General features: G+C 41.1%; 1 protein-coding gene across 1 annotated transcript; it reads right to left on the bottom strand.

The window, feature by feature from the left end:
- Window positions 1-35,951: 35,951 nt before the first annotated feature.
- On the bottom strand, window positions 35,952-118,274 carry myo16 (myosin XVI; the record flags this gene model as incomplete). Its single annotated transcript, XM_080498340.1, has 34 exons — window positions 118,025-118,274; window positions 106,899-106,969; window positions 106,348-106,491; window positions 98,812-98,920; window positions 96,145-96,269; window positions 95,875-96,000; window positions 92,242-92,317; window positions 89,638-89,788; window positions 89,399-89,549; window positions 88,572-88,682; window positions 86,215-86,280; window positions 83,358-83,485; window positions 81,234-81,339; window positions 80,207-80,324; window positions 79,659-79,806; window positions 79,226-79,343; window positions 77,423-77,540; window positions 76,647-76,718; window positions 75,794-75,935; window positions 74,466-74,538; window positions 70,448-70,600; window positions 69,278-69,478; window positions 67,939-68,014; window positions 66,567-66,763; window positions 65,479-65,559; window positions 62,393-62,598; window positions 54,695-54,797; window positions 53,906-54,002; window positions 53,536-53,809; window positions 51,171-51,553; window positions 49,812-51,062; window positions 46,763-46,915; window positions 45,506-45,591; window positions 35,952-36,122 (listed from the first exon to the last, which is right to left on the bottom strand). The coding sequence occupies exons 1-34, from the start codon at window positions 118,257-118,259 to the stop codon at window positions 35,952-35,954; spliced, it is 5,820 nt and encodes a 1,939-aa protein (XP_080354466.1). The 5' UTR covers window positions 118,260-118,274.
- Between the last annotated feature and the right edge of the window lie 25,905 nt (window positions 118,275-144,179).

The raw sequence follows: 144,179 nt of genomic DNA, 5'->3' as shown, positions 1-144,179 counted from the left end.
TCTTTAGAATTGCTCAGAATGTTTGATTGAGGGGACTCACATGGAAATCACTCCTCGGTTTATCAACAGGTTCTCAAGAGCTGCGTTTAGATTCTTGAGATGTGAGTCAGGATGGAAGTCCCAGTTGGGTCTGACCCAGCATGTATTTTACAGGAATGTGTGTGAGAGAATGTGCGTTTGCTCGCTTGTGTGTGTGTGTGTGTGTGTGCGTGTGTTTGTGAGTGTACGTATGTGTGCCTGGTCAGCTTGTTCAGTAGACATTCCCAGCTGTTTTCCAGGTAGTGTTCTCACGCTTCTTGTGCATCTCCTGTTTCTCACGCTGACTGCTTTGACTGTAATCCCTGCCAACACACACACACACACACACACACACACACACACACACACACACACACACACACACACACACACACCTTCACGATGATAGAGCAGCAGCCTCAACAATGATGGGACTGTGGAAAATGAGCTCACTCACAAACACACATGGAAATGGAGAAGGGTAAATAAGAGGCAAGGAGGGGGGAACTGGAAGAGGCAGGTGAGTGTTGGAAAGGCGAAGACACGGCGAGGAGGGAATGTGCAGGAACCAACAGGATGAGCTCACGTTCCCTCCGGGCCCGGCCCACCGTGCGTGACTCACACTCGGCAGGTGTGTCTCCATGTGTGTTTACAGCTGCGGGTCAGCTCAGGGTGTGTCCTCATTACCTTACTGGTGAACATGTTTTTACATGCACTGATGTGTTCCCACACAGCTTGCATTGTCAAAGTGACAATGTAAAAGCATGCAGAACAGAAGGCAAAAGTCTTTCAAAACCAGTTTGGTGGGCTGCAAATTTAGAATACGATAGCGCGACAGAGCCTATGATGTAAGGATTTCACATTTGGAAACCCTTGAGTATGCAGTCCCCTGAAAGTAATCGCATCCTCGCTGCACTCGCAGTGCATGACAGATTTTTTAGGAGTGGGCCCCTGCTACGCATCTTCTCTTCCCCTCCCTGCTTTTGCCTCAGTGTGATGGATGTGGTTAATAGAGACGGCAAACAACCTGCAGACAGCCACGAGCTCCTTAGAAGGAAACACCATCTGCTTCTCTCACTGCTGAGAGTCATTGAGCTGCACAGTTTTGATTCGGTTTGCATGTGTGTTTGGTTCTCTGGGTTAATATGTCATTACCTTTCGTTTTCTCACCTCTTCAGATTTTAGAACATGAGTCGTCACTGCTCAGACAAAACTTTACCCATACTAAAAAAAAGCCCGCCATTTTCACGAGTGTTTGCATTAAAACTGAATTTGCATTCAAACTGAATTAACACTAAAAAGCATCCATTCACCATCTACACAGCTTCATCCAACTTCGGGTCACCGATCAGAGTTTACTGTGAACGATTACAGGTGGACAAGTGGAAGTACAATCGCACACACTCATAATCACACCTTAAGGAAATTCAGAGCCACCAGAATATGTATCAAATGTTTAATATTTCCATCTGTCTGTCCGCCTGTCCATCTATCCATCCATCCATCCATCCATCCATCCTGGTCCCTGACAGTAAAGCGATGAGGTCAGTATAGATCCGATGGCAGATGTGAGGAAGTCCACCATCTGCTTTGTGAAACTGTACCTTAAAAAAATGTGTCGGTTAATGACGGTACTTCTGCTGTCTCCAGAGCGCCATGATCACTTACCAATGGAATTCTTGCGTCATGTGCTCACACCAGCTTGTGTTCTGTGAGGGTGTTGCCCCTCAGGTCTAAAATAAAGCAGAGCCACCAATTCTCACTTATTAAACATGGAGCTCAGTTAATATCATTAAGTCTAAACTGTCAATCTCACCCCACACATGGTTTTGTCTCAGGTCAACTTTGCTTGAATGTCATATTTAAGAAAAATAAGATACTATTGGTAAAAGCTTTCGGAATCCACTGACAACCAAAAGTCCTTATTCAATGTTGGCTTCTACAGTGAATGTGTCTTCAGGAAATAATCAAAGCAAACCAAGTATGAAGCAGAATGTGGCCATAGTATAGCTTTGAGAATCTTTAATTATTATTTTTTTTATTGTTTTGGCACAGGACTAGGGTCATTAACCAATAGAAACTGAGCCAGAAATGATCATAAGACCTGTAGCTCATAACCTCCTCCAACTGTGCAGAATCAGAAATCAGAATCAGAAAATCTTTATTGCTCCCTGGGGGAAATTCTTGGAAAACTGATGGTGGTGGGCTGGACTTATGCTTTTTGAAGAAGATTAACTCAGTTTGTTTTTGGTTGCCAGCTTGTTACCATAGCTGTCTGCAAACCCCTCTCACTGTGGGACCATGGACCACAGATTGCATACCAGAATAAAACATCTTGCCCAAACATCTTGCCATTGATCCCTGACGGCCAAACCTGCACATTTTATCTTTGCCTTTAACCGTGACTTGAAAATTACTTGGAAGAAAGCATTCTTAATGTTGATCTGAAATGTCAACATTTCAAACATGCCCTCATTAAATTCACATTACTGAATTTGGCATTACATTCATATGAAAACAGTTATATCTTTTGATGAGACAGCATTTTGGGGACATAAGCATTGTAACTAGTTAGCTGCATCAACAACCTCACACTGTTTCGTCAGTCATTTTGCTAATAATATAAAATGATTCACAATGTGTTGTCTCTTTTAACCAAACGGTAGATTTTGAAAGTGAAAAAGAGAGACTTGAATTTTGTGTTTAAAAAAAAAATTGTGACGCTTGTTTTTATTCTCCTTTGAATCTTCATCCGTCTCTGCCTAACCTTTAAATAGAATACTTTAATCGTGGACCATTGTCCAAATATTTTGCAAGCATCTCTACATTGCCTCTCATGGCATTTCTCTTTATCTCTGACAATTTTCTGAATTCTGAGGGCCATGTTTTCATCTCAGCTGCTCGCTCTATGACGCACACAGCCTGGCAAGGTCATGCAGTGTCTATGCTACACTGTCATAAAGTCCCTGAATAGTCCATCTCAAATATAGAAACATTCAAGCAAAGTATGAAGTTATTCTGAGGCCAGTGGATTAAAAAAATAAATAAAAAGAAAGAGAAAAGAAATGCACATTTTTAAATTTTTATTTTTTATACATACTCCCGCTGTTCATGTGAGTTATGTCCTGCCAGTGGTGACCCCTTATGTGAGGTCATTCGAGAGCATGTGAGAGGGAGTCTTCAGCAAAAATATAGAGCACCAGTAAGGGTGGATGCATACAGAGAGCAGAGATTGTGGAGAGTCGAGGGGGGATGGGAGGTCTCATTTGGGAAATACCACATTATTGTATGAATGATGGAGAGCTGGCAGTGGTGAAGGAAAGATAAATAAATAATTAGCAAATGACATGGCTGAGCAAAACAAGGCTTCTTGTTTTAACAGCAACAAAAAAAAAAAAAAAGAAGAGAAGAGGAAAAACATTCATTAAAAAAAAAAGAGGATCTTGTTGCTCTGCTGTTGAGTTCGATGACAACAATGACAAACCGGGACTAGAGATACAAAAGATTTTCTTGTTTGGCGTCTCCTGTATCAGCGTAATGAAAGCTGCTTTCCATCACTGAAATCACACAGCGAGCTCCCTGAGAGCTCCACAGACACTGACACTGTCTGGAAGTGGGCCATCAGTTTCCTTCAATCACCCCAATGTGTAAGGCTGTGAAGCTGACAGCCATCCATAGCAGAATGATACCCCTCCCCCTGAGCGCTAATAAACAAACATGCAGCCTCCCTGGAGTCCCCCAGGTGGTCTCAGTCAACACTCTGAATGGAGCATCACTCAATGACGGATCAAAAGAAAGACCATCTACCCATCCCTCATCTTATCCCCCACATGCCTCTCTCTACCCTCCGAACCTCGTCCTTCCAGCCACCCTTTCATGCGCTCCGGGTCTTTCCCACTGTTCCCAGCTATTTTCATTTAACCCGTCTGTCATCCATCTTGGGCGATCCTGCCCTTCTCGGAGCTCCCGACATGCTGAGGGAGTCCAGACAACATCCCTCACCTGGCTCTATCCCTGCCGGGACAAATAGGTCCCTCAGCGCCCCTGGTGAAGGATGACCCTGTAACACATGCAATCATTTTTTCCTCCTTTTTGACTAATTCCATTGTCTCGTGCATGAACTCTCACCCAAACACACCACACCTGAAAATAATGTCCTATATCCAGACAAATGGTTGGAATTCCATCTTCGGGGGGCGTTTCTGTGTGCATTTCCCCGGTGTGCACGGAGATGTTTATTTTCTTTGGGTACTCCTGTTTCCTCCCACAATGCAATTTGTTTTGAGGTCAACAGGTTGCTCTCGATCGTTGGTAGGTGTTGATGTGAGTGTGTGACTGTCACTTTGTGTTTGTCATTGGACGGACTGGTGAGAGGTTCAGGCTTGTAACCTGCCTTTGCCTGATCTCAGCTCACGACTGTAAGTTGGATAAATTGGCATTGAAGGATAAAATTTCATGCATGACCTCAATCTTTGATGACGCCCATACCTAGTAAATTTGAGCTACAGAATCCTTCGACCCCTTGGAAAAAAAACTAATCCGCCACATTGATAATGTGTTTCTGGAGTTATGACTATAAAACTGATTCCTGAAAACAAAATAAAATGTATAATCTGTGTATGTCCTTAACATATTTTGAATTAAAGCCCTATGAGACATTTTTTTAAATGTATTTTTTTCTTTCCTTTTTTTGTAATAGGCTGTTAGAAAAATAACCTATACTGGATTTATCTTGGACAAAACATGTTTTATAACTAATCATTGTATCTTCTCGTCCTCTATGTTGCAGGCAAGACGCTGATGGAAAATGGTGCCTTCACATCTGTCTTGGAAATGAAACATATTTTTTACTACCTCATGCAAATTATTCTCAATCGCACCACTAAGGAAGAATATGTGAGTTGTTGCTCCCACTTTGAAATAATTCAGGGATAGACATGAAATAAATGTGATTTCAGCTCAAAATACAGAAACGATGAGTGGCTTTCCATCATTTTGCAAAGATTTATATACTTCATATATTCTGTATCCAGTGAAGAGCTGATCCCAATGGATATGGGCAACACTAAATAACAATAAACACATGTTTTTGGACTAGACAAAACCGGAGTAACCTGCTGAAACCATGCAGGCACAGGAAGAACATGCAACCATAGCACAGAAAGGTGTCAAAGCCAAATTGGGGATACTTCACTATGTTAGAGAACTAACCACTACACTGTTGTGAAGCCCCGCTTATATTATGACACAATATTGAGCAATATTTTTGTAAACAGTTAAAATTTCATTGTGTTGCAATAAAAAACATGTGATAAACCATCTCTGTTTTATGACAAATTGTGTTAGTTTCCCTGAATAATATAAAACATATTACCCATTACCACTTGAAGCAATAATCACTCTCTTATATAAAAAATGAACCATTTCCATATATTGTACACATGTGAAAACAACATGTGATATCAACACACTTTATTTGGGAAGTTTATTCACAATTATTTGAGTCATTTGAATTAGAAATACAAGTTGTTTTGTTGATCTGAACAAATACACTTGAGTCGTGGAGGTCTGGTGGCACATCAGTTATGTGTTGACCTTCAGTGTTGTGGAGTGGGTTCAAATTCTCACCTTCATGTTGGTGTAAACAAACACAAAATAAATGTCACTATTGTGAATTTATGTTTGTCAAATAATGTCTGTGTCCAGTTGAGTTGAATAAAACATACTTACTCGATGCAGGCTTAATTCCATATTAATTATATTGCTTGATTATTTCTCACGTGACAGCAAGTCCGTTTGGGCTTTGGTTGTTTCCTTCCTAGGTTGCTGTGTGATCATGTGATATTATTTGGCACAATCTTAACAAGGGAAACCCTCCGTGATGGTACCCGAGAAATCGAAGGGTTCTAAGGGTCTTGTTCAGAAGTGACGGTGAGATTTAAACCTGCAAATATCATACAAAAAGATTTTGGATTGTTGACACCATTTTGCTTCTAAATTTTTTATTTCTTTATTATAATTTTTTGGGATGATGACAATCCTGTCAATTAAATCCAGAAAACAGGAACGTCCTCGACAACCATTGAAGCATTTTGTAAGGGCAGCATGAACGACCATGGACTAAAATAAAGAAAGACTGTCAGGAGCAAGATTTGCACCAGCAGTCCACTAACAAGCACACTGTTATGCAAGTGTTGGCATGGTTGGAGAGCAGAGCATCATAACAGCTGTAATGAAAACCAGAGAGAGAAAGAGGGAGGGAGAGAGAGAAAGAGAGCCAATGAAAAGCAGTAAACTCTCATCACAGAACCACACTGAGAGGTTTCACTACCCCCTGGTTTACCCCCTGACTGTAATGGACTGTTTTCCTCCAAGTACTTATCCCCTGTGCTTCCCTTTAAGTCCCGGCTTCACTTTGTTTTTCCCTGCATGTCTCTGTTTCCCTTGCTCTCTTCTTTTTTCTTGAGCATGCTAGCATGATAGGTTTTTCTCCCTTTGAGCGCTAGCAGAGCAACAACACATTCCTGTCCGCATTCCAGCCTCAGGAAAAACAGTGTCCGGAACATAATAAAAGGCCAGGCACGTCATTTGTTTTTAAACCCACTTGCTCTCTGGAACAAAGCTGTGCTGAGGGCAGGATTGGGCAAATGTGTTTGTGTAAAAAAAAAAAAAAGACAGTGAAAGGGATGTGTTTGTGAGGATGTGCGTTTTCTGTTTTTCTTTGGTAATGAGGCAGTGATGAGGTTAGCTCTTTACCAACCAAAAACCACACGGCCACATCCAAAATAAAATGCAACGTTGGGCCGATTATAAACTCACCGCAGTGTGACTCTGATCAGCTGAAATGCCCGTCAGCACCTAACGTGCTTTTCATTTGTACCATGCCTGTTATTGGCATTTTCCCTGAACTGTCTCATTGTTCATTTGCCCTCCGGATCATATGCGAGTCTCTAGGTACACTGCGACCTTGCTTGGACTGCCTTAACTTTCAAGTGTCTGCTGTACAAACAAAGCTCCATCCCTCTCTCTTGTATGGCTTCATCCAGCTGAGAGTGTGAGCGGCTGGCTATGGCCGAAGGCGGAGTTCACATGGTCAAGTCGCCAGTCCTTCACAGGACAAACTCGCACTAACATTGGCACTTAAGGCCACCGATGACTGTTTTCTGCAAAAACTTGAATGAGGGATATTCTGGCTGCGAGGCCAGACTGCTAACAGCTACACCACTGTGCAGCTCACCCACATGCAAAGAAGCCCACATTTTCCCTGTACACACTATTACACCCTCCTGGATAGCTGATAACAGGAGTGCTGGACATTTTGGCGCTGTCTAAAATCTGCCCTTTTGAGCATTGGTCTGTAATAAGCATATGTGGACACACACACACTCAAACCTTGATAATTAGCCATGCAAACAGAACAGCAGTCTGTGACAGTAATGGCAGGTTGAAGGTCAGGAGGGTTTTAATGTTTTAGTGCTCTAGCCGTAATGTATCCTTGTTGGAGAGCCTCTTGACCTCCACATCCTGCCTGAAACAATATCACTTTCACTTCATCCTGTAGGTCGGTCACCATGCTCCAAGCTTGTATACCACCAACTTTCCTATGAAAGCTACAAGGTTCATTATTTACTTCCATTCTTTATTATTTTTATTATCACCCCCAACAGTCAGTAGCTATGTGGTTTGAGGCTGAAGGCTAAAATGATGTAGCGAGCCTCCGACTGGCCGCTCAGTTGACCTCATCCTCTCCTCCGCCCCCACCGATGGTCCCACCAGCTCTTCAGGAAGCTAATAATCTCCTTCCTGTCTGACACAGGACGCGGCGGAGGGCAGCCAGGCTCATGTGTGAGGCGCATACATGACTGCATGTGAGTGTACGTGCAGGCGCAGGCACAATGATTATTCAGCCATAACGGAAGTCATAAAGACTTCCTCTGATCACTATCAGTGTAGACAGAGGGAGTGGAGAGATAATAGAGCCACGGGGTATATACGCAAAACTAGACCAGCACTGTAGGCCCACTGACACCAAAACAAAGCTGCTGGCTGGGAGGCCTGCAGATGCCACATACCACTCACATTATCTCTAAATGCCACTAAATGTCAGGTGGTGTCATTTAAAAAAAAAAAAAAAAATACGGTTATGCAATGCTGATATAAATACATGACTTGCAGTGAAAGGTGACCATATGACTACGTGACACAGTGAGGATGTAAGTCAAGATCTGTGTGGCGGAGCAATAATTTTATGCATTTTACGGTGATGGAATTTGACACGCTACCTCAGCTCAACTCTTTTATTTCTCCACTCTCGTCTGCAACCAGCGCTGAAAACAAGGCTGAATAAATTGTCTCGTGTTACGCAATACTGTCTGGATTTCAAATAAATCTCCAGTGCGTGCACACTGTTAAGCATGAACAGCATGGTACACCGTGATAGGCACACCTGCAATGAATAAATCCTGGCTCTGGCCGAAGATCAGATCAGAATATGAGGAAGGAGAGGACATGGGAGGAAAGTTAACATGAGGTGAAGCGATGTGGGGTGAAGTGAGGTGAGAGGACGTGTCTGACAAATCTCTATGGATTAATTTTTTTTTTTAGAGTCTTTTGCATTTATTGGATCTCTGCTATTGCATTTATTGGACCTCCACTGCATGCTGACACAAGCTGTCCACAGTGGAGGTGGGGAACAGGAACAGGGAGATGACACGTGGCAAGGATCCTGTTTGCCAGGAGTGAAATTAGCTTGACCCATCCCAGCTGCTGAGGGTAATTTTCAGCCATGTGCTATGTGCTCCACTTGGCCATCAGGTTCCTTCTGGACTCAATAGTTTATTTTGAGCCCACCTCACATATCTTTTCCTGCTATTTGTCCAACTTATATACTGCTTTGCCCATCTTAAGAGAGACAGGCTCACGCTCTCAACTTATAAAGTTAGGCTTAAAACCTTTCTATCCAATAAAGCCTATAGTTCAGGCCCTTTTTCTAGTGAAACTGCTATAGGTTTAAACTGCTGGGACACTTTTACTGCACTGAGCTAGTTTTCACACAGTGCTGTTTCACTATGACATATAATCAACATTCTGTCTATCTGTGCTCTCTCTCTCTCTCTCCCTCTCTCTCTCTCTGCTCTCTGAATGCAAGAACTCTGACTATGAAACTTGAAGTCTACATCAAATCTGCAGTGAGTAGATGAGCTGACTTCTCATGACAATATGCGTGTTGCTTGTTTCTCCTCTTTTCTATCTTTCTGTGCCCGAACCCCAACTAGAACAGGAGAAGGTCTCCACCTCTGAGCCTGGTACTGAAGATGTCTTTCTGGTAAAAAAGAAAAAGTGTTTTTCCTTAGAAAACAAATTGGAAATTGAATTGAAAACCCATGCAAAGGGAGAACATGTAAACTACATTAAAAAAACAAAACAACCCTCCTTCTGAAACAACGGCTACACCGTCCTGCAGCTTCACGTCGTATCTTGTAGTGATGAAGGACTCATAGTGTCATGTCAACGTGGAACTTCTTTATTTGCTAGATGTCGCAGTACATGCTGTTTGTTTGATTGTTTTTTACACATTGCACTTGTTTATGCATTAGTTCTCCGCAGTGTATTGACGTGCCACCAGGCCTGTGTCAGCAACACGTTGCTGCAGGTGTTGTGCAGTTAAAATGTATTTATTTTGCTGGTTCTTTCTGAGCAACAGTTTTTTGTTTAGTCTTCCAGATGTTGCCTTGACCTGGAGAGTTTCTGTTGACAGTCGTTTATTATTGACTCTGTGGCAGGGTGCCAGTTCTTTCTGAAGTCTTTAATCACTTAAGTGTAACTGCAAAGTTTAAAAAGTTGAGGAATTAGCAAATTGTGAGTGGAAAATTCCTAATGACAGTTCATAACCCACCTTACCAGACTTAATTAGTCAATTAACGCCCAACACGATTTTTCATGCATTCAGCAGAATTTGGAACTTGCTAAAAACTTTTTCTCATGGCTGCAGAGTCAGCAATTTTCCAGAAATGTGCCCTGATGCGGTGGCAACAATAAAAGTGGGGTCGCTGTCCCTCTCCACTTGTAAACCAGCTCCGAGAGATGTCACACACAGGAAACATCAAAAGGCCAAAGTTTAACAACAGACCAATAAAGCAGCCATTCTTACAACCTTCTTTTATATGACCCAATATCACACTATCACTCTAGTTGGCACTTAAGGGACCAATAACTTATGCCATTAATGACCGCTGCTAATCCTGCCTTTTGACCTGGACATCCCTCATACAAATGTCAGGAAAATAAAAACACATAAGTCATGTTCATTCATTAATTTTTTTCTCTCTTATAGTCAATTATAGCCCAATCAACATCCATTTACTTTCTTTTCTCTTCATCGCACACACAAATTCTTAGGGTAAGTACAAATGACAGAAATGTTTATGAATGTACAACCACTGCACTGTTGCTTGAATAGTCCTGAATATCAAGTAAAAGTACATTTGTTAAAAAAAAGAAAAAAAAACTAAAACAACAACAACCCTGGAACTAAAAGATCTAAATTGTCAATACTTCTAAGCACATTTCTTGATGAACCAATACAGTCAGAAAACCCAACTGTAAAGCACAAATTTTCTCTGTTAATGTAATAATGTTATTGAGTACAAAAATACAGATCTAAAGATTTGAATATAATTTGAAACTCACTCAGAAGCAGAAGCACCAAACAACAATGTATGCATAATTTAGAATGACTTAAATTGATTTTTCAGGTAGCTCTTTGTACTTTACTTGAGTATTTATTTCTCTCTACTTTTACTCCCTACATTTGAAGCTTAATAGTTGTGCTTTCTATTCCTTATATGGCACATTTAAAAGTGATCAAGATACATTGATATGAGATAAATGCCAAGACTTCATGTTTACATTAAAAAAAGCTTTAAATGGTGTCTTATAAAAAGTCCGTCCAGGTATTGACTTTTTGTCAAACTCTAAAATAAAGAGACTCAAAAGTATGATGTAAATTTAATTCATGGTCTATGATAGCGCGATAAAGAAGACGGATGGATAATTAGAATGTTACTGTGTGCACGTGTGTGCATAAGAACATCTCAGCTGTCTCACCTGTACATTTTACTGAGGTAAAACAGGTAAATCAGTCATTTCTAGTATCTGTCCTGATGTAAAAGTGAAGACAAGTAGCAATTTATGCTTTTAGAAGTAGCAAAAAAGACCACATAGTATTGATTTTACTTAAATATGAATATGACTAGACACTTAATTATTTGAACGCACTACAAATCACAATAATGTGAGTATTTGGAATGTGCTATTTCCATCTCAGATTTTTGGATTAGCTTACATTGAAAGAAAAAGACTTATTCACTCTGTTTTCATCTTTTTTTAATCATTAATTCCTCGTCGTATGGTCTTAACAATATGAAGAGATGGAAATTCTTTCCACTGTTTTCTGTCTCTCTCTCTCTCTCTCTGACTCTGTTGCCTCCTGTCTGTCTCACCCTGCTCCTTGTTTTCTCTGTCCTGGTCTAGATGTTGTAATCCACACCTGGATGGGCGCCAAGCATGTCTGCAGGCACCTGCGTCAGACCGAGAAAAACAAGAGTAAAGAGATCAGACCCCGCCCCTTCCTCCTTCTACTCCGTGTGTGTGAGTCCCCCCTCCGTTTGTCTGCTCCCCCACTAACCTCTCTCTCTCTCTCTCTCTCTCTCTCTCTCTCTCTCTCTCTCTCTCTCTCTCTCCGATGAGTTTCAATGTGTCATGTGACTTCCTTCCTGTTGTTCTGACCCCAGGGTCACTCCGCCTCAGGGTCAGTGTACCTCCCCTGCATTCACTTCAACACTATCCCATTTTGCTTATTAAATGCAATCTGAAAATCTCAGCCTTTTTTTTTGCCTTCTCCAACACACACACACACACACACACACACACACACACACACACACACACACACACACACACACACACACACACACACACACACACACACACACACGGTCACAGGAAGACAGCAGCAGAGACAGAGGAGAGATGTAGGCATAAGCTGCATCTGATTGAACTTCAGAGGAACTCGGTGACCACGTCCTCCTCCTTTATGGCGCTCTCAGGCTGACCTTTATGTCTGAGGAGTACGGCACGCCGTGGTGGGGGGTTGTGGTCCTGCCTCTCACAATTTGCTTGTTAGAAAAAAGCACAAAAAAAAAAAAAGAATGAAAAATGGACACCTTGTTTTGGGGTCAAGACATTGACTTTTGGATAAGAACGGCCTCTTCTTTTGTGCAGACAGGATCCCATCATGAATCGTCTGCCCGCTTAATTCAGATCTTTTATCACACGGTTTGGTGATAATCGTTAATTTTTCAAGGTTTTGAGGTCAGTTTGATGACTGCAAGCCAAGGTCGTCTGAGCATTAAACGAACCCGAGAGATTCCCCCTGGAAGTCTGCATGTACAGTTGCAATCTGAATTATCAAAGGCTTTGCTCTCGCACGGTTTTCCCACAGCAGTTCCTATCTAAACACCATTCGTGACCCTTTGCAGTGGCAGAACAAGCGTCGGAGGGCCTGTAGTGGATCCAGGGTGTTGTCATGGTTACAGATAAGGTTGGGCGTTATCACTCCCGTCAGTTATGGGAAACACATGAGCATGGATGGTATCACAAGTGGTTTATGTGTGTATTTGCACATGTGATTATTGCTGCTACATATGCATGTATGTGATTGTGTGCACATACGACAGTGACATGAAATGGCTGCATGAACAGAATTCTTGAAGCGGGAAAAGAATGACATTTATTTAGCTTTTTTTTTTTTTTAATACATCAAGTGACCTTATCACTGATGTAACAACTGCATATGTCTGCCATGAAGGCTCAAACACAACACTTGCAAGAGAGTGACAGGGGAATGAATAAAGGAGAAAGGTCACTGTGCATGATACTATTGCCTGACAGTGTCTTTGTGGTGCTGTAGCAACAGATCAGAAAGTCCTCACTGGGTGGAAGTGTCAGTACAAGGTCAAATGTCTGCTTTTTGTAAAGTTTAAACCTTCATTCCAGTCATTTCTTTCATGCTAAACATGATATGTAACTGAAATTCTCTGACTATGGAGGGACAGGCCTGGGATATCCCATAGAAAAAAAACTGGACTCCTGTGAAGGGCAGAGCCATAAATTTGACTTAATGATAAAATAACTCCTGATAACTCCAGCAGTAGCCCTCAAGGTTTGGATAAGCGACATATAAGGAAAATCTAAAACGGACTTTCATTTCCACATTTATAATTGTGCCATAACTTTACATGCCACCAAACAGTCCTTTAGTAAGGTTAAAATAGTCCCATTGACCTCTTTCCCCAACGCTGTTCTCCTACTGAACTCTAAGGGGCTACAATAACTTTATACTTTGCACAATATCATCTCGTGCAACATTGCGATGTCCTCATGTGCACAATGTCGGTAGTTAGACGCAATCTTACTTTTACTTTACAGTGTGCAATATCACCATTTTGCACATAATCCCGTTCATCTCGCAGTTGCACTTTTTTAATTACTACTTTTAATATACTTGCCCTTTTCATATGGGCAATAATTTCTTTTACTGGCAGTAGGCCTGCCACTGTACATAATCTTCAGTTTTCACCCACCCACCTTTTTTGTGGTTTTTTTCTTTCTTTTAGTCTTTTTTTTAATATGCTACTCTTTGGAAAAAAAACTACTTTTATCCCCTTTTTTTCTAATCCCATAACAAGGTTGATGTTTCTTTTTGCTAGTCCTAAATGTCTCTGTTCTCAGATTATTGGCTTATTATTGATGAATGCTGAATGGTGATGATTCCTTTTCTTGAGCTGTGGCCTCAATCGCCCCTCAACTAATCTCCCCACCTCGGCCTACTGCCCACATATCAAAATCACATGCACTGACAACATTTTCAATACCACAGTTGCAGCTGAAACGTGTGTCTAAGGTTAAATCCTTTTATGTGACTTTGAAAGGGCAATACATCCTTTTATTCCATCCAGACTGGAGCAATGCAATGCTCTTCATGCTCGTTCATTCATCTTTTAACTGAAAAACCAAAGTGAGTGATGCATCATTAGCTGCCTGTATGTTTTAGGATTATTTTCCGAGTTTTATTGGGAATTTCTTTTAAATGTTTTTTTTTTTGTTGGTTTTTTTTGGACTGGGTCCATGTTATCTGTCTGACCGGCTGCAACCTCACATCCCGTCTCTTAGGTCCGCAAACTGACATCTTGTTGTGAAACAGACATTTTTCTGTCTAAATCATCTCAGGACTTGTTTTCACTCATTGGCTTTCAGAGATGGGGTTTTTATTTTACTTGATTTGAACGAATGCCATGTTTTGCTCTATTTGAGTCTTTCTTCATGTCTTTCAGAAAAGCTGCTGTTTCTAAATGCACTCCTTTAACATTTGATTTGATCCAGATGCTGGTCTGAATTTAGTTGTGCTTAATAATAGTGGACAATAATGTCCATTCTACTCCATTCAGGTCGGGAGAGGTTGATTTGTTCGCCCAGGTTGACCCAGTGATTGCAATGAAATAGTTTCCCGTTTGTTGTAACTTGACACCCGGCTTGGTAACTGAGCTTCAGTAACACAACCTTATCTGACACATGCTTAACGACCTAAGTTTTGTTTGACTTTGGATGACACAGACGGAGCGGATCATTGTGTGCTGGCGCTCAGTCTCATTCTCAAAAGCCTGAAAGTTCACCACTGCCCGGCTGATCAACTGAGTGACGAACGTACACCGCTGGCCATACTGCTGATGGTTTGAATTGCATTTCTGGCATTATCAAGGTCGGACCATGTAGTAGGCTTTGACCTATAGTCTTGTTCCACTCCAGAGTTTCAAAGACGGCAATCCGCTCCCATTCATAGTAATCGGTTGGCATGAACAGAAAATATCTCTTCACCTAACAAAGCTCGACTTCAAGGATGAAGCAGTAATTCCTTCGACAGAGGAACAGTCTGTCTTATTTTTAATCTTTCCGTGCCCTTGTTGGAAAATGCTTCAGTCCCTGTAGTTCAGAGTGAAAGGGATGTTCTCCAGCGTGGCTGAACACAGGGTGCTAAGCAGTCCAAATTAAACCCGCCTCCAGCTGCATAACGTTCTGTTCCCAACCTGGGTACGATGAGCCCCCCTGGCACGGAGTCAGACATAAGTTTGAGTGCTCCTCAACACCTTAGCCAAGCAGAGCAAGGTGACCTACTAGTGTCATGTCAGCCATTAGTTCGACAAGAGGAGTTGAGAGTACTTTTCTCCCTTGGCGTGCTGAGGGTGTGTGTTACCACTCAATGAAGGCAGAGCTCCACAAGCAAACACACAGAGATAAGCTCTTTTTAGGAATCGGCAACACTATACAGTTCAGTCTGCAAGGTATTAAACGGGCATACTGTTTGTCTTTCCTGTTCGCTGACTCACATCACATTCAATGAAAGATTTGGAGGATTTGAAGGAGATTTTCTTCATATTGGAAGAACTGTGTGTTCTGTTTTCAACTCTGTTCTGCCCTCCAGTCTGCCCTCATTGTACTTTATTGTTGTGAACTCTAAAAAACAATTTAGAATTGTTTTTTATTTTTATTTTTTATATCCGGTGCTGTTCATAACATGTTGCCAATCACACCAACTGCTTTCAAATGTATTCTCCTGCTGGGTTTTTTTTCCATTATTATTATTATTATTTTTTTACATTTTTATTAGTAACACTTATATTCCATTTTCAATCCTTAATTCATCTGGCCAGTTTATTTTGTAGGTGTGTGCAAACATCAAATTAAAAAAGAAGCCAACATTGCTTATGACGTGATAAGAAAATAATAATTTCTGTAAGATTTCAAATTGTTGCATACGTTTTGACTTTAATTTGCCTGATAGATGATCCTGCTTGGATTTGCATGTTCTTCCTGTAAAAGGATAGTTTTTCTACAAATATTGCATTTGCTCCCCACAATTTCGAAACACCGCTAACGTTGACAAGTGTCCAGAGTTTATTCTCTCTTCACTCATAGTGGGATGGGAATGCTGGAGTCGATCCCAAAGGGTATAGAAGACCGATCGATAGAGGATTACATAATAGGGTTTGGATTATGTATCAACCAGTCACAGCAATGGGAAAGATGCTACAACTGCTGTTGATATTAAACATCGATTGATTGGCCATCTTCTATCTGAAACATTGTCCTCACCATTTTGAAATTGGGTTTGTTCATTTACTTTGGGTTTTAATTTGTTCTTGAAACAGCAAGTAGAGTCAGTTTCTTATATTCCTGACAGCGACCTTTTCGAGACATTAGATATATAGCTTCTGTGCCAAATTATACCTTATTACCTTATACCTGTTACCTTCTAATATGGAAAAGTCAAAGCATCAGACTCTCATACAGTATATCGTAATTTGGGTGGTATGTTTGGTTTTTTTATTCCATTTATTGGGTATCTAGTTTGAAACAGAGGCAGCAGAAAGGATTGGGACAGAATATTGCAGTTACACAGTGTTGATTCCATCATGCCACTTTTTACCTTTTTATAAATTTCAAACAAAACCGCACTACCCTTATCTTGTGGTGTTTGCTTCCAGTAAATTATAGCTGATAAACTAGTTTTTGAGAGCAGAAGTTGTCAGAGTCTGGCATTGTTGAGGAACACGGAGACAAGTCATGCTAATTGTCACTGCAAGTGAGCATGCAACACCAACTGTGATGCTTAACAATTATTTCAATGATTTTACTGTCAGTCTGAGCTCTTTCGCACATTACAGACATCCCCTAGCAGCACATAATGAATGAGGAACCAAGCCTGGGAAAAAAAAACAAAAAAAAAAGACAAATTGTACAAAGATTGCAAATTAATGATTCATTTGAATTCTGTTTTTCACATTTTCTTTCTCTCCCAACACTCCCCCCTCCCCCAACACATCCTGTGTTTCTCCCAGATTGGTTGTAACCTCCGTGTGGAAGAGTGAGCGCTATGATGTGCAACAGTTAAGCTTAAGCACACTCATTAATTCTCAGCACCAGTGAATCGCTCTGTTTGCGTTGTCTTTGATGATTGTATGTAAATAATACGTCAAATCCGACAAAAGTACATAATCCTCATGCCTTTTTCCATACCGGCTCCCAAAAGAGCAGACATCACAGAGTGGCGCATAATAGAGGATGCGTGCGTGTTTGGGTGAATGTGACTCGGTGCACGTCACCCGCCTGTTTGTAACAGAGAGGCCTTGTGCTACACCTGCTGTGTACCAATATCCAGACCGAGCAGAGCATGCTCATTAAGGAGCGCAGCGCTCTGACAGGATGTGGAGATGAAGACCTTCGGCTGGAACGACGCCTGTGCCCACACACGCCTCACACTAAAACTGCAGTGAATGGATTCAAAAAGAATGAATGGCTTGAAGGGAAAAAAAACACAACACTTTTTCTTTTTTCTTTTTATTTCAGCTGCAATGCAGTGCAAGCAAGAGGGAGGTTTGACTGCGTTGGATGGCTTTTTAATGTGTCTCATCATATCTGCGGTGCTGTACTGGTTGATCCAACTCGGAGCCGATCCCAGTCCACTCGCATTTTTTTTGCCTTTTCAGGTACTGTGCGGTCTGTACAGGTCGCCAGTTCATCACAGGCAATCAACTGCACATATTCACACCAAGTGAACAGCAATGTAATAATGGCCAATGACAAAACTAAGATATTGATCCATCACCGTAATAACATTTTGGCAATAATGTCATAACTTGTTATATTATTGAAGTACCATTAAAAAATAACCCTTGTAAAATTGTATCACTGCAGCTGACAATGTAAGAATAGAAAAGTGCATTTATTTAACTAAATTTTTTTTCTTAAACAAAAACCTTTTTTAGTAGGTTGGGCAGTTTGCTATGAAATTTAGAGAGAGTAGATGAGATACTCATCCCATTCATTCATTGAGGAAACATAGTTGGCAACACTCTCAATTATGGTCGTAAAAGTTTAATTGTTTTATTACATCATTGAGAGTTATTACTTTATTAGTCATGATTATATTCGTGTTTTGGCCTTTGCGAGGACACTGGAGGATCTGGAGAACACGTAGTCACGCACAGGGGAGAACATGCAAATTCTATGCAGAAACGCTCCCCTTGATCCTGGACGCTAACTGGAGATATTCTTGTTACTGTTTCAGATCCCTTTGTTGTCAATTACACTTTATCGCCATGTCCATTCAATCTGTCAGGCATGAGACTTGTAAAAGCAAAATTGAAATCAACTGAAATCAAATATGACAAGTTTAACAAAACTAAATTTGCTTTTGGCTATAACATGACTCTCATTTTCTCATATTTCCCGTTAATCCAATTATTCAAATTTCACTATGCAGACTAAAATAGCGTGGCTGGAGTGTCTTCTCGTGTGAAAATATGAACGTCCTCTGAGAGGAATCTGACTATAAACCAGATAAATAATTGGCTTCTAACTCAAATAACAAATAACCAAATAACAATTGAGGCAGTGTTTGCCAACCAAGGATCCCGCTGTCAAAGAGATCACAGGGGACGTTTTGCCAGCGTCAAAATTAGATTTGCTTGTTAAAAAAACGAGTTTCGAACAATAATGTAGGCCTGTGAGAACTATTCATTGCTCTTCTTGTGAGGATTCCTTTCGCATGTTGGTGCAAACGAATGTGTCTGCTAGTGTTTCTCTTTGCAGTACCATTTTGTCAAAATACTATCTGATAGCTAGAAATCCACTCTGTAATCTCCCAGCAAGCTGTTTTATCTTGACATACAACTATAATGATTAAACACAACATTATACATGCTTACATGACATTTATTGAGGGTACGAAGAGCACATATGTACATTATATCTCCATGTTATACACAGTGGCAGCCGCTATGTAAATGTGTGCCTTTGTGTGCTTGTCAGGTCTTGATCCTTAATTTTCTTGACAGACTATAAATGCAGACGGCCTGTGGGTGACTCGAAAGTAAATTAGGATGGACCAGGCGGTTCATTGCAACACCATTCAGCGGCTCTTCTTGCGCACACTGAAGAGGAGCCAGCCATGCTAATTAAATTACTCATACCTCTTAAGTAGGGCAATTATAAGATTTAATTAGTTGCCAAATGGTTGATTAGATAGTTAGCTAACGCCGCATTTAAAAGTGGCACTGCATTATGTGACGCTGATTGTCATTTACACTTGGGGGAGGGGTCGGCAAAGAGGGAAACTCAGACCCTTTTCAGGTAAACAAATACAATGTATGTAGGATCAGAGGGGAAATCGTTCGGTTGGTTTCTCTCTCCATTTGTCATCATTTCTGCTTTCAGATGCTAAGTGCTTTGGGGTTTTCTCAAATCTTTCATTTCACCGCTGACAGCGGAGACAAATGAAGGAAGAGCGCTTGTCCACCACACAAAGGCCACGCCGATGGGACTGAGCGGAGGAACATCTGACGTTTCCCTTCTTAACAAGACCATATTGACTTGTTGAGCATTTTCCATATTCCCAAGGTTTTCTTTTCTTTTCTGAATTGGAGGAGCAGGATTAGGTAATCTCGGCTTTAATTGTATTTGACCATGAGTAGTATCCCAGGGCCATCCTTCTGGATACACGTGGATTTCCTTAGTAGCCAATACACAAACACACACTTATAGACTGGTAATAGAGTAGCGTGTGTTTACATCCAGACACAGTGTGGGTTGTTGATGTAAATATGACACACAGCAAAGAGAGGCAAATAGGAGGTCCTTGGAGAAACGACCCAAGGGAGGAAAAAGCAGTACAATGGATACGCTGCACTGACAGGACCTCCAGTTACCATGGAAACGATACAGAGGTTACTGACATAATATCAGAGTTCCCTGAAATCCCATGTTTACATTATTTTATTAATACTATGTGGCAGAGAAACTGCCATCAAAAACATCTGCTGGTATCCGAACCTACTTTTTTTTTATTATTATTATTATTGTAAAGCATGAAATGTGAGCAAATGTCAAATGTCTGTTTTTTGTTTAATCTTTATACAGGCTCTCAAATAGAAACCAGATGAGGATGTTTCCTTCAGACTTCCTTTTCTTGCATGCTTTTTTCCCATTTACATGGAAATGAATCTGAATAACCAGATAACAGATCATTGCACCAAAATAATATCTATTTATAAAAATAAAACACACACACACACACACATACACACACACACTGTATTGTTTGTAGTAATGTAGAGTAATTTTTGATCGCAGCTAAACATTTTTTTTTCTGAAATAGAAAATGTGAAATTTCATGAGTAATGTGTAACTTTTGGAATGGGTCATTTTTGCAAGAGAGTTCAATTAAATTTCATTTATATAGTGCCAAATACAACACAGTCCAGGCCTCGAGGGCCGGTGTCCTGCATGTTTTAGGTCTCTCCCAGCTTCAGCACAGCTCAATCTGACGTTGACGTCATTGTCAAGCTTGTAAAAAAGCAAAGTAAAGAGCCCCTTATTGCATTCAGGTGTGTTGCATCTGGGAGAAATCTAAAACACGCAGGACGTCGGCCCCCGAGGCCCAGAATTGGGGAACCCTGGCTTAGGGGATACAAAGTGAGAGAGGGATAAAACAAAGAGGCGGATTATTGGGAGGGATTCAAAACAAAAATGCTTAAATGGCATTCAATGGATTCAATAGCTTAATTTACACCTATTTTTGTCAGTGAATTTTAAAGGATTAATCTAAAGTTATTGCGATTAATGTAAAAATCACGACAATATGAGACTTTTAAAAACCAATAGCTGCATTTCAAACAAGCAGAAGTCAACGAAAGTTATATATTGTGCATGGATCTATCAACAAATATCCCATTGTGCAGTACATTATAAAATCTGATATTTAACTAAATATTTAGACTTGGCGTGAGACAAAACATGTATGGCATGAGAGTGTGAGCCAAAGCCTCCAGCGCTGGAGTTGTAAGAGTTGGCATTTCTACACTATGCATATTTCAAAATACAGTACATTTATCTTCTTGAGAATTGTCTGCAGGTGAAGTAGCACTGACCAGTGTGAGGAGGGAATAGACGGTGAGCCCTCCGGCAATAAAAATTAATTCTTCAGAAGAAAGCTAAATGGACCAAAGGGGGAGTGAACACCTTTCACTCTCACCCCCCCCCCCCCCCCGTAAGTATTACCCTAACTGCACCGCTCTACACGCGGGGTACAATTTGCTGGAGGGTATGAATCTGGCCAACGCATCCATCCTACTTTCTTCTGAATTATCTTTCATGGCTGGGGGAATGAAATCCATCTCAGTCTCACATGGATCAAAGCTATTTCACCAGCAGACCTGACAAAACACATCAAATAAATGTTGTTGTTGTTGTTTTTTTTTTTTGTAAGAATTTTTTTTTAATCAACGCAGAGTGAAATACACACAATTGATTCTCAGATCAGATAAGTTGAAGGGAGCAAACTTCAGTTGATGCCAAATGTTCTACAGATTTTAACATGAAAATATTTAGCAGATAACAGCTTCTGATAACTGATGGAAGCATTAGATTGTATTTTAAAAGTAGAATTTAGGGGGGATAAGTTCTCAAAAAGAATTCTGTGACTGTTGTAATGTTACATCAATGTCTTCTTTCTATTCTAAACATTCTCATTTGCTTTCTTTAAACCCCGTGTTTCTTTCCTGTCCCCCTGAGCATGAACAAATACCTTCCTGAGTGCATACGTGCATTTCCTCATGCCTATATGACCGAAACCGCACGCCTGAGTCTCTGTGATGTTGTCAGCAGTACGGGGCTTTGTTAATTGCCTTGTTACTTGACTTTTTCAAAGACAGCCTCAGTCTCTGCTGACTGACAAGACAAATAGAAAGAAGACGTTTCCAGCTGCTGAGATTCAGAGCGGGCACGGCAGATATGATTCATCTTGTGGCACTGATGCGTTGAGAGTGATTTATTACCCTGTTTTTCCTTTCTGAAGTATGATATCATTTTGTTTTTACACTAGAGAGTTAAATGGATGTTCATCAGGTTCAGAAGGGGAAGAACATTTCCATGGTGGCCATGTTGGGAGAGTGTTTGTTGCACTATTGACACAATACATGCTTCAACATGGGGGCAGAGGAAGACTGTGTGTGCCTGGAGAGGAAATGTATGCTTTTAGAAGGACACTTTTAATCTAAGCAGTATTGTTTTCACCTCTTGTTAAATATTATTTTGTTCCTCACTGAAGAAATTGAAGTAGATTTGGATCCAGAATTTTGTTTTTAAGAGGCAGACATAGTTGATCACCAAGGTTCAACTGTAAAAAAACTAAAAAACTTGTTTATGATAGAATCACTCTGAAAAGATGGTAAATATGGCTTCTTGTCATCACTTTGGCTATGGTTTCATGTTTCTCTTCAAAATCTCCCTCTTCAGGGAAATTAGTATGATATTCATAATCATAACTGACTTCTGTGTAGCAAAACAAGAATCACACAATTTTAGCATAGTCTATTGTGACACAGTCCATTTTTTTAAGGGTAGAAACATACAGACATATCCTCAAAAATATCTCAAGATGAAATACTGTTCATCCTACATTTGTTACCGTGTTCAAGTTACCGTCAGATTTGAGTGTTTATCATCTTTATTTGAAAATTTACACAATGATTGACTTAACCACTGAAGCCAACGGTAATTTTGGGTTTCAATGAGATTACAGCTGTTTGAAAATGGAAAAGTGAGGGACCCCATCACTGCCTTTCATTATCCTTTAATTCTGTTTCAGTTTTTAACCATTGGCTAATCAGCTGCTAATTCTTCCACTTTGAGTTAATGTCTAATTTTGCTGATCAGCCTCCAGTTCCTCATGTTTTCCTACTGGGAATTTGTGTCTTTTGTAGCTGAAAATGGATGAAAATGAAACCGTGAGCCATAAAACTGAAATAGTGAAATATATCATACTGAAATGCTGTTTAGGGCTGAGAAGTAGAACTGTAAAATTGGTTGTAATTCAGACAAGATGCAAGTCTTTTTAATCATTTTGAGTAGATCTGAGCCACTAATAGGAAATGTTGATTAGCTTTGCAGTTTCTAAAAAAAATGATCCCCCTGGTGAGCGGTGTGAATGCACTTGGCACCTCCTATATGTGTTTGTGTCTAATGTAATGTCTCGAAGGCTGATGTGATGTGATGGATGTGTCTGAGGAGACAGACCTTAAAGTCGTTAATTGAAAATTGAGGCAGTACTGAGATGATGATATTGATTTTCACACTCTCAGACAGCAGTACATGTAAGTCTGCACCTTTGCGAGACATGGGTGAAGAGGTGAAACGGGAACAACAGTGGGGTCAAAGTAGGATATTCAAATCGGGGTGTGGGTGGTAGGAAGACCGGAGAGGGCAACAGGAGGTGAGAGGGTGGGGGGGGGGGGGGGGGGGGGGGGGGGGGGATCATGGGGGTGGGTAGTAAAGTGGGTTTGGAAATGGACATTATGGACCCTTTATTGCTTGGAAAAAGAGCGACCATCCTTCATCTCGTACATTACGAGCATAACCCTAAACCACTGGCTATCGTAAAGCTGGTGAAGGCTCACAGCTGTGGGAGGAAGACTTCAAACCCGTGTCTTCTCTTCACGGCATCAATCAAACCGGAGCAAACCAGTCCCTGGGCTGTTTCTAAGTCAACTGAAACCTACCATGCCTCCGACCAGTGCGCAAGTAATCAATAGAGGTGGGATTCCTGTTTACTCCTCTGCTTCATGGCCTTTGAAATGTCTCTGATGGAAGGAGTCTGGCAGCTTTTGTCTGCTCCCTCTGGCTTGTTTTCTTTCTTTGTGAAGCATAAACCTACTGACACTTAAACAAACAGAACTGTACCTGTCTCAGGTGCTGTTTCAACTCCAAAACAAGCATTTAGGATCAATACGTTGCCTTTTCCTTGACAATATCCACACACTGCAAACAATAGTTCCCTCTCTCTGTGCACTGCCCACACACTCGCACACTGCCGAACGATAACAAACTGGTTCCTCCAGATACAAACTTTCTATGCAAATACTGATGGAAGCATCATTTATTTGTTCACATGGCAGGGATCCAGATTCCTGCGAAGAGGAAGCATGTGTTCAGCGTTTCAGGGGAATCCTTACCCATAAAATACAGTTTGTTTATTCCTTTTAGCTTGAGGTGCAGCTGAGATCACTCTGGATTCGATTTGGCCTCCTGCGAGTGAACAACAAGACCCAGCTGCCGGTTAAATGTCCGATAAGTCTCAATTAATTATCCTTTTGTTTCTGTTTCCCCCAATGAGAATCCTAGAGTGAAATGTGCAGCTCACAGAGATAGTAATAGGGGGTTGATGGGTGCGGTGGGGGTGGGTGGTCGGTTCTCTGTCATCCGAGACCGAATGTAATATTCAAGCATGTGGGAGGAAAAAAATAATTCAAGTGACTTTATGCCCTACATTACTTCCAAGCAGCAATAGCTTTGTCATATCAGTAAAGTAACAGAAGCAGCTCGCTTATGATAAAAAGCGATTTTCTATCATAGCTATAGTCAATGATGGGTCACACTGTGAGATAATGGAGGACTGAAGCCAATACCAGGTGACTATGGGTGAAGGCAGAGTGCACATTGGACAGCGCTCCATCAAAGGACCGACTCAACAATTTAGTTCCAAATTAATTCAAAGCATGTTTTTGGATTGTGGAAGGAAACAAGAATACCTGCAGAAAAACCTGTAAAGTCTTTGAATAAAGGCTCCACCAAGCCCAGAGAGAGAGATACACTTACTGGGAAGCTAAACATTAACATCTACACCACTGTGCTGCTCCCTGTCGATCCTAATTACAGGTAAAGTAAATTGAATGCCTGCTATTGACAATGTAATAAATGCAGTGAAATAGTAACTTGCAATTTAAGTAGTTCTGTTCTTCTATTTTTACTTGCACATTGAGTAACAGCATTCAAGGTATAAATCATGAACCTTCTCATGCAACTGCTTTCTGACAGATTGATCTGCTGTTGCTGGGTGTCTTGATGTGTTTTGTTTTATTTATTGGGAGCTGTGGCTACAGTTGTGGGTTCAGTCTCAGAGCTTTCCCTGTTTAAGCGTTGAAGTGTCCTTGAGCAAGACCATAAACACCAATACAGTCATCAGGACTGTGTATGAAAGGGTGAATGTGATACCTCCCCCCATAAGTAAATTTTTATTGTGTGTTTTTACTATTATTTTTGATGTTACTTGTATACATAATCTGCTATCATCCCAATTGTTTTGGTGGGGTTTTTTCTTCATCCGGAGTCTGTTCGGCTTGTTTTACCTGGACAGTGTTTCCAGTTCAGAAGAGGGCGTCATCAAAGAGTGAGCACGGAGTGAACTTCTTGCAGTTCCCTGCTGTTACACCGCAGACTGCCTGGTTGTCATCCTGACAATCATCTCCTCCATGTGCTTCAGCAACTTGTCCCCCCCTTTTAATCTGGAGCCCCCAACAACCTAAAAACACATACATACTGCTGACAGACACAGCATGCACCTGCTACAAGCCGCTCTCTGAAGTGTCCCCGGGGGAATTATGGAGGCCAAAGAGAATCAGCAGAAACAGGATATATGACAAAGGTGAACACATTTAGTGGCCTAAATGGCAGACTGAGAGGGATTCAGGGCTTACTGGTGGAGCATCAGGGGGCAGTTTGGCCCATATTACCTCTTGGCCTCCATCCTTCTGTGTAATAGTGGACCCTTTCAACCCCAGACACATGACTGAAAGGCTCTGCTGGCACTTGTGTTGTGAGGTATAAATTACAGAGAAACCCCCCTACTGTGGTGGTTTAAATTTAGATTAATGGTCAATTGTGCAATTGTGCTACTCATACAATTGTACTGCAGTGGAATTGTGATGTAGAGAACATATTCTCCAATAATGTGTCACTTACACACACACACACACACACACACACACACACACACACACACACACACACACACACACACACACACACACACACACACACACACACACACACACACACACACACACACACACACACACACACACACACACACATATATATATATGAAAAATATTGACTAAGTATGTGTCAGCATAAATTCTGTACAAGGGTTGAAGGGAAAACTCAAAAGATTATAGATATGAATACAAATGCAGAAAATTCATGTATCTTTAATTCTAAACAAAAAAACCTTGAACTCACAGGCAGAATGGAGAATTTGTCGTATTTAACACTAATCCTGTCTGGAAAATGTTAAAATACTTTGCATGTTTTCATAAGCAGTTTGGATGGTGCGGTGCAATTGTCGTGCTGTTCGAGTCTTAGAGATCTTCCTTTATAGAGTTTGCATGTTCTCCAATGTCCTTCCACAGTCCATAAATATGTGATTGTCATTCTTTCTCTGTGTTTGCACTGTGATACACTGGAGACTGCCGTCATGTGTGAACTTATGAATTCTTAGAATGTGTGTGATAGATCCTTCACGATTCAGTTAAGATAATAGTGTACTTTATTGATCCACACTTGGGAAATTCATACAAGTCCAATTAGTTCCGTTCGGGCTTGAACCCAGGACCTTCTGCATGTAAAGAAGAGATGGTGACCACTATACGTTTGAACTCGCTCCAAAGCGTATCTCTGGATGAGAGCTGAACCCAACTTCCCCATCACATTTTCTAACTACTTCACTATATAGCATTCAAACATTCATTCCCTAATCTCCTGTAGAACATTGGTGTAATTGTTCTATAGAAGCGTGGCCACTGTGTGATTGTTCTTTGAGCGAAGGTGAGGAGGACAAACAGCAAATTTAGAGTCACCAATTTTCCTAAATGCCATGTTGTTGGATTATGGAGAAAAACTAGATTAGATGACAAAAAACTCAACAGATCAAAAACCAACGTTACTTTGATTGGTGAAGCAACAGATGACATCTTTTTTTGGGTGAAACGTTCATTTTTTTAAAAAGAAAAGAGACACTAACCATGACTCCACTATTCTACCTTGATATTGGCATTTACTACTAAAATCCAGTCACTGTGACAACTTTACTCTCAAAAACCAGGAAGTTCTCTCTCATAAACAACAGAATGGGTGATGTGATCTCTGAAGAGGACTGAGGATTGGTCTGCTGGACCTTCATCACCATGGTAACAATGACGACCTACTCTTCTGGGGTCAGGAAAACGGTAAAGATTTTTTTTATGTATTTCTCTTAATAGTGTTAAAGGACATCACCTCGCATGATATAAGTTATCACATGAGCAATGGCCATTTCATTAAGTGCACCTTTTCAAATGCCTGTTACTGCAAATAGGTAATCGGCAAATCACAAGGTAAGAACTTCATGTAGTTAAGAATTTAGACTCTTAATTTCAAATTAACCATGAGAATGGGGGGAAAGATGCTTTATGGATCTTTGAACGTAGTTGTTGATGCCACACTGGCTGAGGAATTACAAAATATTTCCCATCTGCTGATCTACTGGGATTGTCATGCACAACCATGTCTACAGTTCACAGAAAATAGATTGATATAAAAAAAAAAATAATTGTGTAATGAGGCGGCAGTTCTCTGGATCAAAAGGCCTTGTTGACACCAGCGGTCAGATGGTAGAAAGGCAACAGTAATTGAAATAACTACTTGCTTATAACCAAGGTTTCCAGCCCATTTCTGACCACACAACATGTTAAACGTTGAAGCCGCTGGTCTACAGCAGCAGAAAAACACATCTGGTGCCACTTTTGTTAGCGGAGAACAGGAAGCTGAGGCTGCAGTTCATGCCGACTCACTGAAGTTGGAAAAATATTACCGATGAGTCTCGATTTCTCTACCACATTCAGATGTCAGAATTTGTTGTAAACAACTTGAAGGAAGGGTGAACCCTACCACGCCTCAATGTTTCAGGGATGTATTCTTGGAAAACTCTGTATTCTTGGAAAACTCTGCGCCCTCAGTGGCAACTGAGCTTTGTGGTTTGCTGGACTCAAACCACCTCCACAGTCAACAGAGTGGAAGGAGAGATTCACATCATGGATGTTCAGTCAACAAATGGTGCAGCGTCAATATAAACCAAAATCTCAGGGGAACGTTTTCAGCAACCTGCTGAATCTCTAAAATCGAGGATGAAGACAGTTCTGATGGTTTGTGGGTGTGTTTGGCCTCTTGGGCGATACTTTTGAGCTGAACTTTGTACATTTTCACACTTGCACAACCTTTCGCGCTCCTCCCGTCAAATCCTATAACATCTCAATATCACTGTAAATGTGAATGTCAATGGTTTTGGCAACCTTCAATAATTCATCACTTTTGACACTCCTGGTATGAAGCTTGGCAGCCAAGGTAAGAGAGTCGCAGGCAATAAAGCAACTACCGTGCCAAAGTTATAATATAACTTCCAAGGTGATATAAATCTGTCATGACATTAACACGAAGTCAACACCTGTATGGAAATTTGTGTACATTTTGTATCGCAGAGCAGACACTTACACACCTGGCGATGCTTGACTGGAAGCTGTTTGCCGTGGGATGCACACATAAACCTTGAGGGCAAGATCCCACATTCCAAGGCATATCCTTCCAGTCACTACTGCTTCGGGGAAACATTCCTGTGAATCACAATCACAATTTGCTTTTGTCGAATGACAAATAGGCAACTGACGTGGTCTTGTTTTGTCCCGATTCTGAGGCGGAAGCCACCCCTTCTTAGTAAATAGCTATGAGGACTGAATCTGCTCCAGGGAAATGTCATGTCACACAATGTATGCACCCTGCAAATATGAAGTGTGACAAACTTTTTTTTTTTTAAATATTTGCTTGAACTTGGTGACATTTTGTGTTTCACACAAACAGAAAAATTCACACGATTTAACCACCATAAGTCAGTTTTGACCTGCAAGCCCTCGTCTCACTGTGGCAACAGTCTGAGACACAAACATTTTTAAAAGAGCAACAGTGTTGCAGGAATTTATAAAAAAAAAAAAAAAAAAAAAAACCAAATTTAATTTGGGCAAAATTCACTGAACATTTATTCACCCATTCATATTCTAATTCATCATTTCAAGTACATTCTGATTCATGAAAACCTGATTCAGAAGGCTGAGATCCAAGATAGGTGTTGTCACTAATGCAATGAAAATGTGAACTCCTTGCAAATATTTTGAGATAGTTTGGAAACAATGAACTCTTTGTTGTGTTGCCGTCCTCGGAGAAAGTGCTTTGGCCCTGCCTTAATTTATCATTGCAGATACTGGAAGCTGCACACAATAATGTGATTTCCTCCACCTCATTCCAGAGGTGTTCCATTTATGATATATGAGGCCAAGAAAATAACTATGACTCAATTGCACAATTAAAAACAGCCTGAATTGTTAATACAAAGCTAAATGGATCTACACTTTAAGTTTGTTAAATTCTAGCCAAATACACCAAATGTTGCAGCAAAAACTGAGATCCAGACTCAACCAATGTTTTTCTATTCTTTTAATGTGCAATATAAATCTATATCTATTTGTCTGAAATTAAAATGTGTGGCGCATTTGTGATCAGAGGTTTCTGCTTGTCTTTGTTATAACAAGTGGTTGTTGGAGTTGTTGTTGCCTGTCTGCCATGTAAAACCAGTCTGGCCATTCTCTCCCTGGAGATCTGGAATCAACATCAACATGGCATATTGACCCTTCCCTGCTGCTCCCTGGTTATTTTGTCTTTCGACACTGTTGTCTGTAAACTGTGTGTGTGTGTGTGTGTGTGTGTGTGTGTGTGTGTGTGTGTGTGTGTGTGTGTGTGTGTGTGTGTGTGTGTGTGTGTGTGTGTGTGTGTGTGTGTGTGTGTGTGTGTGTGTGTGTGTGTGTAATACACAGTTTAGCCTGTCTGGAACCAGCAAAAATGTCATAGCATTCAATCTGACCCCAGGTCTGGTGTGTCTGCCCCGAACCATTAATGCTTTAGTTTATGATCCTATGCTGTGTTATGATCTAATGTAGTCTCCTGTCCCTATAGTGTCTATAGTCTACCTGGTGTCGTCATCTGTTTTTTTTTTTTTTTTTTTTTCTCCTTGTCAAGAACCAGACTGCTAATTGGAATCAGTCTCACGGTTTCCATTTGATTCTATCTTGATTTGAAATCTTCAGCTTGAAATGATTCCAAATCTCAACGTGTGGTATCCAGGATTAATGTTGGGATTCAGGTAACGTCTGTGCAGTCCAGCTCAGCGTTTGATGTCTGTGGCTGAGTCTCTACTTGTCTTTTGTTTCATTCCAGGCCTGCATTTGCCCCACCATCATGTGGCGCTTTGTTCCAGCCATTCATAATATTTTCATCAAGACCTGCTGTGTTTAATAGTCTGTGGAGTTCTGTCTGGATATTCCCAAGTCTTTAACATCATCCTTCTCTCATCAAATAAGCCTCATTAAATATCTTTTTGTATAATTTGACCCTATATGAATCCTGTCTGTGAGGTTTTTGGAACATCTCTTTTGTAGTGCTGATTGACCTTAAGTGTACCGAATCTCTGCTGCTGCGTGTTCAATGAAACATACTCAGATCTTGAATTTGGATACAGTTTGCCTGGATTTAGGTCCCAACATTTATATAAAATCCCTTAATTCCAAAGCTGGATTGTAACTCAGTTCACTGCCATCTCGACAATCAATGATCTCATTGTCACAAAATATCCATCTTCGATATCACTATGTCCATCTTGGGGTCACAGGAGGCTGGCTGACACACGAAAAGACAAAATGACACATAAACTAAGGCCGAAAGGCTTTTTTGAATTGTGACATTAACCGGAAATGTATGTTTTTAGACTGTGTGGGGAAGCTGTGAAACATGCAAACTCCACCTCCAAAGGCCTCAACAGCCAGAAATGAACCAAAAATCTTCTTGTTGTGAGGTGAGAGTGCCAAACACAACTCATATGGAATTTTAATAAGATTGATACTTTTTCATGCCAATAAGTTCACATGATAATTTTGCTAAGTAAATGTACTTCCTGCAGTCTTCCTGAGATATGGTTTCAAACCCTCCCTAAGTTTGGTAAATGTAGTCTGGTACGCTGCTCGAAGAAGCACAGGGTGAAAGTGACAAAAGACCCCTCCCACTAACCACCACCCACCACCCACCACCCCACACACACACAAACACAACCCCAGCAGTCTGTATTGAGCAAGTCATCAGTCATCTGTGAGTCAATACCCTAGTAAATCTATCAATAAGACAGCATTTCCAATTTTCCTTAGTCAGTAAAAGCAGTAATCCAGACCGGATTAGGAACTGAAGGTTATAATGGGAACGGTTCTTGTTGTAGAAAAAGAAGAAAGCTTTTATGTTCCAGTAAGAAACAGAAGAGTAGGAATTGAGATTTGAAATTAACCCATTGGTTACCTGGCTTTCCCTCTTTAATCTTTTCTAGTATACTACTAACAATGGAACATATCAGAAAACTGTTCTAGAAATTGAGGAAGGTGTTATTTTTGAAGCAGAGGTTGTGCAAGCATCAGTGTTTGAGCTCCTGCTTTGATAAATCATCTCCTATTACCAATTAATGCAAATTGTTCTAAATAGGAAATGACTCTAAGTGACAGTATGTTTCTACACACATGGCTAGTCAATCTATCAGATCATATTCAGTGTACTCTTTTTTTATTTTTGCAAATCACACATTGTATTAATTGACAGTTGTGCTTAAAAATGAAAAGGCAATCTTAAAAGACCTTGGCATGGTGTAATGGGACAATTTGTTTTAACTCGAAATGGTGTCTTATGTAGGATTTTTGATAAGTTCCACATTTACTCTGAAAATTATTTGATTGAAGTTTATAAAAGCTTTCATATAACATCCTGAGAGTATAAAGCAATGTGGGCAAGTTCCCTTTGGATGGTTTCACACTATAATTGTGTTTAAAGGGTGTATTGAATGCATTTACTGTTTTGCTTAACACACACAAAAGACTGGCTTTGACACAATTGTGCTTTATTGCTGTACAGATACAGTACTTATAAAACATTGGGAACGTAACAATTCAAATATCACAATTTTGCTTCTTTTCACAAACACATCTGTATGCAGAATAAAATATACTGTATGTCATGTACAAAAGAAAGATTACAATAAAAAATAATAATAATAATTAAAAAAAACAGTATGAAAGGCAGTGAGAGATCCCTTTTCAGGTGCTGACATTTTAGTGTCTCTGTGGAAAACCATACATGGACTGGGGAATACATGTTGAGCTGATATCCGAGTGGAGGATTTATAGATTGCTGACTAACAAAGATGACTGGCAGTAATGCCACTGCCACATTTTCACACACTTACGATAGACCGACGTGATTTATCGTTGCTTGTATGTGACGGAGCGGGTGTGTTTGCAGGCCGTTCCAGTTAAATGTGGATGATGAGCGTTGGGATGAGCCACAGGAGACAGTGGGGTGATTCACAGTGCATCGAGAAGCAGTTCTTCGCATTAGACAGCCTTTACCTTTTCAGCAGGATGATGTTGCAGGAAGCGAGGCCAAACATGTGGTCTGACAATGGCTTTAAATTACAGGAAAGCAAAAACAAACCAAAAAAACCCTAAACAATCCTCATTTCATGACTTATGTAAACATTGGTAAACACAAAACCACACGAGTAACCAGAACTCAACATATTGTAGGATAGGATAAATACAGAGGCTAGAAAATTGTCTTTTACTGCCTTGACAAGCTTGATCTTCTGCAATTGTTTGATCACAGATGAGTATAAATTTTTGTGTGAAAATATTTGATATAGTACTCCTTTTCTTTTCTTTTCTTTCTTTCTTTCTTTTTTTTTTTTTTTACATATTACTCATGCAGCCCCAGTCACAGCGCATAAAGTGTGAAATATGGAGCAAATCAATACCTAGATAGGTTGCTTTAAAAATTAACTGTATACATAACTTGGAAAGACAATAATCACATTAAGCAGGTAGGCATATTTTCGATACAGGTGCATGTTCCAGATACAAAGGGATTCAGATCAACTTTTTTTTAATTTTTTAATTGTTTGTTTTCACATTCAGCCCGTCAGTCAAAAATGCAGCTCGGCTTGCTCACTGTCTCCGTTTCTGAGTATCAGCCGTCTCATCAGATTCCTCGTGAATATTTGTGCACCTTTCACACGTCGACAGTGGCTGAGATCGATTCCGTGATGGTGCCGCTAATTTGTGAGGCTGAATCAATCAGATACATTGCAAGTGATCAGTAGGAATGAGAAATCAATTAGAGCTATTGATACTCTGCGACTCGTAACAATTCGGAGCGATCTGTGACGATCAAACAGCATGTCGAGGCACACCCAGCCCATTACAGGAGTCAACACAACACCGCATAAACAATGTGCAATGAAAACATCCATATACGGTTAAAAGCATCTGCCTTGCATCAGAGGAACAGAACAACAGGATCTAGAGGAGAATAAACAAATATTATTAAATAGAGTATAAAGAATTTCATAGCAATACAGTCATTCTGAAAAAAAAAAAAAAGATATTCACATTTTTAAAATAAACTTCTTCTCTTTACCTCAGTCATTGCATCTAACCCAAGACATTCTTAAATCTCAGTTTCACCATCATAGATAGTATTATCTCCCCTCTTTCTTGAACCTTCCTTTTCAATGCCACCTTGCGGCTCTTCTTCCAGAGTAAAAGCGAGAAAATACAACACCAGTCACTATTTACATCGTGGTTTAGCATGGAAACACCCGTAAAGCCGGTTTGATCCACGGAGGTGAGGGGAAGGAGGAGGGCCATGTGGGGATAAGGGTCTGCCAAAGGAGGAAAAGGTAAAAAGACGGCGGGGGGGGGGGGGGGGGGGGGGTGACCAGTGGCCGTGAGGACACAGTCACGATGGGGGATTCTGTACAATGACCTTCTGCGTGGAAAGTCTCCTGAACAACAACTCCTTAACACACAGACCTGTTCAGGTGTCGACGAGAGACACAATTAGAGTTGCGTTGCTACTTTGTACATTAAGTGCAGACTGTTTCATCACCCCCCCCCCCCTTTTTTTTTTTTTCCTGTAACTTGTACATTCGATCCATTCCAGAAACAGTTCACATCATCAACACTGAATGCAGCAACTACTATGATTTGGTCATTAGTCTGTACATGGATCACTATAAGGAGACTACATTGCTATTCATAACCACATCTGCTAGTTTAGACACATCTTTCATACATTGTTTCACTTTGGCACAGAGTTTCATGTTCACAACATGAACTATATACCTGTCAGCTAAAGCTTTGTCGATACAGCTTTACCATAGACCATAAATCAGGGGTCTGCAACCCGAGGCGTCTTAGCCTCTCTGTAGCGGGTTCTCTCTAGCTTCTACGCAACCACTGCTACATAAAAGCAGCTGTTTCTCAAAATTAAGTTTGCCAGCCCTTCACAGGACCAACAGCCAGTCACATGCACACCTACAGTATACGGGCAATTGAGCCCCTGAGTAGCTTGAAATGTTTCTGCATTTCCATTTGGGAAAATCAACACATGCGAACAGAAATGGATTGACATCGGTCGCCATATAAACGGAACCACAAGAAATGTCAAAAAGGCTGAAGTTTCCATGCCAGGCTATTAATTATTGATGCATGTATTTTGTAATGCAGCAACATGCCCTGTGCATGCAGGCTGTGTAATGGTGTCACGAATGTACGCATGAGCAGCACAAACAACATTGTTATTGTTGTCGATATCCTCGCACACGTGCAGTTCACATGTGAATATCCTACAAAAGTCCTATGCTGGAGAGAGGGGGGGGTCATTTAGAAAATGTTGCACTCTGGAAGCCATTTTTTAAAGAAGTGTCACTTTCAGGCACTCAAAATGCTGTTGTCGTGCACGCGGAAAGAAACTTCAGAAGTTTACTGTTTTCACTTGAAAACATTGTGGAAACAAGGACTTTGAGTCAACCTCAAATACATTTTTTTTTTTTTTAAGGACTCTAAGTCCTTTTGCGCAGATAGATCCCAAGTCGGGACACAACTTGCGGATGTTCTCACTGTGAGCACAAAGTGCTTACCACCGTGCAACCCCCATTTTTATAATACACAGCAAATGCATATCTACAATCTTTAATTTTGTAAGATGTGTTGTCTTTGTTTTGAAGGTTAAATATGTGGCGTGGTGAGAGAGTTGGCTTGGGGGAGGAAATTAGCTCATTTGGTCATTAAGGTTGCAGACCCCTGCTCTAAACCAAAACAGGCTCATTTGCCAGATCCCCATCTCGTGGTAAAGGTGTAAGTGCAGTAGTTTGGAATTTGGCCACAGGGTTTTGTTCCTCAAAGGCTGGTGGTAACGAGAGAGAGGAGAAGTGCACCTTCGGATCACGCTGAGGTTACCCTGACCCCTGGTCGCTCGTTGCCAGGGCTGCGGCAGCACTCGGAGCCCAAACACGAGAGGCTAAGTGAGATGCTGGGTACCTGAAAAAGGTCTAAAGCAAGTACACTCATGCTGAAAACCAGAGGTTGTTATAGGCGTTTGTTGACTTGTAAACTTCAGAGATCTGAGAGTCGGGGAGGTGCGCACATGCAAGAAACTCGTGGGGACATCACAGCACGTCAAGTATAGTCAGCACCATGTTTTGGGGGGGCGGAGCTCTGTCGTGTGCAGCAGTGGCTAAGATTCTCATTGATGAAAACTAAATTATTTCAAAAGGAAATCCTTTCGTTCATTTTTTTCTGAAACATTTGGTAAGAGAATATTTTGAGATTACTTTCACATCACATGTTGTTAATCTGCCGTAAAGGTTTGGACATCCATCTTTCGCAGTCTTCAGCCGGGGACCACATCCGGGCCTCACAGCTTGGAGCTTCAGCATGGTCAATGGACAGTAATTATTGGCTCACAAACATAATGAGCGAAAGAGGCGGGTACATCGAGTCTTAACAAAGTGTGACTGCGACACACTACCCGTGTCAGGGAGAGGCTTTCCTGTTGGTCCAGAGCAGCGTGGGGGGCAGAGGCGGGGACTGAGGAGGGCGGTGCTTCCAGTAGCTCTGCCCCTCACACTGCGCTCGCCGCCATCGCAGAAGCTGCCTCAGAGCCACGCTCTGATCCCCGTTAGAGAGACGTAGCCGCTGGAACACCTGGCACAAAGATGGGATGGGAAGTCAGTGTGAGCCGTGGAAATAAAAATCAACACGTTCACATTCAGAACGCAGAACATTACATTTCATTTGACAGATGGTAGGAAGCTGATGCATACATGTCAACCTTTATGGTTTGTTTGACTTTACGTGGATACGTGCTTTGGCTACAAAATAATTTAAAAGAAATACTGAAACTGTTCCAAATTATGCTTCCTTCCAAGTTGCTACAGCAAACTGTTTCAACCTTGAGAGGAATTTGAGTCCTGACCACCCATCTAACCATTGAGGCCACCATTGTCCACAATGTAGTTGAGTTGGTTCATTTTAGACCTCCCATGTTGTTTTCCTTATTAAACGCAGATGTGGAAATCTTTTGAAAGTGATCTTACATTTGGATCAATTGTGATTTAGCAGGAGGAAACCAATTGATGCGGATTACTGTCTCACCACAATCAATGAATCTAATCATGAATGTCCAGATGTATTCATTGATACCTTTTAAGCAAACCTAATTGAAACATGATATAATTTTATTTTAATGGTTTTTTAATACATATCCATTTATATGAGCACATGAGGACTTTCATCACAGGTGACACCAATTTGGGGTCGACATGTATGCTGGAATGACCAAGCGATGACAGCAAAAGACAGACACAAAATAAACACAGACATTCTACACCTTCAATCTTATCTTCCTGAAGTGTTGTGAGAATGAGCAAATGAAAAAAGATATAATTTTGTCCAATTCTTCACTACGAAGTGGGAGAAGTTTCTCTTCTTCAACTGGGCCAACGTTCCTCATTATTCAGACAATAAATGTAACAAGTATGTGACACAAGGTCATTCTTGTTGAAACCCAACGGAAAACACTGAGTGGAAAACACTTCCTCTTGATTCCTGTGACTCATTTCCATATTCCCGTCTGTCATTTCAAAACTGAACACTTCCTCCGGATACTAATACAGTCACCTGAATCTGTACTGGAAGCTCATATAATTCCCCTCAAGGAAGATGCTGGAAATTACAGCAAAACCCGTCTTTCAGCAGCTGAAAGTGGCTTTTCTACTTTCTCGTGTGCGCACACACACACACACACACACACACACACACACACACACACACACACACACACACACACACACACACACACACACACACACACACACACACAGAGGCCTAACACTCTTTATAGACGACATCATCCGTCATCTGCGAGTCAATATCCAGCTAAATCAATCAGATGGGAATTCCAATCTTCCAAAGTCAGAGGTACCTGCAAACAGGCCCGAGCAAAGATGATCTACACCAGATTAGAAACTGGGATGTGGAAGGTGGAGGGGGGTGTAATAGAGGCAGGTGATGGGTGGTTGAAGGCCAAGAAACGGTTCCTTAGTGCTCACAGATGAGATTCAAAGGGAATACAGATAGCACATATTTCTCCAACGTTCAACAAATCCCTGGAAAACACTAGAAAGCGGAATAGTGCTTTTCTTACAAGCCATTATGACTTCCACTCACGTGTCTCCTAGTGCTTACTAAACATTGAAATCAGTTCATCTATCCACTTGTCCATCCATCTTCTCTACTGCGTTACCCAGCTTTAGGTCACATGACGCTGGAGCTGAGCCTGGCTGACTATAGTTCAAGGCAGAGTACATCCTGGACAGGTCAAATATACAGAGCGACACACACATTCACAGCTACAGGGCATTTTAGAGCCATCTATCAAACTCAAATGCATGTTTCTGGACTGTGAGAGGACACCTAAGTTCCATAAAAAACGTACAGAGAGAAGACGCTCTCAAAATATGAAATGTAAATTAAAGTCAAACCAAGGTCATACTCTCAAGCTTCATAATAATTGCTGTAATTTCAGATCTGAGTGAACATGAATAGCCAAAATATATAAAATGTAATTTCAGTGGACTTATGTGTGATGTGTATTAGACCAATGTGATTTCTTTAAGCTGAAATGTTCCCACTCAAAACCAGATCAAATTAAAAAAAAAAAAAATCACATTAATCCCTCATAATTAAAATACATGGTCTTAATTGAACCATACTAATAAGAATCAACTTAATGAAATTATCAATCATACAGTAACCTCAGATCAGATTGAAGGAAACAATTTAATAAAAGGACCAGTCCTAGACATTTTTAATAAAGATCGGTGTAATAATAAACATGAAAATCATCATAGTGGACATGAACAACACACAAGGGCCTCAACTGCGTGCTCACACAAAAAGATTCTACTTTCAGTTTGTGTGTTTAGCAGGTGATCAGCCAACAATAACACAAAAGATTATTTAAAAAAAGAAACAGTGTTTTGTGCATCAGACCTGCTCACATGAGAGAAATACACTGCAAACTGTACATTTTCCATGTCAGCTTGTTGCGTTCACCAAGGTGTCAATGAATGGAGCCCTGAGCCACTGCAAGTATAGCATGAAGTGTGTTATTATGGATATGGACGTGTTGGAGGAAGAAAGTTAACATATTGCTGCGACAATGTGCAACAGAAGAGTTTAACAAAACATTGCAAGACCTAAAATAGTGATACAACACAAAAAAAAAGGATGCAAATAAAAGTCATGGGGGACCAGCTGAAGAAATGTCTCTCACCACAATAAAGAGCAGCATCTTGATTTGCACCTCCTTTTCATATATGGAAAAACAGACACTTAAAATCATCATAAAATATGGAAATGCGATGTATCATGTTAGGTGGTGTACAGTTATTGATCTGCATTAACTTCTTTCAGTGATTTATATGATCTTGTACACATTTAAACTAATCCTATGAAAGAAAATGTGTTTTTTGCGTGTTAATTTACTGTCAGGCATGATCCCCTGTTTGCCTGTTATTATACACACAAATCTTTACTTGATCAGACAAGTGTATTTATCTGCACAAATTGTGCGAAGAATTTAAGGAGGGCTTAAGATAAATTGCCCGACACTTTGATAAATAAATAGTGGATGGTAAATATTCATCAGTTATATGGACATTTCAGTCTATAAGTGTTCACATTGTTCAGCAGGTAGCAGACGTCCCACATCTTTGCAATATCACATGGGGACTAGGCAACTATGACGTGCTCTGTAGGTGTGCTCACTTCCCGATCTGAATCCACAATCACTCTTACTGGCAGTGACATGGATAATCCACTTAGAATGCTACAGTCATTTAATTACTGGTAGCATGCTGTATGTGGCAGATGAATAATGCTCATGTTACTTGGCTGTGATAAATAGAAGCACAATGTGGCAACACAGATATAACAATGTTTGACCTGTCAGTCACTGTGTCTTCTGACAATCACTGCAATGCTTGAAATGTTGCCAGCTGTGCTCTGCAGGGATTGGTTATTTGGGGGGGGGAATGGTGGGGAATGAGAATGAAGCTGAATCCAGTGAAAGCATCTTTTGTTTTCAGCGCGATTCCAAGTATGCTGATGATGTGTTCATTTCTATATTTTTCATTTTTCCTTAACTGAGGAGGGACTGTGCTGTACTTCTCACAGATGACGCCTAAAGCAATACATATTTTTTGCACACCAACTCAACACGCATGGCTATTTTAGAAACATAGTAGTTTTTTTCAGACATTGCCCTTCAACCCTATCTATTGTCTATGCATGCATGCACGTGTATAACACACACACACACACACACACACACACACACACACACACACACACACACACACACACACACACACACACACACACCAATTACTATACAAGCCTCATCCCTGTGTGTATCTATACTGTATGTACTGTACAGCAGACACATGAACACGTCTAGAGATTGACTGACTGCACTAGTACAATACTCTAGAAGCCAATCCATAATTTACACCTCCCTGCCAGGCTATTCTGCGCTCTGGCGCCAGATAGGAACACCAGCTACTGGAACCGTAGACAAGAAGGAACACCGTGTCCTTCTGCAATGCATGACTTTACACGCACACACGCAGGCTAGGCATGCACACACGCACTGGTTTTTGACACTACAGAATGTAAAAGATTTATTACATTAATTTTTTTTAACTATGTTGCCATAGAATCAGGAAGATAATATGTAGCATCTTATAAATTATCCACCTCTACTTGTGAGTGTAATTTCTATTCATTGGCATTGCAGTTGGAAAGACATTTACAATTTTAGCTTCTGCTTTATTTATCCTTCTCAGGAAATCTGAAAGAGTGGCCCTCTTTTAACACTTATGAAGGCTTTGGGGGGAGGGTACAAACATCTCAACCAACATGCTGATGGGCCAGCACTGTTATGGTAATTGTATGATAATGTCGAATGACTTGTGGTCACTGCAAGCGCTTGCTCACGAACAGAATGAGATGAAAACTGCAACCCTGGACAACTCGTCCATGTGGTTCCAGAGATCTCGTCAACGACTAATATTTTTCAGCACTATTAATTTGAAAGATTTCAAAGTACATTTGACACAAAAACACGCTCGTGTATTTAGGTTGACAATATTGTGTGTTTTTAGCGTTTTGATGTGGCAAACAGAGGATTTGTTGGAGCATAATAATCAGCTTGATTTATGCGTCTAATGGCCTTCTTCTGAAGTAAGAATGAGGGCGTTAGATAATAAGTTGAGTGAATTTTGACCTAATACCGATCTGATTCTACACATTATGCCAATATTTTTGCACATTTGGACTTCAGGATATTTATATGTGGCTTCCAACTGAGCTTTTCATCAAAAGTAATTCCTAAAAATGTATTTACATACACTTGTTCAATTTGTTTACCATTACGAGAGTGGTAAACGAAGAGAAACAAAGCCATATGATTCTATCTTAAATATATATGGACCTTGGTTTTAGGCAGCGAGCTGTCCAACCGTCATTTGGACCGTCAATTTTCAAGTTGTTCAGGGCTGCAGTTTTGTGGACGAGTTGTCCAACAACTGCGATTTGTCATTAGGAAATATACAGATTTCCCTCAAGTAAACGTGTACTGCGTCTGCAAACTGTGGTTACATGTACACATATGCACTACAAGCTAAGAAAGCCCATTCTGCTTTGCATCATTGGTACAAACTTCACTACAAATGATTATTAAATTTTTTTTTTTGTGGATCAGATTGTAGGTTAATCCTGATTTTGGCGGTCTGATCCTGAGCTTTGCTTTTCCATGTGCTGAACTGTCCTTGGGCAACATGTTGCAAACAAAGTTACTCCTGATTGAGGGTGAGCACCTTCCATGGCTTCTCTTTCACCATCGGCGCTTCACTATGTGCATGAATGTGTTATAAATGTGCCTGACAGCATAGAGCGCTGTGAGACCACTTAGGAAGCCTATAAATGAAATCCATTTCTAGAAATCCTTTTTTTTTTTTCTTCTCTCCCCAGACTAGAAGATGAGATCAAAGAGTGCAATGAGGAGAAAAAATTGAGAAATTGCAAAAAGGCAGCGATGTTAGTGGTCTCTGATGACCGACAGCATGTATGAGCTCTTTCCTGGAAAATTTCTCTGGAAAGGTTCGGTGGATTCATGCAGAAACGGTAAGTTATTCTCTGCCCAAGTTGGGAAAGTGCAACATGTTTTGAAGCTGTGAGGACTCCCATTCATCTTGCTAACACATTGTCTGGAGAAGTAAACAAAAATATAAATCTTTGTCGCATGCACCTATCTAGAAGTCCGTTCTCAGTCTAGACTCCCGTTGTCTTCTCACAACGGGGATCAAAACAAACTACTCCATTCATTCTTAAATCAGCCCACCTCCTGCCTATGTTCCTTCATTCTTTCATTTTCATTCATCCCATTAGTTCTGCAAATCCACCATAAACACAGTCTGGAATGCAGCTAATTGAAAGGCATTCTGGGTCACAGAAATGTTCCCATCTCCTGAATGAACTCATGGAGGTGAACTGGTGTCACGCGTTAAGGAACCGAGTAAAGCCCGTCTTGTTCCGTGTTCATAACTTAGACACACAAGAGGAAGCTGTGTACCGACCACAGTGATAATATCAGACGCGTCAGGAAGACAACTACTGAAAGAGAACAAGTCTTTAAAGAATTGGCTGAAAAGAAAATCAACAGATAGATTCAGGAACATAAAATTCTTGGAGATGAATCAACAATAGAAAACTGCAGCTCGCGTTCTAGTGCTTGTTTAGAGTTAAAAAAAACATGGTAATAAGTTTTGGCATTACTTTTTATTTGGCCTGTGTTCAAGCAAATGCCAAATCATGGACAGAATGACAAGAGAACACATGTAATTACCAGGTTTTGTTCATATAGATGTATTTAAAGTGAATCCACAAGCTGCAGTTTCTTCCTACAAATGAAATATGAGAAACAGGGAGGTGAAGCAGCACAGACACTGATTTGAGGACCTGAATGTTTGCATCTACAGACATGATAAACAGAAGACACAAGGAAACTACCAAAATAATGTTGATGCTAAAGCAGTGGTTTTCAAGAATAAACTCATTTAAACAATCCAAAAGAACATTTGGCAATACTTTGAATAAACAGTAGAATGCATTATGAGGGTGTTGGTATACCATTATAATGCATCAATAATTCAAGCTATAACTGTTCATAACTTTCCATGACAACTTATTCTAAGTTTGATAAAGGATCATAGGTGGTGGAATTAATGTGTTAAGACCTCGTATTGTTTCATAAGAATAAGGCAAAGTGAGAATATGTTTATATGAAGGAATCTGAAATACTGGGTTCGATATTATGTTGTAACTACCAGTTACAAAAAAACATTTATAACACTCAGCAAAGTCATGTTAGGACTCAATAAATTAGCTATCCCACAACAATCTTAAAAGCGGACTTTATCAGCCTAAAGTGTCAGCACTTGCAGAATAATGTTCAATGAACAAGCATTACTTTATGCACTCCAGGTGAAGTGACAGATATTTCAAGTTATTAGCATTTACATGATGCTTTGATACAACTAAGAGATATAAACATATACGATTGCTATAAGCAAAGAAACTATATATAAATTTGCACATTTCCTGCAGCTTCTGCAGGTTTTTTGATCAGTTACTTAATGTAAATAAGCATTTAAGTATTATAACATGACATACGAGCCAGGATTTTATATTCCTCCATAATAAACTGTTGTCACTTTGCCAAGGAAGTATGAAATATTATCACTCACAAGCATTAGCAAAACAAACAGTCTTTTATGGACTTTGTCATAATCTGTCATATACATTTGTGGCATATTTCATACAGCATCATAAATGCTTTACAATGTCATATGACTGTACTCATAATCCATTATACAACAGGCCGTCATACAAAGTATCACCAAATATTGTTCTGCTGTGACCTGCAGTGAACTTCACATCTGCACGAGCTCTGATCTCCACCGAGGATCAAGTTAAAACTTCTTCAATCCTTCCTACAGGATGTTTGTCTTTCATAACCCTGAAAGGCACATTTTTGAGAGTTTTAATTTAGACTTCTACAAAACTTATGAGGCCAATTTTGGACAAAATGAGAATAATTAGCGTCACGATTGCACACTGAGTCTATGAAAAACACTGCTATTAAAGGGTGGAGAGCGGCGCCACATGACATACACTCACCACAGCCCTACATGTAGACAGGGCTTCCAGTGAGTCCCCCCCCCCCCCCCCCCCCCCACTGCCCCCCTCTCTGTTTTAGAGGGCAGCTCCCGCACCGAAGGGAGAAAAGTTGAGATGACCCCTCTGGAAAATAAAGGAGGGCGTGAGAGCTCATTCGAATCACAGAAAGAGAAGGAGGAAATAGAAAAAAAAGAGTCATTTGGGTGGAAAGTGGACGCTCACAATCGCAGCTGGAATGTGTTTTAGACTTCGAGAGAGGGTGTTTGCTGGCAAATTACGGTTTTATTCTACATACACAAACAAGGGGAACTCAGCCCAGCTGCGAATTCAGAGATACAACTTTTCATCGCGCTGAGGATCGTGAAGTGGGTACACGGCGTGCCTTCGCATCTCGAGTGGAAGTCGTCTTATCAACAGTGTGCCCTGAGCTGCTCTGAGTGCGGGACACTCTGTCCTCTGCTCAGGCTTCTGCTTCATGCACCACTGACACCGACACTCAGTCACTCACTATTGCAATCTGTGATGAATCTCAATTAGTTTCCATCTGATGAATCTTTGTTCAGAGAAGCCCTCCCCAAAGAAGGAGAAGATGTCGGAGTACTTTGCAATGCACATAAACACTCAAATGAGACTCTTATTTAGCCTTTTTCGTTTAGAAGATGGCTTTCAGATAAAAGTGTAGAGCTGCAATAGTAAGACAATTCTTGTAAAACAATCATTTCAATGTGCCTGTCTCGCTGAACAAATACACCATGTGTTGTTAAAATTGTTGTCAGTGTCCCAGGCTATACGTTATTGACACATTACTCAAAGCTTTTAAGGCTGGTTCAATCACGTTTTCAATCTATCACAGCAGTACAAATGTGTTAATTTTATGCTTATATACAAATTCAAATGGAATTATAGTCAATGTGAGAGTCGAGCTGCTGTCACTACAATGAATATATTTGTCTGAAGCTCAGCAGCTGGGTAACAGCTGCTGGTCAGAACAGAATTTAGGAAAAGGCAAACTTTCATAGCAGGTTTGTTATCAGGTAAAAAAAATATTAAATACTCTTAATATCCTGATTGCAGACATATTTCCATTGCATTGGGAATAAAATGATAGAAAGAGGTTATACATATAGTTGGAAGTTGAATATGGAGTTGATGCAGAGAATTTTGTCTATCAATCACAAAAAAACTAAAGGTATTTTATGCAATTAATGATCAAGATTAAATATTTGTTCAAAACAGTTATGATAATAATCAGGCTCTGTATTGTTGGGCTGATATGGTGGGTCTGATCTTCCATGTTTTTCATTTTAAATATACAGCATGTTATTTTTCCTATAGTTGTACAATTAAATAACGCGCACGTTCACTATATCCCAGTGTTAATCAGGTGTGTGTGTGCGTGTGTGTGTGTGTGTGTGTGTGCATTCAAACATGCATGTGAGTTGCAAGCAGGACAACAAATTCAATCCTGTAACCATACACCAGCCTGCAGAGCCAGAAAAAGCTCACGTGTCATGAGTGATACATGCTGTTTGAAGGGGGGCACTTTCCCATCAACTTAAACAGTCAACAAATCCACAACCGTCATATTGATGTCCTGTAATTGTGTCAGAGTGGTTGCGGGCAAACGGAAGTGTCTGAGTGTCTGATACAACATACAAAATGTGTGTTACATTAGTTGTCATTAAGGAAAACTTGCGATACAACGAAACAGCACTTTTTACTATCAGAATATAAAATATTCATACGGTAGTCTTAACACTGTGTGTTGTCAGTTGTGTGTTTACCTGTGTATGGTGGCTGTCCATGTGTCTGTGTAGCGAGGCGGTGCTGGAGGAGTTTGACTTGCCGTGACTCTCATCCTCCAGTGACCCTGAACATGCGCAATGAGAAACACATTACAAGTGGATGAAAGTTTTCACACACGCACACAGGCTCACTTTTTAAACACAAGTAATCAACTGGAAAGAAACAATTGCATTATGTGATTGTATTTAGTCCTTTTAGGAATATTGTAATTATTTTCCGGTTTAAACTATATGAGGCCTGCAGTTTTCATTTTACATTCCCCACATTATTTGACAGTGTAAAGTAATTTTAATTTCACTCTTTGTAACTCCATTTCCAATTGCCTGTCTTATCTGCTTTCACAGAGGCTTTCCACTGCATAGACAATCTAATGTTTTACTGGGGTATGTGAATAGGTAAATGTACAGTATGCAGCCTCATTTGGCCTGGGAGATTAATTATCTGCACAGATATAAACAAACTATATTAACATTTTACACTGACCAATCCTCTAATGGTAGAGGAAATTTGTATAAGTGCAACCATGGAAAGAAAATTAAATCTATATCAAATGTTACAGATGTGCCCATTACAGTAAGTTTTTATATCTTTAGATGGGCTAAAACAAAAGCATATGAATGACAACAGACAACAAATGTAAATTATCCCTTATTGGCAGGTAAAAATGCTGTCTTTCATTTTGAAAACACCAGATATCTGGCATTCCGTGAGATTTTAGTGTGAGGCACACAGGCGCTTGAATTGAGAGTGAATTGCTTCAGAGATGCTGGTTCTGTTTTACTTACATTTAAAAGCCATGTATTGGGTGTTTTTGGGGGCTGGGCTGCTGGTGAAATTGCTTTCATCACCATGTGGGTTAGATCAATTCAAACCCTCCATACCCCAGCACAGCAAACATCATTTTGCAGCAGGGAAGGATGTGTAAACCACAGGGAGGGTCTATCCCTCCCATCTTCCCAGAAAATTGCACAGTGGAGACATCCATCACATTGCTCATATACATGTACAACTACACACCAACATGGCATGTGCATAAAGGGGTTGTAGCAGGTAGGAGCCAAAAGAACTAGACCAATGCAATGTATGTTTCACTAATGTGACAGTGGAAGTTAAAATTTCCAAGTTTCTACTGAAAGGTTGCCACAATTTTCTGCAAAGTGGAATGCACAATATGTTCTACAAGCCCAAGATTGTATGACTGAGTGCAGTTGAGTAAATCAAACAAATACTGATACCATTAGAAATCTGGTTTCCGTTCTCCACAGGGGTGGGGTTTGGGCAGTGGGAAGAGTGGTTGTTGGCGTTCTTGTCTTGGAGCTGCAGAGATGGCGATGTGGGGGCCGAGCCACAGTCTTCCCTCGCTGGTAGATTGATGTTAGAATTGAATCCTGGTAGGAATGAAACAAGGGAGACTTTATCAGCATATGTCATACAAATTAATAACTATTTATATTCCATCGTGCCCAATATCATCAGAGTACACATTTCCATGGGGATGCAGATAGCACACACACCCTTGCATAGAATCTACAATCCATTAAAATGCTTATTACAACTGTATGAAGTGTTTATTTCCAGGATCTTTTAAATACCAGTGCGATCCATTTCTGCACATGTACTTACTACTACAAAAGTAGAAAGAGCTGCGTTTGGCTGGAAGGTGATTTCACATGTCCAACATAGACCCCAGGTGGGGCTGCCCCCTGATCCTAAGCTCACACATGCTCTCTCGCTCGCCACATACGTGTGTGGCTGCGTGAATGGGAATTCATCAGCTGCTGTACCCGATCAGGAATGTGTTCCTGCTGCTCGCTCCAAGTCACAGGATGCCTAAATATAAGCATAGTAAAGTCCACTGTGGGTCCCATGGGATAGGTGTGTGTGTGTGTGTGTGTGTGTGTGTGTGTGTGTGTGTGTGTGTGTGTGTGTGTGTGTGTGTGTGTGTGTGTGTGTGTGTGTGTGTGTGTGTGTGTGTGTGTGTGTGTGTGTGTGTGTGTGTGTGTGTGTGTGTGTGTATGAGAGAGAGAGTAACAAAAACCCAGCTAGAAAGCATTTGCTAAAGTTGAGTCACGGTGAGTGTTTGGACAGGGATATTTCAAATATTCAATTTGAGGATTTTTGTATGTTGCCGTTGATGTATGAGGTGACTTTGGAGACTGATTACTTGAGGTCTGCCAAGACCACCTGCCTCCTTCCCCTGGCATTCCTGTGGTTTTCTCATTCCCTGAAGCTGAGGGAGGGTAGGGGGAAACGGGAGAGTCAGCTGTTCTTCACAGGGATGTCTGGGATAGCAGCTGTAACCCCTGTCCAGTTCCCCAGCATCAGGTATCACATTCAGTCATTTAGCAGCTGAGAGGGAACGGAAGTAGTCCGTCCTGTTAATCCCATCGGCATCCCGCTGCACTCGGATCTAAGAGAGCCGCCTTGCTTGGCCCACTCAAAATACCCCAGCACCCAGTTCCCCTGTCAGACACAGTGTTTCCATGACGCCTGCACTTTACTTGCACAGGTCCAGGTGCTGAAGAAGAGTCAAGAGCTCGATTTCACGTGAGGCACATGCGTCAGCATGCATACTTGTGGTTATACCATCTCTTATAAGGAGTTTGGCTTCCTGCCCCTTGAACTCACTTCAGTTTTGAAGTGTGACACAACAGTTTGTGACACAAGACAAGCAGCTCCATAATAAGGCTCAAGCAGACTGACTGATTAGTAACAGCCAATTCTACCACTTGATCTTAATTTCCTAACTTGTTTCTGAGATAATTGTCTAGGATGTCCTGTTTACTGCTGCTGGGTAGTCACAATCCCCTCAGTAGAACATGAGTGAGCTGTTAAATATTTGATACCCATCCTCTACTTGTTCTACAGCTCATGCATAATTAACACCGCCACAACTAATACACTTCGAGGAAACAGAGACTCTGATGAAAACACAGTGCGATAACACACTTTCTATCTTTTCTGACGGGCCTCTTTATTTCTAATCTTGCCACTTCGGTGGGAAAATTTACTTTCACGAGAGCACCACAAAGCAATCACTTTCTTGGTTTGAAACCTTTGACCTGAGAGTCCGCCTACTTCATTGACGATATGTGACTAATATGTTTGTCCTGCTTTTGCAAAGGTCAGTCTTTGCATCAGTGTCACAGTGTGTGTGTGTGCTCTGCATGCACCGCATTGAATTGAAGCATGTGATAACACAGCTACAACATGTTTCCAGAGCAGTGTGGTGCTAAGTGGGGTATGGAAGCGAGCTCATTAGCTATCATGTTGGAAGGCACCTGCAGCTGCCAAAGAGCGCCGTAAAGAATGGTCTTCCAAAGAGGGTGGCTGGGTGCAGCACCTGAATCAATGCAAGGAGAAATCCAGCCGAGCTTGGTATTGGTGCATTTCACCTTTGTATCACTCAAATACACAACATGTGTCTTGGAGCTTCACCCACACACACAGAGGAAGGTTGTTATACGCCTATGACAACTCTTGTCATACAAATGGTCAAAGCCACGTGCCCTATAAGTGTTCTTGGGCCGACTCAGCTGAGACTTTGATCATGAACTTATTATTGGAGGTAGAAAACATAATGGACACGTGCTTCTGTATGACCGGACAAGCTTGGCTAGATGGTACACTGTTCATAAAGGAACACATTACAATCCCCGCGCACATTGTTTTTTTTCTTTACGCTGGCCCCAGTTATCCGTGGAACCTGACTAACGCAAGCACATTTTCGTACTTGGTAAATGTGACATTTACTTATTGTACCACTCAATGTGCTTTAACATGAACTGTCACATTTGCCCATTTGCTCTAACAATCACACACACACACACATTCACACACCAGTGGTTGCAGCTGTCATGCGAGGTGCTCTAACAACAGTGTGAGTTAAATGTGGTTTAGCATCTCGCCCAACGACACTTCGACACATCAGCAGGGCAATCGGACGTCTAATTTTCACATGAAAAAGCTCTACCAGCTGAGCCATGGCCGTCCTATCACTGTTGGGGAGGGTGATTGATTAGCTGCTACAATTGCTTTATGTTTCAAAACAGTAATAATAATAAATACAAATTGATTTGAACTAAGGACTGTGAACCTAGTAGAGATTTAGAAAAAAAAGATTCATTCATTCATTCCCATGATAATGTGAAGCACTTTGAAATATCTGGTGTCTGAATGCTGCTTCATAAATAAACATGCCTTGTGTTGCACATGCGTTTTATGTGCTTGTAATCGTGAGTGTTAATGAGACTGTGAATATGTGTACGAGCATCACGAACAGACCTCCATCTCTTGTCTTGCGTCCAGATGTGGACTTTCTCAGCAGGCTGCGTCCGGAGCTGAACAGAGTGTTGAGTTCATCGAGTGGACTGGTCAGGGGCCTGCCGTTGGCGGGATTAAAGAGCAGGGGGGAGGAGGAGCACGAGTGGGCTCTCCGAGGCTCAGGACGAGTCATCTTTGCGGGAGAATAGGGAGGCGGCTTCCCCAGCGGTTCCACACCGGCCCTCTGTGAGGCTGCTTTGGAACAATCTGAGCTCCCGGTGACAGATGCCGTTCGTGTAAGAGCCAGGAAGTTGGCCTCAGGTGGGAAAGGAAAGTGTGACGGTGGCCTGTAGGGAGGAGGTGGCGCACTGGGGGGAGGAGGTGGCGGTGGAGGGGTGAGTGGAGGTGTAGACTTTTTGTCGGGCATGAGGACAGTGAGGCTCGGGGAAGAGTCGGCTCTCTGGCGGGCGTACTGCGGGGACAGGGGACTGTCGGGACCAGTGGCGTAGTTGAGGTTTGTCTCGAACACGGGCAGCTTCTTCACCTCCAAGGGGGTGAGGGGTGACTCATCTGAAGCAGGGGAACAGGTTACCGGCGAGGGGGGAAACACCAAGAGAGGTGGGCGGTGGGGCAGTAAGTTGGGGAAGGGGGCAGGGATGTCACAGCTGCCTTCTTTGCCATGCTGAGTTTTGGCAGCTCCACTGTTGGATGAGCTCTGGGAGTGAGCTCCATCCATGGCAGCAGTCATTCCTAATGGTGTCCGCTTTGCCTCCAGACTCTGAGGAGGAGATGTCCCAAGGCCCACCAGTCCCAAGCCTAATGCCTCAAGTTTTGCTGCTTTCGTGACCACAGCAGGAGTTCCACCATCTTCCTGAGGGAAATACTTCATTTCCTCGTAGACTGCCTCTGAATCTGCTTGTTCGGGGCTATCGGGAGGCTCCTGAAGGCTTCGAGCTCGTGGCTGGGACCCCAACATCTCTATGTACACATCCTCCTCATCATGGCCTTTGTACAAACTCAGTGCCACCCCTTGTGGAGCATCTATAGAGGCCGCTCTTTGCATTGTGCCTCCAAACCCTCCGTATCTGCCACCACGCGAAAGCAAGGCCAGTTTCACGTCAGCAGGGCGCAGCTGGTGGAGATGAGGCGCCACAGCATTGATCTCCTCATAGGAGCCCGACAGCTTCGTGTTTGGACTGCGCTTAGGTTTGGGGGGTGGCACCTTTCTCATAGTAGTGTAGTCGTCACTATGTGGACGGGGCTTAGAAGAAGCTGAGGATAATAGAAAACACAGACATAGAATGTCAAACCAATATTCAAAAGCAATGAGGCGCTGGAGAAACACCATCTGTCATATGTGCTAAAGAACAGTAGAAGTACCTGCAGGGTCTGTGGGGGACAGTTGGGATTTGGGGGGGCTTCCAGCTGGTGAACCGTACCCCTCTGGAGTGGAGCACTCTTTGGCAGACATTGTTAACCCAGCACTAACTGCCTCATAAGAAGCACTCAAGCGGGTGTTGGGGTCCCTTTTTGGTTTGGGAGGAGGCTGCTTTCGAGGGGAGGAAAGGCCTCCCCCGCCCGTCACGTCCTCGTTGGTATGGGCAACCTGCTGCAAAGATGATTTGATAGGTGGACTGGCAGAGGAAAGAGACATGTTCTCCATGACGAGGGGGATGGGTACAGAGCTTGAGCGAAAGTGGCGAATCATTCGGCTCCCCCCGTTGACTGGGCCCTCGTGTACCTTCCCACTTTTCTCCATCACCCTACAAATGGGGACAGCAGAGAGAGAGAAAAAAATGTCACCATTTGTACGATCTTTAGTTTCTTGAATCATGTATTTGTGTATATGAATGGCTGGATTCCGTTAATTATGATTTGCTAAACTGTCACGATGAACACCAAACGAAACAGCTCAATAAGATGAAACCAAAAAGAGATTATGCATTAAATGTAATCTCCCTGCTATAATTTGATAACATCCGGTTTGGTATTTCCTCAGCTAATCTGGAAGAGCCATCTGCTCGCCCCCCCATTGCAGGCAGGGGGTGGGGGCACCGGGCTGATCGGGGAAGGGTATTTTAAAGACCTGAAGTGAAATTAGGAGGTTCGTTTGGGTGAATGTGTGCATGTAAGACCATTTTAATCCCCCCTGCACATACAAAAAGCATGACTCCTCTCCCAGTCTGTATACTGACAACCCATCTCTTGTTAGACACCCCCCTGTGCTCCTGTCTCATGTTCCAGCAGCAGATGTTACATGTACAAGGACACATAGAGGATACAGACACTATAAGTGTATGCTTCTTATATTGCAGTTGGTGCTTTGCGGTCATGTTTTTATCTTATTGCTTTAACCACCGCAACCGGTTCATAATATTAAATGGGAAAAAAAAAAAAGTGAAAATCTTTAGACTTTGCTGACTTAACTTTCATTCGGGGGCTTGTTTTCAACCAAAGTCCCTGAATGCCTCACTGAAAGAATTCATGGCAACAAAGTCTAAACTTCAGTAAACTCATCATCAGCTATTAATAACTAATAATTAATAACAAAGTGAATCAACAGAAAGCACCCATTACTGTTTCACTGACAATATTTAGAAGATAAATGCATTTTTTAGACAGGATATTATCAATAAAAAAAAAAATCTGAGCACATGTACACATTTGTGTGCGAATTAGTGCTGAATTGCTTACATTGCAATTCAGGTGGTACCATAAATAGGGTAATCATTTTCCAACAAATAGAACATGACCTTTCTCAATGAAGGTCATTCATGTAGCATCACAACTAAAGAGCTTCCAATTATCATATAACACAGTGCTCCAGGTTGTTTTGATTTTTCTTACACTTAATAGGCTAAATTAGACTGAGGTAAAGAAAGGATAACCACAGTGTTCCTGAAGTTCAACACACATAAATACAATCCAATAATGCCACTGATTATCCAAAGATCCCTCATGAAAGTTAAAAATACAAGTCTGCACAACATACTTAGATAATGACACCTTGAACCACGAATCACTTGAGGTGCAGACCAGAGACACGCCCAAGCCAAAAAACTAAACAATAACAAAACATGCACACATGGACACAAACACCTTTAGAAAGTCGAATGTTGAAGTAAAAACAGTCAGACTGTGAAACCAAACATTAACTATTTTTCTTCTGGATAAATAAAAAAGAAGTCGGAAGTTTAAAGAATTTCCCTCCAGATTTATGTATTTGTGAATGTGTGTATATATACGTGTGTATCTGTGGATGTACTGCATATTTTTTATGTATGCGAGTGTATGTGTATATGTGAGCATGCAGTTATTGGAAATAATCAATTCCTTTTTTCCTTTTTCATGATTTGTAAATCGCAGTTTATCTCTATATATGTTTATTATGGATATAAAGAGATTGAATATAAGAAAATTTAATTTTCGATTTTTTTATTGGTCTGTCATAATCATATAATCTGTGCATACTAAAAGAAACGTACAGGTAAGCTATAGAGCTGGTTAATATAAAGTAACGGCAAGGCAGAAACTTTTTTACTTCCTCCCACTCCTTTTGGAATGTTTCATGTCTGAATATGTCTAAAGACATTATGCAAATGTACCTTATCCCCATTGTTTATAGTTAAAAATAAAAACTACCAACAAAGAAAATGGGGATTACACTAATTTGCTGGAAACTTGTAATGTCTGCTGTCAGAGTGGATTGAAAGTGTGGGCGGTGCAGAGATGTTTGGTAGTTTACCTCCTCACTGGCTGATCCTCCTCCTTGCCCACTGGCTCAGGCCTTTCACCGAGGGGGGGGCTGGTGCCCAGAGTGTTGAGCAGACTATTGCCATGGCTGCGCAGGCGGTCGCTCTCTCGTGCAATGTCAGATGCATTTTGGATGACCAGCTGGTCGTAGGTTCGCAGTCCCATGTCTTCCGCTCCCTGCAGGAAGCGCTGCACACTGCCCTCCTCTTTTTGTAGCAGCGACAGCCTGTGATGGACCCGCTGTCTGGCCAGCCAGCCTCGGACCACTAAAAGACACCAGCACGAGACGAAGACATTACGGGTGTCACACAGTCACCGACAAATCCTAAGAAAGTGTGGTGGTGTGTCCTTTGGGATATTACCTTTCTGACAGGTGATGATCTTCTTATGAAACTGGTAGCAGCGGTCGTTCAGCTGGTCTGCTTGCCAATATCTCAGAAACACTTTAGTGCTGCCCATCTACACACAAAATGGAACACGTCATGTGACCAACTTCACGTGCGGGGTTATTTTCTGCTCTGCCATTATAATTAGCTCCGAAGGCGAGCCAGCAGACCCGTAAAGGCACTTTTCTGTTAGAAATCTCCAAGTAGTGTGACGAGCTGAGTGATGGGAGAGCAGTGATGTAGCAGTGATTTATGATAATAGGTGGGTGTGGAGTGTGGACGGGCGGAGGGCTTGCATGTTGACAATGCACTCACTTCCTGGGCTTAGGGGGCATTTGGACAACGACAGGGGTCACTGTCAAACAGGTGCACGGGGGGCCGTGATTGTGACATACTTCCACAGATAGCACAATTCATTCCAACACAGGCGACTTGTAGGAGTGGTGTGTGTAAATCAGGGCTGCATGAAAAGAGTCTGCGGGGCACTGTGGAGGAGTGCGTATGCGCGTGTGACCCGTGGGGTCACACACTCAGACACAACAGCAGTCTAGCAGACAGGACGGGGGCGGAGGGGGCGGAGAGGGTCAGTGCTGCTGCGGGCGTGTGTGTGTGTGCGCAGAATTATGATGAGGCGGGACAGCTGGAACGAGTTGTTAAGATTCCATGGGATCCTTCAAACAAAGGGTCAGGGATTAAGTCATTCGGCAGATCCTTTGTTATTGGTGGAGACAGAAAAAGACTCAGAACATGGACCCGGACACACACCTGCCATCCCTGCAGTTTTGACTGCTGCAGCACACAGCGACATCTCTCTTCCGGCGACAGTTTTCTCCTGTCTCCCAGAGTCGGGACGACGAGGTCTTTATACCTGGGCACCACGGAGAAGGAGAGGATGAAGTATTAAAGACTCAGAAGTTAAGATATTGGATGAGACATGCTGACTGCCTGCTTTGGAAACAATGGGTTTAAAGGTCAGTGGGGTTATTCGGCAGACCGGCCTGACGGCATCTGTTCCTATTGGTGTTGTCCTGGGTAACCGTTGCTAAGAGTGGTCAGCTGGACTGAGTCAGTGGTTTGTTTGTTCCTCGGATGGTTGCAGAGAAACACACCACGAGCTGTGCTGATGATAATTGAACCTGCAATTAAAAAAGCGCCATATATACTTTTTCTTCATCACGTTTGCTATTCTGCGTGTGGCAGAAATGCATAACTGAGGATCAAAGGGTTAAGAGACGTTACTTTATATCAGGAGATTTAAATGTTGTGACCCAGTAATTTATATATGTGTGCGTGTGTGTGTGTGTGTGTGTGTGTGTGTGTGTGTGTGTGTGTGTGTGTGTGTGTGTGTGTGTGTATGTGTGTGTGTGTGTGTGTAAAAAGAACATGTGATTGAAATGAAAACAAAACAGTCTCTCATTCAGAAAATTATGGCATTTCAAAAGCCCTTTAAAGGTACTTCTTCTTGCTTAAGGGAAGCTCAGCAGACACTCACTATCTGTGTTAAAATAACAGACAGTTTTTAAAGATGCATTCAAAAATGATCACCTAAATTAAAAAAAAATCTTAACGATATGCCTAATTGCAAAGGTGGGGGTGTTGAGACTGAATCATTCACAAACTAATGATTATCTTTTAATTGTTATCCAGCACCTCCAGCAAATCCCAAACCGGAGTTTGCAATAATACATGAAAATAGAATACTTATTTGCAACTGTTTTTGCATTAACAAGAAACATGAGCAGAAATTAATGTGCTTGCAAATCCACATTAAGCCAGATTACATTATAGCCTTTAATCTTCTTAAGGGAAAAGTGGAATCCCTTCTATGACTCTTTTTTTTTTACTTTAATAAACCAGAAAAAAAAACACATGTCATCAATATGACACAAAGCTTTAAAGTGCCATAGAATACTTTAGTAATACTAAAGTAATTGTCAATTTCCCCAATTTGGGCCACAAATATAGAATGTCTACATTTGATGTCTTTTTTTCCCTCTCTGTTTTGAAAGTTAAATAATGATTCATTCACATCAAATGTAAAATACATTTAATAAATAAAATTACAAACATGTGGAAACATTTACTTGTGTAATATGACTCAGGTTCATAAGAACATTTTCCTGGCTTGAACTTTTATTAATTTCCTGTTCTTTAGCAAGAACATCTTTATTTTGAATCATTCAACTTAACATTAACTTTTTAATAATCACAAAAATGCAGTTAGATCTTGAAGGGTTCAGAAAGACCCAGAATGGCAGAATACAGTATTTAATGAATGATATTGTAGCCTACTTGAACAATCTGTACATATTACTACGAACTATCCATAACATATCTCTGCTTTGAAACATTAATTTAGAATAAAGTAACAGTGGATATCTCAGCCATACAGTTAAGTCAATAAGTTACAATATGACATCCTCAATGCCCCAATAGCAATATCATCTGAAAGGCCTTAAAGTTTCAGTAAAACATGGCAATGAACTGCTTTAACAGCCCTGGAAATAAATGAATTAACTCATCATTATCATCTGAAGACCTATTATTAATTTTTTTTGTGCTGGGAAGCTGATACAAAGGTGAATAATAAATTTAAAAAAACAACAACTTGTAAGATACAGCAGAAGTGCTTTTTAATATTCAATAATTTTAAACAGTCAGCTGGGGTTGGTCTCGGTTCAATGCAAGCCGAGAAGGAGTAAAGTTGCATCGAGGATGGATGGATTGATGCATAATGTCCAACGGTAAATTATGACTAAATAATTTTTCATTTCTTTGTCTGGAAAAAAAATGTCACTAATCCAAAGTACATCAAAGAAAAACTTTAATGAGGTCTATGAAAGCAATAGCTGTCACTGCTGGAACAAAGGTGACCTTGACTCCCATCAGTTCTGATGCTGTGTTTTAAATAAGGTCACGTTTTTATGATCTGCCAGACAGAAAATTTGATATTTATTTTAGAATATGTTAAACATGTTATTATGTTAGTGGTACTGGAAGTTACACATCACACTCAGTAATTAGGGCATTTTCCAAATCGAAAAAAGGACATTGTATTCAAGCTAGTGACAGTGTTTTCACAGCAAATAGTTGGTTACTTTCCTCTTCGGCGAGTGCAGCCCATGATGTCACACAACTACTGAGGCAAGTATAACAAGCAGATGGCTGGAAACATAAACCACTTGTGTTGTCAATAGTGAGTAAGTGAGTGCACGTGAATATAGGATGTGTTTGATTTGCAGAAGTGAGGTCTGCCTGAACTCTCCCTAACCCTCTCTCTGTATGGTAATACCGGTGCGGCAGACAGCCCATGCTGTCCCCCTGGCCCCATAAAACACAAAGGAACTCTGTAAACCCATGACCTCTCATATGAGGATATGAAAACTATCGATGGTCCCTGCTTTTACAAGACCCGAGGGGGCTTCATGTCGAGTCAAAGACATGAAATAACCCCTTTGATAAGAGTTTAAATGGATGACTATATTGCGCTATCATAGCTTATTGTGACCAAAGGACTCCTGGCCACCACTGTGACTGGCCGTCACCACCATGGTAATGGCATTGCATCCACAACAAACAAAAAAAACAGTTCCTTTCATCTTTTGAGAGGAAGGTTTTGTGCATTAAGTCAGGGATATTTTACTTAGACGAGATGATATATAAGCTTCTGTGGGTTAGAACAGTGTGTTTTGTCCATCAGTCGAAGGTTATGATGACCCACATGAATACAGTCACATAAAACTATCATCTATTTGCTTATGGAGTGCTTTGGTGACCTGCACTGTAAATAATGGTGTCTCTTTCTCTGTGGGAACGATGGAGAATGAAGAGAGAAACATACGTGGACAGCTGGGTTTAAAGAAACAAGGTTCAAGTGGTCATGTTTGACCTTACACATGGGCAGAAAATAAAACCCAGCAACAAAACACATAGTATATCATAAAAGACGGATAAAAGCAACAGTGAAATAGATTTAACCGTGAATCACTCCCTTTACAGGGACACTAATGTAATTCGCTTCAAGCAGCCACTATGAGTTAGTGAAGTGGCCTGTGTTGCCCCAGTGTGCGTGTGTGTTTTTGTGTATAAAACCCACTGTGTTGACTATCACAAGGAACACAGCTACATCAAGATTAATGGTTGATTGATTGGCTTGTCAATTTGATAAGTAGAGTACCAGGCCCTGTTTGGAATGAATGAGAAACAGAAAGAAGAAATAAAATGGATAAAAATCACAAATAAAAAAAAAAGAGAACTCTAAATCTGTGTGAGGAGGAATGGGCAAAGACAAAAGAAGAGTTAAGGCGGAAAGAAAACGAGACAAAGGGAAATATTGTAATTATTCAGAATGAAAAGGGAAGGAGCTGAGAGACAGTGGTTCAGCGGGAACAGTATGTGAGGAAGGAATTAGAGGTGGGAAGCAGCTCTGTGAAGACGGCAGTGTAGTCCACCCCCGCTCTGCACGCAGCTCCCTCTCCGGCCAAAGCTATGTTCATTCATTGGTGCCGCCTGAATCGAACCGATGAGGAGTGAGATGAATGGCACTTTTTGCTGGGCTGACTGGTGTCTTTGTGTGTCGCTGCCTCCTAAATTATGCACGGCTTTGATGCGTAAACAGCAGAGCTGATGCACATCAGACGAAGGCACGTGCAAACTGACAAATTGTATGAAAAAAATTAAACGCAACACTCTCACACAGAAAAACGCCCAAGCTGTGGAGTAATGCATAGCAGTATGTGTTTTTCTTTTAAGAGTACAATTTGCTCCCGTTATCAAGCAATCTCTTTCCTGGACTTCTTGATTGCTGTGTTTCGTAACTGAAGCTGATCAAGTGGTTTATGGACAGTAAAATATCAAGAGTTTCTTCAACTCATCTTATGAGGGTTGTGAAGCTTGTCGCACCTTGGTGTTAGAGGCAGTGTTGTAGAAGGTGGCACAATAATTTAAATTAAAACTTAAAAATAGGTGGCATGTTTGTGTGGACAGTTAAATGCAGACTGTATAATCTAGTAAAAGCTATTTACTTATTTATGCTTAAACATGTAGGACTTCAACCAAGCGTAAACCATTTTTGCCTTTTCTCATGTTAATTGACAACAACCCTTCTAAAGACGTTAAGTAAGTTAAAATCTGTAACCATAAGGTGGTGTTGAATTACTGTGGACAAACAGATCAATAATCTGAGAGAATCATCTCAGCTGCAACATGGAGGTTTTCCTGCGGCTTTACGACAGCACTCTCTGGAAGATCAGCCTCTCCACACAAGTGCAGAGCTGCAGAACTTGTCCACCTATTGTATTGTCCCTTTACTCATTCTCCACTCTACAGCCAGCTATAATGGAACAATACACCAGAAATATTCTCAAGAGTGGGCTGTATATATCACCCTCTTCAACAGATGGTGCTGGATTCTTCTGTGTGTAAATGATCTTCCTCGACAACCTATACTGAATATGGTATTCCATATAACACTAATGAAATCCTGCTCTATATCAGTTTCAAAATGGAACATCTGCCTCTCTTTGTATTTATTATAATCAACCTTTGGAGGAAGATGAGTGCAAGAAAATTCTCATTTTATTTTTTAATCTGGTAGCTGAACAATTAAACGCACGTTGTAAATGATTGATGCTCATTTAGCTTGATCTGACAGATTAATTAGTTTCTTTAAAAACGTACAGCCCACTGGATCAGTGGTGCACACGCCACCTCACAACGAGAATATCCAGGTTTGATTCCATCATTTCAAGTACATTCACAGTACAACAGGCTTGTATGGTAATCGTGTCTTTAAGTTGTGTGATTTTCTGTTGCGTGCGTCTGGCATCCTGCTAACTTGTCCCCCACCATGTGATCTGTTTCAGATTGATCTTCAGGCTCCAGCTCTTCAGTAGAACTGTTGTAAATGATGATTGCATAAAAAATTCAAAAGCTCCCCCACCTTATGTCTTTGCTATAAGTGTAAGGTATGTCAATGCCCCCATCGCCCCAGTTTCATAATGCTCACACGTTATGTTTAGTCTTCCTCTGCCTTTTAAATGGGGCAGTTGTGACTCAGTTTGTAGAGTGGATTGTCTCTCAATTCAAAGCTTGTAGGTTAAATCTCACAACTCCCTGTGTATTTATATCAAAATGTCCAATGTGTCCAAGCAGATGGATTGAACAGTTCGAATGGCAAGATGTGCGAATGGGTGAATTAACAATGTAAAACACGTTGGAGTTTTTTAAAGCAGTGAAAACAAACTTTAAGAGAAAAGTCCATTTCTCATTGATATTTTCTTCAATGGATTTCTTTTCTGGGCATATAGTGTATGTAAAACTTCTTTTTTCATGTAATTACTGTATGGAATTGGCTGTACTGGTTGTCTCCACTTTATTCTGAATCACATTGTGATTATTATTCAATCAAGTTGATCATTATATATATCATGCTACATAGTGGTGTAGTGGGCCTTTCTGTAGGAAGTTTGCATATTCTGCCTGTGCATATGTAGATCTTTGTTACTCCAGGTACTTCTCCTCCCAAAGTCCAAAAACATACACTGTATGCTAACCGTGGACCCTGACATGTGTCTGTCCCTGTGTCTGTCCTGTGATGGACTGACTGGGATGTGTCCTGCATTCACACAAACTCAGATGAGATCATCCCCAGTTTGATGAAACCGTATAGAAGACATGTGGATGCTATACATCAAAAGAGAAATAAAAAAAAAAATGATAAGAAAAAAGTCTATGACCATTTCAAGGATAGTCCTCTGTTCTTTTTTTGTCCTTCTCCTAACTCCTCGCACAGTTTATGCTGCTACAACAGACTCTCGGGTTTCCCTTTTCTTGCAATCAACTGGGTCTTGTTATGCTTCGTTATCTGCTGACAACACACCACTAACACTGAGATTATCGCGCAAAACACTGTAGGCCGCAGCTATCTCAGACCCTTAGTCTTGACCAGCACACCAACATACCTACACACACAAATGGATTATAAATCACAAAACCCTCACTACGAGTCTTTCAATTACGGCTTGAACAATGTGAGTGCAGGCTCTATAGGGACCTCGCTCTAAAATACAAAGGGGCTTGTGGAAGCTTATGGATGGACTCTTCTCGGTTTGCTCGATCATCTCAGAGGTCTTCTGCTTGTCCAGATCCGGCTTTGTTTTGAAGCTTTTTCTAGCATCAAGGCAAACTGTGTGTATCCTATTGTGAGTTGCAAACATCACTAGGATTGCTAATTCCTACAAAGATTTTTTTCTTATCTTTATCAGGAATTCCTTTACTTGTTAGGTGTTACTTACTTGTCCACCAGGAAATTAATGTCGGAGCAGAAACACAGGGTCTGAAGTCTTTATTCTATATAATTTTTAAAACTCAAAGCATGACTCCTGGTTCTTTCTTCCTTTTATCCCTTTGCTCAGTTGAAGTTTGGGGCATTGGATTCAGTTTTTGGACTCTGAGGGCTGAGTGTGTTGACGTGATGATGCTTACAACAGTGTAGTGGAAACTTTTAGGAGGGTCATGTGACCAGATTTGTCGTCTCTTATTATCTGGCAGGAATGTTCACATGTTAATCCCTTTATCCTCCAAAAAAACAGGGAGAAAGGCTGAGGCAGACTGAAGATAGACTGGCAGAGAGAGAGAGAGAGAGAGAGAGAGAGAGAGAGAGAGAGAGACTTAAAGTTAATTCCTGCACTTGTTCTCAGGATCAAACGAACAGCAGGAACAGGAAGAGACAGACAAGCAGGTAATAGAAATGGAGAAGATGTGGCAAGTGACAGAATCACATCACTCTCTTTCCTTTTCATCAAAGGAAGGGAAAACCCCTATGACAAACACAGAAAAGTGGCCGGTGATATTGAGTCAGAGTGAATTATGAGGGGTAGAAATGCTTTGCCTCTTTGTCAGAGAGCCAGGAACATAGTAAAAGAATTAGGAAGGCAGGTGACGGGGAGTAATGATGTTAAAAATCCGAGTGCAGGACATTGTGACCTTACACACAAGTGATTGGTTAATGCCTGTGTGTCAGGCTGACATGAGAAATGTGATCGTGGCATGCATCAGCAGCAATATTCTCCCATCATATTGGAAAAAAAAAAAATGAGGCATTCAAGGTCAAATTGCACTCTGAACAATAAAGGTTGCTGTGACTTTTCGATTCTAATGTGTCACAGCTTGTGAACATGTGACTCTCTTCCCGTGTGTTCGCTTGTAATTGTAGAAAGGGGACATGCTCAGGAAGGTTGCCCTGACCTGCTGGACCTGTCATGCATACAGCGACAGGGGGTCATGGTGACTTGTGGGAGCGTGACGCATCTAAACAACTGACATTAGTGAAGCAGCCACAGGCAAAAGGCATGGCTATCCATAAACTTTAAGACTTATCCACCAAAAGAAAAGGCTTTGAAGGAGGAAGCAGTGAGGAGACAGGTTTTTGACATGTTTGGACACTTTGGCTCAGACACTGACCTGCTGAGGAAACCAGGAAAGGACAGGCGCACAGGGTATCCGTAGCGTATCATTCGCACCATCTCAAGCACGCCGATGTACTGCAACTGGGTGGACACATGGAAGCTGTCGAAACTGTCGGGCTGACCGCTGGAGTTGGGGCGCACACACTCGACAAAGTGTGGAGTACTTGCTTGTAGTTTACTGATCATTTCTGACAGTGAGTTCTAAAAGAGAAGAACAAGAAAATGTATTCTAAATGTATTTTTATTTTAAATAACACAATGATACAAAATCTGTACCAGTAGCTGGTTAAACTGGCAGCTTATAAACAAAAGAAAGAAAAAAAAGAAAACCCCTTTGGCTGATTCCAATGTTTGATACGTAGGACAGTGATTGGAGAGCGATTACATTCAGTTTATGACAAAGTGTTCTGATTTTTAGACGTGTGCTGGAGCAATGAGAAACACAAAGAGCCCTTTGCTAAGTGTGTGTGAGTGTGAGAGAGCTTTTCTTCAAGCCCTGAATTCAAAGATGTTGCATCCAAGGTCACACGGACTCGTGCGTAAACACTTACATCTGTGTCTTGGCCACTCCTCCTCACTGACGTTAGTCCTTGCACTTCCTACCAGTATCTTCAATGGTCAATACCTCAGCCTTCGTCTTTGAACGCCACCAGCGCTCACACTGGCATCCTCCCTCCGAACATGCGCATGCACTCAGCACACAGTGGTTGTTGTTCATTGTTCATTCATTCATGTGGAGTGCTTCATGTTTGGCTTGGTACGGCATCATTCTCCAACCCACTCTCTCCTTCCCTGCCATTCCCCGGGGGATTCGTCGACCACAAGTCCACAACTTCGACTGTGCAACACACTGGATTCATTCAGAGTAAAAGTGCTGCTTCTTTGAACCACATTTCAGGCTTCTTGCATCACAAAAAGTCACAGAACAGTTTTACTGTAATTGAAGATTAATGTTACTTTTTATAGTTGTGAAGCACAGTGCGCTCGCCTGAAGACATCTTCGGGTTGTATTGTTTAAAAGGCCATGAGGATTACATAAACTGGTGGCTCTACACTGTTTAACAGGATCCCGTAGGAGGCCGCCAGAGCCAGAGTGTAGTAGTTCTGTAGTGTGGTGTTCATTGAGTTTGCCAAAAAGATGAAAAATCTCTTGTTTGACACCAGGCGGAAACATAAAGGAAATAACTGTAGGCTTTGGTGGCTTCAAGGTTAAATCAGTGAACTTTGAATCGGAAGTTCATAGGTTCCAATCTCACTATTAACAGATCACCTCTCTGAGGTATGGGTTTAAAGTCAGAGAACAAATTTCTCTGCAAATTAAATGTATGTGTGACAAATACAGCATTCTTCTTCACACAATCAACTGGAAACTGCATTGTGTCTGCATTCCAGAGTTCCGTGTGTAAATAGCAGTAAAGCTTTCATGTGGGGGCCACTAGTTGGTGCTGTGCTTTGGTAATACAACCAGCCATGCATGCACACACACAGAGGACAGTTCGACGTAAGCATTCAAGCTCTTTGAAACAGCCTTGTTTGAACTTGATGAACTCATGACTGCACTTGCATAAGGGGCGACACGACTTCCGAAGACATATGACCAGTCTCATTGAGCTGATTCAATTTTAAGGTGGATTAGCATGTGATCCACATGATGGTGAAGTAAATGCACACTTTATTGAAGTTATGAAAGTCAAAAGAGGGAACAGCACAAACACTCTGGAATCTTCCATTATGATTGTTGTTGATCGTTCAGACTGGTTCAGTTCAAGTTACTTTGTTTATATGGAGTTGGACTGCAGTGCATTTGAGAAATGTTGCACACTTCAAGCCATGTAATAAAAGTGCCATTTTCAGTGGCTCATTTGAAATCATATACGTTTTGCATGTGTAAAATAAATACATGCTTCCCATTGATTTTACTCCCACTATTGCAGGCTTGTGAGACTGGGTGTGCACCTGTCTATGGTTCCTTTCAATATAATGTATTAGAAAATCAGGTTTCTCTTGAGGAAATCTGGAGGCTGGGGGCTTCAGGGGAAAAGTTTGGTCATCACTCATAATTAAAAACTGCAACTGCTTGATATCAGCCTCATCCTATGTTTGCTAAAAAGTTAAATAAGTCTATCACTTACAGGAAAAAGACTCCAGTCAGATTTACTATGTTTATTATCATCAGCCTCAGCAGCATCAGGATTAAAACGAGTGGAAGACGTAATTTATATTTTGATAAGATACCGAGTTGACGACATTTTTATTTCTGAAATTCAGATATCTAACATGTAAAATTCTAGGTGGCATAGTGAAGTGGTGGTAAGCGCTCTTGCTTCTCAGCAGGTTTGTTTCTGACATTTATTTCTGGAGTTTCCAGCTTTTATGTGGAATAAAAGTGTTTCCTAAGAGTTGTGTGCTCAAGTAATCAGTGACTGCACTCGGCCTACACAATATTCATTTACAGATGTATGTCATCTATTGTGATCACAATATGACTTACGGATTTGTAATTCCAAATAACATACTTTCACATCTTGAAACCAACTGTAATCGGATGCAACCAGTGCTTGACTTGCTTGTTTTTAATCATTTCGCATGGATTCATGTGATCTTGTGCATCTGGCCTGTTGCCACCAGCATTGACGTAACATTGAAAGTGGGGCTCCATGCTAATACGTTGACATGCAGAGCATAAGTACACAGCACGTGTACAACCATCAACTGCAGTTGATATCACAATGGTGATACATTTGCAATATATTGTGTCCCAGGTGTAAACTGGGAAAGTGCACACACACACACACACACACACACAACGCGCACAGCCTGATTTACTAGGATCCTGTATAAAGCGTGCTACATTACATGCTCACTCTGAGTGGATCTGCTTTCACATCTGCACACTATTTCAAGCCCAGTTTTTCACGTGAAATCCTTCAGCCACAGAGACAGTAAAATGAATAGACCAATTTTCTCTTACAACCATCAACGCTACATTTATAAACTGCATTTAAAAATGCACCAAGATGTACCACATAACATGAAGCAGAAAAATGTGAATTTTTTCAGAATGATGGCGATAATTTGTACCCTCAGCTGGACAGCCACTGTGATTGGTCCACAACGCTCGAGTCGCTGGAGGAAAGAGCTTGAGCCTTTTTTCTTTAAGATCTGGGCAGACAATAAAGACAGAAGAATAACAAAGAGAGAGATATACCACAGGATTTAAAAAAAACAACAACAAAAACAAAAGCTCATAAACAAATTTGACTACACATTTAAAAACATGCCATTATAAAGGGTAGCAAAATCAGATTAACTGGCACCACTAGAGAATTCAGTCACAGTTACAATTTGTACATCCTTCAAAGTAAAATGTACCATTGGCATTTACTGTGAACCATGCATGTTTACAGCTCAACAGTCTGCGCAATGCTGTAATACATTATTACTTAATGTTACCGTATAAGGCAACTGGGGCAGATCATTGAGGTGAAATGTACTTTATGTAAGACTTTACTCTCCATAGCCAATGAGCCACAGAGACACCAGACAGAACCTCCTGGAGGTTACACAACCAACAAGATGTTTCGACCCATATATGTTTACTGCTGCACTGTACTTGCCAAAATACTGAGGCTGATAATTAAGGGAGGACTGGGACTGGACAAGAAGACGTAGTTTGTGCAGAATATTGTTATCAGGTGTGCCATTGGAGTTTTAATGACCACATGTAATGAGAAGAGTGTACAAGTACAATCATTCTCATCAGTGTGTGTGTATGCATGCTTGTGGTGTATTTATCTCTTGCACGGATGTACAAACAAATCCAATTCCCAGTGGTTTATATATAGCAACATGGTGGGAAGTGGCTTAAATTAGACGAGTGATGTCCAAAAATACTATTCTTGGATGTTTATTGATTGCCACAGCAGTCACTGACCAGCCGGGAGGGGGGGATGATAACACTGCGAGAGGCTGTTTTCCCTCAAGTGATCCATTCCCATTATCTAGTTTGAAACAGCAGCATGAGAAATGTGCCATCATAAAGATTTAAATGTACTCAGAAAATAATCAAAACACCACAGAGAACCGAAGTCTTGGTGTTTAAGTATGTGCTGCAGTTGGGCCTGGCCGCCGGTGCTTGGCCGAACTCCACTATGAACAATGTACTGTACCTTGGTTAGATCGCGGTACCTCCGGGGTTGTTGGGGGATAGAGCTGGCACTGGCGAGGGAGGCCGATGGCATCCTGTGGAGCAACAGGGCAGCTTTCGGCCCCCTCAGCCCTACGCGGCCCTGGGCAGCTGGCACCAGAGAACCGGTCTGAGTCAGCTTGGACTGGAAGAGCTGCTGCAATAGCACACTCTCACTGGCTGTTGGGCACAAAGCACATACACAGAGAGGGAAGAAAATAAGCGCAGAAGAAGCCACAGCATTGGTTGAGAAAGGGGGTGGAGGTGAATAATGGGAGCGGTGTGATGAACAGAACGAAACAGAGAAAAGGAGGAAAGATCAGAGGAAGTGGGAGGAAACGCGAAGTTAATCAGTGTGTAAACAGTCAGACAACAAGAGAGTGACCATGTCGCTCGACAACACGTGGAGTGGTACATAACAAGGAGCCCATTCAGAAAGCGAAAAAAACATGTGTGTGACCATGAGTGTGGGGTACCCGGTAAGAAGGCTGAAAACAACTGAGGGAAAGAGAGAGAGAGAGAGAGAGAAAGAGAAAGAGAAGGGTTGCAGAATGACGATGGGTAGGTGTACCACACGGAGGATAATAAACACGAGTCCTGAACTCATTCAGTTGAGTTAATTACTCACAGCTCTGAGAGGAATTGTCTTTTCATTGGAGACAATCATGTCCCCCACCTGAATAGTTTGAAGCACTTCATATGTTTCGATTTCTAATTCATTATGCAGAACAAAGTGAGGAGAAGTCTGATTAATGCCAGCTTGCCTAAAGTCAGATGGAAAATAATCATGACGTGCTTTTTTTTATGCATCCTTAACGTGCATTCACATCTTTCTGTTCGGACATATAGACCCATTAACCCTTTTTTTAAATGTTTACATTTAAAGTGAGGAGTAGATGGCACCTGCGAGAAAGAAGAGAAACCCCATCAAATGTGTCTGTGTGTGGCTGAAAAGAAGCGGCGCATCGATTCGTCAGACGGGCGGATAACAGCCAAGTGTGAGTGAATGGCTAGCCGTTGGAAGATTAGCCTCATCATGGAAATTATAGCAATTAGGCTGCTGGACGCAAGGCTAGCCTGGCAGTCGCACAACGGCCGCCTGTGTCCTGTGAACCACAACAGCCAACATCTGGCACCTTCTACACACAATATACACACAGACGGTGCTGTCCGCTGCATAAGGGATTAAACACACACACACACACACACACACACACACGCACACACACACACTATCGTGCTTAGACAAGGAGCGGTTTTGTGCGCTGTTTGTTTGCACAAAAGTGCTTCTTTGTAATGAAGTGAGCTCTGACGCCACAATGTGCTCGCGCGCCTGTTATTCATCGGGTACTTACACTTCATCGTGAGCAGGAGATTCTGAGGAAGGCAGTCCTTGTTTTTTGTGAGTGATCCTGTGAGGTCATATGAAATCTGGGAAACAAAAAACACACACAGACACTCAGTCATACGCAGAACAGAGCCTGTAACTGTTTATGCAGTCGAAACTATTATCAATATAAATAAGCAGAAAACACATAAACAGCTTGTTTAAGTATGAGATAAGTTAGGTGTACTGCTTCACTGGCACCTGCACAACTGAAAGGTGTTTATGTGATGAAGTATAGATTTCATATTATTGTCAAATTGAGTAGGAAACTCTGAAGTAAACACAAGACATTATACGCACATTCAAAAGGAATTGAATGATTAAATAATAATGACAAACGTCAGAGAGTTGCAGTTAATACATAATAGTCAAGTAGAAACCCCGAACTTGCACAAGTCAAACGCTTAAAATGTTCTTTTGATCCAACCAACTATAATGCTGTTTTTCCCCAATGTCAAATACATTAACAGCAGTGTTGTGAATAACTTGTTCCTTGGTAGTCTAGTAATCATGCCGATACTTTGAGAAATACTGCCACAATGAAAAAAAACACTAATGCAGTTAAAAAGCTGAGATCTCCATAGGTTTGCTACTTTTGTTGTACTTTTAACCAATTGCAGAGCTGCTGCCTCGCTCTGTCCTGTTCATGTGTTGACTGGTAGCCGGCAGGCGGTGCACTATTATGGTGGATGTGGGTTGATTATATCTGCCTGCTGGTGAAAACAAGGGAGGATGAGTAGACCAGAAGGTTGAGTTTCCCTGCTGACGAATCCCACCCTGCATGCTGCTTATTTTTCAAAATTTAAGAATAATACTCTCGCTCACGTTTCCATCTTTCGTCTTGTTTGTTTTGAATAAACACACAATCGCGTAAATATTATTCTCAGCTATCATGACTCAACAGTGTGTCACAAATGCTCAGTGAAACACAGACAATAATATGAACGAAGCATGACTCGGGTGAACAGCAAATGTGTGACTAAGACCGAACGATGAGTCAAAATGTTGACTCCTTTTATGGCTCTGAAGGTAAATTTAATGGTCTGACACAATATTGAGCGCATCATGTCAATTTGCTTCATCCCTGGGGGGACCATAAAGCCAGAAGTATGCCTTTCATTGAAGAGGCAACTTACTGACCCATTCTATTTGTTTCGATTTCCCAATAAACCACACAAATGTGGAGCATCACTGTTCCAAATTAGGTTTCTGGGGCTAAATAGCACAAACTCGAGCTTATCTTGAATAGAATAAAGACCTACGCTGTCTGTCGTAAACAAGTGTAACGCTGCGGACTTGATTCAGACCTGCGCTGCGTAGTGGCTGACGGTGAAGGCCGGGCCTTGGTCTTTAGGTGGGGGGTTGCCGTTGCCATCCTTGGTGGTGAGGGAGAGCCCGGGAGTCAGGTGTGAGTCCAGCTGGGCAGACAGCCTCTTGTACAGGGTCTGCTCCGCCGGCCGCAGGCTCTGGCTCTCCTCGTCTAATACACACAGAAGTCCCTGAGGCTTCTGCGGGAGGAACAAACAGATGCTCACATTGTTCATATCGGTCATTCTGAGAAACTCCCAATTAATAAAGGCAGCAATACATTGTTTTCCTGACACACGCCTACTGATCCTCATCAGGTTGGGTTGACCCTCAGATATGAAGCTCGTCCATTCATACTTCTTTGTTTTTTTGTTTTTGAGAGTATTTCTTAAATCATTATTTTTACATGGACAAGTATGAAACATAAATCACTTGCTTTATTTAAATTGCAATGCAGGTCCCTAGTTTGACCTTAATGTAAAAAAGGTTTGGGAAGTTAATGTAAAAAAAAAAAAACCCGCTTTCGGTAATACTTAAGGTAAAGGAGATCCAGCAAGATAAACACAAAAAAACAATGCAATGTAGGACCAATACAGAATACAGAAGAATTCAAGATATCAAATGCAAAATGTGTAGCACAACAGGGATCAAGGATATTTTGTTGCCATTGCATTTCACCAATGAAACTTTATTGGCTCTTTTAGAAATAACACGGTGTAACAACAACAACAAACAACTTTAAAACAAAACGTGTATCAAACATACTGAGACAACTATTTAAAAAAGTGTAAAAAGTATGAAATGTCTGTTTTAAAGTGACTTGGTAAAAAACAATGGGAAAAATTACTAATTCTCTTTATAAAAAAACTGTAAATTTGTGTTTAAAAGGATCCATATTGTGTGAGTATCGCTGGCACTGATATGCATTAGAACCATTGGACCATAAATCATTGACATTTTTTGTTTGTTTGTAGAATATAATTGCTTATCGTGCACATTTTCAATCTAAGGATTCATTTTCGTAATCAAAAATAGAAAAATCTGCTGTCGTTATACTTCTGAAATGTGATTTCAAATATTTGGCCACAGTTCTAAGTAGGTTTACAACATTGGATTACGTCTTTTGATGACGCTGGAGCATGCGGGCCTGGAATAGAAACCTACAGTACCTGAAGGAAGAAATCCAGAACTGCTGGATGGTTGCTCGGGGAGCACGAGGTCTCCATGGCGATGCCTTCCTGCAGACACTCGGCCTGCTCCTGCTGGAATAGGACCTCAGAGACGTACCGCCTCAGCCGCTCGTTGGTCATATTCACGCACAGCTGGAATGTAAACAAACACACACGCAGACCTGAAAACATAATCTTGGGCACACACAGTGTTACTCCTCAGGGACAAGCTGCTGAATGTTTGTGTTTTCAAGCAGAAAAGTGTCCATGAACAATCTGGACCATTAACCATGAAGGCAGCAGGCGGCAAAGTCAGTGGATTTAGCCATAAATGTATGAGGGTATAGAAGATTGCCCACAAGTCTATCAGGCCATTGTGTTTGTCCACTACTTTAAAGATCTTATCATAGGACAAGAAGGGGTGTTTCTATGGAATACTGTTTATGTGTGGAGATCTAGCAAGGAGAGTGAAGTACATACTTCTACATCATTGCCACGGGAAAAATGTAACCATGACAGAGTTCCCATTGAAACTTCGGCATCCATCTTTTTATCTATTGTAAAGAATTCTATAAACATTTTCAGTCCATTTATACAAAGATACTCATTATTTATATTATCTATTTGTTAACTACACGTGTGTGTTTTGATTGACTGGTGTGAATTGTTTAACTGAATTCTGTGCATTTTTGAAAACAAAAAAATTTAACTGACAACCATTTTAGTCTTTCAGAATGACTGAATAGGACAAACAATGGGCTGTGTTTCTCTAAACGCTTATTTACTCATTGTTTTATTGAAAATTCTATTGCATGCTTTCACGCAATAAAAAAAGAACCTGGAATATTGAATTTCATGGGCCCATGGGGAAATGTACAAACATTAAGTATGTCCTTTATTAAAACACGTTTAAAAAACAGCTTCTGGGAATTAATTAGAGTCAACTGAAATAGAATAAATATGTCACTTAAAATTATACTGAGTATGAGAGAGAGAGAGAGAGAGAGAGAGAGAGAGAGAGAGAGAGAGAGAGAGAGAGAGAGAGAGAGAGAGAGAGAGAGAGAGAGAGAGAGAGAGAGAGAGAGAGAGAGAGAGAGAGAGACATTAATTTAATCTAAACAGCATGTATGAATTTTTGATTACCTGCGTGGCTTTATTTTGTTCTGATAAGCATCTTTATACATATTTTATAATGTCATTCTCAGGTGTGGTGTGCAATGACTTTGGACTTTATGATTAAATCACTAATATTGGAAGCAGAAAATTACATTGTAGTTAAAAAACAATCTATGAAAGTATGCAACCAAACATGCAGCCACATTTTCACTGAGCACAGCCAGTCAGAACAACCTCAGGGAGTGTTTACGTTCTGTCAAATCTTTCAGTGGTTCCATTAGATTGAGGAAAACTCAGACAAAATAGGGTTAAAGTTTCCTGACACAATCACTCTGTGACGCACGATCAGGATCCCACCCTGCTTGATTGAGAAGTGCCGATCTAAGTGTGTTGTGGCGACAGTCCTCGCTCTCCTCTCGTCTGTGTTTGTCTATTCTTTGTCTTCAAGCTAGTCTAGTCCATTAAAGGCTTAGTCCCAGCAGGTGGTTGATTGAGTTAGCTCATTAGCAAAGTGCTGAGCAGGTACAACACAGCCCTGACAAACACAGTCCTAATTAACAAGCCCTAATGACCCTGATCATGCTGTGCGTGTAGGGCATGCTTGTGTATGTTTCAGCATATGTGTACATGTGTGTACAAACATGTCAGGGCTTGTTTGTCAGTGATGTACTGACGGAGATTATTGTGTTTGTTTAGCCAGATCTCACTCCTATTTTCTCTTCTGTGGGTGGCGTGGGTGATTTGAGTTGTGGGATATTAATAGGCGGTGTTCACACTCAGTGAAGGATATGGCGGGCATAGAAAAAGAGGTTTATAGTCTCTGTAATTCTGCTGTTATGTTATTTTAATCTGCTTCCTTATTTTCCGTCCTGTGACCGAGAAGACAAAGGTTACATAACCCCTCATTTTCTCTGAGATTAGAGCACATCTACCTAGATGAGGAAGGCCACAGTTATCTCAGTGACACACACACACACACACACACACACACACACACACACACACACACACACACACACACACACACACACACACACACACACACACACACACACACACGCACACACACACACTATCGTGCTTAGACAAGGAGCGGTTTTGTGCGCTGTTTGTTTGCACAAAAGTGCTTCTTTGTAATGACACACACACACACACACACACACACACACACACACACACACACACACACACCGAATAGACAAACAAGTTGCGACTTCCACTCATTATTCTGAAGAATGACTCAACAGTAAGCTCACCGATAGATTGACTGATGTTTTAACCTTTGAGTGAACGGATGAAACCAGCTGATGGTAATATCTATCCACAGTGACAAATTTACACACGATCAAGTTATCAAGTTAAGTTATCAAGATTGAATGTCTTCATTTCCTGCTTCTATTTCAAAAATAAAACTTCTAAAAATATTGTTTTATATAAAGTCCAGACACGTTTCATTTGGAAAGTGGTTTTGTGTTTCAGACAAAACTATAAAACAAGCTGATTTCCATGACTGTATTTAACAAACTGAAGCTGGTATTACAATAAATTGCACTGTATACTTCTACTTAAGTGAAGAATATCAGTAATGTTGACTCTTCTGGCTATAACTATAACTTGCCTTACTCTTTATCCAGAAGTCCCAAAGTCCAGTGCAATTAAATGTCAACAAGACAATTCAATTGAATATTTGAAAAGAAAAATCATTCCACAATTAAAATAAAGAGTTTCTTGTGCAATGTACAGTTTTTTTGTTGTTGTGCTCTTGCACTGAAGTGACCCTGTCATGGCGGCAGTGACCCCGAGCTCCCCTATACATTATTCTCATTAGGATTTGATTCCCCCCCTCCCCAAGCTCTCTCATAATGTCTTTGTGTAATGAGATTTATGTCCCCATAGCAGTAATAAACACAAGTCTACGCACACACGCAAACAAAAACAAACACACAAGTGTCGTTTGCAGAGGCTGGAGCCCCCCCCCGCAGTCCCACAGGGAGAAAGCGTGAGGCCCGAGCAGCAGGAATGAGCACTTAAACTCTCGAGCAGGATGAATTACACTGTAAAACACACGCACACTCACTCCTGTTGTTCTTACAAAGCAGCGGGTTATTAACGGCACGTCTGATGAGCACATGGCAACTTCGCGAGTGAGCCATACAGAGCTGTACATGTTGTACTCAAAACAGAACAATATAATTGCAAACAAACAGTCACCGTAGGACAACCAAACATAGCAGACAAGCTGTGCTTTCCACATAGTCCTAATTCATGTGAAGCCATTGTCCCCAGGCCAATATACATCCGATTGTGAAATCACTTTGGATGTTGATTCAGGAAATTACGTGTCACGGTGTAAAAAAACAACTGGCAATGCACTTCAAATGTGCATGTTTTTTTTTAATGCAAAAACAGTAGTTTAACTTTACTGGATTCTGTTTTAATTTACAATCATTTGTCAATAATGTGGACTAAACATTGTTTTCATTAGCAGTCACTGCTTTGGAGCTGCTATCATCAAAAACATGTTGCACACAGACAGGCATTGTGTGAGCCATCGGTTCATTCGAGGACAGCAGAAAATCACGCCACAGTCGGCCACAGACCTCCCCTCTGTAATCACAACTACTGACAAAAAGTGTCCGCTATAAAGCGGAGAGGAGCCCAAAATATATCAGCCAGTTTTGATTAAGATCTGTTTGGAACTACAATGCCACATCTTTTTTTTTTTTTCCTTTTGTCAGGAGAGATTTCTGCAGCTCGGTTGTATTCGGTGAAATAATCCGTCAGCTCACAGGGGAAGAGGAACACTATTGATTCAGTTTTTTGGGTTGGTTTTTTTTATTTAATGGCAGAAATCTGAAAACGAGAAGAAAAAAAAAACAACAACAAACAAACACCATCCCACCTGCTCGAATCCATTCCTCTGAAATTCTTCAAAGCCAAATATGTCCAAGATTCCAATTTCCAATGCAGGATCCCTAAAAACAATAAAGAGAGGCATTATTAATTTTGTTTTGCAGGAAGCTTCATTCTTTTATGTATGTGTGTGATAACATCTGAAAGTGGAGAATGCCTGAAGAATGTATAAGACTGTGTTGTTGCCATTCCTGTTGATGTCACCTGGGTTATCAGAGTGATAAGACTTCACAACCGCGGCGACGCCAAAGATCCTACAACCTTCACCTATTTGTGCGAATGTTTCTCAGTTTTTACACAAGGTCACGGCCTCCATGTCAACCTTGGGTGTGTCCTCCAGCCCTCTTCTTGATCACGTGCCCACATGCCAAAACATGGGTGTCACACAATGTAAATTATTGCAATCCTACATTCTACATGGCGTGCTGTGCCGCAATATTCACATTGTCCTCGATAAGGCCGTGAATGAGCAGCTGCTTCTGTGCAGCGACAGATAAACTGCTGCGTTTTGTGTTAACAGATATTATCGGCCTGAGCTTGCATTGAGTTTTTTTTTTTTTTTTTTTTTTCTTACAGGGAAAACACTGCTAGGCAAACATGTATAAACCAGGAGTCTGTGACATTTATGACCAAAAGAGACATATGTGGCCAATTTCAAGCAGATACAAGTAGTCTGGAGCTGCTTTGGCCATTTCAAGACATTTTAGCAGTTATATGGTTTTATTACCATTTTAGCTGTTTTAACCATTTGAGTTATTTAAGCAGTTTTAATCTTTTCTTTCCTTTTATAGTTGTTTAATGGGGTTATTGTTTTTGTTGTTTTAACCACTGCAACTCTTTCATTTCACACTTCTCTTTTTTATTAGCTGTTTAAGCTATTTTACCTTTGTCTTAATCCATTTTATTTGTTGTTGCCATTTTACCAATTTTTGAATAATTTACCATTACAACTGTTTTCAACACTTTTATAACTTCTTTTACTTATTTCTCTGATGAATTAGCATCATTGTTAGTGGAAGAAAATGACTCTGTCCTCACTAATGGAGAATTTCTATTACCCTCTGATACGTTTCTACTTTTCTCCTGGTTAATTTCCTGAGAGATGGAAACCATGCTGCTGTATCAGGATGTGCAACAAATAGCTTAATAGGTTGATTATTAAGTGTTGACTTGATTTAACATCACAACTGTGACCTCAAACTTCAAGATAAGAATTCCTTTGAAATACTGTGAATATGAAATGCAATACACAAGTTTATGTCGCTGACCCCTGACATGAACACACACACACACACACACACGGACATGGAAATATACCCAATGCTGTCATCTGGTCCTTGAAGATAATCATTGATGCCATTGACCAGATAGCTGAACAGGCGTCCATAGATGGCTTTGGCGAGCTGGTCTCTGTACTGTTCTGACAGTTCTACTGTGTGACGTCGAGTTATCGCATCACCTGGAATCAAAGGAGAAGCGTAAACACAATTTCTGCTACGAGGTAATTCAGACGATGAATAGCCATTTTCAGACCTTTCAAATTCTGAGCAATTAGGACCTATTGAGCTGTAGCTGTCACACCAGCATGAGGCCCGTGGAAGGTCGATGAGAACAAATGTACATGTACAGTGTACAGTACGTAGTTCATCTTTGTGGGTGCATTTATATCTAATTCAATTATGTTGAAAAAGCTACTAAAGAAATCCAGAAAGTTGACTGAGGCAGAGCAGGAACAGTATGAGAAGCAATTTTTAATGCGAGATAGTATATTCGCATTGAGAAGAAGTAGTCACGCTAGTAACAATTAAGGGGTGTATTTACAGGATAAAATGCGTGTGCTAGTAAGTCTTGTACATTTCTGTTGCTTATTTGAAGTCAGCTAAACAAAGCAGTTAAGATATTGATTTCCCAGCATGTTTTCTAACTCCTCCTAGCGGCTTACAGGCTTTTTTCAGAGCAGAAGTGATATATGCTTTTTACTGAGGTCAGTCTTGCTGCAAAATACACTGTAAAAGCCATTTGCAAAAATGACCTAATAATGGCTTTACTATCAGCCCCAGGCAAATAGGAATCCTTCTCATCTGCGCTAAATTGAAATATGAAATCATGTCTTTTCCTCAACACAGCGGAGGCACAGTTTGTATATTGGCGAAATCGGGCAAGCTGATACCTTTGAAGTACTGAACGTCAGAGGTGAGGGCGGTGCTTAAGTCATTAGAAGACACCTGCAACAACCCAGAGACTGGTGAGAAAGAGAGGGAGAGAAAGTGAAATTGTGAGGCAGAGGTTCATGACGGCGTATAAAAACAATAACAACATGAGTAATTAACTGAGAGAGCGGTAGGGCTGATAGCGTGTCATCACACCCGCCCTCCTGTAGCGCTCTGGCCATGAGCTCACTCTGACAGCACAACAAGCTAAACTTGGCTCCACTGATTGGCAGAACCACCAGCGGTTACTCATCATTGGATTTCTGAGCTTTCTGGGATCACAAGCAATGACAACACATCTTCTGTGACAATGGCGCTTTTCCCGTTCGGGCGCTGATGTCATTTGTTTACCATGTAACCAGAGGTCAGAGGTCACAGGAGCACATGTCGTGGTTGCATAATGAGGGGAAGTAGACAGGGGATAATAAAAAAAAAGAAAAGAAAACAACAGGCTGTTGTGGGAAAGCGCGTGTAAGAATGATCCTCCCTCACTATGGATATGCTCCGGTAGAAAGACAGCTTACAATACAGGTGACTGTCTGGCCTCAAGCTAAAAGCTGGCAAGCTGCCAAGGCCAGTGAAGGAGGAGAGAGAGAGAGAGAGAGAGAGAGAGGGAGGAGCTACGGGGACAAAGTAAACAAGATGTGTTCATGAAATGTGCTCCTCCCTCCTCTCTCCCCTCCCAAACCCACTACGGGGGTTGTAATGTGGGCCCAGTTCTGACAGGGGTGCTCACCTCTCTCCAGCAGCTGCAGGTCGGAGGGGAAGGCTGTATCAGCATCAGTCAGGGCAGTGAATGGCACGTCTCCGAGATGGAGCACAGCAGAAAGCAGCGTAAACACCGAGTCGACCTCCTGGTGAGAGGAGAGAAAGCAGTCCAAACACATTCCCTCGTAACACTTGTGAGTGTACAGTAATTAGTTTATACTTTCACTTGAATCGTGAACATTTTCTTGAAGATGCATCAGCTATTGATCGTAAAACATGACTTTAAACGATGGTGTAAAACAGGAAACCGCTCCAACTAATGTTCTATTGTTTTGTTTTTCTATTCAAGCAATTCGAAACCCATTGAACAGAGTATCACTAAAGTTACATTCAGTGTGTATAATGATCCTTGTTGAGTTTTCCCATCTGTTTTCACACGTCGTTTGCCGTAGAACATGAGTGAGTCTCATCAATGAACTCCAGCCAGTTCCTCTGAGTTCCTTATTCTTTAAGCTGGAAATCTTTTTCACAGATGCTTTTTCAAATGCTGAGAGTCACAGACACGATGGGAAGGTCGGCCCGCTCCTAGACTTTGACCTCTGGACTGCTGTGCTTCACGTTTCTGTATCCTCTTGATTAAAGAAATGCAGATTCAGCAATGAGTTTTAGTTGCAAAATGCATTAGAAAAAACCCCCCCATTAAATTACCAAAATGCTTCACTTACGTGTCAACCCGCCTCCTCCCATTCACTATTTCCCCTCCGCTGTCTCGCTCTCCCTCCCTCTATGCCCTTGAGTAGAGGACGCTTAATGGAATACCCCATTACCCACTGCTCTGAATCTCTGAGAGGGGGATGTTCGAGTTTGAGGATGTGTGCCTGTGTGTGTAATATGACTGCGTTTGCACTCTCTCAAGGCAGGATATTGGAGCTGATATCTGTGAGATAAACACAAGCATTAGTCTCTGTCTGACACTCTATACACATATAGACCGCCCTCCCATCCCGCGGAGGGAGGAGAAGAAAGCCAAAGAGGGGGAGAAAAGAAACGATTGCAAACGTTAATGACGACTGACCTTTGGGTCGGGACTGGGAGTCGTCCCCTGATGGGAACTTAGACAGAAACCAATGGGTGGTCTATCACTTCCATTCCTATCCCACCCCCGCCCCATTCTTCTGTCCATCGGCCTCACTCTTATCCAGTGGACAGTAGTGTCCTCTGATAACACCACTATCTACTGGTCCATTTCTCTGTCTTTCCCCTTGCCCGTGTGCATTGACTGCCAGTGGATTAAAAGGTGAGATGATGGTCACTCACTGCTGATAGATGCTGACTGGGATTCTAAGAATAGATCCTGATAATGGGCTGAGAGTACAGCTAGTGGAGCTCAGGACAGACTGTACCAATGCTGACTGCACGCACGCAGTTTGCATAAATCAACACCCTGTGTTGAAACTCGGTCAAATGCTCCATACAGACGGAGGCTTGGTCAAAGGAACAAGGTACAAAATCACTAGGTATGTGGCTCCGACTACTTACATTCAGTACCCTTGAATATATTATTTAGTTTTCCATTATTACTGTGTGGACACTCATTGCTAAACGAATTAGGGGAAATTACCTGTCACTGTCGTTATTGACCACGTGTTACTTCACCATGAAATTCAAGATCTGATGTTGCAAAATGCCCAAAGTTCCTGGGATACATATGTGGCTCTTTTTAGTTTGAATCCATAGAAAGGTTGAACGTGCATGTTGCAGTATGAACTGTGTAAAATCACAGGCCTCATCAGCCTGTGACTTGTTGAAGTGTTGATATGCCAGTCGATACCTGCTTATTGAAGCCCAGAGATCTCAGAGCTTGCTTAACGGCGGCAAGACGTTCCCTGCTCTGGGTAGAAGCTGCAGCAACTGGGACGTTCTCCGCAGGAAGTCCTCCACTGAGATACCTTTGGTAAAAAAAAAAAAAAAAAAAAGTTTGACGGAAATATTCCTGACCACCACCATTTTCAGGCTCTGAAACAGGCCAAATGAGGTCAGCTGGTTATCAGAGAGGATTCTGAGTTTTTAACCAATTATCACTATTATGTGGCCCTGAATCATTGCTAGAAAATATTTCACATAAAAAGTCACGTATGTATGAATATGCATTGGATTTGACCTATTTATTGCATTTCAGCTGTATTTATTGAAGGGGGACATGAAGATGGACGGTTGGTGTAAAAGCTGGGCATAGAGCTAGAAGTAATGCAAACGTCACATACCTGTGCGCCAGGACATTGTTAAGGTAAAGTGCGCTCTTCTCTTCAGGTGAGAAGCCTTCAGCCATCAGGTAGAAGATGCCGAAGCTGTGTTGGTAAGGTTGGAGGTGCACCAGGCGGGACTTCTCAAGCATGTAGGTGTACACACGGGCTTGGAAAGGTAAAACAGGTCTGTAAATAATTACATTCCACTACACAGAGGGGCCCTTTATTAACAGATCCAATTAAAGGGATAAAGAGAAGGTGACATACTTGAGCAACGAGAATGATATGTCAATGTGTTGGCTTTTACTGCCCCCTGCTGGTGCGTGATTATTGTGCACCTCATGTCAGAGAGGGAGACTATAGATAGTGTGATTCAAAATATGAATCCACAAGATTAAAACAATGATGACGTATTTTGTTATAATAGCAAAGACAATTAACATAAATGTGTGAAACAAACAGAAATTGATCTTTGTAAAATTGTAGCAGAGCTAAGTGGGAATATAGATTTTTAAAAAAATTTTCAAAGTTCCAATATATTGATTTGACAGCCCATTTTAGTTTACCTCTGAGCAGAGTCTTCCTCTTTTCACAGTACTGGAGGGTCAACAGCTTGATGAAGCGGCTGGAGTTGCTGTTTTTCGGGGTCTTTGCATGACCGAAAGCCTCCAGAATACAATTCACCTGCATATTCCACCAAACAACCAGCAGTCTATCAGTACAGTAGTTCATAATGTACATTTAGTAAACATGGCTTTCTGTTTCATGATGAATTGAAATTATTCAAAATCTGGACTCCTTTTTTTTGAGGGGGGGGGGGGGGGTGACACAAGAAATTTCCCATGTGTACCACTAGATGTCAATGTACTTCCACTATCTGTGCACTCCATATTTTTGGTGTCACAGAATGAAGAGCTGACCCAGATATTGACTACACAGCGATGACTTCATCAGCACACAGCAACCCTCGGCGACACGCTGCTTTTGTTACACAACTGACAGGCTGGCTGACAGATATACAGAGTGCAGAGCAGGTAAATTAAGCGTAAAACACCAGGAACAGATCAGAACTGCAAACAACTGGGAAAATACAGGAAGCACTAACGCGTTAAGTGATGACCTAAAACACTTGGTTTTTTTATATTCAGTGTGTGGGAAGATGCTAAATTTGGGAACGGGTACTTGAAGGCATATTTTTTGCTTTCGTAAAACAGTGTATTGCTTGTCTGTTCTGGGAAAAGTTTTACGATTGTAGCTTTCCTGATTTACAGGTAAATTATTCAACTGTTTTCTCAATGTTTTGCACTCCACAAGTCTCAATTAACATCGTCTCTAAAAGTCCTAAAATACATATAAAACAAGGAGCAGCCAAAGAAGTAAAATTTGGAGTAAATGTTATTTGAAAAACTGCAAAAGTTGGCTAATATAGAACATGAACATTAGCTTTTGAGGGTAACTAAAGACTAAGGAGTCATAAACCCGACCTGCAATCACAAGTTTCTTAGTCATGCCAGTCTGCAGGACTTGTTGCCCACAGACTGCTTGAAGTGCAAAAGAGAACAATATCGAGGAGACAGACAAGTCCAGACTTACGTGTTTCATTCTGGGCTCCAGCGAAAAGCCTTTAGGGCAGGATCGAGCTGTCAGGTGTCTCACAATGTGTTTGCACGCTTCAGTTTTCCCAGAGCCACTCTCCCCACTAGAGAAGCAACAAGAAAGTGGAAAGTGGAGATTTATTTCATAGCTAAGGTTCAGTCTTCATGTATAAATTATTAATAACACTTAATATGCAGTTGTAGTTGTTGCACCAATGCTGTAACATACAAATAATATTCATTCTAAATAGTATGAACCATAAATATATAATGTGCATACTTGATTGTATTTCCCCATGTAATAGGGTATAAACTGTAAAAAAAAAAAAAAAGCAGAGGAAATGGGCCATATGGAAAAAAAACGAATTAATCACGTTCCTGTATGCACCTCAAAGGCACAATATTTCCCACATATGTCATGTAATACTAATACCTCCACCCACCTGACATCACCCCTTCAGGGAAACCCCTCCCTCCCAATCTATTCCTCCTCATAACAATAACATTGCTCCATTTACAGCCACTTTTCGCACACAACTGGAGTCCTGTTTTTAATTTTCTGTTGAGTGAATATTGAGTCTGACATAAGGCACCTCTCCAGTTCACGCACTGACACTCTCCGACATGCAGAGAATTGAGACCTGCAACCGTAACACCTAGCAGATGGCTTCACAAGGTCAAAAGCCCTTACTAATGACCACAGTATGCTGCGTGGAGCTGTTTCTTGGTGTGTATGTGTGTAGCTGTATTTCCAACTAACAGCCCTGCTGAGTGCGAAGTCCAAAGGTCCTTTCACTGTCTTTTCATTTACCCGTTTTTATTAGATTTCAAGGGCATTTTGTTAGACTACTTGCCCTGGGGGAACTTGGAACTGATTGCTTGTAGATGTGTAGGAGACAGCTTGTGTGTTGAGTATGTGTGTGTGGGTGTGTAAAAGCATACAACACGAAGCCTGACCAAAAATGAAACAAGAAATGGAACGATAAAGTGCATTAAGGACCGCATCAAGGAAAAGAGCAATGTGTGTACATGCGAGTCCTATATACGACGTGTGTGTCTCTGTGTGTGAGCGAGATGGATAGCCTGTGGCCGCGGTGCATTAACTCTCTGCCAGGTCGGCTACGACTCAGCGGGAATGTCACCGGAGAGTCGGAACGGGGCGTTTAATTGCAATCAGTCCGGCCGAGGACAAAGATCAAGATGCCTCAACGCTCCCAGCAAACATCCATCTCTGTGTGAACCCTGAACAGGTCTGCAGCTCGGCTCAAGACTGAGAGCTATTAATCTCTCGGGGAGTGGTGAACAGGTGTGTGACGGAGGGGTGTGAGCAAACCTGGTGGCCAGCTAAACTGCTATCCACGTGGCGTTAAGATATTTTTGTGTGGAAATACTGAAGAGCAGAGAGCACTGACCATAAGACCATGTGTAACCTTACGCAGGGGTGTCAAACTGAAGCCCCGGAGGGCCAAAGCTTTGCATGTTTACCACACCTCACAGTTTCCACACATCTGATTGTAATGAGTCGCTCATTATGAGGCTTTCTGCAGAGCGAGGTGATGACATGTGCATTAGACTGAGGTGTGTGGGAGCACGAAGAGAGTGACAACATGCAAGACAGCCGCCCACCACAAGAAGAAATGGACGTTTTTGTGTCTTAAAGGCTGCAAAGTCATGGAGTGGAGAATTGCTGAGCACCCTCATTTTAGTTTCCAGTTTTCTGCGGGCCCTCTGGTTTCCTCCCATAGTCAAAAAAATATATGATTCGAGAAAATGATTGACTCTCAAGTGCTGGTAGGTGGAACTGTCTGTCTGTTTGCGCTGTGAATGACTGGTGATCTGCCCAGGGTGTTAAAGATAAATTACTTTAACAAAATCTCACCATGATTGAGCTCACACAATGTAATACTGCACCTTAAATATATACCCTGCCTTCACCTGTACTCAGTTGGAGTCTGTTCCTGCCACTTACAAGTCTGATGAGGTGGTGCAGACATGGTAAATGAGGTTCATTCATTTACCAACGAGTAAATAGAAAGCTTTGCTATGGTTCTCAGCTCAACGCATTACTGCTGCACAACTGTACCAAATAAAGTGGCGGCTGGGTGTATTTGATATTGTGTACCTCAGGATGAAGCACTGCGGGCGTCTCTCCTGCTGCATCATGTGGTAAGCTCTCTCCGCCGAGGAGAAGATGTGCGGTGGAAGAGAGGAGCAGAGACGGCCTGTGGAGCTCAGGTACAACTGACTCACCTGAAAAAAAAAGAGGCAGATCTTACATAACATGGACACACATCCAGACTGAGCAGTGGAGGAGATAAAGTTTCAGGAAAACAGAAACTGAGCAGGGTGTCACTTTCGAGGTGTGTCAGTCTCATTAAAACCCGCGGTTTACCGCTCAATGGTACCATGTAATTGAATCTCAACAGTCTGTCCCTGATTCGAAAACACATCTCAGTAAATATAAAGGCCCAAATGTCATTTATCAACATCAGCAGGGGGTGAAATTAAATATCTGAGTGAGATCCAAAAACCTTTAATCAAGAAACTCAATAGTCGCAGAGAATATGTTTAATTTGGGGACTTATCTCGTCACTGCAAAAACAAAAAATGCTCATCAGGAAAAAAACTCAAAATATTCCTTATAGTCTGCCAATAGGGAAAGTACATTTTGTTTGGCAAACATTTGTAAGCCTCAAAAACTAAAGACAATTACAATGCAGCAAGATTTACAAGCATTTTCAAGCCTTTCCCAGATTTTAAACATGGAGAAAATCTTAAAGCAAGAGGCTTTACATGTGACATTACACTTTTATAGAAAATAAAGTCCCATTAATGTAATTCCTACTGAATTCAAACTGAAGTTATATAAAAAACAACAACCTGCAATTCAATAATTAGGCTCAGTCAAATGCATCAGAATGTTAAAAGTTACAAACTTCCCATATTTTAACATGAATGTCTGACGTAAATGCAGTAGAAATTGGCAACATGTGATACTTCAGGCAAATAAAGTAATATGTGCTGAATAGAAGTCTGAATGCTGTTATCGAGAATGTCATACAAATTGTGACATAGAGATGGTCTGTGTGCAAAATGATTGTCTATAATAACATCCAAAACTTGAAGTATTAAGTTGTTGGCACAAAACTCAAAACAAACTAATATATTTCTGGAAAAGCTCATGAAAACACAGAATAAGCATTATTTCTGTGTAAAATGTAAAAAATTTTTTTTACAGCCAATGAAACTCCTTCTAATTTCTGGTAAGACATCCTGCATCAGACAGTGAAGCATCTATTGTTTATCCTGAACTGTGAGCGAGCTGTCACATCCCTGTGTGCACCCGGTCCATCAAACGGGTGCCAGGGGGGCGCTCGTGGTAGTGAAGGAAAGAGGTGGAATTGGACGTCCATCGCCAGACCAGAGGAGGTGACAGACGGCCAGCAGGTCACGCCACGTGTTGTGACATATGTCCTCCTCAGACTGGCTCCTCCCCGGATCTCCTCACATCCTCTCAGTTGGACGGGGATGCCTGGAGTGGATCCAGACAGTGACAGGAGCGGGGCAGCCTGAGGAGTGGGGGCGGGAGGTGGGGGCGGGGGGTTTGGGTATGGGACTTGGCAGGAGATGACGCCTCCTCCTTCAATCGACTCCTCCGCTTGGGCGAGTCTTTAGACTGGCGTTAATTCAGCTGGTTTCAAAACGATTCATCTGCTATTTAAGAGCAGGTGATGCTCATGCTGTTGGTGTCACAACATTCAATGATCATCAAAAAACGGAAGTGCCTGTGAACCAATTTCAATCATTGTTTCATGTCTAAATGCTTTTGCACTGTCTTGATGTACACTTCTTTTCCACTACAATTGGAATGTATACCATGTATCTCTCTCTCTATATATATATATATATATGTATATATATATATATATATATCATATATATATGATAGAGCATGTGTGAGATTGCGAATGAGTGTGTGTGTGTGTGTGTGTGTGTGTGTGTGTGTGTGTGTGTGTGTGTGTGTGTGTGTGTGTGTGTGTGTGTGTGTGTGTGTGTGTGTGTGTGTGTGTGTGTGTGTGAGTGTATGTGTGTGTGTGTGTGTGTGTGTGTGTGCGCACGCTTTCCCTCTCGTCTGTGGCTTATGCAAAGTCAGCCTTACACTGCGTATCACTGACAGGAAGACTGCATTATTTATCAACCACCAGGTCCATTTCATCTGTTCATGTCCTGCCGATTATACAGTGAACATGTCTCCTTGAAAGGCTCGTTTTGCCTGCACATTGCATAGCCTAGCAAAACTGCGTGATACAAGCACTGATCACAGTGTACGCCAGGAATTCACAACTTTTAATACTGCGAGCGCCACACAAATGTCATCCTCAACAACATAAGCCAAATACTTCTACCACAAGGATTTAAAGCAGAGGAAGGCACTTATTCCTTGTGGAGGAACGAGCTTATGATGTTTTGTTGTTAGTTTTGTTGTTATTTTTTTTGAAAACAAATGTTACAGTGTTTTCATTAAACGTTTTCATTCTGCGTTGGGGTCTACTTTTTATTTATTTGCATGTTCTCACCGATAATGGTGATTCAAATTTAAATCTTTCAACACAGCAAAAGGTATCAATATGGCTTATGCACACTGGAAAAATAATGCTTCAAAGCTGCCACTTGACATTGGAGAATTATGGCTTATAATATGGGAAACTTAATGGCTCTAAATGAGATAGAAATGCATTTATTTGTTTGTTCTTGTGTTGAAAATGTGATCAGTCAAACAGAATACACAATTTTCCATCATTTTAAATGTGGTTGAAATGACCCCTTTCCTTGCAATGGCTGTTAAACATCTATTTTAATTTTTTCTAATGGGGCTGCACATGTTCCACAGGCATCTGGTTGCCCATGTCTAGTGAAAGCAAGTCTGTGAAAGTCCTATTGGCATAAGTCAAACGCAGGCAATTTAAACACGTGCTTACCAAAGTGGAATAGATGGGCAGCTCTTTGTTTGGGTTGATCAGAAGAAGGATGTGTCCAATGTAAGTCTAAGAAAAAGCAGAAAAAAAACACACTTCAGCCATTTCAAATTCAGCAACTCAGAAACATTGCCCATTGTAGTTTTGTTTTGACTGGTAAATTGGCTTGGCACGGACTAAAAATGCCAAACGGCAACCTGATCCCGGAAAAAAAAAAGATGTGTGTGTTAGTGCAAGTATTTATGGTGTTTGTAATTTCTGTTTCCATAATAGTATGTTGATGTCTGAGACAATAAAGGCCAATGAATGACCTTCAACAATAACCCTGGTCTTTCTCTACCGAAGACAACAGATCCATTCTTACACACACACACACACACACACACACACACACACACACACACACACACACACACACACACACACACACACACACACACACACACACACACACACACACACACACACACACACACACACACACACACAAGGCCTGAAGCCAATCAGATAAAGAATAGCACACTCCCAATTTCTGACCCTTTCCACTAAACTCTTAACCTTGTGTTCCTCGTGAAGAGACCTCGGGGCAGTTTGAAAGCGACGTAATGTTCTGTCTCCTGGGAAAGTGCCGGCATTGCTAACACGCTGCTCTGTCCTTACGCCCTGGCTCAAGGTTAATGACTTGAACAAATCCCCACAGCCTGCAGACACAGGGCTGAATCCAACTGTACTTTTTTTTTTTTTTTACATTTTAAATAAACTTATCTGGTATTAAGTTCAGTCATTTCTTTTACTGGTAAAACTATGTTTATTCTCATGACAAGATTGTCAACGGTCCAGCCTTTATCTATGTCTTTTGTTGCATCCTTCCCCAGTTTCTTGCCACTGTCCGCAGGGATTTGGTGGCGGACGGGTCTCTCTATCCTGGCAGAAGGCGGAGACCACTCATCAAAGACCCCATCTCTGACCACCCTGCTGAGAACATATGGAGCATTCACCGGCTCTGTTTCCCCCCCCCACTTCTGTCCCCCACCATATCCCTGCTCACCTCTTCCTTAACATTCTCTCCACTGAACACATAAGGTCAAATATATTTGCTCATTTAATTGAAAACTTTATGTTGAGAGTCAATATTTTGGAGAGTGACTTTTGTTTGTAAAGTCTGAGGTGAAAATATTCGGGAGCACAAAGCATGACAGTGACCCATACCTCTCTCTGTATCAGGTCAGTCATGCTCTGATGAAGTTACAACAGTTACACTTTACTGCACTTCCTGCTGCCATTTCACAGCTATTTCCCAAATCGACTGCACCTCCTGCATCCAGCACTCATTATTCTAATCGCTCCTCTTTTCTTCATCCACCACTTGTCCCTCCTTTCATTGTTATCCCTCTGTCTAAGTCTCCTGCTGGGACAAACCCTACCGAGTGTCTGTAATAACAGACTATTACCACCTCTTCACAGAAAAGCGAGCACCGATCGCGCCACATTGATCTGAGTCCAGGATTTGTTGAGCTCCCTCACCATGAAGCCCGACCACAGTTTCAAAAGAGAGGGGGGAAAGAAGGGATAAAATGAACCAATTGTTCGAGATGAAGGCATTTTATTCTTGAATATAGCTATAGATTTTTTTTGAATGGTGCTGATTTGGTGAATGTTTCCCTTGTTTTATTCACCAGTTTGAGGTTTTGAACCCTCAAATCCAACTACTCTGGCAGGGTCCTACACAGTTAAAATTATGGATTGCATTCAGTAGCCAAGATGTAGTTTTGGAGCAAATATCACAATTATGTTAAGCAATACAGTAAAGTATCCGTTGGGGGATCACCGCTGAGAAATGAGGGGCAAATAGAAAAGTGCACGCGTGAATCAAAATTCCAATACCTTTTCGGACATCTTTATTATATTTGGTTTATTATTTTTTATTTCAGAAATGTAAACGTAGGTTTTAACATAAATTCCATTAAATGTCGGTCACTGATGTGTTTAACTGGTTTGGTCATTTATTTATTATTTACTTGTGTGTTTACTTCCTTTCATCACCAGTGTTTCCACCGCAGTTTCGAGGAGAGTCCGTGTTTGTGAGACGTTGAGAGCTGGCTAAATTACATGTACACATGCTGGAGGGGATTTCACTGTGGAGCTCATGGGAACAAAGAACGCGTGTTGCGATCCAACCGTAACACCCTGAAATTCACAAACCGGGAACAACACTCCAGAATAAATAAACAACTCATGCGTGTCCCAGTTACGCCGAGGGGGAGATTGCGTTTTATAACAATGTTTACTTCTGTGGTTAGTGCGTGCTCTCTGTGTGTTGCTGCGTGTAGTTCGGCTGCAGAGGGACACCGGAGTCTTACGTAGATTTGGTCGTTGCCAAAGCGTTTTTGCATCTCGTAGAGCAGGCTGCTGTCGGTCAGCTCACTGAGGGACGCCAGGTCATCGTTGGGCGCCGGAGGCATCAGCTTGACCTGAGGAAAGCACAGTTAATTAAAATCAAACCCAGCAAGAGGTCACAGTTGTCTTCGACTGAGGTCTACTGAAATTGTGCATATTTGTCTTCAGCAGTTACAAGAAATCCTTTATATTGGCTGGATTATATTGACTTGTTTTTCCATTTGTGACAGTAGAACTGGCTCAAAGGCTCTACAATGTTTTGGGTCTTGAGGAAAATATGATGTGTGGTATGCCGACTCCCGTTTCTGGTGTGCTTGAAATGTTGACATGAATATAATTTATTTACTATTTATTTTACTACTGGACAGATCTTAGGGGGTGTGAAGCTTTGCCTGCTTCCTAAATGCCAAATTATTTTTGCACATGTAAATAAGTTAATATGACACTTTCTAGGATGAAGACTAAATCTGGAAAACTTGCGGTCCAACTTGCTGCTGCTGTATGTTTAAATGCACAAAAATGTAATTGAAGGGTAAAAACTTTAAAAACCACCAGACTTAGCAGTCTCTGATTCATTTAAAATGTGGAAAAAGCAAGTATTATTTCTAGATTTCTGTTTCTTATCCGACTGACCCCTTCTTCAGCCATAAAAGTACGACTGAGCAGTAAATGGGACATAGAAAATCTCCGTCCTGCTGTAATCCCTCTGGACATTTGAACTTATCAGTGCACTCAACGTCTTACTGAGTTTTTTGAAGTGTGGCAGCTGTACGAAGACGAGGTACAGTACCTGTTCTAGTTTGCTGGCTCCAGAGCTGAAGGGGCCATCGAGGCCATTATCCTGAGACGGCTGTCGGCTTAGTGCTCCACCTATCTCTCTGAACATGGCGCACTTCTCCAGCAAGCTGTCGCGCTTAGCGATGGAGACGCCCAGGGGGTTTCTGGATGGAAGCAGTGGTTGTCAGACAATGGGGAACATTTTTGAAAAAGTCGAGGCACACGCTGGTGGTTATGAAACTGTTAACTCACAGGTGCTTGACAGGAGTGTTGAGGTCATGTGATCCTCCATCATAGCAGTGGTCAGTGGAGGGCAGAGGAGTGGACGGGTCCTTCAGTCTCTGCAGCCAGCTCTCCTCCGCACTCAGCAGCATATCTGCTATCGGCTCTGACACAGCAATATCTAACAACATCACACACAGCACATTGTTTAAAACTTTAATGTGAACTCTGCATTACATAAACTTCCATAATCAATTAAGGGATCATGAAAACTGTACATAGGTACACCTTTATGTATTGTTATACCAATCCTCGATTACAGTGAATGTGGGTGAGGCTTCACTGGTGCATAATGTGAAACTCACTATAGAAGAATCCATCTGTGCCTCAGTGGAAAAGGGGGGTCAACACCTCGCCTGCCTGTAATAAGGTCTAACAGGGCAGAAGGGAGGGGAACAGCTTCGTCCTGTCTTTTTATTTCTGTGTGACAGACGGTCCCTTGACACCCATCTCTTGCTCTTGTCTTTCGTTTGTCACGTGGCGGCAGAAAGTGGAGAGTGGACCTCCAAGTGAAATACAAGGGTATTGCCTCAGTCTCCAGGGGCTTGTCCTCAAGCTTCTCGAGGTCTACGTGCTGGAAGGGACTATTGATTAAGACCCAAGCGAGGCAGTGAGGGGCATGATTAAACCATGGAAGTAAATGGTTCGAGGCAACTATGACATTTTATCTCACAATGGGGAGGTTAGAAGGTAAATTCAAAAAACCAGCACATTTCATCATGACAACATGGGGAACATTTATAGGCACTCAATAAAGGGGTTCAGCAGCCCATTTCAAAGGAAGGTTTCATAACAGCTCTTTTAGATGCAGGACGTCAATCTGTCATCTGTACATATGTGTGAACTGTGCATTCATACACTAGTGTTAGCAATCAACTGCAAATTTATTAAAAACATTTTTTTTAAATATTCCTACTTATAATTGCTCCAATACCTGTATCAAGTACTGGGCGGATAGTGTATGCAAATACCCGTACTTCTGAAAGTGGAAAGATGTTTTTCCCTAACTCGACAAAACAAGATGTGCAAGTCGATGCTTTTTGTTACGTTTGGCGCTTAAATGGGTAATTAACTCTTATTTATAGGAAACTGCAATGAATGTTCAAGTATCAGTACAACAATGTGCTACGGTCAGATTTAATGGAATTCAACCGCTTCTAAAGTATTTGTCGGATTTTAAATTGCACTATCAAATACTCATATCAGTTTTATAAAGTGGTAAATACCCAAAATAAAGTATGTCACTTGGTCTATAGTTAAAAAAGAAATCATACTGGTGGAGCCAACTCTAGATTACACACACAGTTTGTGTCTATGTTTTGACTTGAGGCACATACCTGTATCCTTAGTTTATTTGTACCTTTTCAAAACGTCTTTTAAAGAAAAAAAAAAACCAAAAACCTCAAACCTGCCAGTCATCTTTAGTGCTTTTGATTGCCTCCTTTCTACATTTCTATTATTTTTATCCTTATTACTTATGATTTAGGCTTTTTAAGAAAGGATGATGAAACCAAGTCACAGTGAGCGATTTGACACGTACGCCCAGTTTGCAGTGTGGGATTTGCTGGTGACCATTTATCTGTTTAAGCGCTTTACTGTTTACTATGAGTGATGGCAAGAATGCATGAGACGCTACATTACACAGGCTGGAAGGAATGTCTGCATATTTTTGCATCACGGGCCATCATCTTAGATGCGATATATAACATTCCCACAAATTGAATGACCTAATTAGTGTCTTGTTCGAGGCTCATTCACATAATAATTAAATGTCAGATGCTTGTGTGGAGTATCTCTCCTGTCAGATTCCACCAGATAGTCAGACTCTAAGTAACAGCGCTCATTTCATTACCTTTCAGCGCCAAACATGAGTTAGCTGAAGCAGGCATACAGGTACATTCCAATGACTTTAACAGTCTAGGCCCCATCTATAGATTATAGAGCAAAAACAGCTGGATGTCACCAGTCAACAGTATTTCTGACGTTTTGGAAATCTAGAAGCATGAATTAACCACGACATTCAAGAAAAAACGTCTTTAATGTAACCCCCCTACATTACTCTTGTATCCATACATAACTACAGCAACAGCGGTGGAGGATTTTCTATGACGATGTGCTTCCTTAAGCATTTAGCAAATCAATCATACCTTCTTCTTGTCATCACTGCGAACAACTCACTTTCATCACTGTGCATACTGTATGTGCTTATTTGTGTATGGTATCAGTGGCTGGTCTCTCCTCTCATCAAGAAATGAGGTCTCACTTGAAGATGCACTCAGATATGCACAGAAAGGCTCACCAGAGACTGATTATAAGGGAACTTGCTTCTCTGTGTACACAGTGCATGAGACTGTGTGTGCTTGAGTTTGTTTTTATATTACTGCAGTGATCATTAAAGCATTTGAACAGTTTCAACTGAACAGGATGAAATTAATTCCTCTACATTTCTGCTTCATTACCTCTAAGTTGTTGAAATGTTCCTGCCCAGTCAAGCTGAATTTATTTCTGTTTGTGTATGCACACGTATGGATATATTTGTGTGAATATGCAAAAAAAAAAAAAAAAAAAGGTTACCAGAGGGCTTGTCTTGGTTGCAGTTCAATAGAGCTGGGTTTGCTCCGTGCCTCAGGAGCCGGCTAACAATGCTCATCTGTGAGAGATTGAAAAAGAAAAAGAAAATGTAAACCATCCACATCCATTTTTATGATTTCAAATGAAACTCAGTATAATAATATAAAGTCAATTCAATCCAGAAGTGTTGCTTTGATGACCTCCAAACCGTGGATCCTGCGCAATAGGGGTTACACTTGCTTTTATGGCTACAAGAGCAGATAATGCTAATGTGCTATGGTACATCGTGACACTGACCTAGAATTTAAAGCTTCCGTCAGTGTCTGTCACACTAACAGGTTGATACAAGTGTTGCCCCTGACTGAGGAGACCCCTGTAATAATGAGCACACGGATCAGTGAAAGAACCCTGTAGTTTCTACCTGTCAGTTCTACACATGTGATATCTGTCAACTCTGTCCTTTATTCTTCCGTCTAGGTTTTCCTTTTACACCAACACAGATGCACCGTCTCTGTAGACTGACTCGTTCTACTTTCCCGCTTATTATTGCCTCGTCTTCTACTGCACTCTGTATCACCTCTCTTTGCCTATGTGGAGGATGTGCTGTATAAAATATATATAGAGGAGTAAAATACGATCTGAATCCTCATTATTTGATGCCTTATATTCACATCTCCTTCAAAAGTATTCATCTCTGCAGACAAAAGAAACACAAATATGTAGACATGACGGCAGACAAAGACAAAACAATGCAAAATGACTTTGTGCGAATGCATGTATGAGTGGATTTGTATACACTATAGCTATAGGGTTATATGTACATATGTAAATGTGTGAAACATGGAATTCAGGTGTGTCAAAGCCTTTAAATATTTTTTTTTTCCTTTATCTGTATATTTCTCATCCAGTTTTTCTGACCAAGAGAAGAATATATGTTTATTTCCTGTATGGCATTTGCATTTTTTTGATTAACTATTTAGGAAGTTTCATTAACATACTTAACTCTTAAGATAGTACTGAGCTTTATCATATTATTAGGGCAGATCCAGGATTACACCCTGAACAGGTTTTCCAGTTCATCCCAGGACACGAAGTCAGACACACTCACATTCACACTTATAAGATATTCCATGTCCTCAAACAACCTCAAATGCTTGTTTTAGGGCTGTGGGAGGAATATAGAGTTTCAGGAGAAAACCCACGCACAGTCATCCCAACAGAAAGAACCCCAATCAGACTAACCGGGGACATTTGCACTGCAAGGGGAGAGTGTTATAGATTACACGCTCACTGAGGAATAATAAACAGCAATGTCACCTCAGGCAACAGTGTGAGTTACTACACTGCTCTTAAAAACAACTAAACCCTTCACTTCTGCTGTTCAACCACCGTAGAAGTCTCAAAATCTTTTACAAAGACAGTCGCATTGTGTATGCACACGCACGCGCACACACACACACACACACACACACACACACACACACACACACACACACACACACACACACACACACACACACACACACACACACACACACACACACACACACACACACACACACACACACACACACACACACTGGTGAAGGAGCTCTATAAGGTTCGGTGTGTTGACCTTAAAAAAACTTGGGCATTTCAACAAGCAGAGTCAGATTGTATTGTCTCCAATGTAATGAGCGAACTGAAGCTGTTTCAAGGGTTTACACGCCAGGAATCCAGCTTTCGTGGTGACCGGAAACGTTTTTTAGAGACTGAATGTAAAAGCAGATTGAGAATATTCTCACGTTTGTGAAGTTCAATATTTGGCAGTCCGGCTGCTGTCGAAGCAGCCGATGTTGCACAGCAGAGAGACACTGTTAAAAGTGGAGCAGAAAGTGACTCAGCACTTTCAGCAGACAGACTCTGACCCGTGTCAGCAGCTGCTCAGCGACGAGTCTACAATGTCTCTCCTGCCCACAGACTCTTTCGGGGCCACTCACGCTCTATAAATACTGGCGGTACGTCAGCAGCACTGCACGCTCTGAAGTCCTCAGTGGGTCAAAGTTTAAAGGAGGACCTGGAAAAGGTTATCGGCACATGAGGATCAGCGGGGACACCGCAACCTTGCTGGAAGTGAAGAATGAGATAAACAGTGCTGTACAGACCCCAAGACACATTTCAATGCTTGGCAAAAGTGAATAGAAACCTTTAAGAAGCAATTTATCAATTCTTGCTTTTGCTATATTTGTGGAGTTTTTAACATTACATTACCTTAATTCTGATTCAATTCATCTGCTCCCAGCTGGGTTTTTATTTTAATATGATGTCATTTTGGCCTCATACTCAAAGACAAAAGTATATTAAAAAAAGAAAAAAAAGGAAAAAAAGACCTTTCCTCAGAGATTACAACTTGAAAAGTCACTGCAAAACCCTGGTAAAGCCAGGAGCCAGGGACCAACTTATCGCTAGACTAATAGAGGGAAGCTTAATTAGCTGCAGTAATGGGGTCATACATCTTCTTAAAGGGTCAGTCTCTTATGTGTGCCACACTGCAGCAGGGGTCTCTGAGTTTAATGCACCAGCAAGCATCACATTTGCAAGCGAGATTCGCCAAGATGCAGTTGGCCTCGGTGTCATATTAAGAAAAAAAAAAATGTTTTATTAGCAAAACCAGTAATCTACTTGAGTGGATGCATCTTGAACCCTGGATGTCCTGTGTAACTGACTTGTCACTGTCTATAAGATGAAGGTGACAGAAGCTAAATGTTAAGAGGGCTCAGGGTATAATTTGTATGCAGCAGGCAAAGCACTGACAACAGTACAGAGCCAATAGCTGAGGTGATTTAGCACTGCAAGGAAAACCTAATCGATTCTCCAATCCTCCAAGCTGCCACCCTTGAGTCAAATACACTTATATAGAACACACATGCATGGAAATCTTTAAAAAAAAGCAAAGGGGCACATGTTCAGTGTAGATTGATGTCAGTATACGCAAATTCAGATTTATCAAGTGTTAATTATCCAAGAACTGGAAGAGTTTATGAAGAAGGGAAGAAATAAATGAGGGCATGGGATTGGTATGAATGAAACAGAAAGCCTCAGAGGGACCTGAGAGGAAGAAGAGAGTTTTTATAACATATGCTAGAGGAAAAACATAGCTTCAGGATAGATGAACCAGAGAGGTGACTGTGAATACCAAATGAATAAATTCTCTTTGTCAGCAGCCAAGCGCACAACCCAAAATGTAATTAAATATCTACTTGGGTCAGCAACATCTGAATGTTATCACTTCCTTTTCTTCACAGCTGGACCACTCCCAAAACACTGGCTCTCTCTCCCAACAGCTCGCCATGAAATCAATCTCCTCTGCTCTCGGAGAGGCTCATAAACTGCTCATCTAAAATGCTGGAACAAATGTCTACACAGGGCTCGTATGTGCCAGTGTTTCTGATCAATGGACCCAAAATACAGTAGTTCATTAGGGTGTGTGTGTACACAGTAACTCGAGGCAGTAACTGGAGGTACTCCTCTGAAGAACCATTCATCAATAATTTTCTCATATTTCCATTAATGGCTGTCATACTGGATCAATGCAGCCAGATGGACTGAAGTTACAGCCCCAATTTAATTCCTATCAAGTATGCCACTGTCAAATACCTGTCCATATTTAGCAGCCAGGTGGAGAGGTGTCCAGAAGTTGTTGTCAGCAGGATGAGGGTCCGCTCCACCCGTCAGCAATGCAGACACCACCTCTCTGTAGCCACTGGCACAGGCAATGTGGAGCTTCAAAGAGAGAACAAACCAAAGGGAATGAGAAATTCAAGTTGCAAGAGGAAGAAAAAAAAAAGTGGACAGCAAAATCTTGTGATGATTTATATGCAGAGATGCAAAGAAAGACTGAAGAGAGACTAAAGTGACCTTACTCACCAGTGTAACCCCGTCGTCATTGGGCTGGTTGAGGCTTCCCCCTGTGGCTATAAGCTGCCTAACATCAGACAGCATCGTGCTGGGTCTCTGGGTTTTCATGGCATGCATGGAGGTCACATCCACACCTAAATACATCAATGCAGCTCAGAAAATTACAATGCAGAGGTTTCACATGAAATCGTACAGTGTGTGATATTCTATAGGCAATAGAATTAAATGAGACGTAACACCTCGGTTATTAAAAGAGAAAACTCACACATTTATTCCAGTTTTGTGTTTCACTGCAGGTATATCTGGCCGGGGAGGTGGGAGCCTCCTGATCTGAGGCTCTCGCCCCTCGCAACCTGCACTGTAGTGATTGCAGTTGTTGTTCTCTCCTGTTTGTTTCTGCTTTTCGCTCTGAGTCTGATCCTGCTGGAGGTTTTTGTTTTTCTTCTTCATTGTCCCCCGAGCTTTCTCAAATAACATATTTCTCATTCTTCGTCCATCCATCTTCTACACTGCTTCATACAGTGTAAAATTAATTTTAAACTGGAACATACACGTGGGTCTTCACATGCATTTCAGGGACGCTACATTGACTCATTTAACATTAACCACCTTCTCTACATTCCTACAATGATCAAAAGCTCCGATACTGTCAGTGAGTGTAAAGATTTATGTCCCCATCACACACAAGCACATTTTAAAAATTTTAGTTTGGGAAACTTCCTAAACCAATAAACAGAAATTCAAAATCCTTAAAAAAAAAAACGTTTTAAAAAAAAGTTGCTTCAACAACTCAGAACAAAGTATTTCAGTCATTCCAAGGATTCTTTTTACATGTTTAAAGTAAAAAAAAAAAAATAAAAAAAAAAGTACCACATTTTTGCAGAACTAACTTGCTTAAGAGGATTTGGTTATAGCTGAGTATGGTGTTGTATGATAGTGGTGCAGGACGAGTGAAGATTATACCACAGCTACAGTGTGTACCGTATGATCTTAGAAGGCTGCTGGCTGTTTGTGAGCTCTTCCTCTGTCATTTTTTCCGACAAACTGACATCAAACATGAAGTATCAAATCTGCAGTGCGAGTGAATCCCCCAAACAGACACTTTCTACATGTAGAAATGTTGTATCTTTAACCTGAACGAGGTCACTGTGAAGCAATGGTGAACTGTGTCCTTGGTCAGCACCTGCAAGCTATGAGGACAAGCGCACCGCTCCATAATCCCATGCATGATGTTAACCTAACTTTGATTGCTGTAAAAGGGTGAATTGATTGTCAATCAATCTATAGTTCACTTTGAAAAAGGCTGTCGGGTGCTAATAGTAGTTTTCCCAAGCATACTGGTTGGAATTGTTAATCAATGGGTGAGCAGATGAGAGCCTCGGACCTTGAAGTTATTTGAGCCACATTCAAAGGAGCAGAGGATGCCAAAGGATGGATTTTCCCACCAGATAAGTTGATTTCAATCTAGTTTCTTGCAAAAACTTGATAGGGACCAAGAGCTAGCAGCCATGTTGTTATAGCAACAGTGAGCCTCTGTGCATAAGACTGTGCCTTATGATGGTGGCAACCGGAGGAGCAGGTAGGCAGGAGGCAGGAGATCACCACAAGGGTGAATAGAAACAGACACAATCCTCCCATCACAGCTCCCAGCCTTGCTGGGATAGCTGTCTGCCGTTGTCATGTAATCCAGCCCAGGTTTGTGTGTGGCCTCTGGCAGATGAATGAGGTAAACCCCCCATCATTGTCTTTCTCCGTTTCTTTCTAGCTTTGTCAACATAATGTTAGTTCCTCTTTCCCATCTCTCGGCATGTGTTACTGTAAACACTTGGCACAATTCCCCACTTCTCCCTCTTCCACCACCATTATCCTCTCATTTTGCCGCTATCTCTGTAATTCCCAGGCCAGAGTTTTAACCCTTTCTTAGGTTCTCCAATCACCATCTGCTATCATAAAGCCTGGAGGTGTCTGTCACCTTCAACGAAATGCATTCACTCACACACGTATGCAGGCAGTCATTCTCACACACACACACTGCATGCACGCATAAATAGTAATGTTATCCATTTACTATACTTAGAATATGACGTGTTTCACAATCAGTGCTGCAAAACACATCAGTGAAAGCCATAACTACAATGTGTACTTTATCTTTTAGTTTTTTTTATGGTGGATAAGTGATTACAGTATAAGTGCCTGCATAATGGATCTATACACTGATGCATCGATCATAAAACCTGGGTATTCAAGCACATTTCAGACATTATTTGTTTCTTTTGTGAGGTTTGAGCAATACAAAACCAGCACAGAGAAAAGCCCAATTATCCATCCATCCATCTTTTGTGGTCATTCCATTCAGGTTAGGTTTGCAGGGACTGAAGCCAATTCTCGCTGGCTATTGGTTTATATACATTTTGTTGTCCACCTTTGAATTATAGTCAAGAACAGTAATGAGATGGAAACTTCACAAAAGAGGCCCTGGAATGGGATTCAACCTCCGTTTTCACTATGAGAGTCAACAGTGGTCACCACCATACCTCTAACTATTCAGTCTGGCCATGTTTGTCATTCTGACAAGAAAGCAAGAAGCCTACATGAAAGTAAATGTGAAATATCAACATCTGCATGTTTCTCTTACTATTGCACCACACAGTATCTAAATAGGTGACTGGGTTTTACCGTTTTCTTCCAGATGCTTTCGGAGGATATAACTGGTTTCAGTTCCCTCAAAGGCGTAGTCCAGCGGAATGTTTCCATTGATGTCCTGGAGAAGAATATTCACTCCAGCCTACCAAAAAAAAAAAAAGAAAAGAAAAAAAGACACCAACTGTGTTTTAGCTTCGGCCATTCATCAGACTTGAAATAATGATAAAGAAAGGATGTTTTATCTTTACTTCCCAGATAATTTTACCTCAGCAGAACCATGGTGATGTGACCAGACAATACAGTGAATTAAAAAATCCCATTAAGTACCTCCCTGGGGGGTTTGGCAGTAACGACTCAGGCCACTGGTAACCGTTACCTAGCATTACCCGAGTTAGCATGTGCGCTTGTGACAAGATTAATGTGTGTTTACCCAACAAGGAACCTACTGGAGCAATCTTCTGTCAGGGCCCGAGATAACACAACGGGCCTTCCCTTGGGGTCCTTTAATGACTCTTATTCAGAAAACAACCCAGTCGTTGGTCACAATATGGTTGTGATTGATTGCCTTACTTTGGGGGGACTCTTCTGTACTCATTATTTGTGAAAACGATGCAGCACTTCCCCAATAAAGCAGAACGGCGCCCAAGCCAATCAATCTATACTTTACTTACACTGACAAAACAACAGGGCCTTTTCTCCAATTTATTTTCTTGTTTTTATCATTATTTCTTTGAGTTTAGGTACTAAAAACAGCATACAAGTGGCAATTGTCAGGATTTGGGTCATAAAGTGCTTCCTGTTGTTTGACTAGGCCATAAAAGACAAGTCAGCATAACGATCGCGCTGGACGAGGTCTGATAACAGAGATGAGAGACACTAAGTGAGGGCCCTTGTTTAATATTTACAGCTAATAGAATTCTAACGACCCAGTTGCAGTGCAGCGAAGAGATTTATAATCGAGTCCTCAAGCAGGCTGAAAAGGGGTGGGGAACATACAAAGTGGGAATAAGCTGATAGAACAACCCAAAAGGCTGTTAACTGCTGAAAACCCATCAGCAAAATCAAGAGAATTTCAGCCTCCGAACCTCAAAGTAATCTTTAGTTTTTATTTCATTAATAATTTCATATACCCTTCCCCCCCCCAACTTTTGAAATATGTTGTGCTTATATTCAGAGGAAACATTTTTCATCCAAGAAATCACATGGTGTTGGAACCAGATGCAGCTCTTGGGAGAATCGGCTCTTGTGAGGTCTGCGGTTTCATTTTGCGCCCATCTGTGTTATCTAGCGTGAGCTGTTTTCACTTACTTATGAGGGTCGAATAGGGGTTAACAAAGGAATTAATTAACATCAACAAATATGAGCTGCTGTTTCATGACTATTCATGAATTGAAAAAAAAAAACCAAGAAAAAGAACTTCATCTCAATGAGAGGCACAGCTTGAGGAGCAAAAGATGAGATGATGAGTGAGCCAGTGGGAGAGTAATATTATTCTACTCTGCACCCACCCACACATGCAAACCTCCCCAACTTGTCTTTACTCTTTAAATGTCAAAGCACAGCTGGTCCGTTTACTGTATAATCCTTGGATGTTTGTATTGAAACCAATGACAATAACTAAATCTTTTTCTTTCGAATCTCAGAATACCTCTGTAACCGCAAATGTGCATTCATCTACTGCATATGGGGATTGAACAGTGAGCTGTGACACTCAATAAATGCAATTTACATCAAGAGCCAGTAAAAGTCTGGAGTAGTCTGGCAGGATGAAGCGATCAGATACATCTTTCAGGAAGTCACAACTGATAAGATTCAATTACTAAAACGTGTTTTCTTTCTCAACTTTGTTACATCTTTAAATGTTTGTTCTTATATGTATGTCATTTATTTAAATAAAAACAGACAAAGAAAGCAAAGAAAATATTTTTATTTTTCAGTGTCTGGAAAGAGTAAAAAAATTAAGTACAAAAACATTATCTATTTTTGTAATAAAAAAATAGCTGTTCAAAAATTATTTGTCTTATTCTATAAATTATATTTACAATATATTATGTATAAATATAATTTCTAAAATATACACGAAATAAGATTTTATTACAAGGATTTTATTATTGTATAATGTCCATATTTGCCCTTTTCTATATATTTTGGTTGTATATGACTTTTTAATCTGTGCTTTAATGCTGCTTGATATAACTTATCTTTAAACACTGCTAAGATAGAGTGTCAAACTGCTTTATTTTTTTGTATCAGTGACAATAAAGCCCTTATTCAATTCATTTCAATTAAATTTAAAAATAAAATGGTTAAAATCAAGATTCAAAGTATTTGTAATAATTATAACACAGTTGCCTTGTGGTTACGTATTTCATTAATTTTGTTGCAAAGCTTGTTTCTGAATGGTGCTATGTGAATACATTTGCCTTGCCTTGCCTTTATCCAGTTTGCTGGTGAAGTTGTTAAATAACTATGCAGAAGAGTTTTTATGCGACCACTAATAAAAAATATATACATGCAGGAGAGTCAGTATGCAGACTGGAGGTGTATCCTCGTGTAACCCCCAGTGAATAACATGGTAAATGGTAAATGGACTACACTTATATGGCGCCTTACAGCTGCATGAGCATCCCCAAAGCGCTTTACATTGTTCATCACATTAACCCATTCACTCACCCACCATTGGAGGCTGCAGCCATGCAAGGTGCATTCACTCCAATGGGGTTCAGTGAGCTTGCCCAAGGACACTTTGGCATGTAGACAGGCAGAGGCAGGTATGGAACCTGCAACCTTCCGATTGGGAGGCAACTGCTCTACCAACAGAGCCATGTTGTAGGAAACCGTTAACAAAAGAGAATCCACAATGAGAAAAATATGATGCATTAATGTGAAAATGCCTTACATCCTGAGCTTAGGCTACAATACAATCTCACAATACCAGACGAATAACTACTAGTAAAGAAATAATTCCTCAATACTTCTATTACAGTGCACAAGGATCAACAGACATAGATTAAGTAGGGGGGAGCATGATGAATGAGCATGCCACACAGTGATATTAATTCCAATCTTCCATTCAAAAGATAAGCGTTGACAGAAATAAATGAGCTGGTGGGGCTGGCAGTCATAAAGGCCATACAGAGTTAACAGGTTGACTTCTGAACCAAAGCGTGACCCAGACACATAATGACGGTTGCACCGACGACGTCACAGAGATGTGTTAATACGACACTCCTGGTGGTCCATAACGGCAGTTAAACCCAGTGACGGCTGGAAAATCAATAACAACTAGTAGACAAGCACTGAAAGCTGTCCCAGGGGCCGTCACTGCCGAGGTGGAACTCCTTCACAGCAGACATCTAACCACCACAAGCAGTTCTCATAAGCTTAGCTGTCAGGACCGTGCACGTCTGATGAGACAATGACCTCCACTCATCAAAGCAGCTACATTTGTGTTGTGTACATAATGTGCATGTGGCCGTGATCCAGAGAAGGGGTGAAAAAAAAAAGGAAAGGCCTTTAAGGGGGTTCAGTGACAAAAAAAAAAATTTAAACAAATAAATTAAATTACCTGCAATCTTTCAATAACTGCAATTCCTAATGTGTCCACTGGGAGCTCTTTCTGAGACTTCAAATAGGATTAGCTTCAAAAGCCATACAATGATGCCAAGAAGCAAGAAGCTTTTGCCCAAATGAGAAAAAATGTGGCATTTTTTAAGGATTATATATTTTATTCATAACTGGTATGTTTTACTTTAATTTGAATAATTCAAGGATACAGTGACTGTTAGTGGCACAGAGACCCAGAGAAAACGTGGGTTTGGAGGATATACTGCTATCCTACTGCTTCAGCCCAATTAAGATCATACTACTGCACTCAAGTGAGTGTGACACCACAAAATCTAGAGCATATTTTTGTTGACTGCGCTCTGAGTTCCACTGAGCAAATGACAAACTTTCAGTGCTGGAATTCACAGCAGGTTTCGGAGACACGTTGCCCTCCGAAACACACTTTCCAACTGTGGGATACAGGTTGAAAATGAAAGTCAGAGTGGGGAAAAAATGGGAAGTAAATAAATAAACAGAAATTTCAAAAGGGCTGTGACAAATATCGAAGCACTGTTCTCTACTGATTGCACAAATCAAGATTAGTAGTGTGTTGATCTGTTAAAAAATACAACTTGCGAAATGCTGTATAAGAACTCCAGCAACTGCAAATACTTTCTTTTAAAATAATGTGCTGTTTATGCTGCATATCAAATACTCATAAAGCTTGATAACAGAATAAAGTAGTCACATCTCATCTATCAATATATAAAACCCCACAAACACCGATATGAGCAACAGCAACGAAGTAAAATTGCTAAACTAAATTGAGCATTCACTGCATTGTTTTAACAAGTATTGCATAAAGTGTCAGTTTCGGAATTGATATATATTTGAACAGGAGTGTATACAACAATTGCGTGACTCACCATTGGAATGAGGAAAGCTATGTTACCAATAGCAAAAACCCAAAAAAAAAAAAATTCAACTGATGTGAAGCGGCATTTACAGAAGCCATGGGCTTCATGTTAGTCATTTAACTTCAAAGGACTCAGAGTTCAAGAGTTTTAAATTCATCATGTACAAGCACCAAAACTGGGTCAGCTCCACAACTGTACCCCTGCTGGATTTTTAACCAGAGAAGAGGGGGGAAAAACATTTTCGTGTTGACAGTGTTTTCTGTGAATTGCATGATGGCAACTTAGAGCTAATGAAGCTAGCATCTTAGAGAGAACTAAGAAAAGGTCAGCATAAAAGAAGAATCAGCAAGACAAATAAAAGAAGCCAACAATCTGAAAACACTAAGGAAATGGGGATTTGAAAGGCAAAAAGAGGTGACATGTAAAAACAATAGCTGCATGTAAAACAGCTGATACTTCCCGATGTTTTCATGCAAGTACGCAGATTCCAATTTGTCCAGGCAGGACTCATCTGAATCAGGTCAACTGGACTCCCTCATATATCCTGTTATACTCATAAGCCACTTGGATAATGAAGAAATGTTTTCCAAGTCATATGACCATGTGCAGTTCACCTGATTCGATTAGTTTGACATGCTTCCATGTGATCATGAACCCATGGATTTGTTTAAAAAAAAAAAAAAAAAATACCTCAAAAGTTAATCTGATGATGGAATAGTGACAACATCAGATGCAAGACCAAGATAACTGTTGTTCTTTAAGTGTGCTTTATTTAAAGATAAGCAAGTATGTTTTGTCTGGTCTGGTAAAGTACTTTTAATTACCATGCGGAGGTCATAAAATGTATCCCGCCCTGCGGTAAAAATAATCAGGAATAAGTGGCTAATATGTTTCGGGTTGATGTCGAGTAGGACATGTTTCATGCCGCTGTCAGGAGGACTGAATCAATTCCAGGGTTAATGAGGGCACGATTCCATGGTAAATGGGAGGTCAGTGGAAAGGTAATGGAGCTTCTGTTGATGCTAATCTGCTCTGTAAAGACAGTATGGTTGAAGCTTTCCAACTGATATATCATCTTGGGAAGGGAACGAGTGTAGAGCTCAGTCACACTGTATAAATTTGAACTCTGACAACTGATCAATCACCATACACACCACTGTTTTATGAACTGGTGGCAATTTTAAAAAAAATTTTTGTAGCAGCATATGAAAAGACAACAGCTCCCTCCCATGCGGTCTTTCGATGTGTAGCAATTTATCAACTAAATGGCCAGTTAATCCAGCCAGTGTCTCAATAATCGTCAAGCTGGAAACTAGGATTGGGTTGGGGAATGTGTTGGGAGTGACAGAGTTTAGAAAAGGCCGGCTCTCCTGCTGTTTGGAGGCAGGAGATAAGAGAATTAACATTAGCGCCAATCCGGATGAGGAGCAGCAGATGCACCCAGACGTCTCATCGGGCCCCGCCCCACTGCTGCTTTCCCTACAAGACAAGCTTGGTAACAACTCTGTCAGCAAATTCTGCTCCTTTGTGTAGAAATTGTAGTCAGGAAATCAAGGACACAGAAGCAGAGGACAAGGAGAGAGGGGGTGGCAAAAAGAGATGAAGGGGTAGGACACAACAGATTAGTACAGATTAACAGTGCTATTCCTTCCTGTGCCAATCAAAGATAAGGGTGCCAGCCAAGCTCCTCCAGCAACACCACTGTTCCGCATCTCATTAAAATGTAAACGCAGTACATTCAGAGATCTCCCACTTAAGCTCTGATGAGGCAGCAGCTTGAAAAAGGAGCAGGAAGACTAGGCACTGGCAGGGCGCGTCGAAGAGGAAATGGGTGTGATAATGAATAAAGAGAAGAAAAGGGATATTGCATCGCAATCGGAAATATGGCTTGACTGAAGCTATTTTTACCCTGGGGGGACAGGAAGTGCCCCGAGGTCTCCTTTCACAAACCAAATACACTTGATTTGGATACAATGAAAGAAAATGGAAGGGTTTGTTTCATCCTTGGGTACACAAGGCTATGCTTGCACAAAAGGGCAGACACAGAGCCAAATAAAGAGACCTTCACTATCACAAAATGTTGTGATCATAGTTGATTTTATTGGCAACGAATCATATTTTACATTTCTGAGAAAATGTTCTCCTCACCCCCTGCTCTCTTCTAACTGAGTGGAGTTTAGTGTCAATATGGCCTAATTTACTGGGAACTAGTTCTGACTCTGTAGTAAATGGGATACACTTAGTTACTGCCTTCCTGGGAGCAATAGTAAATCTCTTTCCCTCAGTCATGGTGCACCGCATCATGAAAGCATTACTCACTGCAGTAAATTCCATTTGGCATATCCCTATCACGCCCATACAAACCAGACAGCCAGCATGAATCTTTCGGAGCACATGCAAATAGACCAACATGCAGCAAACGAGACCACGGCAGTCCAACAGTATGCACTATGCATGGGCTGACATGTTGGTTTTGTGCACTGTTTGCCTGGGAGCTCTTCAAACATATCCTTCCTCTCAGGAGTGTCTCTTTCCAGCCCCACAGACAGGAGACAGCAATCACTCAGGACCCAATCAGTAGAACCAGGCTGCACGGGTTCCTCCGGAGCTCACGACTCCAATCGAGCCTCCCTGGGTGTAATCAATGCCAACAGAGCAGGCCCGGCCCACTGAGTCACTGGGTTGAATGTGCATACCCTCCCCTGCAGCTGGCACCACTCTCATTATGGACCTAATCAGTGCAACTGCAGCTCTTGTCAAGACAGCCTCCACAGAATAGGCTCTCTCTTTGATATCACGCTCATGCAGAATTCCTAAATACTTTTATTTTTAGAGACCTGGCTGTGCTTCCCAGTGAATAGAATGTCATGTTGAAGATCCTACACAATGCATGCTTGATCATCTGTGGAATATGTTCCACTGAGACTCAATATCTGGTGTGAATACAAACAAATATTTCACAACTAGTCCAAAGTGAAACATGTACATGTAGCAGTTCTAACATACTGGTCCCAGTAATAGGTGGTCCTTGCAAAACAAGAAGGTGAATCCTTGCATAGTTAGAGTTTTGGGACTCCACAATCATATTGTAAAGTGTGATTCTCACCAGCAGCAGAAGAAGCACCACGTCGGCATGGTCACACACACACGCTACATGCAGAGCCGTCCACTGGTCTTCGTCCTGCAGGTTGGCATTCAGGCCTCGCTCAATCAGAAGCTCCGCTGCAAACACATTGTCATGGCGAGCGCACTGCAGGACACAGAATCAGTCATCACCTTATTGTTGTTTACGGAACAGTGTAATCTCAAAAGCATTGATAATTGTGAACAACAGACATGAGTGGCTTGATGCATTTGGCATAATTATCCTATGCAAAAAAAAATGTACTGTGCAGCAGTGGGGATAATTACACCCTTGTATTGCCGCTGGGAAACTAGAAAATTGCTAATAATAAAGATATGGAGATGGGTTATTTGGAAGTCAGCATGTAAAAAATATGAGGGACAGCATCATGCAGTGTAGACTAATGCTAACCATGTATTTTGGAATATAGCTTTAATTCGGTTCAAGCTATATTTAAGCTCAGGAGGTAGGGATTAGGTGAAAAAGTCAGTGTCAATTCATAGTTTATCAAAAGCAGTTTGGTTATGTCTTACCAGATGCAACAAGGATCCCCCCGAGGAAAGTGAAGTGTTGGGATCGGCTCCCTCTTTCAGGAGACGCAACACTGCAACACAATAAACATCCATATGTCAACACCTGCTGTATAAACAGACAGTGTGCTTAAGGCATGACACAGACACACACCACATTAGACACAGGCACGCACTGAACTGTGCCACTCACTATCACAACCAATATGTGTCAAGTGTCCTCTGACTGTCCTTGCTGTGTCAGGGTGGATCAGCGTTACGACTGAGAGCATGCTTGGTAGCTCCTTGCTTCAGCAGCAGGTCAGAAAGCTGTCGGGTTTTCACAATATCACATCAGATACCGTGAGCTCCAGTGAGCGACACAACCCAGTAACACACTGACACAAATGTACTGAAGAAGACACAAGCAATACAAAACGGATTCGAGCATTAGCAGGGGAGGAGGCAGCAGAAGGCTGAAGAAGATTGCCATGATTTCATTATACATTTGAAGCATTTGCATCAGAATACGAGCAAACACAGCACAACACAGTGACAAAGTGAGATGGACAGATAAATAGAGAGTAATGGAAAAACAAGTGTCAGAGAGTAGTGGCAGAGATGGAGTTTTGAGGTCTGCACATATGTGATTTCGGTGGCCCTGACAGCACAAGATGGATAGGTAGATGCAGCAAAACAACCGCAAATGCCGGACAAGCTTTCCCCACACACCGCATGCAGACACGTATACACATCAAAATCACATTAGCAAAAAAGCAATGGCCCTGAAGACAAGGAAGCATTGTATTTCTATAGGAAAAAGCCCTGCTGATCATCCCCATGAGGTCAATTTGCTCAGGCAGACGTACTTAAATAACCTCAGCAACCCACCACCTCAAGGCAGCAGATGTTGGTAATCCTGGTTTTATCTCAACACATATACACATAAAGTGGTCAAACAATCCACCATTGTATACCAGGCATAAAACAACAGGAACATAACAGTATATGTAGCCATCTGGAATAAACAAACACAATAGTCTACATGTCGGAGAGACATATTTAAAAATCAACACCTCTTCAAGTCTCAATCATAACTGCAATGAGTGGCTCTCTAATTTTGTGACACATCAACCTTAAGTTACAGCTGTTACACCAACATCAACATGATGATCAAATACCAAATGGCCTTTTGTGTGATTTAACACAAATGCCACTGGGCATTATATGGTACATTTTACCTGAAATACACCTAGGATATTTTATATATTAGATATGCCAAAAATCATATAGACGAGAATACATTCACTAACAATATGATTTTTATTTCACTTGTGATATCAATAGATCAGTAGCACAGACAGGTAGTGACTATCACTCCAGCCACATTTCAAGAATGTTTTTGTTCCGAGTCTACGTTGGAGTGTGTGAGTTTTCTTCAGGGGTGAATGAGTGTGTGTTGTTTGTCTTTTTGCGTTTTTCCTGTGAAGGACTGGCATTGGTCAATGGTCTGCACTGTCTTCACACATAGCCCCTGTTGCCCTGTACTCAGCTTCCCTTTGTGGAATCAAGTGGTATAAAGACCAGTTTGAGGAAAGGATGGATATTAAACGCATATTCAAGCATCACATGTTAATGTTCAGGAAACTGTTGGTTTCCATTATGTACACTTCTGTAATTATCAGCAATAATGTTTAATTCATGTTGAGTTGCTCACACTCAGCTTAAAGGATTTTCACCTGCACATACGCCAGACAGGCCAGACACCTACTGCACACAGACATTATTTCTGTCTTCTAATAGCTGTCAGCACTTAATGGCCTTTAAATGGTTAACAGACAAAAAAAAAAAAAACCTGACGAGACAAGGGAATGGATAATGCTCTGCTTTCTTGTCTTGTAAGCTTTATGTCCCAGAGCAACGTATGCAATGTGTCTCGTTTGCTTTTCAGGAAAGATAAAATATCATCTCAGGTTTGGTGTCTCCTAGTCAAGAACTGCCCTTCCTTCAGAGCTTGTTGTCGGGCTTTGATGAAGGAACCTGCTTGAGTTTTATGGCACATTATTGAATGAGTGTAAAGAGAGGTCGAGGGGTCAAGAGGGGAATATTGACAGCTGAGCCGTTAAAGAGAAAAAATGTTTGACAATATGGTCATTAGAAATCAATACCACGGTTGTGCCATTAGTGGATTCCTCAAGAATGACAACTGTTTCCAGTTGGTATTTGCATGTCAGAAGCATACCAATTTAGGCATGCCAGGAATAATAGGCATACAATTAGAATGTATGTACCCCAGCAAGAACAAATAAATACCTCGAAAAAACAAGAAATATAAATGATAAAAAAAGAGGGAAGATTCATTTATAAAGTCTAAAAAAATGACATGACTGAAAGACTTCCTGAGCCAGTCAGTTCTGCATTTTTAGCAATTTACTGTATCTGCAGAAAGAAAACATACCTTATTGATCCTCTTAGGGAAATTGCCGCTCTGCATTTAAGCCATATATAGAGAGCCTTAACTTCACATACCAGGATCAGTGAGCTGCCGGTGGGAGTCAAGGGCAGTTTGAACCTACGGACGTCTGCTTCTTCAACCTTGGCCAAAACCCTCAAAGTCCTCATATCAATAAACCGTTTTTGCATATCATATATTTGTATATGGCCGTGGCCCAGCTGGCCAATCAGGTTACCGTCCAGTCCCAAGTATTGATCCCCCATTTCACTATAACCATAAGTCAATGTTGTTCGGAAAGACACTGAACCCCAAAATTATCAAAATTGTATGGCAGCCACAACCATAGATGTGTCATTATGTGTGGGTGTGACTGATCATGTAAAACAATTTCAGACTGCTAAAGTGATGGCGAAGTCCATTTACTTAAAACATTAGTGATTACTTAATTTCAAAAAAGGTTTGGCCTTTGCCTTGTCCTTTGAAATATTCATCCACCATGCCAGAGAGACGGAAGGAATCCATCCATCTTCTATATTGCTTTATCCAGTTCAAGGTTGTGGATGGCTGAAACCAATCTGTGCCGCAGGCCCTAAAGATATCTGAATATTCTTTCAAAATTTTAAATCCAGCTCAGACAACATCCAAGCAAGCCAAACCAAGTATCTTTGAAAGTTACAGTCTTTTCAGTGAAAAATCTCCTCTTTATTTATGCACGCCCCATGTTGGACAAATCATCAAAGAAACACCAATAAAAAAAATCAGACTTGGAAGAACGTTCATAACCTTGAAGCTCAGCTTTGATTTAAAAAGTCATGCAATGAAGTGCAGTTTTTCACAGAGCAAGAACCGGCGACTGTTGCCTTTCATCTTTTAAGAAAGAGACCCCCATGAAAGATTGTATGAGACTGGATAACATGTCAGCAATCCAAGACGGATGGTGAAAGATGAATGGCGTTAACCTTTCAAATCATAGCTTGACAGTGGTGTGAATTAGTTCTCAATAATTCTATAAATCAAATAGACATGACAGAGAAAGGATTTTACCACAATGAGAGAAAGTCATGTGTCAAGTCAAACCAGGGTGCATGACATGTTCCTTGTTTCACGCTCTGAAGCTGCTGTGTGGAGCTCCTAAACTGTTATTCTGCTGGGCTGATAGGATATTTTATTAATCTAAATATGCATGTTGTTGTAATGCAGCGCTGATCTCGAAGAAAAGGCAGCAGTACCTGATATTATTGTGTGGCCTTGTAGCTTTACAGAGAAGAACGAAAAGGTTTATCTTTGCTGCGAAGGAGTCTTGGATATAAATCATAGATGTTTATGTTCATTGAATGATTTACAAAGGCTCAGGTATACGTGTGCCCCACTGCAACAACAGTCATTTTCTTTCCAGGTTAAATCTTTATTTGACAGTTGGTGTTTGGTTATACGCTGATCTCAGGTGTGTATGTTTTGCTTTTGTTTCTCCCTCTTTATGATGTTCCTCGTGCACTTAAAGGGTTCAACCTACCTTTTAAGGATCAAAATGCTAGATAATGCTTTACATGTACATTATGCAACGGGTTGCGATCCCCGGTGGTGCCGGTACTGAAAGTGGGAAACACGTTTTTGAGTTCTGATTGTGGGAGGAAGAGCACTAGGCAAATAAAGTACCTACGTTTATGGTGCAAATTGCAATGACAACTGCATCTGGCAACTGATGTGAAAAGGAGCAGCTGAGAATACATTTGCTTGAAGCTGGGAATTTGGTTTGTTAAAATCTGTGTTTGTGTTTTACCTACATTGTGGGTACCATCATCCTTTATCACACTCAAGGTGTGTCGAGGCAAAAAACTAATTTGAGAAAGTAAATCATGAAATCTTTTTTGAATAAAGCATTTACCAAGGTGAGATTAAGGTAAAGATTAGGTAAATGTAAAAGTAAGGATAACCATAGTAGCAGCTGTCGTCAAAGGTGTGTGTGTGTGCGTGCGTGCGTGCGTGCGTGCGCGCGCGCGCGACATGTCTATCAGAAGGGAGATGGGAGTGAGCGCAAAGCAGAGTCGGCTGTCATTTGCTGGAAAATTGCAAAACAGCTGTTGGAGACATATGTGGAGTTTCCATGGCAACCAGATAGGAGCTGGTAGAGGGGAAAGCAGAGAGCATGAGAGGATAAGAGGGAAACCTAAATCAGGTATAGACCGCCAGAGAGAGATTTATCGGGAACCACAGCATTGATGCGTTACTGCCTTTTGCATTTATCATTGTCTATATCAATGTAATATGGAACTACTTTACTGCTTCATTCAAAAAGCAATATCCACAAATCAACGATAACATTATGACTACCTTCCTAATATTGTGTATGTTCCTCTATTGACCTGACCCGTCCAGCCGTCAACTACGCTGAACCCCTGACACCAGCAGATCCTTTAAATCCTGTATGTGGTGGAGTTAAGTCCAAATTGACCAGACTAGATTATATAACACGTCCCTCAGATGCTTCTAGGACATCTAGGAAAGTCAATACCTTAAACTGACCATTTTTGCTTTGTGGCAGGATGCGTTAGCCTTTTGAAAGATGCCAGTCATCAAGGAATACCGTTCTGTTAGGAGTGCACATGACAAAGCTGAGAGAGGTGATGTAAGTCAATATGGCATCCACATGACAAGCAGGATCTACTGTATACCCACAGACAATTGTCCAAAATGTCTAAATGACCCTGCAAAGCTGTGGAATGTGTTCCCCAGTTAAGTGATGTACAGGAATCAAGGGGATGTCAAAGAAAATATGATTCATCAGACTAGGCCACCATCTTATGCTCCATGGTCCTGTCCACTGGCTCATTACACTGATGGTGGAGGACAGGGGTCGGCATGGCCACTTTGATCTAATGAGCCAAATGTGTAACAAACTTTGATCCACCCAGTATTGTAATGCCTTTCTATAGTGACAGCACCAACTCCTGCAACAGTCTGCAAGGGCCAGCCTTTAATGCAGCCCACCCGAGGAAAGGTGGAGCAATAAAAGTGGTCATCAGTGTTCACTTCGCCTGCCAGTGGTGATAGAAATATGAAGAATTCACAAGAACACACCTTAAAAAAAGTTGCATAAAACCTTAATTGATAACTTTTATAGATCTAACAAACTACTTTCTTGCTAAAATAAAGATAAAAAAAATCCCTGCTGTCATTTGTCCATGTTTGTGTCCCACCACCTTTTTATTGCTCACAGAACATTAAAGTTAAGTGCACTTTGTGACTCAGAAAAAGTCTGTTCAGATATACTCAATGCCCCTCAATATGACTAACCTTCTGAGCAAAGCACAAAGTTATTCTTCATTGAACATGAACTTCTGTAGTCAGATATAAAGCTCACAACAAACACAGGCCTATTCTTCAGCTGTGGCACAAGATTAAATGTACTTTCCTTGCATTTTATTATTCAAATCTTTGCCTTACTTTTATGTTACTGGACCATTATATTCTATGAATCTGATAAAATCCCAGTACTACATGTTTTGTATAATGTCACTTGCAGCAGTATTGCCAATATAACCAATATAGCAACTATGGGTAATCGCCACATGTTAAACATAATTCTTTGGAATCCCTCCATGAGCTCCTGTTCAAATCCCTCATTTTTATACAGACTTCAGTATCTCTGGTCCTTATCATACAATCATAGGCACAAGGACCATCTCACCTCCCGGTGCTATGTTTCTGAAATGAGCTTTAACGCTTTTCCATTGTTTCAATCTTGATGAGAAAAAGGCACGCTGCAGGTTTGTTCCAATAATGCCTAACGCTGAACTCATGTTATCTCAACCATGAGTTCTGTAAGATGAAAAACGGCTTCTCCTACTCACGAGACTGAAGACAATGTCATTTTATGGATTTTAATTCTTGTCACAATGTCAAATAAGCCACCACACCAGGGTGGTGATGCATTTTTATACAAGCAGTAAACAGGAGGTAAACTGAGGGACCCGGAGAAAACAGTCACAAACATACTTGAAATGGGCATACTCACACTGAGAAGCAAGAGCACTAACCACTAGACCACTGTTGTGAACAACCCACAACACTTTTTTTTTACCAACATCAGGTAGTTAAGAGCTCCTTTGAAAACATGGTCACAGACTAAAAAGGAAAATGCAACTCCTTGTTTGTGCGCAGTAAAATGAAATCGGAGCTGCAAAGTGAATATGGAAGTGTTTTAATCAGTTTTCTGTGCTGGCCATATCTGGGGGGGAAAAGTGTTGTTACACACTTCTCATCTGTGAAATGTTAATTAAAATACTCAAACGTAGCGGGTAACGTTTGAATTCAATTTCAATTTCACACAGGGTAGTATAGACCTCTTGCAGGAAATGAGTTCACAGAGTACTTATATTTCTCATCCTCTCTCACATCTTTTGCTCCATCTCGTGTTCATCTGTGCAGCCAAATCTCCGAAGGAACATTGATGCGTCATCGAACGAATGGAAAGTTTCATTTCCAAACCGACTGATAAAGACCATAAAATTTCAAGGCACTGTCTGATGATGTGCGTCACATTAAAGGCAAGTCATGAAGTCTTGAATGGAATTGTAGTGTGATATTATGACATCTCTTGCTGTCACCTCTGTGGGCCAAGACCCCGTTCTGTCACACACATGGCAGGTGGTTGACACGCCCAGCAGGGTTTACTGCAAAGAAACATCAATGTATTCCACTGGCACTCCATTTTTCTATCTCTCCGATTTCCTCTCCGGTTTCAATTTTAAGCCATGTTACTCTGCATAACACTGCACATACCTCTCCTCCTTTCACTCACTCACTGCAGAGAAGTTATTACAGTACGAGTCCCTGCGCTGTGGCTGCATGATGAATCCATACAGATTGATCAATCATGAAAAGCCAGCCATTCAGACACACTCCAGGAAGTAATTACCTTTCTGTGAAGTTCACACAGTGCAACACAAGCACAAAAGAAGAAGAAAAAAAAAAAAACATGCATCCATCCATCTTCAATCCCGGCTTCATCCACGTTATGGTTGCGAGGGGCTGAAGCCAATTCCAGGTAACACAAGGCGAAGGACAGGGTACACCACGGACAGGTCACTCATCCATCACAGGACAGACAATCACCCACACACACTCTTACACCTACAGCCAGTTCAGAGTCACCAGTTAAGCTAATGTGCTGATAAGAAGCAGGAGTCCCAAAGAGAACGTACACATTTCATACAAGTTATGCTTTCATCTATGGCTGATCGTTTCAGCAGGAATGTTCTTTCCTCCTATTCCGGTGTTTGTTGGAAGCAGTCTATTTTAATTAGGATTCTCATTGATGAAAAATTCTAAAATGTATTATTCTCTTTTTTTCCCCCTTTATGACGGATATGAATCAAATTCCCTGAGTGGGCAGGAACACAACCCTTGACATTTGAAAGATCAGGCCCTATTATCAAACTCTTGTCTAACCACTATACCACCAGGCTTCCAGAAGAAATAATGTTCATCATTAATATTAACATCTGGCAAGTAGAGAAGAAAGCTTTACAATGTCGTGCTGGTGGTTGTTCTTGCCACACAGTCAGAAGAAACCAGTTTAAGTTTTTGGCCTGAGGGCCTTTCTGTGGAGTTTGTATATTCTTACAGGGATGTGAAAGTGCAGAGCACTGTTTCAGAGAAACAAAAAGATTAGACCCATTACAGTACTGAAACTAAATATAGCATTTAGGATATAATCTCCAGGATACTGTAACACTCTTCCTAATGAGGGATTAGTTTTAATGGGTACGCTTAATTGTACACAAATGCACAGTGAGTTATACCTCAACAGTAGTAATTATGTGGTGGTTAGAGGTCAGACTGGTATTAACAGATGCTTAATTAGCCTCCGATTAATTAAAACGGCCATCTTAAATTCAACTGAACTCACTTAATAGAACATGTATGATAAGATCTCTGCTTTTCTTTGTGAAGTTTGCATGTTCTAACATGCCCGGTTTTCTCCAGATACTGCCTCCTACAGCCCAGATATAAAGTTTTTTGGGGGTAAACTTGTGCTGACGGGAAGAAAAAAAAGGCACTGGTGGAATTATTTTGGTGAAAGTGAAGCCATCATAAATATTGAAAATATTAATAGATACAGAGACAACAGGTGCTGTCCTACTACTTGAATCCCACTTTAATGAAGGGATTGGTTTAGGAAAACAATTGCAACAAAGCGTCAACATGAAAGTGGGACAGATGTTTGCAGAAGGCAGGTGTATGGCACTACAATCTGGCAGGATGGTACTGTGCTATTTTCATTTTGTTACCATAATGCTGCAATCTCCTCTCTAACCCGTTGCATCTCTCAGCATGGTTACTCTTCTTCATTGCCTCTCTTCATCTTTTTGTCTTTCATCCTTGGTCATACAAGAGAGACTGTGCAGATGACTTCATACTCTTTATACATTAACTGTATTGTATTCTCTGTATTCATTCCTGCTATATCCTTTCTAGGCCTTATTATATGCTTTATAGTTTACCTTTACATATACAGCAACAATTTCTTCTTTACAACTACAAAGTTGCATTCTTTTTTTTTTTATTCACAATAAATTAATTTCGGATGCCAATCACTACTTTCAGATTTCTTTTATACCAACTGTCAGTTTTGTTGGCCTCTTTTGCTTTTTCGACACCGTGTTTCAATCTGATTTCGCATTTCAGTCGAGAAGAAATCGAGACATAAATATTTATATATATATATATAATATAAATATTTAAAGACAATACTGTCAAAAGTCTAAATTAATCAAGAGATTGACCGACTCTTTTCTGCTAGCCTTTTCCACTACCGCTTTGATTTAAATGACTTAAATTCTAAAATTAGCCTATTATCAGAAAAGAAATCACAACATACTCTTGCTCAGTATTTTTCTTGCAGTAGGCTTTCCCGGCAGAAGACAGGGTTATACAGGCAACGTCCATTAGTTATAACTCCCACCATCCCCTAGATCAATCCCTTGGCTCTCGATGTGAGATGGGCTGGTACACACTTCTTTTTAGTAGTAAGGGGAAAAGATAGCGAAATGCTCCCACATTACTCTCGGGACGGTCCTAGCCTCTGGTAAATCCTATCACTCTTCATAAAAGAGGAAGAAAGCCAACTCAAGCAGCAAGAGTGAACAAACTGTCATCACTCAGAGTACCAGGACCACTGAAGAATACTTAAGAAGCTTTGTCAAGATGTAGCAAGTGGCAATGTGCCCAAGTGTTTTGGAGAAAGAGACAGAAATCAAGTAATGGGAACAAGACGGGCCAGCGTGAATGGAATGGAAGGTTTCAAGCAGTCTATTGATCATTCAGAAGAGGGTCTAGGCCTCTTGTAAAAAAAAAAACCTCACATCTGTACCTTGGTTCACTGTTTTGTTTAATGTTGATCCAATTCTTGCCTTGATCACTAACAAAAGGTCAGAAGGCCCCCACATAGCAAAGCCAGAGACCGCGGTGAAGGGTTGGGCGATGAGGCTGAAGGATATCTAATTCATGCCAAGCCAAGGAACCCTGTTTTCAGCCTTGCTGTTGCGATGGGATACCAGCTGCTCCCACAGACCCCGGCTGAATGTCACTGGCTGCCAGAGAGCAAAGATTAACACAGCAACCTGCAAAGACGGCCGGCCGGCTGGCAGAAATGCGTCTGGACAGCTGGGCAACTGATTAGCAAATGGCTGTCATAAACATAAAGGATGGGGAGTTTTGGCGGAAATCAATGTCATTTAGTGTAAAATGGGAAGACACTATAATGTGTGCTGATTCAGTGAAAAATTCAAGGAGAGTAGGCTGCAATCTTATCCATTCCAAGTGGACATGAGTCGATTATTCCGAGGAACAATAGATGGATCCAACAAAAGATAAAATACTGCCGATACACTGGACTCAAATAGAGACAAAAAAAAAACAAACCTTCTCAGACTTAAAATCATACATAGACATTCATACTTTTTAACAAACAGTAGTTAAAATTCCACAGCCAAGCTCAAGTCATGACCCTTAACCAGTTTCAATTCCTCATGAGCATGTTGTTTTGACTTCTAAGATTTCACGTTTTAACACCAGACTTCATTCAAGTGAATCCAGTATTGGCAAACTTCCAAACATTTGAAACACAAAGTCTTGAATGGATGAAGTGATGCCCAGCATTTTGGCTGCCGGGAAAAGACTTGTTTTTAGTTGCTTTTAGTTGTGGTGACGTTGCAAATTTGGAAACACAAAATGAAAGCTGAAATAATGCAATGTTTCATAATCTTTAAAGCTATGTCAGCCAAGTCTAACAGCCAAGTAAGTGGATGTATGTCATATTTTTAGCCTTTATTTTTTTTTATTTCCGCCCTCTCTCCAGTTGTCACTGAACAGTGTAGGTGGCAGGAGGGGGGGGAAGCTTATTATAGTTTTTTTCCCCCCCGACATCCGACATTGTCACCTCTGCTAAGGTATTTTTCTCAGTTGTTTGCATGAGGACAGGCACCTCACTCTGTACAAGTGGACACTTTTGCAGCAGAACAAATTGTGTGACCTGTGGTGAGCAACACCAATTTCTCCCTCTGCGGCTGCATGTGTGCCACAGTGTGTGTCATCACTCAGTAATGTTGGCACGGCACTGTAGCAATCCTCTCACTGTGTACATGTCCATTTTGCCCACCTACTTTGCCTTTAATTTCTCACATCCACTCACCTTCTTTGTCATCATGGTGAATGATGGCGTCTTGTAAAATGTCAGCAGGGCTGAAGCGGACCTGGGGCTTCTTGCGGTGGGCGGATGTGGCTCGGACTTTTATTGCCCCTTGCTGACGCTGAAGGCTCTTTTCCCTCTCGTAGTACGCCCGGATTTGGTCACAGCGCATCCTCCGGACAAGCCGCTGGCGCTGGCCAATTGGAAGAGACTCCAGCAAACACTGGTCTATCTCCATGTTTTGACGAAAGACATTACATAGCTGGAAACAACCTGGCAGAGTGAAAAGAGACCGACAGAAAATTAATTATTATGTTTCATGATAGGAAATGACACAGCTGCGTAATACAAATTACAGATTTTTATTGTGGATCCGTCTCTGACAGCACCTGCCTGTTTGAGTCTGTACAACCGTGGCATTCAATAACATTTCATCCATTATGAAGAAGCGTTAAAGGTACAATAGGCATTATTTTCAGCCTAAAATAATCCTCAAATTATCAACAAATTGTGAAGAAACAATTGCCAACGCAATATTAAAGATATCAGCATATTGTGGAATAGGAATAAACATTTCCACTTTGCTCGTGGTTAGTCAATCTCCTGCTTAAACATATAATGCCAAATAAAATTGTCAGAGCTGGAATAGTTCAGACACAGCAGTGCTGCCACCCACAGTTTCAAAGTGGCATTACATGTTGCACCTTTAACGAAATCATAAAGTAAAACATGCTAAGGCATCAGCTTCTTCGCCTGCAAGTGTAACTTTATTGCAGTTCTATGCATGCATGTCTTTGACAGCAGTTTGCTCAGCCGTCATGTAGCATATTTACTGTAGAGGATATCTTCTGTCTGTTTAGCCCAAGGGTGGGTTGAGTAAGGCATCACTGCATTTTATGTGTTTTTTTTTTTTCCTCTTGTCCCAGCGTAGCAATTCTCCTGACTGCGCATAATCTCTCAGCCTCTCTGCGGAACTTAGCCAAACAGATCTCATCACAAGGCAGCTGCTCAACCTATTATGGTCTGCGTGGATGATTAAGACATACAGTGGTTGTGCAGCAGGTGCACACGGAATGAGGAGAAACACACGCGCATTTTAAAGAACAAAAACAAAGAAAAGCTTAGTGAAGCAGGTTTAAGTTAAAAGCAAAAATATTGTGTCTGTGTACGTGTGTGTATGTGTGTGTAATTTAGCAATGATGGCCCTGAAAATTTGACAAAATCAGGTCACAGCCAGCCGGAGGACGAGCACAATATGAAGTTGAGGATGTCTTCGCACAGACAGGGTCTGTTGCTTTTGTTTGTCACTGTGACTCACCAGCTCCTGTCTGTTTGGCCCTGCTGTCTCTATATCTCATCCCTTCTTTTATCAAACTCAGCATTTCTGCTCCTTGTGTGCCTGTTTTAATGTTACTCTGACCTCCTCGGAGCCCCCTTTGTCTCATCTATTGTCTATTAAGTCCCCTTTTCACTTTATGGATGATCAATCAGACATTTCTTGATCCATGGAAATTTGGAAACATTTTGTGTGCTTCATCATCTTTTAAAATAGCCCTGTATCAGACTGTGTCTGATTTTTTTTTTATTTTTAAAGGTCAGACCGGTGAGAGTAAGCGAGTGTTTAGAAAAAGAAAAAAAAAAGTGTGTGGTTTAATATTAATGGGCATCAGAGAGATAGCTCTGGGCAAAGGCAAACTATCATTACAACAATGTCATGACAGCGGTCACACTGGCACCCTGATAAGAGCAGCAAAGTTTTGTAAGTTGTGGTGAAACACAAACAAATCATCTCCGATCTTAAAGCAAATTTAGAAACTGTGAGCTCACAGCTGAAAAGTCGAAAGACAATGCGGAGAAAGGCAGGAGATTTTTGAAATAGCACCAACAATATTTAAGCATGAAACTTTGAAACTGCACACCACCCTCGAGTATTGAAATGAATGAAATTCAGTCTCTTTTCCCCACAAGCTGTCAGAGGTTGTCTGGCAAGTGAGAAGACAGAATTGGGTGCCAAATCCAAGATGACATTAAAAAAAAAATGTTGATACACTCGACTAAAATCTCAAGACACCCTTCACAAAAAACAGCAGTGACTGACAAACTGTTTCCATTTTAATTTTTTCCCAGAGGTATACTTCTTATCTGTTGCTGACCATCTGTCTCTGTGGTATCAGATTTGCACTATAAGACACGTGAGTTTTCCTCCAGCTTAATTCTTTTATAATATACCTCCACCTCCACAGATGAATTCATTAAAGATTTGCATAACGCTTTGTTTTACACTGAGCTTGCCTACATGATCATAAAAAAAATCTGAAAAGCGGGATTAATCAGATGATGGTAATAATCAGATGTTTAGATGCACTTGAGAAATTAAATAATTGAAAAACCCTGGTTTATATCTTTCATATTAATAGCACATTTTTTTCTGAGTATGTACATACTTGTCTTGTGAAACAAAACTATGCCTACAATTTTCACATTAGCTGTCCAAACGTGGGCGCTAATTGAGGGTTTTCATTATTCATTAAAACATAAAATGTGCCTCCTCCTCAACCCTGAAGTAGATCTTGGTAGACTTTCCGAGGCTCCACGTCATTTTTGTCGGAATTTATGTTCGACCCACATTGTGACAACATCACATCTGTTTTCAAAGATATTCTTTTCCACGTGTAGAAGATGTAAAAGGGCAAAAAAAGATCAGATTAACAGGGACACGTGCCCAAAGACATCAGAGTATTGCTAGATTGCTAGGTATGTCTATTGAATTCATCTTGATCAGAAAACTGGTGTTATCTAGTAAAGATTACCACATTATGCTTTTTATATGATCACCTGTATTATCTAATATCTCCAATAATCAGATAATAATCACATTTATAAAGGGCATGTCAAACAGGCTCCATGTCTGCCGTCGACAAGACATATTGGTATGAGTGTGAATGTTTAACGCAGAGCTTCGAGAAGTGTAAACACTAATAAAATGCAACCCCACAGTAAAACGGTGTCCTCAACAGTCTCCCAATGGACAAAAGTGGACTGTTGCTACTTTGAATTGACTTTATACAGCTGTTTCTTATCTTCGGGAAGTGGGGGGACGTTTGGACTCGATCTTTATCAGGCAAAAACAAAGACACCCAGATAGAAAAGGAGCGTCTGTGTTTTCATGTCCTTTTTTCTGTTTGATATAAAACAACACATTCATTCAGACACCTGCCCCCTCCACCCTAGTTTGCCACACACACACACACACACACACACACACACACACACACACACACACACACACACACACACACACACACACACACACACACACACACACACACACACACACACACACACACACACACACACACACACACACACACACACCTCCTGCACAATGTATCAGAGCCATCTGCTCTGGTTCAACATTAGAAAAAAAAAAAAAACAGTTCTTTTGTATTCAGGTTCCAGACAGGAGGGGGAAGGAGGGGTCATTTTTATATTGCTCATGCCAGGTGCTTCAACTGTATATTTTGGGAACTTGGCCGCCTGTTAAGCAGACAGACAAACACACACACACACACACACATGTATAAACACACTCAATCCACTGCCTTTTCTAATATAACAGCAATTCATTTTTCATCGGCCCAACATCCCCAGGCTGCTGTTATTGCTTTTTTTTCCGCCCAAAGTTATTGCACTTTGCCTGTCCACACCTTTTTTCCAACAGTTTTTTTTTCATATATAAATTGTAGAAGCAACTTTGATTTGTATTCAGTCTATTATATCTAATCAGAGACACAAATAGTACTGAAAATCTGTAGTCCAGTGCAAATTGCTTGAAATTGGACCCCGATGCAAGTGAAAGTACTGTCTAAAGTAATAATTAAAGTATATTTATGAAGACCTCCAGGTCATTGGTATCAATGTTTCTTGTCTTAAAAGGAAGATTTGATGTGAAACTTAAATCAAATATCAAGAAAGTGCATTCAAGACAATAGAGATATTCAAAGTAGAAGTAATGTTTTTTGTCAATAGCAGGCAATATGTTCAATCTACCTGAATACAATACAACACATCTTTTAAATATCTTCTCACACATACAAAAAAGTAGACAAACATATATTCTATAGCTCAAAGCATATGCTTTGGAAAGTAGTGAAGTCGAGTAAATTGTATGTGCAATACTTATGAAAGTATATATATATATATATATATATATATATATATATATATATATATATATATATATATATATATATATATATATATATATACATCCAAATACTACTTATAATTTGACTTATTCCATCATCTATAATAATAATAAAAAAGCAATTGTGCTAATGTGATATAAGAAGTTCAAATCAATCTCTAATATGCTAATAGAGCTTTGTTTAAGAATGAACAAAATCCACAACATCAGGACCAAAGCTTATTTTACCTCGAGTGTAATAAGCCGAACACAATAGCATAAACACAATTTCCTCCAAATGAATATTGTGGGTGCAAAAGATTAGTGGAAGAACAAAAACAGTTTTTAAGTGATTGAATTGTAACAAACCTGAGCTACACCTCATGAGGTAGTTTCAACACCAATGGATCTGCAAAGTAATTGCTTGGATTAAAGGGACACTATAGAGATATTTTTATCATTCCTCTGTTGAACATTAGGGGGTGGTGATGAGTCACTACAGTATCAGTCTGATCTTTGCCTGATCTTTGCCTTTTCAGTTTTGATCGTCCTTTTTTTGTTGTTATTGCAGCGCTCCAGGTTGGGTTCAGAGGGGATGTGGTGATTTCCTGCTTCTCGGAGATGACAAGACTTTGTCATTGCCAAGAGGCTCAGCGATTGTTTTGATGATCCCTCAGAGTAAATACACCATGTTGTGGTGTAAAAACTTGCATTGCAAAACTAAATGCACTGGTTCAAGTTGGAGAAAAGGCTGATGAAATTGTCTTTGAGATGTCATGACTGTTTTTCCTCAATTTGTTGATCATTTTAGATTAAATTGATTAAACTTGTATCAATAGTGACACATCCAAGCACAACTCTTGTGTTCCATAAACAGACTGTTAAAATCCTCAAAACATTTACATAAAACCAAAATTTAAAAAAATAAAAAAAAACCTTGAATGATTCAAGCACACTAGTTTAAACAAGGACGACAACATTTTCACATCTTCTTCCTCACACTTTGTGTTTGTCTTGACAGCTTGGTGGTAAACTGTGAAAAGATGAGGAGAAGTGACAAATGTGCAAGACTAAGAGAAATCGTGTCACCAAATGTAAAAAGCAGAGCTAAAACACAGGAACTGAGCCAGTTCAGTCCCATAACATGAAAATACGATGAATGCCGTCGCCGTCTGCGCCCTCATTGTGACAGTTCTATGTTTGAATCTCTTTGGCTGCGTATATCCGAGGCTCTGTCACCTTTATACACCAGTTATCGAACACACATTCAAGGCTGCAGTCCCATGAACCCGCGAGCTGACGGCACATGATAGACGTCACATAGGATGACAGACGGTAGAGGACATGAGTCACATACAGGATGTTAAAGTGCAGTATGGAGAAGACGGATATATGAGAGATTGCGAAATAATAAACAGTACATTACAGGTCTGAAGTTAAAATGGCATTTTGTTAGTGAATACATTTTCCTCAATGGATCAAATCAATCATGCTAATTAAAATAATGTGTACTATAAGGTTAAAAGCACAATAATATATATGAGACTTCAGATTAGGTGATATATCACTAAAACCTTCATCTTTCATGGTTTGCTTCAGCCGACTGTATACAAAGAGACTCAATGGTGTGTTAGGATACTGATTGGATTAGCTGAATATTCCCAGGAGAATTTCTTTGTTTTCTGGAGATTTTCTTTCTTTCTCATACATGGGAACATCAAAGATCAATAGGAAAAAAAATAAGACGAAGGTTTTTCTTCCACACTGAAATAATATGCAAATTAACAAAAGACAGGGTTTTTTTTTTTATTAACGAGTTTGTTATGAACAAACAATGCATTGGGAAAGAAATGTTGCTTGCACCAAGTGGCCATGTGAAATATCACTGGCAGTTGCTCCAATGTGATGAATGGCTGTGAACAAATAGATGGAATGTGAATGAGAGTGGGGAAGGACAGCGGGTTTAATGGGAATCAGGGCTGAATGAATCCGAGAGAGAGAGAGAGAGAGAGAGAGAGAGAGTGGTGAGACAGAGGGATGGGGCTAAAAAGCATGAGCCTCCTTCCCCTACTATCCTGTCTCCAGGCTATCAGTTATTGATTGAATGTAGAGCGCGCCTGTACGGGGCTCCAGCTAATATCACTGACTGCACTGCAGGAGCTTGTAAATGAGAAAATAGCTCACATAGACATGTTCACAAATGTACACACACAGGATGCAAACTGGAAACACTATAAATATGCAGCGCGTGAAGAGCAAGGGATTAAGGGGAGAGACAGGTAGTGCTCTAAGAGTGGAGGAGAGACTTTGACAGCCTGCATCACCTCTATAATATTGTTCACTTATCTCCTCTCTTTCATTCTCCCCTCTTCCTTTCCATTACCACTCAAACACTGCCATCTCCCTCTTCCACTCCTCGCTCAGGCTGCTCATCACTCTTTCAGATACTTGGCTGCATTCTTGATATGTCAATCACCCCATCCTCACCTCCTTTCCATTTTCCAATTCTGCCATTCCCTCCATCTTCCCACCGCTCCTCTAAATCACCCTCAGTTTCCCTCCATCTGTCCTTCTCTCTCTGAAATGACTTTCTCTCCCCGTCAGTCTGTCATTGTGTTAAGGACGTGCCAGATGCTCGTGGGTTCTGCATCTTTGTCGCTCCATTTCTTTTTCCCTTTTGCGGCTACCTGCCGCATTCACCGGTCAACTTCACACATCTGCAGCAGCTTTCTGCAGTGAGCTCCCACACACACACACACACACACACACACACACACACACACACACACACACACACACACACACACACACACACACACACACACACACACACACACACACACACACACACACACACACACACACACACACACACACACACACACACACACACACACTTCCCATTTGAAGTTTAGGCTGCTGTGTCTGCAGTAAATGAGCAGAATATCTAAGCATGTCCACTCAAACAGTATGATAACCTGAATTCACTGGGAAAAAAAGTGCTGGTAGAATGGGCACACACACCCATGACCGAGGCATGCAGAAGTACACCGACACACGCAAATAACAGCAGCTCAATGGGTACTTACAACATTTGATGAAATGGTAGTGAGACATTTTGTGAGTAAAGTCAGACAGTCCGCCAGCTGTGTCAAAAGGCTGGTGAGGCAGGCAAAAAGGCAGGTGAGGAGTCAGAGAGCCGGGCAGGCAGATAGTAGGCAGCTACAGGTTAAAGAAAAACTAACTAATGCAGAGCTCGTAACCGGCACGATGCATTATTAATCTGGTTCCCTGCATGCTATCCAAACTCCGTTCCCCTGTCTGCATTATTCACTACCAGCAGTAGCAGCTGCGGTTGCAGCTCATGCAGCATCGACATGCACACGGTCCCAGACTCCCTCACTCACACGCTCACGCACACACTCACACACAGACATGCACTCCTTCGGTCAGCCCGTCGGCGACGGGGAGCTGCGGCTGTTCCTAGCTCCTCTCGCCTACAGCCAGATAACCACTGCACAACGTCTTCCCAGCCATCGCCGACGCACGTGTTCCGCTGGCGTCACTGACTGACAGCCGGCTCAGCCCTCCTCCTCAACACACCCCCAATGACGCAATGCTCTTCACCTCCTTACACACCCCCTCTCAGTCTCCTTCCACCACGAATACACACACGCAGACACATACGCAATGACTCATACAGATGCACACTTTTTTTTGGGGGGGGGGCTATCCTCATCCTTCTCTGCTAAATAGAAGGATCCTTCCAATGTCAGCGCCAGAGGCAGCAGAAGGGAGATAGTAACGGAGGTTACCTGGGATAACAGGAGGATGGGATAAAAGGTGGGAAGATGGAAGACATTCAGATACAGTAAGGGGAGCAAAAGAAGGGAGAGAGCGAGAGAGAGAGAGAGACAGAGAGAGAGACAGAGAGAGAGAGAGAGAGAGAGAGACAGAGAGAGAGAGAGAGAGAGAGAGAGAGAGAGAGCTACAGCTACTGCAGTGCGGCTTTTGGTGCAGTAATAGGTTAAGTGTTCATCATCAGCTCAAAACTGGCATCAAATTAACTAGAGATCAGTATAGTTTATTAAATTGAAAAATCTTAACATCAGAGTATTAATGCGCACTCTTTAATGTACTTGTCATGTAGCACCACACACTCACGCACACACTCCTGGTGTGACGCAATGTGAACTCTGCGCTTGCAGTGTTAGTGTGTCTGTGGGGCAATCTCTATGACTTTGTGCTTGAAGGCTAATTTGCATACATGAATATCTTACCACTGCATTAAAGAGTGTTTGCAGAGAGAGGTGAACGAGAAAGTAGGGAGATAGGAAAGAGGCTAAAAAGCAAAAAATGACCTTAAAAGAGCTTAACAGGATGTGCAGCCCGTGACTAAAGCAGGGTCGTGACACACATTTCCAAATGCGTGGCACGGTGCGTGCATATCTGCAGGAAATACGGCATGCAGAGTTTTCTGTGGGAGATTCTGAGCTTCTAATTCAGTGGTACTGTCAAACACGGGCGTGTTGAAATGGGATGAAAGGACCTGAGAAGCAGGTAAGGCTCCTTCTGTGAAAGCAGTGAACAGAGAGGTGCGAGGGAGCGAGCTTAAAAAAAAAGGAGGCGAGACAGGTAGACTGGGAGTTGGATGGGTGTGTATGTGTGTCACACAGGATGCTCGAGTAAGCCCTGTCAGTGGAAATCAGGTCAAATAAACTACAGGCGGCATCTTCCGCAAAAACACAGCGGGAACAACTACTCCAGCATCTACCTGAGCTAAAGAACATTGTCAGCTTCATACGTGAGCAGGGCTGCATGTCTGTGAATACATTTGCATATGCAAGCAATCATAGAGCCATTTACATCCTCCTCGCTTCCTGGGTTGAGTAATATTTTTAGCAACATGTCACACATTGATGACCCCATTAACCCATTACTCTTCGTGACATCCCGACCACACAACACTAGATGTGACAAGCAAATGTCAAACATTTCCATCATTGAGCGTCATTAAGCATTAATGGCTTGTGTGAAATGTCATTATCTGCATCTGCAACTGAAAATAGTGTCTGAAAACAGAAGCACCAAATGTGAAACAAAGTCCAGATCCTGCTCGAAGGTGAGTCTGCTCATCTCTGGTGGAGTGCTGACAGGATAATAAGTTAGGCTCCTCATGCTGATGCGTTCCATCGCTCATCAGCAGCACAAAGGTCAAGCACACAGACAGTAAAGTAGAGAGGAAAAAGAATATTTAAAATGGGCTATCAATTACTTCTCGGATGGCAGCGGTTTATATCTCTCACTGAATGACTGATTATGTTGCAAACGACATTCACAGATCTTCAAATGTTAGAATATTGAAACACACCATGAGGATGATGAGAAGATGAGAAGAAAATTTGTTTTCCTGCTTTTTTATTTTCTATCAGGGTACAAACATATTATACCAACACTTTTTCCTATGTGATTATCCACCCCGGTTGTTAAACCTATTAAATTATTATGCTTGCCTTTAAGTGTTTAGTTACGCAGTTTATGTTTAATCTTATGTCGTATTGCTTTAAGAATTTTTTTTTCATGTTTGGCATCAATTTGAATTCCAAAAAAAGCTTTTCTTGAAAGGATAACATATGACTTATTTCATCCTACATAATGACATTTTGTTACCACAGAAACTCCACATCGCATCATAAATAACATTTAAGAATAATATATATTAAATGATAAATATTTAAGAAAATTATACAATAATAAAAAGTAGTTTCTCAAGTTTCTGCAATAATGTGTTTTATGTTGACCTTTGTATGTAAGTCTTTCATTTCCTATAATAGAAAAAAAAACACATCAGTATTCACAACACAGAATAAATAAACAGCGAAAAAAACTAGGAGCATCCTCAAAAGGGGGGGGGGTAAATAATAACTTATTATCTATCCTCCAGTTATTAACAAAATATTCCAGAGTGTGTGTACTTCATTATCCAAATGTGAAAATGTGTATGCTTGTAAATTGTCCACACCAGCGTTATTTATGAACGCTGAAACTGTTTGCACATATCCTGAATGGCACCGCCTCTGCTTCTGCACAGCAGTCACACGTTGTCACTGGAGCAGCTTCTGACCCACAGGAGACGACACATTTCTATTCTCTTTAACACAGCTGTCACTCTGCCATCATCACCCTGAGGTGTCAATCAATACTGCAACCGTGTTACCGCCACGCTTTCTGTGCTTGCCACCCAGGAGGCTGTTGCATATGCTGCCTGCATGAGACCTGATGGGCAAAAAATACCAGCCCAGGATGCCCAGTGAAGGAAATGTTACCAATTACTGCAAAGCCGAAGCACTTTGACTATTAGGGGGTGATGCAATTATGAATTGAATGAGACTTCTTTGAATAAATGATTAATTATATATCATATTTACACAAATTCATATTTACTTTTACCAGATGATAGTTAATAAGCCACAAATACTTGAGGGGGTAATACACAGGCTTTCACTGATTTCCTGTAAACATTCACATTATTGTAACTGTAACTCCAGTTTGAAATTAAGAAGTGGAGCCAGGAGGTGATTGTCACACCAATAATAACTGGAATTGTGAAAAAAAATAAATAATCCAAACAAATGTGTTCTTATTCAGTAAAACATGTTTTACTTCACCCATTGTGTTTGAATTTGTGGTTCTCAGGTGCTTTCTGTCCTCTCTGGATAAACACAACAGTTCAATTCAATGCCCTCCTATTGATTACGTCATCAGTTCACCTGCTTGGTCAATGTCAATTGATCTTATGTCCGCATTTCACCAACAATACTGTACATGATATATTGGATTTCTGTTCATGGTTTACAATTAGAAATACATTGGATCTGTAATTCACCCGTTCAGCTTCTACACCACACTATGCAAGTCAAAATAAAACAGTGAAAAGGGTACATGTATGTTCACGTTCACATTTACAGGCAATTTCAGGTCCCATATTAACCTCAAAGACTGTGGGAGAAAACCTACACAGGTTTGTACATGCATGGATTTCATGGAGTTACCCAAGCCTCGTCTCACATGTCAAAAACATGCATGTTACATTACTAGTGACTGAGTAAATGCACATAGGTGTAAATATTGGTGTTTGTCTCTGTGTTTGAGCCCTGAAAAGTCTGTGGGCAGGTGTTAGGGGATGTAAGACTGTATGCTTGTGTGTGTTGTGATACTGATTATGAAAGTACTAATGATTATTAATGAAGCAAAGCCTATTTTGTGAATCATTTCAAAACCTTATCATAGTTTCAGAGCTGATTTTATTTCCTTGTAAACTGTCTTGTTACTATTTGTATTCTAACATCTCCTTGTAATTGTTTCAGAGCACGTTCACATACGTAACAGCCAGATTCCCCCCGTTGTAATGATGGTGCCGACATCCTGCGCAATCAGTTACACCACAAGGAAATATTTGTGACTCAGGGGAAGAGAGGGACAGAAATGTGCAGGGCGCTGAATGCTTCCATGAAAAACGTATGACCAAATGTAACTAAGTGGTTGTCTGAATAAGCTGAAAAAACATCCTTCGGTGAAACAAACATTTTAGAAGGCGGTTGATTTAAAGATGTGTCCGATTCAGCTGCGCAAATGCACTTTATGTAATGTCTGTGTGGTTAAAACAAATTGCCCCTCAGACTGCTACGCGGTGCAGATGTCACGCTGGGTTTTTTAATACGCTGTTAGGGTTATGGGGGCCATGTACTGATGCTGTTCAACACCTGCTGTTGTCACACCTGCTTGTTAAACAACACCACAAGGTCAAGTGGGGTTTTGCTTCCCAACCTGTTCTTGCATTGTGCTTTAAAAACCACGTGTGCGTGCGTGCGTGCGTGCGTGCGTGCGTGCGTGCACGTATACATGCAGTCACTGAAGTTGAAGCCTGGACTTGTTTAATGCTATAAAATGTATTTCTAACTCATCCTCTTGACTCTATTCAAGCAAAGGCTGTAAACAGCAAAGAGATGTGTGGAGAAGGATTTCACTTGGATGCTTGTCAAGCAATGTTTGATTAATAATTGATGCCTCTCTTATAAATAACTGCAGATACAGTTTTCTGTCCAGAGACAACTTATCTAAAATATTTTAAATACTGTGTAGTATTATAATTCAACCGATCTTTGCTTCAAATTAGCAGCTGAGGCCAGATTTAAACTGAACATCAGGAATTACCATCTAATAAACTTAATACGAGTTAATGACCTCATGGCGATGCCCTTCAGTCCCAAGGCAGGCCTGCAAAAGAAGGAAGGTCATCTTTCTCTCCAATTACAGTAGTTGTATTTGGGTCATGTTTTCATTTACTTCATTTTTGCCTTTATCACATGTCTGCAAATTCCAACCTGTTTTGAAAGAGCTGATATCAGTCTGCATTTTGCACTTCTGACTTTTACCCTGTGCGCATCAGGTATGGAATATAAATACAGTACAACTTCAGCACAATGTCTTATTCTGAGAAACACCAGATTCACAATCTCTTTCATGTAGAAACTTCTTGTCCGACCTGAACTTTTACAAACAACTTTATGTAGCCATAACAGTCACTGGAGTGGAACTCCAGTTCACTCGATGTAGAAACAGCAGCGCTGTTGTCAACGATGTGAATCCGTCTAATATCAGTGGATGTCAGGGTTCATGTTTGGTCCCGTGTCTTTTGTGTGTGTCGAGCTCTGTCTCTTGTTTTAGGCTCCTTGGTTTCTCCTTTTCGTATCTGATTGCTGCTCCCCACCTGATGTCTTTCACCCGTGCCTGGGTCTGCGATTGGTGTCACCTTGTACCTTTAACATACTGTATGAAGGACTTGTCTTATGTGCTCAGGTCGTTGGTTTATCTGTTACTGCTTCTGTGTCTCTGCCCTCCTGTGCTGCACCGCCTGTGCTTTTGTGAATTTTGCTGCAACTTGTTGTTTTTCGGACTTTTGGTTTGTTTTGAGCCATGAAAAGAGTGTAGCTCATGCAATGAAAGAGCCAGGCATCTCTGAATTCACCTCTTTCAACCCACATGAGGAAGACTGAAGAGTTCCGTAGACCAGGTGCAGTCACACAATGGAACACAGCTGCATTCTATGAAAAATATGCTGCGGGCTTATCAGAAAGCACAGCATGAGACTGTTGAAGGTCAATATTACAAGAAATTTGTAAAGAACGCTGGGGCATACCTTGATGTGGTTACTTTCAGATTACACTTTCACTGCACCAGAGTGGAAGTGCAAACCACCTATTAGATGCACTGGTGCAGCTGTTAAGGTGTTCAAAATTCAACTGAGTTGAGCAGTCTGAGAGACATATTTAAGTATTTTATATTCTTTATTAGCACTAATATGGGAGTAAAAAAAATGCATGACAACAGATGGATAAACAAAAGAATGGTTTTTATGTGATAATCTGTCAACATGGTTCATCTGCAGAAAATCCTACTTTTGTCAGTTTAGCGCAATCACAAATGGTTGTTTAAAACAGTTCACTTGCACCAGTGAAACAGCAATGACTGTGTTTTTTCCACACTCCATCATTTCAAATCTGATTTCACAGTGTGCCGCATAGCAGATAGGCTAATAAAAGGCTCAGGGATGGAGAGATACACCCCCCTCTTGTCTACGTTGGAGATGCACAACTAGTTGTGACCATAAACATTAGTCGATTAAATTTAGACTTTTATTCACCTACAAAACTGCTTAAGCTGACCACAATTTTATAACAGGGAAGTTATAGAGATATTATTATTTGTCAGTATATTAAATTAAAAGAAAAAAAAAACATGTAGGTGCTGTCAGATACAAAAAGGCTCATAATTACTCCAATGGAGGAATACAAAAACCACTTCTCTCTCAAGCATTAAGATTTTAACCTGTGTGGAATGCTACCCCGCCATGCACAGGCCAACTTTACAGGTTCTGAGGAGATAATGCAGCAAATCACAACAATGGCCACGCAAAAACCCGTAGGAATTGATTCAGCCATTGACAGTTTGGGAAGTGGTAATTTCAACAGTATTGCATATAGGGCAATGCGCCTCATGTTTCTCAACAGTCAAAGCTGCAAAGATTTTTCGGTGGCAAAATACAATAAATGTAATAGTAACTAGCTTTTTAGTCAGACCTGGTAAGCTGGTTGAAAATGTTCCTTAACTGATATTTATTTTCAACAAGGTTAATTTATTTCTGCTTGTATTCAAGAAAAAATGTACGGCATAAAAAAAGGTAAAAAAAATTTTTTTGTGTGTTTTTAAAGTAAAGTCAGGTGATTGTTGTTTTGTATGAAACTTAGAAGGGAAACTATTAGTTTTGGCATTTAAAAAGATCAAAAATAATTGTGATTATGAAATAGTAAAAACAGCTCTCCTTATTTACCTTGTGTTTTCCTACTACAATGGAATGGCCTGATTAGATGAAATTATATTTACAATAAAATCTTCACATTGTCCATTCCTTCTGAAAAAGTACTTGTTTGTTTCATGGAGAACAGTCATCCAGCAGGTGTGACGATATATGATCAGCTTTAAAGCTGGTGACTCATCACATGGGCCGAGTCCATCAATCTGTTACTCACCAGCACGTGTCATGCATGTGTGATGTCAGAGGAGCAACATTTGCTGTTGGGCAGATCAACAGGCTTAATATGCCTCCAAATGCTTCACAATCATGAACAGTAATTATCTAGTCTTAATAGGTTTATGCACAACCTGACACTCAAGACATAAAGACACCATTCATTGGATTATCAAGACCCCCCCCCAAAAAAACCCCACTAACATCAGTTGTCAGTGTTTGGCCTCTGCAGTCGCCAGGTAATCTTGAACGTCTGTATTTTCACAAAAGCAACAGCCGTCAGAAGGAGGTCGAAGGAGGGACAGAGAGGAAACATCTGTAACGGTATTCAGCCAGTTCATTGCCGGAAGACTGGAGGACTAATTCAGCTAATTCTCACTGCCAGCCAGAGGAAGAAAGAAAGGACGGAGCAGAGTCACCAGAGAGGTGACAAACGCTGTTGGGAGAATTTACGAGACAAATGAGGTAAATTAGTAAATGACAAAGTCTGGGAGGACAGATTAGAGTCGCAACAATTAATACGTTGTGAGTCGGTTTCTTCCTTTTCATACAGTGTTGTGTGAGTGCCTCACTTTCTGCCGGTGATTGTGTCCCTCTCTAAATCCCCTCCTCTCAAGCACTTCAGTCCCTTAAACTACAAGAGAGTCTCACTTTCTCTCTGTCTTTGTCTATCCTTCACTACGCTCTCCCCAAGCTCCCACCGGCTGGTACAATATACGACACGGGGACATCAAGGACGCATGCCGACTTCAGCAGGAGACAATCAATACACAGACAAAAAAAAAAGAAAGAAGAACAGCAAAAACAAGCAAACTAGTGAGCAATTCAAACTCGAGCGGCACTCGACAAAGAGACAGGAGGCCCCCCTCTTACCTTGTTCTGTTCTCCGCTTACTGAGATGAAACTAGTGATCGCCGCCTGACGCATCCTGTACTGGTGACTCACGGTGAGATAACAGACTCACGCACGGTTGGTTTCAACAACTAACCCGCGTCACCATTCGGCTTATTTGATCGTGGCGAAGCACACAGCTGCTCAAACTGTTCTCGAAGAGGTCTGCTGTGTACAACAGCTCCGGAGCACAAACAACACACTCATGCTGGCGTCTCCTAAACTTGGACAGTTGTGCTCAAACATCTGTTTTTGGCAAAGTAGAGGAATCTGGGCGATCATAGAGAGGTGCCAATTTCAAATGGAGATAGGAGAAAGCGACCTGAGAAAAAAACAAACTCTCCTGAGTAATAAGTAAAATAGGTTAAATTATGAAGGGAGATAATTTTCCAACTTTTACTGAGCCATGTGTTTCCGTTAGGAAAAGGGGATCAGATTGTAAGACAACAATCAACTGAAAGCCACACTGTGTTCTCGGCTTTGTTTCAGAAAAGTTTTTCTAATACAACCACCCGCACGTGCGCGCAGAAAACGGTATGACGTTAATATTCAAGCTCAAAACTGTTTTTGTTTGTCCTATAGAGCCACTCAACTGTCTGCTGTATGAAACAAATACAGCTCTGCTTTATTGGAGAAGCACTGTTTTAGATTCAAGATTCCTTCATTATAGCTGCATGCCTAAAACTATTCCTGAGTGTGAGAAGAGTTACGTTTCCCTTGTTTATGCGGAGATGGAGCACTTTTTAAAAATGTCACCGTGACTCTATGAGAGAGATTCTGTCCTTTGTCCCTGGCTTCTTTGCTGACTTCAGACCAATTTTAATTGTTGGTGTGGACTTGTGTCTTTTTATGAGCCTGAACTAAAGCCAGCACTTGCTACATATGACAACTTTTTTTTTTTTTTACCACAAAAGACCTGCTGGTATAGATTATTCCATCCATCCATCTTCTCTACTGTTCTATCCTGTTCAGGGTTGTGGGGCACTGAAGCCAATTACAGCTTAGTATGGGTGAGGACAGGGTGCACCCTGGACAAGTATAAAGAGATGTTTAATCAACATGTTAAAGCTGCCAATTAGTAAAAAGGGTCGGACATGATTGTTCCACTTCTCTTCATTGCTTTTCATGTACTTTAATACTTCCATAGAGATAGTTTTAACAGTTTGCACAGTGTTCCCACGTGGCTGGTTTCAGGCCAGCGAATATTGGGAAACACCCTGGGAAGGTTGGAAGGATTTCCCAAGACAAACACAAAGGGGTACAATGAGGCACATTTCTGGCATTGCAAAGACACTGAGAAATAAACAAGCACGTCTTTGGATTGCAGGAGAAAGCCGAAGACTCTGAAGGAACACAGGCTCAGAGGCTCAGGTAGAACATGAAGGTGGCATGATGGCAGAAGCCTAATTAGCCAAAGCATCATGTTGCCTCTGGTATGTCTCTCCTGCTGAAGCTGACAAATTTACAATGAGATTCTCTGAAGACGTGAGCAGATATGCAAAACCAAAAGCTGCTGAGAGTTTCCAGTGTTCTCCATCTGTTTGCAAGTGTCGTTAAACAAACTGATCTGCGGAACGGCAGTATAACAACTGCTACAAGCAGTTGTGGACCGACGTTGGACAAATTTATCATACTTCATGATTTAATTAAGCATTACTGCCTGATATGCAAACCCATGTTAGACCGGTGATGACTTGAGGTGAGAAGAGAAAGAAAATCTGCAGAGGATTTCTGCGCCTCTTTCCAACTTCAATAAAACTGCATGAAAATCCCAAACTCAACAATGGCAATACATCTTCATCTTAAATGACAATTTACATCCGAAGCTGGAATAAGAATATTACAAAGTACGCGTAAGCTTCGCTGGTTGAGTGCCTGCATATCTCATCAGGCTGCTTGTTGAAGCATGTGCATATTTGTTGACAGATTTTGCACTCCACTTCATACTTATTCGAAAATATATTTTACCACACAGCGAGACAGAGCAATTCAGTATGAAAAATGGATGGGGAGAGAGAGAGAGAGAGAGAGCTACTGCAGTGAGACTTTATGCAAATATGGTCACATAAGCATTAAACAATACTTAATAATAATAATAATAATAATAATAATAATAATAATAATAATAATAATAATAATAATAATAATAATAATAATAATAATAATAATAATGTAAATAATGTAGAAGTTCAGCAAATCCAGATCTGTGACATAGGCCTCAACTTAAAAAAAAGATAATGGTTGTAAGAGGAGAAAACTCAACCGATTATTTCAGTGCAGTTTGCAAACCCCTGTGAAAACATAGAAACATCTAAAGGAACAAAAAACTGTGCTCTCTGATACCATATATATATATTGCTTGTTTTAAGGATAATTTGGCCACTTGATCTGTTGTATGACTGAATGGGAAAAAAAAATTATCCAACTATTAATCTGCTATACCCCATAATCCAAGCCAGGGTTGTGAGGACTGGAGAATATCCATGTGTCCATTGACCGTCGGGTCCCCAGGAGTATCACTGACTTAAATAAACATACCCATAATAGTTCATATAAATCTAACATGCATATGTTTGGACAAAGGAGTTTAAAGACACTGCAGAAAGCACACACACAGGCCAAGAGAGAACATGCAAACTTCACCAAGAAAGGCCCTAGCCCAGACCTCAAACCAAATATTATTTTGTGATTCCACAATATTAAACAGTAAACCACTGGGAAAATATTTTTCTGTTTTGTTTTTTTTTACTCCTCCAGATTAGTCCCCAGCCTTGTTCTCTCGATATTGAAAAGTTTTCACATTCATCTGACATAAAGTCATGCTGCAGAATATAAGTCACAGCAGCTGTCCAGCATGATAGAAATGTTAGCGTTAGCATGACCCAAACCAGACCTGGGTGCAAATATTTCTCTTCCTTTCTCAAGGAACCACAGATGGGAACACTTGAAATGTCATTTCTGAAACCATCTTTAACCTTTAAAAACTTATTTTCGTCCAACTATCTTCTATGTCGCTTAATCCTGTGCAGGAGCTTAATGGGCTTAATAAACACATGTCAAAGCGAGGCCCAAATACCTAAACGCCTTAACCCAGAAGTCGTTGGGTCAATTAGTTTAACCCTAAAACACGACTTGAAATACACATTGAGGGAACTTTTAGAGGGACTTTCTTGTTTGTTCTTGCCTAATCCAAACTGCAGTCCCCACAAATGTAATGAACTCACACAGGCACACACACACACACACACTGATAACAGTATGATCTAGGTACAAGTCATCATGTCGCCAAGCAACCTCCTCTCCAGTGGTTTATCATCAGAGAATAGGAGGTGCGCAGAGTCAAGTGCAAGATACAGTATAAAGCAAACATCACAGCGTAATGATAAAAGGTGCAGCATACGGAGCTCTCCAGTGCAATGGCCTCGATCTGAGTACAGACTTTACTTACCAAAAAGACAATAAAAACAAAACCCACTCTACTGGGTTGTTTCATGCTACGGGGCAGTTTTGTTCTCAGAGTACATACCTTTCCACTACTGACCCATATGTGCTCCCAACCATGTCGTCCAAAACGCTGGCGGATACACATTCATGCACTCAAGCTTTTAAAGTGACTCAGAATAGATCCCAGCACAGCTTTGCATTGTCTGCACTAAAACCAACAAAAGCAACCGACATACACACACAGAAACGTAGAGTGATCCACACCTACTGTACAGTTTCCAGCAACGGCAAGTGAGATTTCCTTTCATTTCCAGATTAAACACTCTCATCTCGCTTCATGTATATTCATCTACTTCCTATTTATAATTAATGCTCTGAGACGATCCACAGCGAACAGACTGGACAGAGGAATGGCTCAGGGAATGTCACCCCTGCTGAGTTTAGAACTAAACATTCTCGCCTTTTGCTCCTGAACTCTTTCCTGTTACTCCTGTTGTACTCTGTACTCACTGAATAAAACAAGAAAACATGGTTCGGATCACAGAGAAGATGCTTCATGCAAATTCTGTTGCAAATGCATCTCTTTGCAGATTTCCCCTTGACAACAGAGTGTACCATTTGCACACTGTATGCAGTCGCTGAGAAGATGTGAAGCAAATCAGATTCACCTCTGCAGCGGCAGACACGGTATATTTTGACAAATCTGCGGACCGCCTGACGGTTATAGTAATAGATTATGCTTTCCAAATCGCCTAAGTGTTGATCCTTTGATCGCTAATGTAATCTCTTCCAGCCCCGTCCCGTGTTTCCATTCTGGATGCTGACCAAAGGATTTAGAATGACTCCTGCTCGTGCACCCGTCAACTCTGACTGCTTACCCCTCAGGGGTCAGTGGAGGTCAACTCCTTCATTAATCACGTAGCCAAATTACCAGCCTTTGGCTGAAAAACTCACAGCATGGCGGTGTGCGGCAAGTGGAGAGAACGCGTTGATCAAAAGAAAGCCAAGTTCACCCTCCAATGAGAGTAATAGCACCCAGCAGAAAAAGTGACCAAACAATCTCACAAAGTTTGTTTGAAAGCAGATTTTTCAAACAGCACACAGAGAAACAAACAGATTTGTGTGAAACTACTTCCCCAAAGTCTGGCAATCTGTATTGATTCTCATAATAGGATGATGTCTCATAATACACTGAAACCTTTTCTGTACAATCAGCTGTTCATTCCCAACCAGAAACACACATACACACACACACATATATATATATACACACACTCCCTTACTCTTAAGTATTTCACGGTATATTTAGACACATGACAACTGCATGGCACATCTGCCTTTCCTTTCATTCCCAGTGACACACCAGGAGCGCCACATGACATGCAAACACTAACACATTAACACACACACACACTTCCCCGCTCAGCGTTCTCTCGTTTAATAACTGAAGATGTGAAAAATCGCACTTCTTCGCAATGATCGTCCCAATGAGGCTTCACTGTATGAAGACAAGGTGGAAAAGAAAGAAAACAGATCCTTACCGGTGAGAGCCCATTCAAAGGAGACACTAGTGTATAGAGCTGAGAGAAACGTGTCTGCCGACAAAACCCCAATGAGAGCCGCACTCCCCGTGCTCCGCCACAAAATCAATTTCACACTCTCTCACCTCGCCGCCACTGTGATGTCACTCATTCATCCCCTTCCCCGTCGCCATGGAAACTCTGCCGCTTGGAGCCGCTCATTCTTTTACATCTGTCTTTCTCCCTCTCTCTCTTTATGTCCCACCCCCTCGCCAGACCCAAGTGAGTCCAGCCCACTTACTCCATCTGAGGGGTGCAATTACACCCCCAGCCTCAAATGCATCCACCCCCTTTCTCAGGCTCTCCACTCCCACATGGCAGAGCTTTGGCAAATAAACGAGGAGGAGGGAACAAAAAAAAAAAAAGGGTGGGTGGGGGGGAGGCGCCTGGTTTCACCTCATGTAGTGTACACGCCCCAATGGGTTTGTGGTCAAACAGCCATAGTTTGTCAAAGGCAGAAAAAGCAGACAAAAAGTGCTGCGAGACAAGGGAAATACAACCGAGCACAGTTATATCCACAGACACACAAAAAACCAGCAAATAATGACGAGCATTAATACTCATAAACAAACTCATTTGGCCGTTTTAGTGGAGAGTGATATGGTGAATAGTTAATGACCCCCGAGATCATTACAACAGTCCTTCACAGCTAATAATCCTGATGTTGACCTTGGAGAATGGGGATTAAATCTTGGCCCGTGAGAGAAAAAAAAAAAAAAATCAAACAAAGACGCACGCTTGCACACATCATCAGAAACCTGCTCTTTGCAGTTTCAAGCTGCCATTACACATACATTTCTTCTCACAAGGCAACCTTTACAAATCCAAGACGTTCATCACTTCAGCTATTAAACTCTGCGGTCCCACTGCTCACCGTCCTGCTGTTTTCATATTTCAAATCTTTACTCTGAATCTGCCCTCCTGCGTTTGTTCATATTCACCTGCAGGGCTGACAGAGGCATTCGTAAGTGGAAGATGTGAGATACATTTTTAAGAAATAAAATATATGTCAGGGAGTCATTGAGAAAGGTGACGAGTGAAAAAATAGAAAGAATATAGTTGGGGTTGTTAAAACAAGAAATTGGTTTGTAAATCACTTATTTACTGTGGTTATACAAAGCAAATCTATTTTTTTTTTTGTATTACTGGCTTTAATTGAAAGTTATGTGCTCCACAGCAGTCTAATTGTTCTTTTAATGTGGCCTCTTGAGAAATAATGTAGGTGGTGAAAGAGGAAAATATAGAATTAAAGCAGAGCTCAAGGAGGACTCACATAAAGGTAGTCTCCTCTTTAATACTTACGACATACATCATCCAGCTTGTGTAGAGGTTGGGGTTTATACCAGTGGGCATCAAGCAGGGTGGAAGGTTCATCAGTCTACATCATGGCCAACACAGAAAAGCTCACCTTTGCACCAATAAATCCTTTAAAGGCAACGATTTCTGTGTTTGGATTATGGGAGGAGGTCAAAAACCTGCACAGGTAGAACATGCATTTGCCACATTGCCCCAGAATTGAACCCAGCTCTTAGCAGTCAGTGAGGCAACAGTGCTTCCACACCATCTGTTTGTTAATTAGCTGTCTGCACTTTTCGCCAAGAAAATCCCTCCATCTGTCCACATCAGTCCCGGCCCTCTTTCTTAAGCTCTCAGCTGTGCCTCCCATAATTAATGCAGGGTTTACCAAACACCAATAAAACACCAAGTCTAAACATTTCAAGCTGATTACTACACACAGTAGACCTGCACACAGTCAAACTTGACTTCCACCTATAATGGCTTTACCATTAACAAGACAAGAGTCTTCTTTTTTTAAACAATGTTAGTTCATATTATGATTGCACCACATCATATAGTGAGCAGTAGCCACTGTAAATTGGGAATAGTCATCAGCTAGGATGACCAAATATCCTCCTTTTTTTGGGGGGGGGGGAGGGCATAACAACTTCTCACGTCTTGTTTGAATGAGTTAATTAAGTCATGAAAACAACCATTTATTTTCCAAAGACATGTATTGTACATGTACAGAGGAACTTAAGGAAAACGTTACAATGTACGAGCTCAAGTGTAATAACCATTTTTTTTTTCATTCAAACTACCCATTTATTTCCCAGCGACTCATGAATGCACCTCGTTATGATCTTGCTGCTGCTGTACTTGTGCGTTTTGGTTTGAGCAGTCAATAATTATCACACATTTTTTGTAACCTTTAAAGTTCAACTGTCTTCAGCTTCTTGGAAAGTACATAAAGTTAACTCATTGTTTGTTTTCGTTTGTTTTCCTTTTCCTTTTCTCTCTCCTCTGGTTAATGCCTTTGTCTTGCACCATTTTACTCACCCAATTTCAAAAAAGTTGTCCGTCCGTATAGGCAGAGCTTCTTGGTTGGACTCATTATACATGTTTTCACGCGATGTGTCCAAAGGATTATTAACATGCATTCCGCATGCAGCCTTGCACAGATTCAATTAAATCGGTGTGCAAATATACATTGAGGGGGCGGATCATCCTGCAGCAGTGATGATTGACAGCTTCCAACTGACCAATCACTGCTCAAGACAGCAACACCTGTGCAGGGGGAAGCAGGGCAGAGATATGAAGCTGCATTTACCAAGCTGTGATGGGAACTGGCTGCTAGGGCTCATGAAAAACAACCAACTGTTAGTTATCAACTTTTCCTCTGATTTTGTGTCCGTTTATTTACCAAACATGAACATAACATGCAACCTGAAGAATAAATACATGCGAAAAATGGTAAATACGAAAAAGAAAACAATAAGGAAAATTCACTGTAGCTAATTTTTCTTTTTTTCATTGATGGAAACATTAATGTATTTCACATTCGAACAGTCCAATATCAACGAAATCACTTAAATATCAGGAACCAAATTAGACAATCAACAAATTAAATGTTTCTCTTATCACTTATTCTTCAATAGTATTACTGCAAATATTAAAATGAGGCTATATAACAAAATTATGTTATAATCGTTGTTTATCTGTGAATACTGTCTTTATTTGAACTTGAGTGCTGCAGTAAAGAATCAGACTGGTAGAAATTGTCGTAAATTATCACACATTTGTTTTACTTATCCTTTCATACTCCGGGAATGGTCATGGCTACAGGTGAGCTCATGTAAAAAGTGAATGTTTTAGGAGTTGACTGGATTTAGAAGATGGGGTGAAATAATCCAGTGGGGGTGAGAAAAGTCAAAGGGTAAATGTCTTATTATATCCTGGAATCACCAGACTAGTAATGCTCACACCAGAGGAGGGAAGCTCTAATCCAAAACTGAAGCAAATCCCTCCACAGTGTAGTCCCAGACCCTACGCCATCTCGATGTTATCCTATGCTTCTGGACTCTTATCTGCCCTCCCAGAAGTGAACAGTGAATATGACATGGGTAACACACAGTTCTTTATCACCCCTTCCCTCAGTACATTTACTTTCTCCTCAGCGCTCACCTTATCCTTCACCTCAAATCCCCTCTCTTCCCCTCTGCTTCATTCCACCATCAGCCCATCGGAGCTTTAGGTGAGTCTTTTTCTCACAAATATGGCTGGCACACTTTATTCCCTGTCTCATTGCTTCATCCATGTCTATCTCTTTTCCCCGGTGGACTGCAGTCTGACATGAATCTGCAGGAGACAACGGTGATGCAAGTCATGGCATTGTCGGAAGGGGTTATTATGCCTCATTAAATATTTGCTTAATGTGATTAAGTTTAAATGTGAGAGATTACATGTTAGAAAACAGGCAGGCATATATCACAGCCTGATGTTGTCTTTCATCTCAGCATCACCTCGCCCCACGGCGTCTCACAGATCAAAGTGGTGTTTCTGAAAGGGAATGCTAAACCACTCCAGATCAAATCACGAGTGTGGCTCTGCAGCTGGGCTCATACTCAGCGCTATAATACATACTGTCTAGCTACAGGCAAGGTAACCTGGTAGGTGGACAAGTATTGGTGTGTGTGTTGGGGGGGGGGGGGGGGGTCTGGGAGGGTCTGTGTGTGCACGTGTGTTTGTGTGATCGTTGGAGGCGCAACAGTGATGAGAGCAGTGAGGCGTCTACATTTCATGCACCTGCCCACATACACATTCCAGGACGGGACACAACCAGCTGCTCCCTCGGCCTGTCTTTTCTATATTACTATTGCTCTCTGTCCCTTATCCCCCCCCCCCCCCCCCCCCCCCCCCCCCCCCCCGCACCATTCAGGCCATGATACAAAATCCAATAACTGCAGCTCCCATTCCTATATGCTAAATTACCCTCATATCTTTCAAGTGTGTGTACTGACAAGGTGCTCATTCTCTTTGCAGTCTCTTTGCAGTACTTGCTCTCTCTCTCTCTCTCTCTCTCCCTCTCTCACACTCACACACATTCCATTGACTTACATTCATTTCATCCATTATTTTTGTTTATTTACAATTAGAAACCTGTTTGGAGAGAATTACACATCCAATTGACCATTTACACCATGTCGAATATGTAGTTTTGATATTTCAGGATTATGTCATCTGCAAAAAAAAAGTCAAAACACTAGTTTTTACCAAACAAATGGTCATATATTGGAAACAAGATTGTAATCTCAATTCAATATCTCAAACCTCAAAACACTGCTTTTCTTTGGCAGCTTCTTGTCCCTATGAAGGCAACAATTCCTTGAGTATGTTATCAGATTTCCTATCTCAGAAATACATTGTCTAACCCAAATGCATTAACCTTACAATTTGTCCTAAAAACATTTATTAACCTAAAACTGCTGAAGAACACACACACACACACACACACACACACACACACACACACACACACACACACACACACACACACACACACACACACACACACACACACACACACACACACACACACACACACACACACCAAGTAGGGCAGTATAACTCCCACAGGCCTATTTGAGACCATTCTGAGTCATATCAACTCTGTGGGTGGTTATTTCACCATGTTTCTGCCGTGTACGTACAAATGTAGTAAAAACAAGTCCTGGCAGGCCCAGACACTGACCCTGACATGATGTTTCCTCCTAACACAGTGTCCAGTGATAGCCTTGGAAGGGAAACAAAGTCAGCAAGGCCGCTTGTCACATGCCAGCGGCAGCACGCCTGCATTAACATGAGGAAGTCTTCTATAGAAGAATGAGGTCACAAGGGGAATAGCCCCTCTCTCCCGTGACAGTGCCAACTATCATATAGATCTTTGTTCAACCTCCATGTCAGCTGCTCCACCTGTTTGGTATTGAATCCGTGCAGCTGGCTTTGATGGCAATATTTTCATCAGATCAGGGGAAATCTCAGACCAAAGGTTTTGGATTTAATCTTAGCCTGCTGGAAGTGTTCCACTCCCAAATAACATGTTGTTGCTGCTGCCAGCAGTGTTTCCCACCACCTGTCATTAGCTTGAGCTGCTGTTTGAGGAAACCAACTGTCCAGTCCCGCGGGCCTCAC

The sequence above is a fragment of the Blennius ocellaris genome (genome assembly GCF_963422515.1).
Source record: "Blennius ocellaris genome assembly, chromosome: 6".
In the NCBI taxonomy this organism is placed as follows: domain Eukaryota; kingdom Metazoa; phylum Chordata; class Actinopteri; order Blenniiformes; family Blenniidae; genus Blennius; species Blennius ocellaris.
The sequence above is the reverse complement of the archived record's forward strand: the minus strand, read 5'-3'. Positions and strand labels throughout refer to the sequence as shown.